We start from the raw sequence: 144,179 nt of genomic DNA on the forward strand, positions 1-144,179 counted from the left end.
GGTGCTGGCCACAGTAGCATCTCACCCCGCTTTGGGTCAGCCGAGCTCACTTGCTTACTTGATAGTAATAATGGTTCATTTTTTTTCTAAACTGAATCATAAACACACCAGGGGAGTGCTTAGAAAACAATCCAGACTTTTTGCACTAATGTATTCTCATGCTGACCTGGTGTGGCAGCAACTGTCAAAGCCAGTCATACTCTGGGGGATGGTCTGTGATCTAGAGTCATTTTTTTTTTTTTTTAAAACTTTCCTTCTTTGCTCCTCGCCATTAGCCATCACTATGATCACTTATTACTTTTCCATTTTACACTTTTTCCTACTTTTTTGGCTTGGAAGTCAAGGAACTCCTCCCTATGGTTAAATATCAGATAAGGATAAATAGTTTTTGTTTCTTTCTTTTGAGAAAACATCAGCATGAACTTTTTCCAAGTGTGCTGGTCACAGGGCTTGTGACCCCGAGGTGCCTGCTTTGGAGTGAGCAGATAGAGGAGATCTGGCTACACTGGGTTCTGTTCCCAGGCTCCGCATTTAAGCACATGATTCCCTTTAGTCAATTGCTTTACATTAAAAATTTACTTCCTCTGTGGGTTTGGAAATTGTTTCTAAAAGCCGGCTTTTGGGTCCACATATGTAATTTTCATGAGCCTGTGCTGACCTATCTGTCTGATGGTAACAGAAGAAGCAAGAAAAACCAAATGTCGGTGGTCACGTGTTGTTTTATTCTCAGGATCGGCAGAGATTCTTTTGACACTATTCACCAGTTTTTCTTCAACTTGCCTCAGATTTCTCTTACCCTTTGCATGGATTTGTGGAGGTGCTGTCCTGATATTTTCTCTGTGGGCCTCACTGAAGTCTCCCGGAGCCCAGGGCCCTTCTTAGAGACCCTCAGTTGCTGTGTGCTTAGCGTCTTTATGATGAGTCTGGTTTTGTTTCATGCATGAGCTTCATTGGCAGAAAATCATTATACCTTATTTCCTTGCCTAATGCTTGGGAGACATGGGCTTGGCCTTCTGTGCTCCTGAGTGGATACTTGAAATGAGTCAAATGCATCTGCTTTAAGTAGATATTGACTAAGAGAAATGAGGGAACACCCTAGACACTCAGCCCACATTGAAGTCTTTGTTCCTGTTCTTTGTTTTTAATAGCATATTATTTATTTGGACAGATTGAGACTCCTGTACGTGTTTAAGAATTTCATCCCAGCCTGGGTTTGGTTCTTAATAAGCATTTCACATCTGTCTTTCACCTGAATTTCTACTGCTCTAATTACATGGGTTGTTTAGCAACCATCTTATTTGCAGTATACTCAACATGTTTGCTGCATGTCTCCTTACTCCAAACAACACTTGTAAATCACAGCTAGGAGAATGTCAATATCTGTGATATTTTCAAAGTCATCGCGAACAAAATGAAAAATAAAATTTGAGGGCTCAAAAGGATATTCAAAAATATCTACTGCAGTGTCCCCATTTGAGGGAAAGAAACTGAGGCCCAGAAATTCAAAGATCAGGAAATGCAACTAGTCAGTGGTATGTGCAGAATTTAGTATGTCCCTTAAGAAAAGATTCAGGTTCTTGGAGGTGACTTGGGGCTGGAGGACATGGAGTACTGTTGTCATAGAAATATGAAGATTCAGCCTATGGGGAAAAAGGAAAAAAAAAAAACCCTCAAGGAGGCTGAACTTACTGGGTTGACAGAAATAGCCACGATACATTTGTTTGGCTAATACCATAAACAGATTGGATTTGTTAAATGTTTTTGACATTTTGTCTTCTGTATTCTTTCTCGCCCTCCCCCTCACATCCATCCCAGTCACAGAGATTTTATTTTGCATTTTCGATCTTTTATGTCTGTTTGACAGTGTTGCCTTTTGATATTTGACTCATAGAGGGGGATATTAGAAGCATGACCTGGCTGTATGGTCTTCTTGGCCTGGATGTCCTCTGGCCCTTTTTGGAAAAATAGCTAAAATAATTTGGCAAGTGTCTGTCTGTCTGTCTGAATGAATCCCAGTTGGCTTAATTAGTGCACTGAAGTCCTAAGAACCACTCCAGCTACTTCATATCAAGCCCATGACATGAAGGAAAGGAAAACATGTGCAGCTTTGACTGAAAGTGGACCTTTACCATACCACCCAGGTAAAACCTGCAGCCAACAAAAAGAAGTGTAGGATTTCACGGAAGGAAGGACAACCACAGCAGGCTATGTGGCTGCAAAGATCTTCCTGCAAACCAGGAAAAAGTGGGGGATTAATTTTTTTCATAGCATTTGCCAAAAAATAAATTCAGGTTCACACATTTATATCTTGTTTCGACACCATGCAAAACACAATCCTGGTGCTTATGGGAGATGTGGCCTTCCCTGGGCGCAGCTGCCACAAAGTGGCCGCACCATCCAGCTGAGCATTTATGACATTCATGATTGTGGTGATGAGCCCATCGCTCTCTTTCCTCAAGAACGCAGATGAGAACCCAGCATGCCCTGCTCACCTCCACCTCATGGGAGTTCCCCTCCGACCTCACTACTGCTGGGAGGTGAGGTCCCCATCGCCCTTGGTCACCTCTCCAGATCCTTGTTCTGTGCTCTCTGGAATTCCTGATCAACACCATCTCCTTGAATACTCCTTTCCTTAGACCTTCACTCCAATTTCCTGGTGCTCTCCAACCGCGTGCCTTGTGGCTCCTTCTGCCCATGTGCCCTCTTTCCCCTTCAGACGGTGTGGCTCTGTTGACCTTGGTTGCCACTGGGCAATGTCACCCATATCCTGTGAGTCAGAGTTCTCCAGAGAAACAGAACTGATAGCACCCTTTCATAGCAAGACAGGAGGGACTAGGCATGGTCATCACAGCCCTCATTTCTATAACTGGTCACTTGGTGGCAGCTGGTATAATGACCTCCTTCCAGTACCCATTCCATATCTGTTTTCCTTCAGTGAGCACCTGAGCAGGCCATGCTATTTACCGTCATGGCGACCCAAGCCTCTTTTCTGAAGGCTCTGGGCCATGGTAGTCCTGCCTGGATTGGATAATTAGTTTGTCGTCAACCTTAATCCCAGGATATGGTAGTGCTAAGAGACACCCTGGGAGGGGGGTGGTTTCCTGTGTTGCAGACACATTGTCCCTTATTGCTGTCAGCAGAGCGATCGCCTCTTGTTAGCCAGGCTCCTTCAGTGACTTCCTCCTGGGCCTGTTGATTCAGGGGCTCAAGGAGCTGGAATTCACCAGGTGGAGCCTCCACTTGCAGTTCAATGGAGTTATCCTTGTGCCTTCTGGTGGATGCGCTCCTCCTGCGGTGACAAGGACACCGGGTCCGCAGAGCACGAGACTCTGGGAACAGGAAGCAAACGTGCACATGGGGCAATGGTCAGTGGTTCCCCAAAATGGCGTAGTAATGCCATCCAACAGCCCTAATCTAAGCAGATTTCCAGCAGGCACTGAGCAAAGTTCTGAAAATCTGAAGGCTGAGAAATCCCACCATCTGCCACCTGCAAGCTGGAGACCAGGGAAGGTGGTGGTGGTTCTCATCTGAGTCTGATTACCTGAGAACCGGGAGCCCTGATGGTGTAAGTCCTGGTCTGAGGGCGCCAGACCAATGTCCCAGCCCAAGCATCCGGGCCGAGAGTGTCGGTTCTCCCTGGCTCTGCCCTCTTGTTCTTCTTAGGCCCTCTATGGACTGGGTGCGGCCCACCATGCTGGGGAAGGTCGTATGCTTTACTTGGTTCTCTCATTCTTCTGGAAACTCCCAGGCACACCCAGAAAGGTTTAGCCAGATACGGGGCATCCCGTGGCCCAGTGGAGTTGGCTCCTAACATCCCCCATCACACCCATGCTCTATCTACTGTCCCCTGCTCCCTCTGTGACTGAAGCCTTCAGTAGGTCTCCTCCTTCCCTTCATATTGATCTCGGCAAGATCTGGGTGGATAAATACTTAATAACTGCCCCCCCCCCGTGGGTCTTATCTCTCAAAGCAAAATTTAAAATGTTACTTTGCAAATTTTGTGGCTTTATGGAAATCAGTAGGCTGAACTAAGTATGAAGGGAACAAATCCCATATCTGAGAAGTCTAAAAATAATATTAATCTAATTTTAAAATTTAAATTTGAAAAATTACACAAATCGTGGATTGAGCAGCAAAGTTTAGTTTAATTATTTTCATTGCTCAAAAATAGATTGCTGGGGCTGGGGCTGTGGCTCAGTGGTAAAACACCTGCCTAGCGTGTGTGAGGCATTGGGTTCTATTCACAGCACTACCTATAAATAAATGACTAAAATCAAGGTCCATCAATATCTAAAAAGATATTTAAAAAATAGATTGCTTAGTTGTCTCACATCTCAGCAATGGCTGACCTGTAGTTTTTGTTTTAGTCAGGACATTTAGATCAAGTACTGGTAAGTAAACAACTTCAAAGTCTCTGTGGTTTGAAATAATAAAGGACTCTTCCTCGTGCATGCTGGATTCTCAGTCAGGACAGACAGGGGACTCTGTTCCACAGGGACACTCAGGCCTCCAGGCTGGCTGGGCTCCACGCTCTGGGCAATGCATCAGGAGGGATTCAAGGTCACTACAGCGGGGACGAGACGGGAGAACCCACACTGGGACTTCGTACCTGCCTCTCTCTTACTCACACTTCATTGCTCACGAGACCTTGCTGAATGTGAAGGGCAAGAAATGCAGTCTAACCTGTGCCTCAGTAACACCTCATAAGGTCTACCTTCAAGCCTCTCTAGTGTTCTGTGAACTGCATTCACGACATACGCGTAGGAATTAGTATAGGAATAAGTGGGAAAAAGCAAGTTGATTAGGAGGAGCAGGTGGATGCAGAGCCTCAGGCGCCTCAGGCTGAAGGTCAAGACCGCGCTATCAGAAAGTATGTGTCCAACAATCTCTCTTGGGGGAGACGTGTTCAGAGGCTCTGATGCTTCTCCAGTTGGCTTTAGGGTGGTTCCTTGAGCAGTTCTGCTTTGTCCTGAGGAGCAACTGCACAGAGGAGTGTGGGGCTGTAAGGCTAAGGACCAGAGGGGTGAATTGGAAGGTAGAGTTGAAGGTCAGCACTAGGAGGTGGGACCTCTGGGAGTGACCACCAGGGAGCCCCTGCATCTTCTGTGCAGAGGAGCAAGGAGCTAGGAGCCTCGTTAAAGGGGTGAGGACTGGATAGAGGGGTTGGTCTGCATTCGCCTCTCCTGTGACATGTTCTTAACATCTTAACCATGGGCTGATGTTTAAAGAATATAAATGAGAAAAATGTTGGCCAAGTACTTTGAAAGCTTTAGCTACTTAATACAAAGTGTGATTTTTATTGCACATTGCCATTTGGGACTTGAAAATTAATCTGTAACTAACTTTCACAGACATATTGCAATGATGTTTTGAAGGAAGAACTCATATTTATGTTACACCCATTGGAATGAAAGTCCTTCCCTGGTATGTGCATTCTAATTTCGAGGAGAGTTGCGCCATTTCTGGATTTCACTCAGTTGCTGATTTCACCGCTTGCGGATTCGTCTCTGAGAAATGACTTTTAGAGTGAATACCATTTCTTCATGTCCTCAGAGTTATTCTTGGACCTGTTATGGTGCTCTTGGAAGGGCAAAGCCTACAGCAATCATCCTGCTGTCGGAGACCCCAGGCATTTTTGGTCCTGAGGTTTCCTTGTACAATCAACGTCAATGAATGTACTATGGCACCTTCTTAAAACTATTGTATTTCCTTCCACAGAACCTAAGGTTGCTGACTGGTTGTTGATTTTCATTCACAAATAGTTTAGAGTTACATCACACACCAAATGTAAAGGGCTGCGTCCATAGAAATGCCAGCCGTTCCTAACTATGTGTGCCTCAGACCCATTGAGCTGTGTCTGAATATGTTTTATACTTTCATGAAAACAGAAGATGTCTTTGCAATCTTGGTTAGTAGGTTTTTACCCTCAGGCTTTGGAAGGAGGGAGGGAGAGGGAAGGAGAGAACAAAAAGAAGAAAATAGAATAAGGGAAAATTGGTTGAGCTGTGACAAGCTATGAGATTGTTAATGATAATGATATGGAGTTTGGTTTTGAAACTTAGAAGATCTCAGAATAAACTGGGAGAGGCTGGTTCTCCCCCAGTTGCTCATTTATGCCATAATTGGTATTACCAATAATGTGTGCTAGTGTATTGATTTTTGTATAGTTTATTTTCCCTGTGACAAAGGATGTAAATTTGAAAAATGACAGGTGTGGATTATTTGGGGACACTGTAAAACCCTGGTCCAAATGGGAATCAGGCCCATTTGTCTCATTATTGTTATCATGGTTTTCAGATCCTTGCATGTAACCAGATCCAGATTTTTAAGTAAGCTCTATACTAATGATATCTGCTTTGAAAAAAAGAAAAAGAAAAGAAAGAAGAATAAAAGAAAGAGAAAAAAGAGGCCTAGCAGTGCAGAGTAAAAATCAATACATCATGATTCCCATTTACTTTTTGGCAGGGATATAGTGAACATGCTAATAATTTAAAATTATCTGGGTCAGTATCTGACGTATCGAATACATCACCAAACAATGCAGAGGCAGCAGCAGAGTAGAGCTAGAAGCCAATTAACACCTCCCCTGTGTATGGCCACATGTGCGGATTGTTAGGTTGTGTTTTATGATAGATCTGCGGAGGCCCTTTTGTGATCTGGGTGGTGGTGGCACTGAAATGCATCAGTGGGGATTTTCCCGTAGAGCCCATGGTGTGTGCCACAGTGCACAGTGAATACCAGTGATGGGTTTTGTTGAGGAGAAAGAACAATCTGATAAGAAATAGAATGAACTGATAAGTATTTTCTCTATATATGTGTATTTGACAGAATTCCAAAAATGACCTCAAGATTCTACACCTCATCCCCAGGCCTGTGAACAGAAGGAGTTAACTCTTCCATGGCTGTGTCATAGCATATGACACAGTTGACCTTAACGTCGGGGAATTATCTTGGTGCACCTAACCTCATCACATAATTCCAAAGCAGGGAGTTCTCTTTGGCTGGTAGGAGAAGTCAGAAAGACTCAAAGTATCAGGAAGACTCAATATATATGTGTGAGGAAAAAATGTGGGTTGCTAAGAGAGGTACAGTTTGATGACTAGAAAGGAAATGGGATCCCCATCCTCCAGAGGCAAGGGACTTTATTCTGTCTTTAACAAGACTGAGCTTGGAAGAGGACCTTGTTATTGAAGTGTGTTAGTCAGCTTTCTGTCACTATAACAAAATACCTGAGATAATTAACTTATAAAGAGAAAAGGTTTCTTTGGGCTCACAGTTTGCAGGTTCCATGAAAGATTAACCCCATTTCTTTGGGCCTGGAGTGAGGCAGCCATCATGGTGGGAGTGCATGGAGGAGCAAAAGTACTTGCATCCTAAGCCTGCGAGCAGAGGAAGGAAGGGAAAGAACTAGAGCCCCACAATTCCCTTTGAGGCAGCACCCCAATGACCTAAGGACATCTCACCAGGCTCCATATCCCAAAGGTTCCACCACCTCCCAATAGTGTCCCGACAAGGAACAAGCCTTTAGCATGTGGACCCATGGGAGACATTCAATATCCAAACCTGGCGGGAACGTAGCTAACTCCTATCTTGATTTCGGCCGTGTGAGATCCTGAGCAGAAGGCCCGGCTACTCCAACCTGGAATCCGTGCCATTACCATAAAGATATATGAGACAGTAAGTGGCTTTATTTTAAGCCTCCTAAGTATGTGATAATTTGTTATGCAGCAATAAAAAACTACAATGATGTGTCGGTTCCCGTATTGAACACAATAAACTTCTCATCTCCACTTTCCCTTTCTAGCTCCTCCTTCCCTCCGAGCAATATCATTCTCTATGAAAGATATATGAAATCTCATTTTAAAGTAATTTTCCTTGAAATATTAAAAAAAATACTAAATATCAACACTTCTTTATGAGTCAAAGGAGCCATAGCCAGAGATGTAAAATAATGACCTTGTCTTGCTCGGCTCACAAAAATGTTGAAGTTGTTGGGCCTGTTAAATGTGGCCCATCAAGTTAAGTCAGCCAAGTCCTTAAGAGATCTGCCTACCGTTAGGCTGAAGAGGTCACACGGAGGAGGAAATAACCTCCACACTCAAGGTGACCAGCCTAAAGTGACCAATGGATTCCATGGCAGAAATGTGGGGGGGTGACATGCCTGGATGGGGGCTGGCCTTAACCCCCATGGGGAGGCAGTATCCTCCCCATGGTATGAAAAGGGAAACTCATTCAAAGACTTGGTTCCCCTTTTCAAGAAACAGTGGAAGCTGGGCATTAATGATGACCACCCTGAGGTCCAGGGATCCAGAAATGGTCACGTCCATTACCCTCCCCAGTCCAGAAGGGGAATGCTACTTGCCCCGTCTCCTGCTGCTGGGGACACAGGGGAAAATGAAGGATAATGAAAAAAAAATTGCTTCTTTGTTCAATGCATCTAAATGCTCAGTTTAATCTAATTTAATCTTCTCCTCGCTTGCTTAATTCCTGTAGCTAATCCAGGCACCTCTAAGAGCAGGTTTACGGCCCAAGCAGCCCTCCAGGAGACAGAGCTATTATTAACGGCAGGGGAGTAGGGTTTGTCCTCATGGCTCATCCCCTGGACCGATCACTTTCTCCTAGGATCCGCTTGATTTTTACCTTCTTTGGAGGTAGGAAGAGGCTTTGATGGGTAGGAAGTGCAGTTGCATTTTTGGTTCATGAATTTCCTTCCTGGTACCCAGCCTCTCCTAGTCCATGGCTAGTGATAGAGAATCCCCTGCCTTTCTTAACTCTGGATTGTTTGAGTTAATCAATTTATTGATTGAAAAAATATATATAACTGGTTAGAAAGCATTTAAAAAAATTTTTTTTTCGCTTTAACTGCAACAAAGATGAAATGTGGTACCTACTCTATCATTTCTCTGGGGGCCCAGGACCATCATCTCCTGGTCTTCTGAGGGTCTGATTCCCTCCTAGGTTTTGTTCCCTCCAATGGCAACAACGAGCTTTCTCTATAAAAGGCCGTGTTTGAACTTGGCTGTAACCATAGGCCAAAGGTGTCTTCTGAATATAGAGGAGTCCCAGAAATCAATGCCTACTCTTTGAGTATCACTAGTGCAAGGGTCCTAAGTGCCCTGCCTCACCTTACGCAGGCACTGTGCAGAGCTTGAGATCCACATTCATGTGCTTCATCAACCTACAATAGACGCAGAAGAGCCCAGGTCTCTGCCTGAAAATGTCAGCCATGGAGGCAAGCGAGTGTAAAAAGGAAAACCTACCAGGGAAGTTGGGCGAGGAAAAGCTGGTGTCCAGGTAGCTCTGCACTGGGAACTTTAGCTTTAGAACCAGAGTCATAGAAAGGCAGCCAGGCATATTCATAGAGTGAATACTGTTTCCAGAACATACTTTCATTCCTTCTTACACTTGACCTTGACACTCAAAAATAAAAAAATAAAATGACCACCTCAAAAGGAGGCAAAAATTTTGCCTCGATAAAAGTAGATATTGGGGCTGGGGATATAGCTCAGTTGGTAGAGTGCTTGCCTCGCATGCACAAGGCCCTGGGTTCAATCCCCAGCACCGTGTGTGTGCACATACACACACAAAATAGATATTGGTTGTCTTGCCTGACGTGAATCTATTAGGCTCTGTCATTAGTTTATCAGACTCTTGGAAGAATAGATTGGATGCGTGCAAATGTTAAACACGACTCCGAGGACCTGATTACTCACATTTTGGAAGTTGGTTCTTTTGGGGATCTGGAACTGCCCTGGAGAAGCAGTCTGGGATAGCATGGGAGTGGAAGACGGACCCTTTCCAACCTACTCCCTCTTTTCCTAGTCCAGTGGAAAGTGACGAACACTGAGAAGGGATTCTCCTTGCCCCTGACTATGAATCAACCGCAACCTGTTCACACACCCTTTCCTTTGGGTGCTGCCTGAGGTTGAGCTTTCGGTTTTGGGGACTGGGTGCTTTTGCTTAGGCAAGTCCCATCCTGGTGGCCTGATGTGGAGCTCTGGGATTGCAGGTGATCCTCCTTAGCCAGCTTCCCCAGTTTAAAAATGGATGAAGGAAGCTGGGTGCAGTGGTGCATGCCTGTAATCCCAGCAGCTGGGGAGGCTAAGGCAGGAGGATCACGAGTTCAAAGCCAGCCTCAACAACAGTGAGGCACTAAGCAACTCAGTGAGACCCTGTCTCTAAATAAAATACAAATCTTTCACTTTCAGTCTGATTTGTGTCAAAGGTGAGTCCAAGGCACTGCCCAAGGTCCAGGCAGTGGATTCTGGCAGGTCTTACAAGATGGAAAGTGGCTTGTGCCAGATACAGCCCTGGGAGTGTTTCTGGTGGAGAACATTCTTAGGGCTTCCTTCCCTTTTTTATACCTTTATTTTGCCCAGATCAGTTAACCAGGCACTTCTTTCATAAAAGGAGTTTAAACAACTCTCTTCAAGTGCAAGCTCTGTTTCAGGGTTCGTGAAAGCCGAGTCTGTGCGGAGTTGCTCCTGTCTCCAGGGCAACCTGGTTTTTAGGTTTTGTTGTTATAGAGACCTGGTAATTCCCAGGCCAGGGATGGAAATCCATTTCTCTAAGCCCATGAAAAATGTGTATTCAGCACACTAAGTGACAGAGTGCGGGTGTTTGAGGGGGCTGGGTGGCTATAGTAATGTCACAGCCGCGATCCTTCCCTTACGGTGACATCCCACGGCTAGCCACCAGTTCTGATGCCCTGTTCTTCCGGTGGTGATCTCATGTCATGGTAACACGATGTGACTGGATTGGTATTGAAAGCCGTGCTGCAGTGAGTGCTCATGGCCATTCTAAGCTTAGCCATGTGCTGTGTTCTGATTAGTCTCTCCAGAACATTTTCCTGTCTGTGGAATTAATGATTACCCTTTTTCGTCTCTATATTTTGTTTTCTAGGTACTTATAACCAATATTCAAACGAAATTAGTTTTTTAGCGTGATTTTTCTCTAAAAACAGAACCTAGTACAAAGGTCTGCATACATCTAAGGTGTTTGGGAAGAGATTTTAGGAAGCACTAATGAGCGGCCCGCAGAGCATGGGAGAAAGAAAAGCCAGTTTAAAAATGGATAAAGGAAGCTGGGTGCAGTGGCCCATGCCTGTAACCCCAGCAGCTGAGGAGGCTGAGGCAGGAGGATCACGAGTTCAAAGGCAGCCTCAGCAACATCGAGGCCCTAAGCAACTCAGTGAGACCCTGTCTCTAAATAAAATACAAAATAGGGCTGGGGATGTGGCTCCGTGGTCGAGTTCAATTCCTGGTACCCCTCCCCTCTAAAAACTGGATGAAGGATCACTTTGGTGAATGGGGTTTGATTACTGCCAGGACCTTATGGAGAAGCTGCATGGAATGTGTTTTGGGATTGTCCACTTAATGGCTCCTGCTCTCCCCTGGACACAGGTTGTCCCTGGGAATCGGACCCTCCCACTCCCCGGCTCTGCAGGTGTGGTGTCGGGATTTGCAGGCGTCCTGAGAAACTTCAGCCAACGTCTTTGCAAAGAGAAGTGGGGCAGTGAGAGGTGGGACGCAAGCTCGGAAGGCACCTCCCTGGCTGCGTAGGGTTGGAAAGGGGACCTGGCGGGGAGACTTGGGGCCATATGCTGCGCCTGACTTCTGCTTTGAGTGCCAAGTTCAGGTGCACCTGAGGTCACTCCTTCCTAAACTGTCGGGGGGAGCATTTGGTCTCATTCATGTCCCTTCTGACGTTTCCTATGCCTGGTGTAACCTAAGTGAGTGGCAGGGAGCTGTCTTTTCTCCAGACCTCCCTGCTCCTGTTTTCTTTTGTCCTTGTGGATGTATCATGTGTTTTTGCAAAGACAGTCCCTAATTGTCATTTCGAGAGTGAGTAGAAGTAAAGGCAAGCTTCCTCTGCTCTGGGGAACCCACGTGCCCCTTCTCAGGGAAGGGAAGAATCTCTGTGCTTCCTACTCCCAGCCCAGATCTGGATGCATGGACGAGTGGATCCCAGTTCCACATCAGGTTGGTCATTGGGTCTAAACAAACAGAACCAGCCACCTTGCCAGAGGACTGTATTGCCAGGGCATGCGCTGTATGCTTTTATTTCTGTACATTTTCACACCTTTGCAGTAAGATTGGACGTGGGATTTCATATTCTTCACCCTCAGTTTGCATTCTCTATGTTTTCTTTTCTGCCTGACTTTTGAAAAGTGTTTTTCATCCCTCTTCTATCCCATTTCTACTTTTTACATCCCTCTCGAGTAAATGACGTCGACGGTCTATGATGACCGTCTGGTAGCTTTCTGAGCCCGCGTAATCCTATGTGAAACTCACACAGTTCCTGCCCAAGGACTGAATGTTTGGAAAACACATTCTATAAGAGTTTTTAAAAGCTGTTTTAGTGACACGTAATTTTCTATTTCATAATATTCACCCTTTAAAGTGAATAATTTAACATATTTGAAGCATACTCACAGAGTTTTGAAACTATCACCACCATCTAATTTTGGAATATTTTCATCTCTAAAAGAAACATCTTACCCCTTAGCAGTCACTGCCTATCCTTTGACCCATCCCTGGCCGAACCCCCCAGTGGATACTCATCTGCCTGCTCATTCTGGACATTTCATATCATTCACTGGAATCATGCAAGCCATGCTCTTTTGTGACTGGCTTCCCTCACTCACTACAGTGCTTTCTAGATGCACTTATGCTGTAGTGTCAACACTGAGTTCTTTTTCAGGGTTGCTTAATATTCCATTGTACAAATATACTACATTTTAGGTACCCATTCATCAGTTTTTGGACATGTGGGTTGGGTCCCCTTTGGGCTAATATGAATAATGTGTTATGTTTTGAAAATCAGGAAGTGTGAGTTCTCCAACTCTGTTCTAGATTGTTTTCGCTATTCTCGGTCCTTATCATTTTATATGAATTTTAAGATCAGTTTGTCAATTATGCAAACAATCCAGTTGGGATCTTGAAAGAAAATGTGTTGGATTTGTAGATTGTTCAGAGAATACTTTTTGTCGTTGAAACAATATTAGCTCTTTCAGCCAGTAAGCCTGGGATCTTATTTATTTAGATCTTATTTAATTTCTTTCAGTAATGGCTTGTTGTTTTCAAGCACACAAATCTTGCAATTCCTTTGTTAAAGCCATAGCTGAGTGGGTTTTTTAATCTTATTTTAAATGAAATGATTTTCTTTGTCTCATTCACCATGTGTTCATTGCTACTATACAGGAACGCAGTTGGTTTGTAATATTCATTTTTCCATCATCTGTGTTGACTTGTTTATTAACTCTAGTAGTTTCCTAGTGGATTCTTCTAGATTTTTGGTATACAAGATCATGTGATCTGCAAATATAGCTTTACTTCTTTTTTCAATCCAAATACCTTTTGTTACATTTATTTGATTGATTCATTTGGCTAGTCTCTAAAAGGTGATTATTACTATCAGTTATTTTACTAAAGAAATGTACTATACTCACTTTACCACAATAGTTTTGAACTACATTTTCTTTTTTTTAAAAGAGAGAGTGAGAGATGGAGAGAGAGAGAGAGAGAGAATTTTTCAATATTTACTTTTTAGTTTTCGGCGGACACAACATCTTTGTTGGTATGTGGTGCTGAGAATCGAACCCGGGCCGCACGCATGCCAGGCGAGCGCACTACCGCTTGAGCCACATCCCCAGCCCTACATTTTCATATTAATATCTGTTCATCTTCTAGTTTTTAGATTTCTTTTTGACCTGTGGGGCACTGGAACATATGTTTATTAATATTCAAAATTTTCTGTTGGTATCTTTGTGTTATTTTATTGCTTTCAAGATTAATTGGCCCCTTGTCAGAGAATATCAGCAGATTTTTCATCATTTGAAATTTGTCGAGACATATTTTCTTTTTATAATTGCTCTGCCCGTGTTTGAAAATGATGTCTTCTTTGGCAGCATGTGTCTTGGGTCAGTTTCATGTTGTTCAAATCTTATAAATCTACACCTAGTTTCTTCTATTAATTACGATAAAAATGTGTTAAAAAGAAAAATAATCACCAAGGAAGCCTTTTCTCTTAGTTCTGGGGATTTTTTTATTTATAAGTTTTGAGGTTAGGTAATTAGGTGCATATGTGAAATGAATTAATAATAGTAATTGCTTTGTCTTCCTGATAATAACTTATTCCCTCCAACTTTTATGGTTATCTTCCTTTTTTTTTCTTTTCTAGACCAGCTTACTGGTGTGTTTCCTTGTGTTTTAAATCATCGGCTCTTCTGTGTCCCAGTGTCTCTTATCCATCTTCTGTACGCAGCAGTGAGTGGGGTTCTGTGTTGTGTTGTGAGAGTTTGTTCATTTTCACTTTAAATAAATGCTGTTCAACTAAATGTTATTTAAACAAATGTTTGGTTTTAAAATTGTTAATTTTAAAATTTAAATTAAATTTTTATTGTTTATAATCTAGTGCTTTATTTAAAGCATTGGCTTAATTGATTTATTTCATACTTGTCCTGTTATTTAAGACAGTTACCAATATGTAACTGTCCATCTACCATCCTGTGTTCATAGCTTCTCCCTGTTGCTATTTCCCTATCCTTATCTTCTCTTCCCTTATTTATATTTCCTTATCTAATTACCCCTTTTAATTTGGATGTTGTACACTCATCTTTTTTTCATAACATAGAATCCATGTTTCCAGAGAAACAGAACCAACAGGGACATAGACAGACAGACAGACAGACAGACAGACATGTTTCTTATGGGGAACTGGCTCAAGATCTGCTGGAGGCCAGGTGGAGGGAGGCCCAGGGGAACGGACATGTAGTTCCTGTCTGAGTCTGAAGGCCCGAGAACCAGGTCAGCGGAGGGTGTAAATTCCAGTGTGAAAGCCAGCAGCTCACCACCCAAGAAGAGCCGCTTCTCAGTTCAAGGTGAAGGCAGGGAGAGGTCACCTTCCTGGGTCATCAGATGGGTAGAAGCGTCCTCACTGAAGGAAGGGCCTGCCTTTTGGTCCCATCAGGCCATCAGCTGATGAGTTGAGGCTCACCCACATTAGGGAGGGTGATCCACTTCCCTGGGTCTGTTGATTCAAATGTTAATCACATCCACAGACACCTTCACAGACACACCCAAAATACCTGGGTGTGCTGCGGCCCAGTTCAGCTGACACATAGCAAGTATCACACTTAATTGATGAGAGTCTATGGTTAATTTGTATTTTTACTTTATGCCAAATAATACAAAGGTCCTGGAACTTCTTCAATCTTATTTACCTTCCTTCTACTTTTTTCTTTTGCTTTTTTATCATTAAAATTTTATTTTTTTAATCTTTAAAATCCCATGCTGTGATGTCATTCTTTTGTATTTTTTTGTCGTGACAAAAATATGCATAACATTCAAATTTCTTATTATAACCATTTGTAAGCACACAGTTCAGTAGCATGAAACACATCCACAACGTGAAGTCCCCATTACCCCGTCTCTGCCCAGATCTTTTCCTTACCCCCACATGAACCCTGCACTCACAACCAATAGCCCACTTTCCCTCCGCCCTTATCCTCTAGTAAGCTCTCGTCTACTGTCTTCATTAAATTGCCTATCCTAGGCACCTCTTAGGCATGGAGCTGTACAACTTCTGTCCTTCTGTGTTTGTCTGCCTCATTTCACTGAGCAAAATGCTGTCAAGTTCCTTTCACATTGTAGCATTTGTAAAAATTTCATTCCTTTCCATAGCTGAGTAGTATTCCATTGTGATGCTGTAGTTTTCTGCCCACCCATCTCCTGATGGACACTTGGGCTGATTCCACCCTTTGTATGCCGTGGATAATGCCAATGGGAACACTGGCAAGCAAATCCTTTTTTAGTCCCACCTTTGGTGGCCAAGACTCCATTTCTCATTAGTGGTCTTGGACTCCTTGTCGCAGTCCACTCATCATATGGAGAGAGTTTGTTTCTAGCTCTCTATTCTATTCCATGGTTTGTCTGCCTGTTCTCATGCCAGGACCATACTGTACCACCCACATGGCACGCCGGTGGTGGGAAGGGGTTCTCTGCTGTTACTGTGAGGGACCCTTCCAGCAGATCAGAGGGAAGGTCATGTGCATTGGGCGGTCTGTCCCCTGGGAGAGCCACTGAAGTTCCCATGGCTGTTCTCTCCCTGGCTTCCAGGCCACAGAAGGTCTTCGTGTGTCTCCAGGTGACTTCTTGCAGTGCTGTTCTAATGACTGTAGTTCTGTGTTACGTTTTAAAGCTGTAAACAGAGTATTTGAACGTTTTCTTCTTTTTTCTAGGTTGTTTTGGCTATTTGGAACTCCGTGGCAATTCCGTTTTTCACCAGCAGCTAAAATGTGATTTCTCTCTTGCTGCTTCTGAGAATTTATTCTTTATCTTTACTTTTCAGAATTTTGCTGATGATATGTCTTGACCTGGATTTCTTTATTTCTTCATCTTGTTTGGGATTGGCTCAGCTTATCAAATCTGTAGGTTTATGATTTTGTCTCATTTGGGAAAAATTCTGCTTTTAATCCTTCCAATACTTTTCCACCCCACTGTCTTTCAATACTCCTTTGGGATCCCTGCTGAGAGAAACGTTAGGTCTTTTCTTACAAACCCACAATGTCCTGTGTCTCTGTTCCACTTTTCCTGGTTTATTGGCTCCTGGCTCCTCAGTTTGATAATTCCTATGATTCTACCTTCAAGGTCACTGGTTCTTTGCTCTGTCCTCCCCTTTCTGCTGTTGATCCTATTCATCGAGTTTGTCTTTGATTATCACGTTTGGGGTTTACAATTTTCACTCTGCTTTTCTTTGATATCCCATTTCTTTGCCAAGACTTCTAATTTCTCTGCTGAGATTTTCAATTTGTCTTAAGCATGTTCATATTTTCCCACCGCATCCTGAATATCAAATACAATCTTTAAAGATAACTTCTCGACTGTGTTTTAAAGCTGCCCCTTTATTTAGTGATTAAATAAGGTCTGCATTGTATCACAGTCATCTACTCTAAAATTGAATATTGGTAAGATGGAGTGCTTTGGCTTTTCATTCCCCACCGAGGGGTTGAATGTGATTATTTTGCAATTCCTGCTACACAGCAGCTCACCACCAATTGAGTTTCCAGTGCTTCGTGTCTGCCCTGATATTCTCCCTGGAAACTCTAATCGCTGGAGGCAAGCTCTCAGGTGAAGCGGGTGCCCACAAAGTCTGGTGTGGATGGGAAGGAGGTGCTTTTGTGTGCAGTCTGGCATACCTGAGCGCCCGATCTGAGAGCATTCCCTGGCCATCAAGACTGCTCTCTTCATGGACTTGGGCCGTGGTTTATTCTTTCATCATTTGCCTAAGTGTGGTGGCAGAGAGTTTGGCTTTTGACTCAGGCAGGACGTTGTCACTGCTAGTTTCTGTCCTCAGTCAGGGCAGGCAGCCTCAATTTCCTCATCTGAAACTGGCAATAACATCAGGCTAAATTCCATCGGATTTCAGGGAAGATTCAGTAATGTGACATGGTGCAGGCACATGGAAGTCTTCATAAATGGCAGTCACTTTGAAATTAGCGATACATAGTGCCCATCTGTTACTCCACTGCTAAGATCTCAGACCAAGCTTTCCACCTATCTGATAATTTCTAAGATTCATCCTGTAGTCTTCTGCTTTTTACATCTATTCAACAAGTATTTATTGAGAATCTGTCCTGTGCAGTTACCGTTCTAGTAATGCTCATGAGTGGGTGATTCTGAACAAATTAATCTGGAGCCCTCCCCCCATGACTGCAAAAGCTTTATCATGCAAACTTGTTTGTCTATGTATGTTCACATGATAAACTTGTTATCATGCAAGTGAAATAACACTACAGAAGTCAATAGAACTGTTCGTTCTCTTCTCCTCAGATTCACGTACTCCGTGTTCATAGATTTTTCCACACTGTGCACTGAACTAGTCATTTCAGCAGTAGATGGATATGGTAAATCCCATGGAGTTTATTAATTAAATAAAGTCTGGGATCAAGAAACATTTCATCCGAATGTTATGCTGGATGAAAGAAAATATAGTAGAAATTAATAAGCTTGAAATTAGCTTTCTAAGGCTAGAATGTTTTAACAAAATGAAATAAATTGTGCAAGTTCCCCCCAAATATTCACTTTCACCAATAGAATCAGAATTCACTTTGTAAAGTCTCGCATCAATTTCTAATGAGGGAATCAGAAACACATAGTCATTTGGACAAGAAAATCAATGTAAGTGATAATTAAATACTACAGGGGATTAACAATAGAGGATTAAAAAGAACATGGAAGAATAGAGTTGGGTTTGCGAGAGTACCAAGGAGGAAAGGAGCTTGAGAGGGTCTTCCTCCCCAGGTGGCTGCAGGAGGAGGCTGAGGGCAGGGAAAGGGGTGGGGATATCAAGTCAGCTGGGTGGTCCTGCTGGGGTGAGCCAGCAGGCAACCAGTGAGGACTGGTAGGCAGGAACACCTCCAGAAAGTCCAGGTAGGCTGAGGACGTAAAGGAATGCTAAGCAAAATGAGGCAGTTCCAGGATCTAACTCCAAGCGGAGAACTGTGGTGGAGATCTCACCCTCTCATCAGTTCTGGGTCAAGAGCTTCAGGGCACCCTGAAACCTACCTACAGAAAACAAATCACATTTAGCTATTCCAGCACATCTGAAGTAAAACAACAGAGGAAAAACAGCAACAAAAATTCTCCCTTAACTTTGTGTAAGAAAAATGCAACGGGTCTTAGTTCAGCTGTGTGCCATGCTTTACTTGAGAACAGGGGTAGTTAAGAGTATTCATTTTTAAGTTTACTTTCTTGGCAGAGAAATATGTTCCTGGTTCAGCAAATGTGGTTTTGATTGGGATTGGAAAACAATATAATTCAGGATCCCTTCATCAGTTGTCTATCAATTCTCTTGGGGAACAGAGCTTTATTAGCTCATGTATCAGTTAGCTGCACTCACAATTATGCTGCATAACAAGCCACTCTGAAACTCAATGGCCTGTGGCTAGTAGCATTTATTTCTTGATCTCACATATCTGCAGTTTGCCTTGAGTTCAGTGGATCAAGGCAGGGCTGGGCTGGGCTCCAGGGTGCTGTTGGGTTTCAAGTCTGCTTGTTCTTGTGTGGCAGCTTCCCGGAGCAAGCAATTTTAAGGACAATGGCAGAAGCACAAAGGTCAAGGTCAGTGTTCAAGTGCATAAATTCTGCCAATTCTCATTGGCCAAAGCAAGTCACCCACCTCAACATCAGTGAGGAGAGAAGTGTGCTTCCGCCTCAGAAATTAAGATAAGAGGAAGAGAGGAAATCTTTGATAGCCCGTATTCTCATGCCCCACAGCTAGTACTAAAACCCTAACTGGGCTCTGGACCAGTCCTGGTGTTTTCTGCCCTTTGGCCTTTGCTTCAGGGAGTGCAGTCCACTTACCTTCCCAGCTGTCCCTTGCTTGGTCATTGCACGATTGTCCTTCCATGGTCTTGGGTATCTGGGCACGAGTAGAGTGGTCTCTCTGTGCACCTTCCTTTCTCTCGTCCATTGTACCCAACTGACTTTCTTAGAACGAAGCTGACATAGTCACTGCCATAATTTTCTGCCAAGTCCCTAAAGCGTCATGTTTATCCCAGGAGGTTGGTGGGTCGACCCCCGTGAGGCAGGGGGTGTAAGTTGGGGCGCAGCTTATTACTGAGCGGAAAGGCCGTTCCGCCTCCCGACTCTCATCGCGGTTCTCCACCACATCCGGACTCTGCCAGGTCCAAATTTTAGTGTTGTCCCTTGAAACACCTAGAGGACCTCAAACCTGGGATGGTGACTTTATATAAAAATTGGGTGGGGGGGAGGGAGGCAGGTGGCACTGGGGGCCTTTTAAGCAGCCACCCACCTGTCCCCAGATGACAGGGCTGGCCCCTGCCCTGTCCTGACGTGTGGTCCACTGGGCCCAGCGGCTCAGCGGGGCACGCAGGAGGGTCCAGAGCAGCCCAGGTCAGTGAGGGCCGCACCCCCAGGTTCAGCTCCAGTCCCACCTGAGAAACGGGGATCAGTGCGGTTCAGGAATCGATTCGGTCATTTCATGAACCGCAGGGCCCCAGCCAATGGCCGCTGCGAACCTGCCGCCAGCTGCCCCATCCGTGATGGCGCAGGGTTCCCGCGGTGGTGGGCAGTGTGTCCTCTGTCCACTGTCCGACGACCACCGGGAAAGGTAAGCGCAGGGGCGTGCACCGGCCTCTGTGCCCTCCGGTCTCCACCGTGCTTCAGCGCGGCGGGTGGCACATTGCTTGTCCAAGTGGGAGGGACCGGTCATCTCGGTCACCTCCTTCACGGGCTTCCCCTGCTCCCTGGCTAACCCTCCAGGGAACTCGGACCCCTGACATCCCTTTGACTCACAGCAGCTGGGGGAGCCCCCTCTCTACCGTGAAAAGATTCAAGGGTTTGGGCTCTTCTTCCATCTCCCGGTGGGGTTTCCTCCAGGCTTGGTGGCATCCATGAGTCACATCCACGCATGTCAGGTCTTGCCGGTTCGGGCTTCATGTATTGGTTGGGAGTTGTGTTCTTCAAGAGAGATGATGTCATCCCCTTTGCCCAGGCCATCTGGCACCTGTTGGTGGCCCCAGCCCCCGCGGTGCATTAGTACCCATTTGGGAATACCTCTACTGAAGTCCTGGGACTTCAGGTGACATTTGTCACCAGCCTGTAGGAGGTCTCCAAATCAGTACTACCTCAACTGTGGCACTTGGGGGAAGGGTCAGAGCTGAAAATTACCCAGGGGGGGGGGGAGAGAGAGAGAGAGAGAGAGAGAGAGAGAGAGAGAGAGAGAGAGGGAGAGGGAGAGGGAAGAGAGGGAGGGAGAGAGAGAGAGAGAGAGAGAGAGAGAGAGAGAGAAAAGAAAAAAAGAAAGAAAGAAAAAGAAGCAACTGTACTAAGTTTCTTTTTGATTTTTGACCATAATTATAGTGAAAGTGTAAATGCTGAGTTCTGGAATTTCCCCCCTTGCAGCAAACAAATAAAGTAGTGAATCAATTATTCATTCTGTTCCACTACCATGAAGGACTCTGGCCAACTGAGGTTTACAAGCCAGAATGTTGTACTTTAATTTTATAGATTTTATGACATGATTTTTCTAAATTATTAGGTCAGGTTGTAAAAGTCAGTGCAATAACAAAACTTCCTTTTTAAGAAAAAAAAAAGTTGTTTCTAACACTCTCCCATTCACTGTGTAAAGAATCATGAACAGAACTCACAGGACTTTTTACCATGTTTCATTTTGGCATAACGTGGTTAATGTTTAAATGGAAACTTCAGTGTATTTTTCTGTAAATTATAAAAACTGGGGCTGGGGTTGTGGCTCAGAGGTAGAGCACTTGCCTCACATGTGCGAGAGACCCTGGGTTCTATCCTCAGCACCACATAAGAATAAATAAGTGAAATAAAGGTATTGTTTTTAAAAATGTCGATTGAGGCACATCTCTGCCATTCCTCATTCATGTGGATTTTTGCAGCAAGCAGTCAGCATTCCACATGTGACCTCTGAACGCAGCGCTGCTTTGGGCCATGTGCTTGACAGAGTTTGGAAGAGTATCTTGGTATCACTATCTTTTTCGAAAAATCCAACTTTTGCTGGGAATAGTGGCCCACGCCTGTGATCCCTGTGGCTCAGGAGGCTGAGGCAGGAGGATCACAAGTTCAAGGCCAGCCTCAGCAATTTAGCCAGGTCCTAAGCAACCTGGCAAGACCCTGTCTCAAAGAAATAAAAAGGGCTGGGGATGTGGCTCAGTGGTTAAGCGCCCCTCGGTTCAATCCCTGATACAAAAACAAACAAACAGAAAATATCCAATTTTTCTCTCTGCCTGTGCCGTGTTTTCTTCGGGGTCTCTTTGAACAGTGGATGAGTATTCTACTATATTATGCTAGTGTTCTTGGGTTGGCCATCTGCTGGAAGCTTCTCAAGAACATTGTGAATCACAGTGAAGAGTCGTGTTGTCTGTCAGATGCCCAAGGGTTAAGTCCTGTCACGTAGCTTATAGTATCAGTTTGATATTAGTTTTAAATTGTGGAACTAGATGTACACCTTCACATTTCTGCCTTTTCTTTGCATCTCCCATTATACTTTTCTTTTTAAATAGAAAAATATTGAAAGCATTGTTGGACAGGTAGAAACTTGTGTCTGTAACCCATGGGCTGTATCCTGGCTCAGCAGAATGGTATTTACATGTTATTTTTGATTTTCCATCAGTGTCTTGCATTAATTCAAGATTAACTGCTTTGTGGGTTAACCACTCTTGTTGTGGTTATAAGAAACGACAGAAACATACCTTGAGATGGGGTGCCAATATTGCTTGTTTTCTAGTAATGAATTTGCTCAGTGCAATTGTTGGGTTGATGACTAGCTTATTAATTCAAATTTTGTACTGATGTAGGTTTAAAAGAGAGTTTATTTCGCTGGGCATGGAGGCCCATGCCTGTAATCCCAGTGGCTCATGAGGGTTTTGCAGGAAGATTGTGAGTTCAAAGCCAGCCTCAGAAACTTAGTGAGACCCTATGCAACTCAGTGAGACCCTGTCTCTAAATAAAACACACAAAAAGCCTGGGGATGTGACTCAGTGGTTAAGTGTCCCTGGGTTCAACCCCCCCAATACAAAAAAAAAAAAGTTTATTTTGTGTGTATGTTTAGAGCCCTTGGATTTTGGTGAATTATAGAGGAGTGAGGAATAGAAGAATTGATGTTTGCTGGTGAATTCTTGAACAGGCAAGGGACCTGGTGATACCACCAACAAGGCCAGGTCTGTGTGCATGACTCTGAACATCTGAAAGCCTGTTGTTTTACTGGGTGTATTTTATTTTCAATATATCAACTTTTGTGGATTCCTTTAAAATCTGCTCGAAAGTAACACTGTCAAAACTACTAAAGTGTATGTAAAAAAATTGTGCTGTAGATTAGAATTTGTTACTTGGATTTAAAAAGATATAGCCTTTGTAGACGTGGTGATGTTAAGAGAAGGTCATATTGGATTACGGTGGGTTATTTAAATAAAAGGACTCTTGTCCTTCCAAGGAGAGTGAGATGGAGACAGAGACACATAGGTGCACAGGGAAGAAGCCACGTCACCCTGGAGGTAGAAATTGAGAGGAGACAACCAGAAACCAGGAATTTTGAGCAACCACCAGAAGCTGGGAGAGAGTAAAGGAGGATTTCCCACTAGGCCTCGGCTGATGGCTGACACCCTGGTTCCTGGCCATCAGTCTTCTGGAACTGGAGATAATAAACTGACCTTGTTTTGTGCTACCCAGTTTATGAGAGCAGGTTACGGAAACCCTAGGAAGTGAATACACAACACCTCCCTATAGGACATCAATATCCATTGTATTTCAGTTTTCAAGTGTTATTAACATTTATGTTTTGTTCTGAGTATTGAACCCAGGGGCGTTTTACACTGAGCTATATCCCCAGCCCTTTTTATTTTTATTTTGAGGAAGCAAAACCTTTTCTAGTTTCCAAGATGAAAAAAAACCAAAAATCCCGGGTGAGGGCTTTGGTGGGCTTTGCCAGTGTGGCTGGATCAATGAGGACCGGTGGGTGGGCTCCATCGCACGTCCTGCCCTCACAGGGCCTGCAAGTGCCAAGCAGTCACAAAGGCCACAAAAGACAGCAGGAAACCTCTGAGCATGACCAGGGGTGGAGGCCAACACACCCGCTGGGTCTCCAGCCAGCCCTCTGTGTCCACCATCTGTCTGATGTGCGGGAACAAGAACCCCGAAACAGGTGGAACTACCAGGGTATTATCTAGAAAAAGTATGATCTAGAAAATAGTTACAGAAGATAGATGCTGTGTAGGCTACAGCAGGTCATTGTTGTGGTCCCCAGAACCCTGAATTTCATGTCCACTTAGAACAATGGGGTGTGACCTTACCTAGAAATAAGCCAATGAATGCCAGGGGCCCTTGGAAACTAGGAAAGAGGCCAGGAACACATTGCCCTGTGAGCCCCAAGATGAGGCCAAGGCTGTCAAACCTTGATTTTGAACTTCTGGCCTCTGGAACGTGAGAGGGAATGAACCTCTGTTGTCTTACGTTCCCAGGGGGCAGTAGCTCCCATAAGGTGGTGCCGATGATGAACTCGAGACTGTCTTGTTTTCAATACCACTGAATTATCAAGTGGAGTCTTTAGAAAACACAAGTGGGTTAAAATTGCTTAATAAGAAGTGTAGTTATTTGTATCATTAGGAGGAACATCCTTTGTTTGCTAAAAGAGAAAATTAAATTTTTTTATTGAAGTGGAAAGATTTGCCTACAATACTCATTATAATTAAATATGCCAATTTATCACTGATCGTCCTGATTATGAAACAAAATTACTTTAGAGGATGGGAGTGTGAATACCACAAGGACATTAAATAAAATATGTGGAAGAGGAATGAGGGAATTTCCACAGACTCGCTTGGTTCAATCAAGATTTTTCTAGCAGTTGCGTTCCATTTTCTTTAACGATAATATCATCTATCTGCACGTCCATGGGGAGAGAAGCGGGATAGTTTATGAAGTGCAATTACTTTCAAGCTAATTTGATTTGGTATTTTAAAGACAAACAATTCCCAACATTGGTCTTTCGCTCTGAGGTCCTGTTACCAAGTTCCTTATGAGGAGGCCCAGAGCCCATGGTTAAGGCAAGTTCGACTAAACCTAGTTCACAGAAAACTTTCTAACCTCTTCATTTGGTTTCTTGGCTTATTTTCTTGAGAATGGAAGAGCTGTGACTTCTGCGCTATTACGAAACTTGACAGAACCTTGGCTTATGTTCTACGTCACACATAAGTAGCTTAATCTACTTTTAACAGTTCTGTCACATATCGGGAAATAGAATTTCTCCCTCTCTGGGAAGGTCTGGCCTATGCTGTTCTTTTTCCTCCTGATGCAGTTTTATGGGTCAACCCGACTGGGTGGAAGGGTACTTACTACAAAATCACTGGCGATAAAGAATCACTCATGGGTGTGCGTGGCGGTGTTTGTGTGGACTGAGCTGACGTGAGTGGGGCCGTCTTGGGTCATAGCCCTGTGGTGGCCACGCAGTGAGCCCAGTTGGCCCTCTGCTCAGGGCTTCCCAGTATATTGTAAGTAGAACAAACCACTGGAGTGGAGTGTGGAGCTTTAGGACCTGGACGGTGCCTGGCTCTTGGATATTAGCTGCGACAACCAGGTGACCCAAATTGCAGACTCCATTTGGTCTTGCTGCTGCCCAGGACCAGGCCTCTGCCAGCAAGTCCCTAATAAATTGCACTCTGGGCAACCCTGGATCTGTCCACCTGTTTGCTTGGGCTTAGGGTACCATGGGGCCACCAGGTTGTTCCGGAGCAGAGTCCCATGGAGGTGAGCATCTGGATTGGCAGACTGAGTGAAAAGGACTCACTCCCACCAGGGTGTGCCCACGTCACCCAATCCTGTGGGGTCTGTAGAACAAAACGGTGGCGGAGGAGCAGATCCTCTGTCCCCGTTGGAGCACTCTGCACAGCATCTCCTCCTGATGTCCTTCCTCAGTGCTGCTGGTCCTGGGCCTTGGGTCTCAGGCTGAGCTGTCCCACCTGTTCTCTGGGGTCCTCAGCTTGCAGATGGCAGATGATGACTTCTTGGCCTTCATAGTCCTGTGAACCAACTCCTGTTGTATACCTATGCATGTGTGTCTTTCTCCTTCTCCCTGAGCACGTGTGTGCATGTATATACGTGTGTGTGGGTGGGTGTACACACACACGTAGAGCTGCTGTATCCGTTTGCAGTTATGACTTTGAAGTTGACTTTGGTGAGGTCCTCAGCTCGCACAAAGCACTCATTTTGAGCTGTGCCTGCACATTTCCACGAAACCCTGCTCAATTGGTGCCAGCCATATTCCTGAGGTGGCAAACCCGCCACTGCTTCTCACGCACCCTTCAGTGTCCCTGCCCTGTCTGTGTGGCCCTTCATCCAGACCGACTGAGCTTTTCAGGCTTAATTCTCTTCTTGCTTTGTTTTTCTGGCGCTCTCTCTTCCATTGCAGCCAACCTCCTTGGCACTCGGAACAGTCCAGTATGGGAGGGAAGCCCTTCACAGTTTGGTCTCCAGGAGGCTGCAGGCATTTGCCCAGCCTCTGGCTCCTTGGGACCAGAAACCTTGGGGGCCTGGGCCAACTTTTTTCACCAGAACCTCTAAGTCAATTTTCAACCAGGGGCTACTTGTTCCCCTGCTGCCATCTCTGGGGGACATTTGCCAATGTCTTTAGGTGCTTTGGGTTGCCATACCTGAGGGAGAGTTGCTCCTGTGTCAGAGCAAGTTAGGGATTCTGCAAAAATCCTACGACACTGGGGACAGCCAGGCCCTCACAGCAAATTGTCACTAGGAACGCGGCTGAGAAACCAGTTCTAAGTAAAATGAACGTCGCTGGAGTGAAAGAAGCTGCCCTGAGACCTTGGCGTCCCCTGTTGTCTTAAATTTTCATTTGATGGATTAGAGACACACAAGGATCTGCCTTTCTCTTTTGCTATTTATTTCTGATGCTTGGGTCTTCTAACTTTCCCTGATATCTTTATGTTTTCATTCTTACCAAATTTGTGGTGGTCACCTTTAGTCACCACCATGACACGCCCAGTTTCCCAGCGTTGTCACTTTTATGACATATGATGACATGTTGGCAACGTCTGGGGGTGGGACCCGGAGATTGTGCACTTCTCCCACAAACAGTCTCCTGTGGCCCCTTGTGGCAAAGAGGAGGAAAATCCCTTCTTGGATCTTAAGTCTTCTTTTGTGACATTCACACCATTACCCTGTTATATTTCCATTTCTTGTTTTTAGAATGAACAAAAACATTATAAAGCATTTTGAGAAACTAAATAAATAACAAAACTAAAATTTAGACTGATGTGCACATGCAGTGTTGTGCATGCAATGACTCTAAAATACTTTTTTTTTGAGGGGGGTGGTACCAGGGATTGAACTCAGAGGACACACTGAGCCACACCCCAGCCCTATTTTGTATTTTATTTAGAGTCAGGGTCTCACTGAGTTGCTTAGCACCTTGCTTTTGCAGAGGCTGGCTTTGAGCTCACGATCCTCCTGCCTCAGCCTCCCGAGCTGCTGGGATGACAGGCATGCAACACCGCTCCTGGCTAAAATCCTTCTAGTTGCCAGAAAAGTTGCCATGGGAAATAAAGCAGGGTCTAAACTTGGAAGCCACAAGATTCACTGGGAGCCGAGCTCAGCAAGGGGAGAAGAGAGTCAGGGTAATGTTGTTCCTTGAGGGGCAAGAAAAAGACAGGTGGGTCCCTCCCGGGCAGAGCTGAGTTGTTCCTGCACTTTTGACCTTCGTCCTCTGACGAAGCCGTAACAGAGGATGTTTCCATCTGCCCATTGAGAATCATATAAATGCAGGCATTTTCATTAATTATGATGAAGAATTATACTTTCATGATACTGCATGGTAAATAACTGGGCAACCTGAATGGGTTAAAACGGAACATCTGGAACCAGGGTCAGAATGAGCTTGCCATGGCTGGGAAATGTCACAGTCCCTGGTGACCTAATTCCTCTCTTCATTTCTCTTTTCCTTCAATGATTCCACACACAAACAGATTTCCAAATCTCCCATCCTCCTCCAGGCCATCTCTGGACACCTACAATTTGTCTTTGCTACTGTTGAAACCGGGACCTCAGGGTTTTTATTTTTTTATTTTTTTTTAGCAATTCCCTGAGAGAAGTTTCAGTGCAGAGAGAACAACAGATGGCAGATCTTCATGGAATACTGTTCACGTAGCCCTGCACTGCCCTCTGATATTGAGTTTATGGTTAATTACTAAATGTGCTAATTAATTTTTTCCCCAAATCAGTGCACTCAGATATGTGCCTGGCAATTTTCAAGGACATAGGTGTGTAAAGATAAAGTGTCATGGACATCCTCTAACACACACACCTACACACACACACACACACTCCAGAAATTACTGCAGTTGGAGAGATTTTAATGCAAATAATTGACACAATGCAGAATGGTAATGTGCAACAGGTACTATGAGGCTCATAAAGCCCAATGTGTTAAAATGGAACTCTTTAGGCAATCATGATATGCAAACCCTAAACATCCTTCCCACGAATCTGGGGCAATAGGGTAAGGAACATTATTAACTTGCTCACTTCTTCATCCCTAGCCCAGATTCTTGCAACATCAATTCCTGTGACTTCAATACATTAAGACCAAACCCACAAAAGGGAACCCAGTTGCCAAGATTTTTTAAAAACTTTTCTAGGTCAAGACAGTTAAATTTGAATTTCAGATAAATAACCAATATATATATAGTTTTTAGTGTAAGTATGTCCCAAATATTGCTGTGTATTTTATTGTATTTTTTATGGCAACCCTAACCCCAAGGATTGCTTCTTTCAACCCCATTTATCTGAGCCTGCTCCTAAGCCTTCCAGGTTAACACTTGCCCTGATCTCCAGCTTCATCTGCAAAGGTGAGCTTCCCAAGTACCCGACCTTATCATTTTTGTGAAATTTTGACAGAGACAATATAGGATGGGTATAAATCCAAGTATGACGTGTGTGTATGAGTGTGTGTGTGTGTGTGTGTGTGTGTGTGAGACAGTAATAAATCTTTGACCACCTCCCTGTTACACTCAGAGATGTGAGTCAAGGGAGACCTTGTTTTAGACAAATGCACAATTTCTGCCTCCACTGGTTTTGGGCGCCCCCTGGTGGTCAAAGCTTGCCCCCTCGCTCATGGCCACCCACTAGATTTGCAGATGGGGCACTGGCGTCTAGGAGTCAAGGTAATTTAAACCTTAGGATCTACTCTGAAACAGGGATTGGAAAACAGCAGGAGAGAAAGGGACCCTTGTGGGTTTGGACCAACGATAACCAAATCATAAAGAGAAGAGAGGGTCCTGCCACTTCTGGGGTGAGGGGAGCTGTATCAGTTTTCCCTGCAAAAGACCAACATGGGCCTGCTCTCCTTGGTTGTTGTGAGCGTACCTTCTGAAGTGTGTCGCAATTAAAAAAAAATCTGAAATGTCCTAAATTTAATTACAAGGGTCAGAAGATTGAGGGGGAGAAGAAATATGGAAGTTAATTAGCTAACAGCTTCAGGGCAAACCAATAAATGACTGTCACACTCCTGCGTGGAGGCTGACTTACAACTCACGGTTGACCACAGGTGCCATTGTGCCCCGTTTATATTAAACTTTGCAGACTATTAACTCCCGCCAACCCAACTGCAACAAGGACCTCCGTAGGGACTCTCCTCCTACCCCAGGAGTCCTGCCTTCAGTGACCCGCCCCTCTTAGCTGTAGCCAGTGAAGGTCCAGGGTAAACCATTCATGCTTCTTCCTCCACTCTCCGTTCTGAAAATGCTCTTGGCTCTTAGGGCCTGCAGACTTCCCCCAGCTGCTATCCAGCCTTGCTGCTGGTGGCTGTGGAACTTGTCCCTTCACCTGGCCCTTTCCCCAGCTGGCATCTGTAAGTCTCAGTGGATCCTTTTATTTCAGACATGTTTTGTTCTCCAGAGATTTGACTTAACACTCTGCAAACAAAAATGCCTTAAGAGCCAGGAGATGCTTAGGCTCCTTTGATTAGCGGTGGCCTTGGCTTCCTCTGACTGGAGAATTCACAGCCAAGTACTCTCCATTATATTTTTCTAGATTCTCTTTCATTTAGATTGTGTTCCTTAAGCTCCAGGGCATGCATATTCATATTTGTCAATATTTTGGGGTTTGGTAACTAAATAAGCCCTGAAAAAGGAATATTGCTTTGGGCTGGGGATATAGTTCAGTTGGTAGAGAGCCTGCCTTGCATGCACAAGGCCCTGGGTTCAATCCCCAGCACCACACACACACACACACACACACACACAATCTTGCTCTGAGGATGGTGACTTTCCCCCTAAAACTTTTCTTATGAAGCACATGACAATAAAAATATTATAAAAACAAGGGTTCTTTCAGGTTCCTTCTTGTGCTGTGCAGAGCACACTCAGCCTGGAGTCTAGAGTTCTCCATTGCCCTCTCAGATCCTTACCCAGTGTTGGTCTCCTAGAGGCCTCAGGTTACTCATCCAAAAGAATGTTTAAATTGCTTCTCCGACACCAAGTGCAGGGGGCCGGGGCTTCTCTCTGGAATTCCATCAATCTGCATTAACACCAAACCCACAAAAAGGAACCCAGTTGCCAACCATCTTCATCCTGGAATCTCTTTATTGAAGCAAAGACTGAGGAAAAGAGCCACCCACCCCTGGAGGGACTTGATTATGAAATAGGGTCTGCTCCTTGGGCTCATTCACATTCCAAACAGAATTGTTTTGCAAACTAATTTCTGTCTCTGGGTTCATTCATGCCTTAATAATCATTCACAATCCCTTAAAATGCCTAGGGGGCCCATTCTGCCAGTTCCCTTATAGAAAAAAGTATATAAATTGAATCATGCTGGGCTGGTGTGTGATCCCATTATGCGACTACCTCCTTGCACATAATCATTTTCTTTGTCCTTTCTCCTATTTAATCTGTATATTGTCCATTCATTCTAGCAAACTGAGTAGAGGAGAATTTTCCCTTTGCCTCTACACCTGATGATAAATTATATACAGTAAAAATTATATACAGAAGTCCTCCCTTATCCATGGACAATACATTCTAAGATCCCACTTGGATGCCTGAAATCATGGATAGTATCAAACCCTATATACAATTGAGATAGCTGCTAAATGACTGACAGGTAGCATATACAGCATGGATACCCTGAACAATGTCCCTGGTGGGATGGAACAGGAAATTGAGAGATTTCATCATGCTGTTAAGAATGTTGTATAATTTAAAACTTATTGTTTATTTCTGAAAGGGAAACCTCAGATAAGGGGGAACTACTGTAACTTGAATTAACATCTGAGTTTAACTGGTAGTGTTGTTGATGTGTAAAATTTTGTGTTTTCAGGTTTTTATTAATGTTATTCTTTTCCGTCTTTCATCATTATTTTGAAGGGAATGTATTATGGAACACAAAGAAATATTAAAATTGCAAGAACATGAATACTGGTAAATGTGACCATTGCTTCTTTTTTTAAAAAAACAAATATAATAAATTGGATAGATTACTTCACATAAAGTGTTTTATTCGAGCTACTGTTTTGCATTTGGACTATTTTTAACTAGCCCATATTCTGTCCAAAAATTCTTACAGGATTTTTAAATTCAATAGGATTTTTAAATTTAATTTTTAATTGGAAACAATTTATTGGATATTGGTTAAGAGAAGTTATTTCAAACTTTGTATGCAAGTTCCATCTCTTGCTGTCACTTTGGTGCTCTTTCAGCAAGTTTTTGTCATCTGGATAAAAGCTGTTATTGAATTTTCTTGCTTAGATAATGTGATTTTGGTTCAGAGAAAAAAAAACCCCTGCTGTTATAGTGTATTTTGTTTCTCTATATTTTAAATGGAAAATTATGTAAGGAGGTAAGTTATACGTTTGTTTCCCACCTGTGGTATTTAAAATGTGGCAGGCATTCAGAGTTGTCATGAAGACTCAGGCCAAAAATGCTTTATTGCATACGATTAGCCTCATCTTACTTTTAAAATGGAATGAAATCGGGCCATCTTAATATTCATGTGTTCTATTGAACAGAGGATTGAACAATGAAAGTGGATAACTTATTTTCGCTCCCGTTACAAATAGTTTTATCTTGCCATGTTTAGAGTCATTGTTTTGGCTTTGCATTAGAATACTGTGAAATGGATCACAAAATATGCTTTCTGAGTTGCATTTGTAAAATGATTTTATGAAATGTGCTTGACCCCACTCTGTGCACAGAGGCATTTCAGACTAATCACATGCTGCTGGGTGTAATCACAGCAGCATGGACTGGTTTCCCTGCAAGAAGGGGAGGAGGTGGCTTGGCCCAGGATACGGTGTTGAGCTCCTCGCATGCTCACTGATGGTGGGCTTGGTGCAGTGACGGAAACAGGACAAAATAAGCAGGGGTTGGCCCCAGAGGTACTTGGTGTCCATCTGTCTTACCTAACTGTCAGATGGGTCTCCAGGATCTAATGAGTCAAGTTCCATCCTTTGCCTGGGGCCTGCTACCAACTTAAAGTTCTCCTAATCTCCCTGATCATCCTGGTCTATAGGATTTTTTGGTCTGGAGTCATTTTATCTTTTAAATTTTTTATTTTTTTAATTAACTAATTTGCTTATTATTTTTATTAACACATCCGTGGGATTCACTAGTATTTCCCTACATGTATATAGTGTGCTTTGATCATATCCAGCTATTTTTGTTTGCCCACCCACCCTTTGCTACCCTACCCAGCCCTGAGTAATTACAATTATTATTTGACTTTCAGTTAGTTTTATTTATTTATTTATTTTTAGTTTCCACATTTGATAGAGAACATGCAGTACTTCTATGTCTATGTCTGGCTTATTTTGCTTAATAGGATGCCCTCCAGTCCCATCCATTTTGCTGCAAATGGGAGGATTTCATTATTTTATGGCTGAATTATAGTACGCCATTGTGCCTATATACCACATATTCTTTATCCATTTATCTGTTGATGGAGACTTAAGTTGATTCTGTACCTTAGCTACTGTGACTAGAGCCACAGTAAACATGAGTATGCAGGTATCTCTTTTGTCTCTGAGTTCATTTATTTTGGATCTCTACTCAGCAGTGGATAGCTGGATCATATACTAATTCTCTTTTGTAGTTTTTTTTTGTTGTTGTTCCCCATGATGGCTACTATGGTTTAGATATGAAGCATCCCCAAAAGCTCATGTATGTGTGAGAATGTTTACAGGTGAAATAACTAGAGTATGAGAGTTGGAACCTAATTAGTAAATTAATCCACTGATAATGATAATAGATTAGCTGGGTGGTAACTGTAGGCAGATAGGGTGTGGCTGGAGGACTTAGGTGTGTGTGGGGGGTCTTTTGCATTTTGTCCCTGGTGAGTGGAGCTTTCTCTCTCTCTCTCTCTCTCTCTCTCTCTCTCTCTCTCTCTCTCTCTCTCTCTCTCCATCCTCTTTCCCCTGTTCTGAGCTGATGTTCTGCTTCACCTCGGGCCCATAGCTATGGAGATGGTTGTCTATGGACAGAGACCACTGACACTGTGAGCCTCCTGTTGTTTGTGTCAGATCTTTTAGTCACAGTGACACAAACCAGTGGCTATACTAATTTGCATTCCCACCAACAGTTCCCTTTTCTCTACATTCTTGCCAGTTTTTGTTCACTTTTTTTTTTTTTTTTTGGATAATTGCCATTCTAACTGGGGGTGAAATGTAATCTCACTGTCGCTTTGATTTGCATTTCCCTTATGGTTGATGATGTTGAGTATTTTTTTCCTACTTTTTTTTTGCAATTTGTATTTGTTCTTTTGAGAAGTATATATTCAGATCATTTGCCCCTTTTAAAAATTGGGCTGCCTCTCTTGTTATCGCTAAAATTTTCAAATTCTCTCTGTATTCTGGATATTAACCTTTGCCAACAAATAGCTGGCAAATACATTTTTCCCACCGTGTAGATGGCTCTTCATTCTTTTGATCATTTCCTTTGCGGTGCACAAGCCTATGGATCAGAGACCTTAATGGAAGACTTGATACTTTGAAACTACTAGAAGAAAACATAGGGGAAACACTTCAAGACATGGGCCCAGGCAATGATTTTCTGGATAGGACCCCTCCCCACCAAAGCAGAGGAAACAGGAGCAAAAATTAACAAAGGGATTCTATCAAAGTCTTTATGGCTTCATAGTTCACTGTTCTCTCACCTGAGAAAACTCTTATTTTCCCTCTGTTTACCCAAAGCCTAACCAATTCCCATGGCTCTGTGAAGCCCCCCTCCTCTCCTCCCAGCCCTGAAGTTACGTCTCCTCCTTCTGTGCTCCTTGGCCATGTAGTGCCACTTAGATCATCTCCCCAGGGACTGACCCCATGCAAACTCCTTGTGACCCGGACTGTGCACTTTTGATACTTCTGTTCTGAAAGTAGTTGGCACAGAAAAACCTGGTGCCTATGAGGTATCCAGTAAGAATGACTGTACGTGAATATTTAAAAACTTAAAAATGCAGGTGAATACAATTTTAAAAGGTAGGAGGCAAAGGATGGTGTTTCCAAGCACAGTTTTTAAAATATCTCTGAATGCCAAGAGAGAGTGTGGTGAGCGAGTCCACATGGTGTGGCAGCTGCATCGAGAGAGGACACATGCATTTCACCCCATCCTCTGTTCAGTTGAGCTCATTTGGAATTTAGTAAACCACCTTGCTATATGAGTACTTGGTTTCTCTCCAATTTCAAATTTGTTCATGGAACTTTAAAAAGTCCCTTGTTTTAATGAATTGTTTAATGACACATCATTTCTCCTTTACATATGGCAAACTGGAAACCACCTATGAAAGTACTGTTTTTCTAGATCAAATTATTTTTAAAAAGAAGCAACAGCATGCATGCCTCTACCTAAAGAAAATCAAACATATGTTTTGACAGCATTTGGCTTTCGTGAAACCAATTTCTGAAGAACTAAATTTGCAAAAAAAAAAAAAAAAAAGAAAGAAAAAAAAAGAAAGAAAGAAAGAATAAAAGATCAAAATTCTTACTTTCATTTGCTAAATTGATTTGAAGATTCAGACAAATAGTAGACAAAGAGAATTTATAGAAAAAAAGTAATGAACCTTATATATAATAAAATGCAAAAAATAATTGTAATTCTTGTTCCTCTCTTGTCTATTTCTCATATGTGTTAATTATGAAAGCATTTCTTGAAATTCATACCATCCAGGTTCTGGTGTTGAGATTTCACCAGAGGTCAGCCAAACCATCTGTTTCTTTCTCTTTTGTTGAAAACAACAGAGCTACATTTTTAATGTGCCTTCAAAATAAGTTAACCCTCACTCAGTTATAAGATCTGTTGGATAAAATTTTGAGCTGAATGAAGAAACAATTTGTTGAAAATGAAGATCAGAAATGTGTGTGTCCTACCATGTCACACACACACACACACACACACACACACACACACACACGGAGGACTTCCTGCCACTTGGAAGAACTGAGACACATAAGCCGGAAGGAAGTGAGAACAGAACCCAGATGGCCACTGGGATTGTTGTAAATGCAACAAAAATTTTGGTGTTCAATCTTTTGCTGTGGCTCCAATTGAGAATCACAAGCACCCAGTTAAGACAAAAAAGAATGATAAATGACACTGATTTTGGTGGTAAATGATACTGATTTCTTCTTATAAGTGATTTATCTCTTTACCTAAAGAACTGTCCTGCAAAAGAGCTGTGACCTTTTGATGTCCCTTTGAGCAGAGATTGCAGCCAATTTTATAATCAAACAATAGAAGCAACGGCGTGGCCTGGAAATCAGCACTGAAAGCAGGACACCTGGAACCAACACAGATCATCTACACCATGCTTTCATTGGTAAAATGCAGTATTTATCAAAGCTTGCCATAGTAGATTGAAAGATGGGCCCCCCTCCCAAATATATCAAGCCCTAATCCCTTGGCATTGTAAAAGTAATTCTATTTGAAAAATGTTTTCTTTTTTTTTTTTCAAATATGATTAAGTTGAAAATCTTATCCTGGTTTTTCAGGTGGGTCTTAATTACCATCATAAGTGTTCCCAAGAGCCAGGAATGGTGGCACATGTGTATAATCCCATTTACTCGGGAGACTGAGGCAGGAGGATTGTGAGTTTGAGGCCAACCTGGCAACATAGCAAGACCATCTCAAATACACACACACACACACACACACACACACACACACCCTTAGGAGAGACAAAACACACAAAGACATGTGGTTTAGAAGCTTTTGGAGCTTTTTGGAATTGTGGGAGGAATAGGAGAAAGCAATGGAGACACAGATTGGAGTAATGTGGCCACAAACCAAGAGATTCCAACAGCCCACATATTCTGATTTAAGTATAAGATGTCCCCTAAAGCTCATGTGTGAATCGATGCAAGAAAATTGATTGGGTTAGGAGAGCATCAACTTAATCAATACATTAATCTATTGATAGGGATTAACTGAGTGATAACTGTAGGCAGCTATAGTGTGGCTAGAGGAGATGCAGATGGGTTTTTTTTAATAGAGTAAATTTCTATTTTATTTACTAGTTATTTTTGCTTACATTCTTTTTAAAATTTTTTTTTGTTAGCTACACATGAAATTACAATGATCTTGGCAATTCATACATTTGAATCAATTGGAGTATAATTTCTCATTTTTCTGATTGTACAGATTGCAGAATCACCTATAAACATACAGCAATCATAATGTTTATTCTATTCAATGCAGGTGGGTTTTTGGGATATGCTTTTGGGATTTATATTTGGTCCCTGGAGAGTAGAGCTCCCCCCCCCCTTTCTTTTGGGATGACTTGAGCTGCTCTCCTCTGCCACACACTTCTTCCATGATGTTCTTCCATACCTCAGGCCTCAAGAAATGGAGCTGGCCATCTATGGACTGAGACCTATGAAACTGTGAGCCCCAAATAAACTTTCTCTCCTCTAATTATTCTTTTTTGGTCTTTTGGTAACAGCAGTGAAAAAGCTGGCTAAAACAGAAGTTGATACCAAGAATCAGGGTCATTGGTGTGACTAACCTGAACATGTGGTTTAGAAGCTTTTGGAGCTTTTTGGAATTGTGGGAGGAATTTTGAGATACTTAGAGATGCAAGCTGGAAAAGCTTTAGATTGCTGTAAGTGGAACTTAGGGGACAATTCTGGTGGGAGTTCAGAAGACTAGAATGCTAATAGGACTATGGACAGTAAAGACTGGGGTCACGAAGTTTCAGAGGAAAAGGAGGACTCTACTGGAAATTGGACTAAAGGCCATTCACCTTACATTCTAGCTAAGAAATGATTTACATTTTGTCATGTTTTGAGACTTTCTGTGAAGCTAAAGTTAAGGGTGATGAACTAATTAATCTGGCAGAAGAAATTTCTAGGCAGCACAGCATTTAGTGGGTGACATGAGTATTGTTGGCAGCTTTTAGAAAAGCTTATTGTGATAATTAGGAGCAGAAAGCAAAGCAGAAGGATTTGAAAAACTTAAAATTTTGGTCAGAAAACAGTACAACTAGAGCTAAGAAACTTGTGGTAGTTAAAGAGGATACAACCAAACCACTAAAGAGAAGCTGTTAAGTACTTTACCGAGAAACTATAGGAAACATGACTTGAGGACATCTCAGTAATTGGCAAGACCACACCCATCTCAAACTCAAGGATGTAAAAGTGAAAATTCTTTTGAGACAAGAGGAGTGGGGCACCCTGCTCGAACAGGAAGTCCTCGGAAGTTGTTTCACCATGCTCAGTCACCCAGGCACTGAGAGGCTGCTGTAACCAGGGTCCTCAGAGGTTTGGCTACTGCTCAAGATGGTGGCAAACCATGGAGTCAACCACATGGTGCTGGTTCTGCAGGATGTTGGCATTAGAGGGTCATGGAGGCTTCCACCAAGATCTCAAAGAAAGGCCTGGGAGGCCAGGCAAAGCACAGCAGAGTTGGAGACCCTACAGGCAGCTCCTGAAAGAATGATGCATGAGGAAGTGAGAAGGAAGCCAAAGCTGCAGTGGAGACCCCCAAGATTAAGAGATGTCAGTAACAGGGGATGTCTGCCAAGGAAAGACGCAGGATTGAGCCCAAACAAGCTGAGGTCATGTGGGCTGCAACCAGCAAAGTCATAGAGTCAGAGCTACACAGTCCTCTGGAGAGAACAGCATGATGCCATGTGCCCCAGATGTTGGACATAGAGCAACAGAACCTGTCTTTGCAGCTGGATTTCAGTCTTGCTTTGGTCCCATCCTTTTTTGTATACCCTTATTTCTTCTTTGTATAATGGAAATGTTTATTCTGTACCTTTATATGTTAGACATATGTAGCTTGTTTTTGATTTTTATGGGGGCTCATGCTGAGAGTTTGCCTTGAGTTTCAGAGGAGACTTTGTACTTGGACTTTTGATAATGTTGGAAGAGTTGAGACTATAGGGATTCTTGGAAATGGACTAAATGTATTTAAATTGTGAGATAGGCATGAGCTTTTGGGGGATAGGGATGAAATGTTATGGTTTAGATATGAGGTTTTCCCCCAAAGCTCCTGAGACAATGCAAGAAAGTTTGAAAGTTTAACAGTGAAATGATTGTGTTAGGAGAGCATTAACTTAATCAGTGCATTAATCTACTGATAAGAATTAACTGGATGGTAAATGTAAGCAGGTGGAGTGTGGATAGAAGACTTGGGTCCCTTGGGATGTGCCATTGGGGCATATATTTGTCCTTGTTCAGTGGATTGTGCGCTCGCTCTCTCTCTCTCTCTCTCCTTCCTGGTATAATGTCCTGAAGTTCTTTCCTCCACCACACTCTTCTTCCATGATGTTATGCCATACCTCAGGCTGTGAAGTATGGAGTTTGCCTTCTACAGACTAAGACTCCCAAAACTGTGATTCCCAACTAAACTTTTCCTCCTCTAATTGTTCTTGTCAGGTCTTTTGGTCACAGCAGCAAACAAGCTGACTAAACACCACAGAACAGATTCTCCCCTTAAGCCTCCAGCAGGGGTGTGGGTGTGGCCATATTCAGCCCTCTGTTTGGCATTCTGGCCTCCAGAACCACGAGACTAAACTTTCTGTTTTTTAAGTCATCCAGTTGTGACAAGTTATTACAGCAGCCACAGAGACTAACACACCCACCTGGTACAGGTCCTGGGGAGGATTCAGGTTGAGAAAGCATGGTCTTTATGGCATTTTTCCTTTTTCCCCACTAATGCTCAGACAAATATGTCAAGAGGATTGGAGAGTGTTATGATTTATCGATTTGAAAATAAGTGATAAGGGCTTTTCATGTGCCAGTCACTATGATTAGCTCTGGGGATGAAGCATGAATAAAACAGAATTCCTTTCCCTCTCCACAGGGCTTACTTTTTAGCAAGAAAAAAAATAATGCTTCAAGTCATGAAAGCAAAGGGACAGGGTGTTAGTGACATTGACTTCAACCAGGACAATCAGGGAAGATTTTAGCATGATGTCGATATCGAAAGGCGCTATACCGGGGGACGGGCCTTCCAAAGGCAGGTAGCAATCTAACAGTGTGACAGTCTGCAGAGGCTCTAGAAAGGCCGACAAGATCTATGTGCTGGAAACCCACAAAAATCTCCAACGCCTCCTTTCCACACAGCCCTCTACAATTGTAGAACAACGTTTTATTGTTTGTAAGACTAAGTCTAAGGACTGCATTTTGATGAGCTTACAATTCAACCTCATGGATCCCAAATTGCTGGAGAAGCTGCTGTATATGCATGAGCTCATACAATGTTTGTCCCATAGTAGGGTTTCCCAGGATTTTAAACGAGTCTGATATTTTAAAATCCTTCTATCACTTTTATCCTTGGATGGCCACCATAGTTGCTGGGTAGGCAGTTTTGTTGTATTAACTATGGCCAAGACGCTGAGCCCAAATACTTTTTGTATAATTCTTTGATGTGTTGTCAGACTGCTGTGTACATTTTTTTTAATGAAACTAGTCTGAAGATCTATAGAAGTCTGGTTATTCAGGCAGTAATCACCTTATGAATTCATGAAAATGACCACAGGCTATGCAAGTGACCAGCTTTGGGCTGCCCCCTCACCTTTGGCAAAATTCTCCTGCTACGGATGAAAAAGACTTTATTCTTAGGGTTTAACAAGAAGTAATTTCTAATGAGTTGTCTAAAAATGGAAACATGTTTTTATTTTTAGAACGGGGTCACTTTAGGAGACCTTTGTATACCCTACATGGGGAATTCAGATGAATTGAGACATTTTTGAAAATCTAGTCCTAGGCAGTCTTTTTAAAGAGCCCAGCTGCATTTTTGAATTTCTCTAATATAATGCAGACCTCCACCATTTAGAATGATCACAGTTGGCCTCATTCACTGCTCGGAGCAGGGATAAGCCTCCGGTACAGCTTCTCAGGTCATGGGGGAACCTCTCTTCGTTCAGGTGGAAGAGTCCCAGTTACACCTGCAGCAGTGCCTAGTGTTCCCAAGCCCCATTCCCCTGTTTGGTGAAATGAAGACCAAAATTTAAATGGGGGTTGTCGGCACCCCTTTTCTATTGGATAGAAATTTGCAAACCCATTACTATGATCTGAGCTGTAATTTTATTGTATATTATGATTAATTTTGTTTGCAAGATTGAAAGTCTTGTTCCTTTTAAAGAGCAGAAGCATTTACAGGCTTGTCAGCACTAATTCATATTCTAATTTAAAAAAATCTCAAAACAAGAATATCAGCCCAGGTGTACAAACTTTATAGTGTCAATCATTTCTCATTAGAAACTACTTGTCTTGTAGGAGGAAAGCATTGCTAAAATCTCTTTCTTTTTGAGGGAGATTTTTTTAAAATCAATTTTTATCCTTTCACATTGCTATGTTTACTGTAAATGAAAACCACGAGAGGACCTTTGGTAACAATATATATCTGATTATTGCTTTAATGAATACATGAATCACAAAGTTTCAAAAGATTTCGCTTGAGCCCCCAAAGAGACTTCTAAACGCTAAGTAGCCTGAGCAGAAATGTTGTCATTGGGCTGTTATCACCAGTATCCTCTCTTGAAGGAGTTCTTTCTTATTTCCTATACTTAAAAAAATATAATTTCCTTTTCTCTTTTTAAAAAAATTTAAGAATTAATTTTTATGTTTTAACTGTACATAAAAACATAAAGATTGTACATATTAATGAGATACCACATGACGTTTCCATACAGGTAGACATGTGTGATGTCTAAATCAGGCTAAATAGACCTGATGGCTTTCATCTGAATGAACAAATGAATGAATGAACTTGTTCATGTGTTTGCATGTTATACGTGTAGCCTATCTGTATTGTGACTTTATTTTCAACATTCCCAAAGGTTGAATCCAGGTCTGTGCCTGACCCCGGTGGTTCAGGGAAAAGGAGGAGGTGGCAGCTTACTCAAAGCATCCAACTGACTTCTTCTTGGTGGACGGTTTAATGTAGAGACACCGACAGAAGCATGGAAGTTAGCCTTTCTTTGTATCTGACTAATAAAGTCTGGGACTCCTAAATTACGGTCTTGCACCACTTAGCGATGGAGCCATTTCTGAGACACATGTCACGAGGTAGTTCTGTCTGGTGTGGACATCATGGAATGTACTTCTACAATCCAAGATGCCTGTGGTGTCACAGTGTGAGGGGACAGAGAGATGAGGGTGGTGGGAACACAAGAGAATAAGTCTATGAAATGAGCACACTGTGCTGACCCCTGCCCAACATGTTTTCTTTGCCAATAAACAATCTGCCTGCAACCCTGCCTGGCCCGAGTGGGAGGGACAGATCACATTCTGAGGCAGGGGGTGAAGGACAGGCAGTTAGTGTAGGTAATGAATGATGGGGGTCAAGAGGATGATGACGTTCATCACTGGTCATCAAGCTGAGAGGACAGTGGGCTGTTGACCTCTGTGATGGTGCCCCCAGGCACTCTGCGTTGCTGACAACCTGGCATCCCTGCTCTTGGTCACGTATGCAGGGAATAAAGAGAAGGCAATAGTCCAAAGGGGCATTCTGGGGTCTATAAAAGAGCCACACACCCCCTCCCGTGGACACCCATCTCTGAGGCCCCTTTACTTTGGAGAAGTCTGTTGCTATCACTTTCTTTAAATGTACTTGCTTTCTACACTTGCTCGGAGTTTCCCAGGTGTTCAATCTTCAGCATGGGGGACAAGGATCATTCCTGATCTCCAAGACTGGTATCAACAGGCGATGGGCTCCTATGGGACCACTGTCACACAGGGGCCCCTGGTCGATCAAGACGCTGTTATGCAGATGCGTGATTCTATCAGATACAACAGCGGCCAAAGATTATTTTCTTCATAGCATCTTCCACTATTTGTATTTACTTTCCTATGCCATTATTTTCCATCTGGCCCTCACTCCCCATCATTCCATTTATGGCCCATGAGATCTTTCCCCATGAGCTCTTGTCTGGCGTATAACAGACACTCAATAATTCCCACATGAAGGTGAATGAAAGAATGAATGAATGAAGCTTTCCTTGTATTTGTCGGTTATTTATGACACATTTTGAGGTTTCTCTGGTAGCACTGTCTTTTCCTGCTGTCTTTCACCTGACCTTCTGCAGAGGAGGTTGTCTAGGTAGAATAAATCACCATAGGAGCCATCGTTGAATTTGGCGGGGAGTCTTGTAGACCTGTTTTCCCTCGCGTTGTGCGGCCTGGGCAGCAGGTACTTGACAAGGAGCTCTGACTGCAGAGAGTTCCATGAGGAGGGAGGAGCACGGCCTCTGGCTTCACTGTCCAGCTGAGCCTTGCCCCGGTGCCCTTTCTGCTGCGCCTCTACCTCACTGACCAGGCAACAACGAGGATCCTGGGAGGTGGTGTCCTTTAAAGCAAATTTCCCCAAACTGTGCACATTTAGACTGGTTTTGTGGCCACTTGGTAGGAGCGAGTAGACAGATGCTGCTATTGCTTTTTAGATGAATGTCACGGTCTCAGAATGGATTTGATTAATTATTCAAATTGACAGTATTTCTTTGAGATTTAAAAAACACACCAAAAAAATCAGTGATAGGTTGAGTCTGTACACAAATTTACTTTATATTACTATAGATATATTTTTAAGGCTTACGTCTAATGAGTGACGTTAGATTCTTCTGGCATTGAGACGAGTCCATGTCTTTGTGTCTTCTAGTGTTACAGAATGAAGCAGAGCTGATAGCGATATCAAAATGTCAGGTATTTTTTTCTCTTGTGACACATTTAATGCTTTTCTGGTCACCACCCTTCATTGTTCCTCTCTGACCTTCCAGCTATAGCTTAGTTAGTTACACATCCGACTTTTTCTTTTTCTTGATCAGGCTTTATATTCTAACGTACTTTTTTGGATTAGAAGTAAAAAAATAAAACTTCCCAATTCACCATGATATTTGGTTAGCAAGAGACAGCTAAGCTTCTCCTGGGGCAACTGGTTATAGAAAGGTACAGTAGATACTAGATATCATTTGAAAGTTTAAGCACATGTAAATTTTGCTTTAGATTTTCAACAGTTTTTCCGTATGCATGTGGTAGTATTGACCTTGTTCCGGGCTTGGGTTTGTTTCTTTTTACAACAGTTTTCATCTAATTTGGCTGATGAAGAGAGGAGAATGTACGCTGTGAGCGCCTAGAGTGTTTTGTGTTCTAGGCCAGAAAATTTGCAGGTTATTGAGCAATCATATCAACTTGATGAAGGAGGTGGTATTATTTACTGAAGAAATGAAAACTCAGGGAATTGCAGGTCTTTGATATTATTCACTGAGTGCTCAAACTGGGGTGCTAGTCTGCTATTTGCTGGGTTCTAAAGTCCATATCATTTTCATGCAATCAGCTGGAGAAAGAAACTTGCTTAACATGGAGAGTTTCCTTTTAAATTTTTCTATCCACCTAAGAAGACGTCGCATTCCACCGCTGGCTGTGAACTCATTACATTGGAATTGAAGCAACATGAAGTGCCAGAAATGATTTGCAGAACAGGGTCTCCTTGGTCTCCTTTCACTGTGTAAGTGATGGAATTAAATGGACTCGGTGCTTTGGGGGCCATGGGAAGCATTTGGGGATTTGTTAAGAAATCAGCAGAAAATGGAGAATGATGTCAGCAATATGACCAAGTGGCAAGCCCCAGGCCTCACTGCCCCACAGAGACACATCGGTTAACAATAAGCCTTCAGGAGAATTCTAGTAAGAGGTCAGAATCCCAATACCCCAGGCAGGCTCACAGAGGAGCTTCAGAGTGCCCGAGAGCAGGCACTCTGAAATACATAAGGAAGGCCATTGCCTGTCCACCATGATAGATCCTTCCCCAGGCTGGCACGACACAGGAAAAATGGGAGACAAGGCCCAACTCGTGGCTTCTCCTGTGGGAGGGGGAAGAATGGCACCTTTGTCTACTCTTCTGGTTTTTCAGGGGCTGCCCAAGGGACTTGTCTTTCTCTTTCACCCGACTTGGAGCAGCTGGGGGGTCTATTATACTCTGGAGACCCTGGGGGGAGGGGCGAAGGAGAAGAAAAGAGCTCAGTGGCTCGATGTGACTGGAGAGGACTCAGCAGAGACAGAAGCTGGCACCACATGGATGACAGGGGAAAGGGCCCAGCTTGTGGGCAAAGAGTGGGACATGCATCAACTCTCCAGCTCCTGCGGGGCTGCCAAGCAGCAGGCTCCTGCCTCACCTGCCTTGGAGCGCTGAGAGCACCTGCATACTTTAGACGATGTTGCTCGGAAACCTAAAAGCGGAATTACCATATGATCCAGAAATTCACTTCCAGGTACCTATCCAAAAGGACTGAAACAGGATCTGGAAGGGGTATGTGCCGGTTCCTGTTCATCGCAGTGCTATTCACGGGAGCCGAAGCATGGAAGCAACCTAAATGTCTCCAGAAGGATGGATGGATGAAGAGAGTGTGGCAGGCACACACAAGGGAGTATTACTGAGTCTTAAGAAAGAGGGCCTTCAACATGGTTCAACATGGAGGAGCATCGAGAACATTATGTTAAGTAAACCGTCACAGAAACACTGAAAGCTTTTCCACTTAAATGAAGAACCTAAATTAGTCAAAGTCTTAGAAACACGGAGTGGAATGGTGAGGGCCAAGGGCAGGAAGATGGGGAAAGGGAAGTTGTTGAGGCACAGGGTGTTTGTGTCCAAGGTGGAAAGCTCTGGAGAGAAATTGCACAGCAGCATGCCTACAGTTAGCACCACTGTTCTGTATGCTTAAAAATGATTCGGATGATGAATATTACGTTGTGTGTTTTTTATCGTATAAAAAGAAGCAAAAAACAGAATGTACAGAGTCATGTCTCAACTCTGAGGGATCTCGGCATGTGACATGCTGAATTTCCCCCCTTTCTTAAAGATATGTAAGCCCCAACTCCATTATCTACACATATGACCTTATTTTGAAATAAGGTCTGTGCAGATGACCACATTAAGGTGAGGTCCTTAGGGTGGACCTAATCCAATATTACTGTGTGTGTCCTTAATAACAGAGAAAATTTGGACCCAGAGAGAGACACAGAGGGAGAGGAGACAGCATAAGAAGATAAGGAGAAGCATCTACCAGTCCAGGGATGCCCAGGACCAAGGGAGGCACAGCACAGGATCTCCCCAGAGACGCCTTAAGGAACCACACCTGCCCTTACCTTGAACTTGTGGCCTTCAGAACTGAGAAACAATGAATTTCTGTTTTTCCTGCTCCGGCCATTTTGGGTGCTTTATTATGGAAGCCCTAGGAAACTAAACCTCACAGGGTGGGGTCCAGGGCTTTAATCAGTCACACCCTCTTCCTTCAATACCTGAGTTCGAAACTGAATGTCATAAGCCCAAATATGCTACCAATGACATCTGAGAGCAAAATAACTGTGTTTTCCCCTTTAACTCTACTTACAAGCCTTCCACACTGGGTTGTTTTTATAAAAACCCTTCTTATAGATTATAAAACATTAAAAAATGTGCTTTCTTCCAACAGATGTGAAACAAAAATGAGGTTTTCCCAGGACTGAGTTATTGATACCCAAACCTTTTAGGGCATTTTTAGAAATTAGAATGTTCAGGGTAGATTGAATTGCCATTTCTCTTGGCTGGTGTGTGGGGGTTGGGGTGGCAGGGAGCTTGCCATTAGCACTGAGAAAATATTTCTTAAACTGTAAGTAAAGAAAATCGTGGCTTCTAATCTAGAGCAAGACTCCAGGTAGATGCATGAATTACAAGCTAAGAGCTGATGTCATTTTGGGAGGCTCCCCTGGATCTAAGTAAGGAAGCTCTTCCTGGGATAATTTGATTTTGTCAAATTATCCCAGGAAGAGCTTCTAGGGAATGTGATTGGAAAATAGACTCACAATAGCTATGATTGAAAGAATCCCAGTCTCTAAACCTGGTTCTCTCTCACCAGTTTCTACCTCCTTGCCAGAGACCCCTTGCAGGGCAGTTCCACGGGAAGAGCTTGTGGGGTGCATTGGGGGTGCTGCTGGAGAAGGGTCATTCCTGGGTGCTTGTTTGGTGATAAAGAGCCTTCATTATTATCATACTGCAAGTAATTAAGATTTTTAAGATAACTCCCCCTACTATTAATGATAACTCAGACAACACAGCCACAGGGAGACAGCTTCATTAGTCTGTCTTCTCTCTTATAAATGTGAGAATTAAGAGCTGTTATTACTGTCACTCTGTCTCCTGCTCATGACTGCTGCAGACTAGTGCACCAGACTAATTGTGGTCTCACTGAATATAACATGTCACCTCCCGAGTGTGGTGACAGTGAGGACGACCCACCGAGAAGCAAGTGCAGGGCTGCTGGGATTGCGAGCGTCTCCAAATGCACGCACACCTGTGTTGGCTCTTATCACTCGCAGGCACACGGGTTGTATTTCAGTTTTATAAATTCTTTGAGAATCTTGGAAAGTGAACTTAAGGAAGCAAGATGGGACACTGAGACATCCCCTGGACATTGTGTATGTGTCCTCTCAAAGGAAAAATACAGGTTTTCAAAAAAGAAAAAAGATTCCAGGTAGTGCATATCTACAATCCCAGCGGTTTGGGAGGCTAAGGCAGGAGGATCATAGGTTGAGCCCAGGCTCCACAACTTAGTGAGGCTCTAAGCAATGTAGTGAGACCCTGTCTCAAAAAGCAGGGGGGAGTGCTGGGTGGGGGTCCATGGTTAAGGGATTCAGGGTTCAATTGCTGGTATTAAAAAAAAAAGAAACAAAGAAACAAAGAAAGAAAGAAAGAAAAGAAAAGAAGCATCAGATTTCTTTGTGGAGATAAAATCTTAGAGAGCACCAAAATGCACATGTATTCAGACCTCTAAGGCACTTTCTAAGACTCAATCAAGACTGTTACTGAATTCACTATAAATACAGCATTAAAAAATAAGAAAAAATGTGTGTCTCCATTGGAAGATAAAGATCATATTAGGAAAAGAAATAATGTATAATATCCTCCATGAAAAAACCTGAAGTGTGGATATCTCCATGGTGGTTAAACAAAGAGAGATTAAGAGAACACCAAGGTCTCGGAATTGTTGGAGAAATGCTTGGGCATTTGGAGACTTAAGACATCACAGAAAGCACGTATTCCTCAAAAACAGCTTCAGCAGCCCCCTGATATTGCTAAAAGGAAAAAGCTCCTTGGAGCTGTTTCTCAAGTGTGGCATTTCTGGGGAAAGGCCAGGAAACGAGGGTTTGACTGAATGATGGACCTACAGACAATCCTGTCATAGTCGAGTCTGAGAATCATCCTGCCGGCTCCAATGCTCTGCCCCTTCCCACATGGCTCTGGGCACAGCACTGAGCTACTCTGACTGTTGCTTCCTTCTTGGATAAAACGGACTCACACTGGCCACCCCGTGAGTGAGATGACGTCTGGGAAACTACTCTCCCAAGTGCAGTGTTATATATTTGGGGATATTCAAGTCTGCAAGTCTTCAGAACTGGAAATAGAATAACGTAACTGCACTAGGGGAGTTGGTTATGTCTCCAGAGGCTTCCAAAAGATTGCTTTACTGCAGTGACATTCATCTATCCTCAGGCTAGTAGGCTGTACACGCGGCTGCAGATTGCCAAGGTCCGCGGTCAAGAGCCGCCACCTTCCCTGAACCCTCCTTCAGCATCTCTGACTTCCTGGCCAGGGGAGTACACTTAGCCCAGATTCTGCAGTAGACCCCCATGGTCAAGGTCAGAGCACTAAGAACTGGTGTGGATTGTATCCTCAGAGGCTCCAGCTCATGTCCTCACTCTTTTCCACTTTACATCCACGTCTCCTTTCTGTCTGTCCTGTGGGCTCAAACTCCAGCATTAGACACCAAGACAACAGTTTCCTTGGATTTCATAAGCAACTCCTGCAATTATACACTATCAAGGAACTTCCTTCCTGTAACAAATGTCAGGAAAATAGAAATAAAAATTATGCACTCACATATTCACAGACATCAACCTCCTAATGGTTGATTCATGGTCACTATAATACTAGAAGCAGGTAAACTATCCTCAATTAAAGATGCATTTTACAAACAGCAGGACCACTGAAATATTTTTAAAAGAAGCATAAATAACACATCAATAAGGGAGATAAAATGGAATTATAAATACTTAATCTGAAAGATGCTAGAAAAAGAACAAGAAGCAAGAGGTAAACAGCAAGATGGATGGTAAATTAAAAGCCAATCATATCAGTAGATACATTACATTTTAATGAAGTAGACCAGTGAAAATAGAGATTATTAAATTGGATAAAAAGTCAAGAATCCACTCTAATCAACCTGTAATAAATTTACCTTAAATATAAAGGCATATAGGTTAAAAGTAAAAGGAAGATACACCATGCAAACAGTTGCTATATTAGCACTAAAGTAGACATCATAACAAAGAATATTTCCAGATATAAAGAGCATCAACATTTAACATGAAAAGAGCAATTCATACAGGAAAATTCTAAATGTGTATGCACCTAAGAACACAACTCTCAAATGCAGAAAGCAAAACTAATTGGACAGAGAGAAGAAATCGACAAGCTCACACTCAGAGTTGAGACTGCGATTCTCCTCTCAGCAATTGACAGAATACACAGAAAGTCAGTCAGGAGAAGACCAGCGTCCACTGTTAATCTACCAACATGCTTGGCACTCATAGATGCTCCACTCGACCACAGCAGAATTACATGTTATTTTCAAATGCCAGGGAACAGAACACCCACCAAGATGACTGTACGCTGGTCCATAAAGCAAACACAACAAATCTGAAAGAATCAAGACCACATGGAGTATCTTCTCTCACCCCAATGGACTCAAACAAGAAATTAGTAGCAGAAAGAAACCTGGAAAATCCCCCCAATATTTGGAAATCAAACAACTCACTTCTGTGTAACCCATAGGCAACAAAGGAAGTCACAAGGGAAAATAGAATATATTTTGAATGAAAATGAAACATTAGGCATTAGAATTTGGGAGATTCAGGCAAAGCAATGTTCGGGGGAAATTGTGGTATTAATAGATTATATTCAATACGAACAAAATTCTCAAATTAATGATATCGTTTTAATGTAGGCAATGGGGGGAGCAAAAAGAATGCAATAATTAGAGCAAAAATTAATGCTTTTTTAAAAAGAGCAACATAATAGAGAAAACTCAATAAAATCAAATTTATCAGAGTATCTCCCTATAACTTTCTAGTTTTAAAAAATGTTCAAGGATTAAATTTTAAATTGGATTTAATTGGACTTTTGCAGGCATTTTTCATGTACTTTGGGATGATAAATAAAAACATCAGTGCCTAAATAGGTTCATAATTTTTTTTTGCAATGTTATCAGTGCTTACTTGTCAATATCCTTAAAGATAGAATTTTATGGAAAGTTTCATCTACACTCTGAAAATGCTCCCAACTGATTATTTTCTTAATAAATATAGCAATTTCTAAGTTAGCTTCTACCAAAATTGTGTCAGTCCTCTTTAGTTTTTGAGGATCTAAAACAGCAAAACAATGAACTGATAAATCTTCCAAAAGGTGAGCATTCTAACCTCCATGTTAACTATTCCAGTGGTTTTGGTTGATGGTACGTATTTTCTTTGGCACATCTCTTTATATATTTAGCTTATATTTTCTTTTTAAAAGTGCTTTTATTAATGCATTAAACATTAGTAGAATGTATAATTATACATAACAGTGGGGTTCATTTTGACACATTCATAAATGCACATAATATTATTGTTCCATTTCAATCTTTGGTGCTTCACTTTTCCCTCCCCCTCTACCTCCTCCTTTCTCTACTGTATTGTTCTGCCTTCTATTTAATCACCTCTTAATTTGGTGCATTGTGCATATAAACAGAATCCACTGTGAGGTGAGATATTTGTACACGCACATGGCATAGTTTGGTCAATTTCTTTCCACAGTTTCTCCCCTTTTCCATCCTTCCTCCCTCTTGGTCCCTGTCCTCAACTTCAATGTTCCTTCTTCTATTTCCATGAGATTCCCCCTGCCACACTTTTCTTTTTTTTTAAGCTTTGAGTACCTGTTATTCTAGAGCTTGCAATCCAGTGTCTTCGTAGCAGAAACCTGCTTATTATTCCTCTCATCTGAGCTGTACCAGAGAGCCCCACAGCTGTAGACATGCCAGGTAGGGGAGAGCAGCAGATGTTACCTGGTCCACATCCTCTGGGCTTCAGGTAGACAAAATCCCATGCAGGTGGCCTGGTGTCAGCAGGATTCCCAGCTGTGGAGAGGCACTGGCGCCACCTCTGGTGTCTAAACAGTGCTGATGCTGGCGCTAAGAACAAAATTCTCATATTTATGATATCCTTTTAATGTAGGCAATGGGGGGAGCAAGAAGAATGCAATAATTAAGAGCAAAAAATAATGCTTTTTTAAAAAGAGCAACATAATAGAGAAAACTCAATAAGATCAAATTCATCAGAGTATCTCCCTGTTACTTTCTAATTTAAAAAATGTTCAAGGATTAAATTTTAATTGGATTTAATTGGATTTTTGCAGGACAATTTTCATGTACTTTGGGATGGTAAATAAAAACATCAGTGGTATATATATATATATTGATGGTATAGTGCCCAGCATGCACATGAGGCCCTGGGATCCTCTCCAGTGCACGAGTGAGCACACACACACACACACACACACACACACAGCCCTGTGTGTGTGTGTGCGTGTGTGTGTGTGTGTGTACCAAGGCTAATCTATCATCCCCAGAAATTCTAACTTCGTTGTTCTTGGGGCAAACACCACATCCTATTTTTTTTCTAAAGCAGTGAAGTTAAATATTATTTACCAGAATTAAATTTGGCTCTGTGAGCTGAAGTTCTAAGAAATATTCAGACGAACCCAAGTTTTCCTTCTCACCCATAAGGATTCAAGGTGTTAAGCATATTTTAAAGATCTGAAGTTTAAAAACAAATATAAAATAAATGCCATAAATAGAGTTCTAAAGGGAGAGCAGCAGGTCTACGCTATATATGATACTGTAAGGTTTTTCATCTTGAGAATGTAAACTTTTGTAAGTGAAAGTGTGAGTTGTTCTGTATGTGTAATGCACACTGTACTGACACATCCTCCATGACTAGTAATGTCATATATATGTACGTATGTACCAGGGATTAAACCCAGGGGCACTTAACCACTGAGCTACACCCCAGCTCTTTTTATTGTTTATTTTGAGATAGGGTCTCACTAAATTGCAGAGGCTGGCCTTAAACTTGTGATCCTCCTGCCTCAGCCACCTGGGCCACTGGGATTACAGTCATGTGCCGGCATGCCCTGTAGTGTCATTCTTTTCTAAAGTGAGACTATTTTATTCAAACATTGGTGATCTATTGCTCATTTTTCTAAGGTCATGGGAGTCAGCAGTATGAGCAGGTGAAAGCATTCTAGATATTTCAGGCAGAAGGGGAGCATTTCAGTGCTTCTGTAATTGTCGATAGGTCTGGAAATGGGAATGCTCCTGCAGGCTGCCACCAGCGTTCAGGTCAGCCACCTTGGTGGTGGCCCAGGGAGCTGCTGCTGCCGTTGCCGAAGTGCCTCGGGTCTCCAGCTGCCTTGCATCAGAATGACAGGTGAGGCAGGCAGTGCCGGGAAAGCATAAGGAGAAGGAGAGGAATTCTCATTGCCAAGCAAGTAAACCAACTCAGACACACGCAGCAAAGTGACAGTGCAAAGGTGGGCTTCAGAATCCAGTGTGTGAATTGGAACAAAGTTTTCTGCTCAGTTAGGCTACCTGGATTAGGAGGGTGGTCACGACTTTTATACTTCCCTACATTAATATGGATTTTGTGAATTCCACTTGTTTTCCCCAGAGAAGCTTGTGCTTCTGACACTGGCATTGCACATTCAAGGCTATTTTTGTGCATTTCTGTTTGATGACTTTTCTTGTGCATTTCTGTTTGAAGTGGGCTTTCAGCAAACAAAATTTACTCAGCGTTGAGAGCCCCTGCAAAGCAATGCTGGAGATAAGAGTATCTTTCTGATCATAACCATCCTACCATGGCATGTGCTCCGGCGTGTGGTCTCGCACCCGAGCTAAGTCCAGGTCTTAGTAGCAGCTGGTTGTTTTGCCTCTAAACTATGTGGGTTTATTTATTATTATTATTTTTCTATGATTAACTGGGAAAGCAAATAAAAAATTAAACAATTATCAGTCTCCATCGTTTGTTATAGAATCAGGATAGTTGACTAGCTAAGTAAAGACGAGGTGTAGCAGCAGAGATGGTTTACCGTGCCTGTCAGCTCCATGCCATCCTGTTGGCTCTGTGTCTCTGTGACATGCTGCCAGGTTCTGAACGGGAATCAAAAGGAGCCTGAGGAGCTGGTGGACGGAGAGCACGGGCACAGTCTCCGACCATGAGGAGTCCTTCAGAACTTTGTTGAGTTCCTCAGTAGCTGCAGAGTGGGCCACTTCAATAACACTGTTAGTTTCCTAAATGCTTGCAAGTAAAGATGGAACGGTAAAATCATCTCCTGGTTGGTTTTCATTCAATATGAAAGGGATGGGGTGCGTGGTTGCCATCTTCAAGTTCATCTGGTTTTGTAAGATGACATCCAAAGAATTAAGACTGGATTGAGTTTAGGGAAACAAAGCATCCATGTTCTTAATCTTTTGGTAAAATAATTTCTCAGTTTAGTTATTTTGAAGGACACACCCAAAGCCGTCTTATAGAGGGAAAGACATCAGCACCAAGGTTTTGAAATGGGCACATAGTGAGACGAGGATATCATGATGGCTTGTCATTTTTTGCTACTTCTGAACAAGTTCTTAATGGCGATGCTGTGTGGTCTCTAAAAAGGAACTCCCACCAAGTATTGTCGTTCTTGTCAGTAGGAGGGTTGGCTCTTGAGCTTATGGGCTCCCAAATACATCTCACTGAAATTGCCATCCCATCAGCTGTGAGAAGGAGCTGGCCTTCCCATTCCTCCGAAGATTTACGAGTGCCTCCTGACTGGATATTATGAGCAACAGCTGTACCTTATAAAGATGACTTTTAAAAATAAACTGTTATCGTTATGCCTTAGCTCCTGACCAAAGAAACAGGACCTAAGTCTGACTGATGGTACAAGCTGGTTTTCTATCATGAAACAGTAAATGGCTTTGCTTTCTTGTTATTCTTAGCTTGGATTAAAAAAAATGAGAAAGACAAATAAGATTATGAATTTGATAAATGACTACATCCCACAGTGATATACATCGAAGGGTTATTATAAAACCAAGAGTCCTTGATTAAACAGGGAACCTGCTGGTGTGAATTATTAAGTGACTCTTGTAACTGTCACCTCCTGAGCCTGTCATGAGGCTGAGCTTGCAGGCATGGGCTTTTCTGGAGATTTCAAGCAAAACTGAAATGGCAGAAGAGTTCCCCAGGAGCTAAGTCCAGCCAGCATCCCAAGATAGGAACTAGAGAAAAATTAAGATATTAAAGAAGCAAGAGCCATGCACCCATGAAATCTTAACTCAGAGCTTTGTGCACGCAGCCTGCGTGCAATATGGAGGCGGCCATCTGCTTGTTAGAGGCAAATACCTTTCTCCTCTGCTTCCTCTGGTCAGGGAACCCAAGTGCTAGTCAGGCACACCGCCACTCCGGTTCCCAGCACTTCCCAGGTCCCTTCCCCTTAGGGGCAGCCGCATGACTAAATGCAGACAGAGGGGTAGGAACAGGCCTGGCAGACCTTTTTGGTCCTACCTTTAGGCAGAAGAGGTGAACCCAAAGTCACTGCCTTTGGAGTGCCGATGTGAGCAGGACCCCAGGGCAGGAGCAGCACAGGAGCAGCCTGGGGACCCGTCCATCAGACTCGGCTTCCTTAGCTGGGGAGCCATGGGTTTCTATTGTACTTGGGCTCTGGGGTTTGGGATCTTTGACGGCTGCTGAGCCTGTCTTGGCTAGCATACTAGATATTATTACTTAGTTCATACAAGGAGAAACTGAGGCTTGGTGTCGCTGAAGTTTGGATAACTAAAAAGTGAGGGTTTTACATCAAGCCGTCTGTCTAATTTCTTTTACATTATGCGGCTTCTCCAATCAGTTGAGAGGTGCTTGGTGATTCTCCCAGGAGTGCATGGCTACTCTTGACCTAGAAATAGTTCTTCCCTTCAGATGGCATTGGAGAGAGTGACCCCTGGGGTGGGGGACAGGAGGCAGCATCCAAGGCCAAGGTAGGGCTAGGCTAGGGTTGTGGGTTTATAGGAGATTTCAAAAATCAACTGCATTTAAATACTCGTATTTCTGCGTGTTTGATAGTTTTTTCCCTCTAATATCCTTGAGTACCATTATGATGATTAAATTGATGTCTGTGTATATCTTGAGTTTAAAAGAAATGTTTTATCCCTTTTCTGGTGACCATAACCTAGTACCACCAGAACAGCTATTTTTAAAAAATGTTTTTCTAACTCATAATACAGATATCTCTCTCTCTCCCTCTCTCTCCCTCTCTCCCTCCCTCCCTCTCTCTCTCTCTCTCTCTCTCTCTCTCTCTCTATATATATATATATATATATATATATATATATATATATTTCTATATTTATCTGATAGCTATAGATATGGTGTGTTTTTTTTCTTTTTGTACCAGAGACAGGGATTGAACCCAGGAGTGCTTCACCCAATCCTTGAGCTACATCCTCAATCCTTTTTTTATTTGTTAATTTTTTGGTACCAGGGATTGGACTCAGGGGCACATACCCACTGAACCACTGAACCACATACCCAAATATATATATTTCTTTTTTCTTTTTAATTACAGTCTCCTGAGTTGCTGCAGCTGGCTGTGAACTCCTAATCCTTCCGCCTTGGCCTCTTGAGCTGCTGGAATTATAGGAGTGCACACTATAGCACCGGGCTTAATTTTTTATTTGGAGACAGGGTCTTGCTAAGTTTCTGAGGCTAGCCTTGAACTTGTGACCCTCCTGCCTCAGCCTCCCTAGTCACTGGATTTACAGATGTGTACCATCATGCCCAGCTTCTAAATCTATACTAATCAAAATAATTCTATTGACAGTTCTACCAATTATGTAACTAGGATTTCTTATGAGCACAACCACTTTCTCTCCCAGTGCAAATAATAATATTAGAAAAATCAATGCAACATTATTATTTCTCTTGAATTAATAATCCTTCATTATTTACAGAGGCAAAACGTTTACCATGCAATAATAGTACTAATTTATTTTTCCAGTGATGGACATAGCCTGATAATAATAGTGTGATGTTTACTTTTTGTTTTTTCCTCTAGACTCATTCATCTTGTGAACTTAAGTCTTTTGATCTAATGGGGAAATTAATCCATGTCTGACTATGGATTCCCACTAACAAAGGGACAAGTTCTTGGGAGTCTCTTACATATAGTCCTTTGTTAAAAGCAATAATATATTTTGCTCATGCCGCCCTGTGAGATAGCAAGGTATTCTATTAGTCAAAAATCTAGGAATTACAGCTTCTACTGTTCATTCATTCCACCCCCCCCTCCAGGGATTGAACCCATGGGCACTTAACCAATGAGCCACATCCCAGCCCTTTTTAATTTTTATTTTGGGACAGGGTCCTAAGTTGCTTAGGGCCTTGCTAAGTTGCTGAGGCTGGCCTCAGACTTGTCATCCTCCTGCCTCAGCCTCCTGAGACACCAGGATTACAGGTGTGTGCCACCACACCCAACTGTTCATTTTTAAAAATTGCTCTGTTTGAGTATGCGTCATCCCATTGCCTTTATTTCTGAGTGTATTTAGTCTCAGGAGTAATTGGAAGATTTTAACATCTCCTCCCAAGTTTTTCTTGAAAATGATAAGAATTAGAAAACCCTAAAGCAATGAGTAAACTGACAAAGATGAAGCCTATTATTTTAATTAAAAATTCAAATAAAATCATTTATGTTCATGGATTACAGATACAAAAATTGGTTGAAGAAAAGGATAAATTAATGGGGAAGACCAGCGAACCGCAAGGACCAGCCGTTACCTACTGCATTAGCTGGGCCTGCGTTTCAACAGCACATCATCAGGAAAATTTTCACCTAGAGAAAATATCAATTAAGCTTCAATGATTTTGATTATAGACAGTGATTATCATTTTATATCTTCCTGCTGGATAATGCTTCTAAAAGCTATGACTGAACATAATTCTTCTTTTTTTATAAGCATATGAAAAATTATATTTTGTAGACTCAATTGAATTCAGTAAGAAGATAATATGGATTATTAGAAAGTCCATCTAGGGTTTGGGGTGTAGCTCAGTGGTAAAGCTCTTGCCTGGGCCCTGGGTTTAATCCCTACCCCTGATAGAAAGAAAGAAAGAAAGAAGGATGGAAGGAAGGAAGGAAGGAAGGAAGAAGGAAGGAAGGCCCTCTAATTGCTGTTGAAAATCTGAAGTCACTACAAAGACTCGAGTGGAAGAGACATCGGTTTTTACCATAGATTGAAAAGTAAGGAGCATTATTTCAAATCCTGGGGAGTGAAACCAAAGCATTCTAATTTAGGATGCATGTGGAAAGCAGGAATAGGCTACAGTGCTTCATAGTCATGACTACGATCTCACCCAGGACACAACATAATTGTCACTTAATGGTTTGCAGTGATCCAAGCTCCAGTCTGGAGCAGAGATGTCCTGCAGCTCTATTAGAGTTTGTCTGACAGGCAGAGGCTGACCCCCTGAAGGACTCAGAGGAGAGAGCGGGTCATTTCTGCCCTGAATAGCAAGATTGCTGTTAACCCCGGGAGGAGACTTGCGATTTCTCGTGGGCAGAGCTGGCCACGCTGCAGTTTGAGAGAGGCCAAAGCTTATTGGTTCATTCTGGGCAATGAACAGTGGTAGCAAAGGGGAACCAGAATCATCCCACGCGTTGTTCTGAGGCAGAGAAAAATTCCCTTGGAATCTCAACGTCAGATGACGTCTGGGTACGGCTGCGTCTTGGGCATTTAGGACGACGTCAGAGGAGCACAGACTTATCAGATATGGAGGAGACAGTGCCTCAGGAGACGCTTGAGGCATTGAGTGTAAATTGTGAGACAGTGACTGCGGCAGCCTTTCACCACTGTGACCAAAACACATGACAAGAACAACTTCGGGGGAAAGTCCATCTTGGCTCATGGTTTCAGAGGATTCAGTCATGGTCAGCCAGCGCCCCTGCTCTGGGCCCCAGGGGAAGCAGAACATCATGTGGAAGGGCCTGATGGAGGAGTGGCCAGGAAGCAGAGAGAGCATGGGAGGAACCAGGAGCAAAACATGTCATCCTAAGGGGCCCCCCAGTGACCTGCCTCCTCCAGCCATGCCCCAACGGCCTACAGAGGAGGAGGCATATAGGAGTCCTTCCAAATGATGAGTCCATCAAAGAGGTCAATCCACTGATTAAACCACAGCTAGTATAATCTGATCATTTCACCTCCTGCGTTAACACAGGTGACTTTGGGGGACTCCTTATACCCAGACTATAACCCCTACTCTAAAGACAAGGGGAATCTGCAGTGGGGACAGGTGTGGGGAGGGGCTTGGAGCTAGAACCACGGAAAGCCCTGTTAGGCCTGCCCTCTGCTCACCACACCACCCGGGCCAGCAGATGTGCCCTGTGCACAGGTCTAACTGGTGATTCATGTTACCCGATCTTCCAGAGCCAGCAAAGTCCCCGAAATATCCCAGGTGAACATCCTCCAGAGGAGGCGGCTCTGGGGTGGAGGGTGCTCGGCAACGGGCACAACTGAGGAAATCTGAGGACACCTCATGGTAAATCAATCTGAGATTGTAGTCAGGATCGGGAACACCTGCGTCCACCCTAGATTACACACTCCTCCTGCAGCATGGCCAGTATTGGAGGTCATCTCATTTCCTTGATGTGCATATTTCACAAAGGCATTAACTTTGTGTGTAAGAAGTGAAGGTGTGTGCAATGTGTGTGTAAGCATTTAAAATTTTGTAAAAATTTGAAAACAGCCTATGATCATTCCTATCAAGTAGAAACATCAATATAAAGGCTAGGGAAGGATGAATAAATTTGTCCCCAAACAAAGGATCTACTCAGTCATTAACTCTGGATGGTCCATCCATGCTGAGGCTGTTCAGTGATCTGTATAGATAATCAAGGCAACTGGATTTTACAGAGGGTGCTTTGGTCCTGGAGGGACAGGCTAGCTCCCTGGCTACCAGTTGTGACCTTACCACCACAATAATGGCCCTTTTGTTGGGAGACGATGTAATAGGGGAAAAGAACAAAAAATTGAGAAGAAAAAAAGAAGTGAATGCCTTCTCTTGTTCTCTACAATCATTTTATAACTTTAGGACACTGGGGTTGTTTTATTGAAGTATGTCTTTGGAACAGTAAGGCTGTTTTAGGCGTTGTTGGACACCACTGAAATAGATAAATTATTATTGTCGGCAAAGCTGAAAGGAAATAACAGTCTGCAAGTTGCCCAAGTCCTACCAAAGTCACGGTGACATTAAATCACTAGAAAATCCTGATTTATGGGCAGTGAAAGGATTCCCTTCCCAGACCCTAAAATATATGGGTATTGCAGCCCTTAAATCCAACCCCTCCCCAATTCTTTGTTATTTAAATAAATTTTAAGAAACTGTCATGCTACATTCTAAATCTGAGGAATTAAATCAAATTGTGTGTTTTTGACACTGAAACCAACGGAAGCTTGTTACTACATTAGAAATAAAAAAGGAAACTGCTGTTCAGATTATACTCAGACCTTGGGAGAAAAACACAGTATACTCTCTAGTCACAGCAGTCCAAGAAAATGTCAGTGTAAGCGAAGTTTAATTAAATAAGTCAGAATGGAAACCTCTGGATAAGGCAGAATAATGCTACTGCGAAGTCGTCCAAGTCCTAATCTCTGGAACCTGTGACAACATTCCCTGACATGACCAAGAGGAACTAAAGCTGTTAGATGGAATTAAGGTAGCTTATCTAGTGATGTCAGAATGCAGAGATGATTTTGATTAACGAGGAGCAATTGTTGGAATCACAAGGTCGGTGTAAAGTGGAAGAAGGCAGAAGAGCTAGAATGATTCCCATGAGAAGGATCAGCCATTGTTGGTTTTAAAGATGGAAGAGGCCGTGAGCAACCAAGAATATGGGCAACTTTTAGAATTTGGGAGAAGCAAGCACACAGAGGGAGTAACCACGTGTGGACGTGGCCTTTAAAATCCCTCACTGCACCAGGTCAAGATACGTGAACAAATGTACATGGTCATGTGCTATTGATCAATCTGACAATTCACAGGTCCCAAGATGGGGAAAGAAATGTCCAACAGCACTCTAGAAAAACAGAAGGCCCAGGAAAATGACTTTGCCTTAACATCTACTGAGACTTTCCATGTGCTTTATATATATAATTTTGTTTCCTCCTCTTAGTTACCTTTTAAGGTAGGCAGAAGGCTGAGACCCAGGGCTGCGAGGTGGTTTCCCCCATGTCACATGTAGAATGTAGCTCAGTGTATCCACGTGAATGTCGGAACAACAATGACTCCTCCCAGGGAACCAGTGGGAAGGTTAACATAACTTGCATCCATTTATAGAAAGCCCACACATTTAACATTTAAATGCTAGAGAAAAAAATGTGATTAAAGTGTTAACCCATCTGTTGAGATGAAAATAGCATGTGTTATTACCTTTCATTCCAGATCATTTAGTAAATCCATGTGATTTTTTTTTTTTTGTGGGAAAGTATTTCAAATGTCATTATATAAAAATAAAGATGGAGTCAAATTCCAAAATTCTCTTTAAATTCCAGGCTTATCAATGTACTTTTTAAAATTTCTTTTTAGTTGTTGATAGACCTTTTTTTAAAATTTATTTACATGTGGTGCTGAGAATCGAACCCAGTGCCTCACGCATGCCAGGCAAGTACTCTACTGTTGAGCCCCAGCCCCAGCCCTATCAATGTATTTTTGAAAGGAATTATTCACTAAGTAGGATGCATAAATAATAAAAAACTATTATTTTTTAAGATCTCAACTGACACATAGAAAATGAAAACCACCAGAATAAAAAAAAAACAAAAAACAAAAAAACTTTTTCTCTAGGTCCAGGCCACCACATCTGTGTCTCTTCTATTTTGATTCGTTACTATCCAGAAATAATCAGTACACGCCATTTTACTATTTCGCAGACATTCCTTTAATGCAGGCTTGGGAATGATGGGATTTTTGTTCAGTCTGATAATTGCCACAGTGAACATCTTGGTCATTTCTTTTTAAGTATTTTAAACAACTGTTAGGTCCTGCTGGGTTGATCTGTTATGTAAGACATACGCAACACAGCTCACACACAGCTGGGGTTCTGCGGTGAACCCAACCACCCCAAACCCCACGCCCCCAAATGTGGGCTTTTTGCATTAAAACACCAATGAAGTGTGAGGGCAGGTATTTTAAGCAGGATTTTCATGCATCTTTATTGGGAAATTAGACTGCAGAGGCTACTTTAATGAGCTCTTATTTCTAAAGAAATAATTAGCTCCAGTTGCATTATTTTGACCTATGACTACTTCTTCATGAATAAAATCACCCAACTGCTATGGGCTGGATCAGGTCCCGACCCCAAATTTGCATGTTGAAACCCTAACCCCCCAGCACCTCAGAGTCTGGCAATGTTTGACAGTCGGGTCTTTGAAGAGGTAATTAAGTTGAAATGAGGTCTCAGAGTGAGCCCTAATCCAACCTGATTGGTGTCCTTTGAAGAAGAGATTGGGATGCAGACATGCGCAGAGGAGGGCAGATGTGCATCGGCAGGGAGAAGCTGGCCACCTCCATCTGGGAGGGCTCAGCAGAAACCAGCTTTGCCAACGCTATGACGTGGAGTTGGGCCGGTTCTTACTCTCGTGAATTCGAGTAACGAAATCCACAGACACAAAAGTGAAAGCCAAGTCACAGGATTTACTAGAGTAACAGAAAGAAGGCAGAGCTCCCCAAGGGGTGGGGCCCCAAGAGAGGGATGCCTAGGGGTGTCTGTGGCCCAGGGGCTTTTAAAGGCAGATCTGATGCCCCTGTGCATTGGATTGGTGGGGTGAGGGATGCCAGCCTGGACCAATCAAGCTGTTTAAGCTCTGAGTTTAATAAGCCAATTAGAAGTGCACAGCAATCCCTTATTTACTTAACTAAAGGAACAGGTCCAACCTTGTGGTTTGACATGTCTTTGGGGGAGAGGAAGCCCTTCAGGTCAGGGTCTACTCTGTGGTTGACGGTAGCTAGAGGTCAGGGCAAGGGCGACTGAGGAAGGGCTGTGGCTGAAGCTGTGAGGAACAGAAATAGGTATGTTAACTCAGAAGGAATCGTTGTGGCTAAAGCTGCCAGGGAGTAGCATGGCACAGGGTGATCTCCAGATGATTCTGGTCCTTCTCCAAGGCCCTCATCCTGGCTGCCTGGGCATCTGGATCTCAGACTTTGGGCCTCCAGAATTGTGAGAACCTACATTTCCATTAATCAACCCAATTGGTGGTGCTTTGTTATGGCAGCCCCAGCTGATAAATACAGCCACTTGACAAAGATCTGCTGCTCTGTCTTCAGAGAGCGTGAAGGAATTAGAGGAAGCACATCAGAGCAACCTCAGAGAAGCCTCTTTACCATGTTACACATTCGTTCAATCCATCAGCCCTGGGAAGGCAATGCAGGTTTCTGCCTGGGCTTGTCCTCATTTGCTACTTATCATCTTCTGCCTTCTGGGGGCTCCTCCTTGCCTTCTTTGCCAGTTTCTTCCTTTGCTTGTTGACCTCTGCTTTCTTCTCATCTGGGGCAGGTCAAGTATGAGCTCCTTGAACAGGTTTTCTTTTTCTTTCTTTTTGGTACCAGGGATTGAACCCAAAGGCCTTTAACCACTGAGCCACCTCCTCAGCCCTTTTTATTTTTTATTTTGAGACAGGATCTCCAGTTGCTCAGGGCCTCACCAAGTTGCTGAGGCTGACTTTGAATGTGCCATCCTCCTGCCTCAGCCTCCTGAACTGCTGGGATTACTGGTGTGCACCACTGCACCTGGCCCCAACAGGTTTTCTAAGGGCACGTGGGCCACCCCATTCCCAGTATCACTGTGCTCTGTCTCCAGGCTCCACCCCCTTCTCTGCCTTTGCCCAACCCTGGGAATGCCCCTCCACCCTTGCTCCCCAGACAGCATAGAGGCTTCCATTGTGGAGACCCACCTGCTGCCCTGAGGGCTGGACTGGCCCCTGTGTGCTCCCAGGATGCCCACCGCCTCCCTCTGCCCTGGCGCTGTGGGGTTACCTTGAACAGAGCCAAGCATTGTCCTTTTGCCCTCCAGAGAGGAAGCTCCCTGGGAGGCAGGCAACTATCACATTAGGGAGGGACAAAAATGTGCCTTCCAGAAATCACTTCTCCAAGAATCCCACTCAGGAAAACAAGACAACAGTGAGATGGACCATTTTTCATCTGTCTTTTCATTTTTAATATTCATTTTTTTTCACTTTGAGTTACAGAGCTGATTTTATCACCGAACAACATATACTTTATACCATTGCTTTCATTTCATTGAAAATCTGTTTTTAAAAAAAATGTATGATGGAGGTGGCATAGAAGAAAGCAGGACAGACAGCAAGGAGACACACAGGGACAGAAGGGAGACCGGCAGATTTATAGCTAAACTCCCCATGAATGTCCTCCCTATACCCCTCCCCCACCCACCCCGCCTGTTTCCCTCCAGGCCTGAATCCCATAGACCTTAGAGTCCCTTTAGTCCTTTTCACAGTGCCTGCATGCCTTGTTAGCTTACGGGACTTAGTTTTAGGCTGAAGAGAGGGAAGATGGGAGGGGAGGGGAGGGGGGATAGTAGGGGATAGGAAAGGCAGCAGAATACAACAGTCACTAACATGGCATTATGTAAACATTGTGAATGTGTAACTGATGTGATTCTGCAATTTGTATTTGGGGTAAAAATGGAAGTGCATAACTCACTTGAATCAAATGTATGAAAGATGAATAAAATAAAATAAAATAAAATAAAATAAAAAAGAAGCCTAGAGAGAGCTACTGTTGGGGACCTATGATGTGGTCATTAACTAGACCGCCATGCCCGGCTCTGTGCTCTGTGATGGAAGGAGTCCAGCTCATGGAGCTGATGCTACCCCTGTTCATTCACAAGGTTTCCTTTACAGGAAGAGGCTTGAGACGCCCGGGTGGGCTCACCCTCGAGTGCCTACACCCTCCCTTTGAGTGCACATCCTCCTCTATTGCAATAAATCTCTGTGCTTCACTGAAGAAATCTCTGCTGCTGTCTCTTTTGAGTATCCTGAAATTCCTTTCTCTGGTGTCAATCAAGAACCTGCCAGAGCAGGGTTGAGCTCCCTTCTCCCACCTGGGGACCTCCTTGGACCCCAGGTGGTGACTAACACTCTGCTGGGTTTTTCTTGTGTTTTTCTGTAGGTGACAATGGTTTGGGCTGCTTCTCATGGGTTTCAGGAGACTAAATGGTTAAATATACCTAAAGTGCCTGGGGCAAAGCCTGTTGTTACCTTTATGCCCTAGTCAAATACTTGTTCAACAAAAGACAGAATTTTGGAATTATCGGCTCTGTTGTAGCCATTATTCCTTATCCAGAATGTCCTGAGAATCGTGTTCCCCTGACTCCCGGCCTCTACCACTCAGCACCCACCTTTCCTCTTTCTCCCACTCTGGTTCTTAACAGATGCAGTTAAACTTGAGGTCGGGACGATGGAGATGCGGGCTCCAGCCAAGTCTTGAACACTCAGCTCACAGTCCTGTGGCCAGGTGCTGTTCCCAGGGCTTTATTTATTTCACATAACAGAGGAGCAGAGAAAGGAGTACTATTCTCCCTATTTTAAGATGAAGACATTTAGACTCAGGCAGGTGAAGTGACTTTTCTAAGTTCAGGTTGCAGAGTCTGGCCTGAGCCTAAGCTGCCTGGCTCTAAGTCGTGTGCCGGCTTCTCCAAATCCAGGAGGCTCAGGAGTCCTGCCTGTCTCGACAGCCTGGGTGTCCAGTGACCTCAGCTGTGCCCCAGGAGTCCCTCATCAAATCTGTGTTGAGAGCCACAGCCGAAGGGGCCCCAGCAAACTTCCAGCTGCCAGCAAACTTCCAGCTGCCAGCTGATGATTGGCTCACAGCGGCCCCAGCAACTTCTAGCTGATTGGCTCCTCTGCGGTGATGCTCATTGGGCTGTTTCCCTGCCCTTTCAGACTACGGAGCTGCTCATTGGGGGACTTTTTTGGCTCTGCCCAGGCGACCCAGCCAATCAGCCTCAAGAGCAGGAGGAGTGGGGGAGGTTGAGAGGCTTGTGGGAAGCCGGTGGTGGGAGTTGGGCTCTGAGGGTTTTTCCTGAGGAGCGGTTTTGTTTGGCCGTGTGTGGTTCTAAAAATAAAGTTCATTTCTTTTGACAAGTGGCTCCTGAATTGTGCCCAGCCAGACTGCGGCAAATCTGGGTTCTGTCTTCCCAGTCATCTGACATGTGGCCAGTTGGACCAGAGAAGGGAAATGAATTTTTAAAGTCACTCTGGAACTGAGCTGAAGGTGGGGTTGGCATCTACTGTGTGTGTGTAGGTATTCGTTCCTATTTTTGTTGTCCTTGGAAAACTGAGTGACATCTGGTGACAGTACCTGCAGCCTGAGTCAAGGGCCCAGCAGCTCCCTTTCCCAGAGTATCTGGGTGTCCTCTCTTGTGGTCACTGGAACACTGTCCACCTCGCCCATTTGTCCCACGGACACTCCTGTCGGCACACCTGGCGGATGGGGTGTCAGAAATCTCGTCCTGTTGTAAATACGACTGGATGGTAGAATATGTAGCTGGTTTATTTCTAAAGGGATACTAGAAAATACAAATTGGTTTGGAAAAATTGGAAGCAGAAAAGAGGATTTTTCTAGAGTTGACATTCTCACACGAATCCAAGCATTAGTATGGGAGGGGCTGCTCAGAATAATAATTTACTTAAGTGTCGCAAATTGGAATGCTGATAATTAGATTTCATGTGTTGCTCATTATGCTCATTGCTGAAATGTCCAATACCCTGCTGATTTAGAGAGTGAAAGAAACATTAGACTTTTTTTTTTTTTTTAATAGCTGCAGTGTAAAATTTTCAAAATTGGACTATGAACAGCTCCACTGGGTTTTGTCTATTTTTTCTTTTTAACCAGTTGGCTCTTGCCATTTCTGTGCTTGTGTGGTTGCAGGATCTTTGAGTAAGTCCTGGCAGGACGTGTCCCTGTTGTCCTGCTGTGCCGGAAACCGAGGCTCAGTCCCCCAGGGGGTATTAACATCCGTCCCTCTAGTGAAGCTTTGGTGGTGATTAGATGATGCAGCAGAGGCTGCAAAGATAGGCCTGGGGGCTTGCTGGCCGCTGTGCCCTGTCTTCAGAAAGAGACGCTGTGGCCTCTGCATATGGCTCTGCAGCTGTGATGGGCAAGCAGGCAGGCAGCAGGCAGGCGCTGGGCAGGGAGGTGCTGCAGGATTCCTCAGAGTCCCTTGAGCCCCTGGAGGACCATGTGTCCTTCATCTCCTGTGCTCCAAGTTCCCTAACTTGTGACTGTCCCCACTCTTGTGAGACTAGTGAATAATGAAGCCATATGTAGATGTTTTTAGAGATGGTGCCATGTGAATCAGAGTGCCGGACGTTTGAGGACATTGTTGTGGGGACAGTCATCTTTAAGGAATGGAAGTCCATCCGTTCCTCATACCATGAGTTGTCTGCGCTGTTCAGGACCTCCATATCTGACAGGGTCTTGATACAAATGAAGGTGTCCCAAGAACAAGGAGCTATGGGAAGAACTCAAATGTCACATTCATGATGGTTGTCACTTTGGCCTTTTGACTTTACTATGCAAAGAAAAATGTGTGATTTCTTATTTGGGCAAAAACAACACAATACAAACATCTTTGTGTTAAGGTTTGTAAACAAGTCAGATTGGCACCTGTTATTTTGCCAGAGAAATGTTAGAGTCTGTAAACAAGTCTGCATGGTGCCTGGCAAAATGCCAGAGGGAGTGGTTTGTGAAGTAACAAAAGCGAGCCATTAAGTGTGGAGATTCCTTATTGGTTGACTGCTGTATCTATTTTATGCTAATTAGATAAGCTGTGTAAAATGTATAAATACCCCTCCTGTCCTACAATAAACGGCTCCCATTCCTGCTGTATCAACGTACACAAGATGTTCGTCACCTCCCGGTTATTTTGCTGCAGCCGGACTGCGGCATCTTTGTGAATACAAAGTGCTATTCGTCACTGTGAGGTCCCATGTCAGGAACCATCTGACTCCAAAAACAGGGGGCCCGAGCAGCTGCACTGAGACATCAGGGGCTGCTCCACCCCAGGTCCGCCTGACCCTGGAAGGGAGGAACCAATGGCCACCTTCATCCTCACGGGAAATACCCTGTTTCAAACCAGGGGGCTCACTGTCACTCAGCAGAACCGCAGAGCCTTCTTCCTTCCCTTGGTTGTCCCCTGGGTAACTGCAGGGCTGGCAAAGCAGGCAGGATGCTTCGTCCATGTCACCCTCAACCTCGTGGCCTTTACATTGTCCACGTAGCCCCTTCACCCAGGGTATGTGCCTGTCCAATAGCCAGTTAGTTCATCACAATCTGAATGTGAATCCCACATTCATTTAGAAACTACTTTCATTTGGAATCTGCATTCTTTCATGATGGGCTGAGCTTCCTGCCCACAGAAGCAGAGGTGTGGATTTTCCATGAACTCTAAATAATCACGTTGATCACGTCAAAATCAAGTTAATGCCAACTTAGTCATTACAGGTTTAGATTTTATCGTTAGTTCCCTTATCTATGTTTGACTCTTGGGTTATCATGAGGATAGCAAAAGCTGTCCCTTGTTTTCTACGGAATGTGGACTATATATGTCTATTGTGCACACACGTATGCAGATGTGTGTACACACAAATACTAGGTATGCTTGCACACATTTAAATTGAAAGATTATTCCCTTTGATAAGTATTAGGCATTCAAAAAAACTCGAGAGTGTTGTTCAGTCTGAGTTGACTCATTTACCACATTAATGCATTATCATTGCTAGAATCTCACTAAAGGTCAGCCTCCCCTGGCCTCCTTTCAAGCGCGTATGAAGGGCCAGTGGGGAGAGTCCTACCAGGTGTCCTGAAGGGTGAGGCAGGCGTGATGCACAGAACAGCCCCCAACAGATGGCACAGCACGTGGGAGGGCCCAGCAGCTCTGGCTGGACTCAGCGATGTCACACTGTGGCTCCCTCCCATCCCCAGTCTGCTCACCCCCACTGTGGGGACCCAAGGAAGATGTGATATTCTCTCACCAGCCGCCCCTCAGGGCCTCTGCAGTTCCTTCTGGTGGTGCCCTGTTTGTTCCCTCTGTCAGACACCCCTTCAGTCAGGGAGGCCTGGTGGGTCTTCATAGCACAAGGTCATTTCAAGGTCGCAGGTCAGGGCCGTCCTGCCAGGTGCTGCTCACTCACTGGCTCCTCTCTCTGCTCGTGCGGACTTTGTTTCTTATCCTGGAGGGGGGAGGGGACGTGACACCTTCATGCCTGCTTGGGAAGGGAGGCAGGGCGCTCTGACTCTGGGAAACAAGGCCTGGCAGTGCCCCCTGACCAGGTGGGTGGACAGAGGGTCCTGCTCTCAGCCGGTGGCAGACAGACTGGCAAAACCCTGGGGAAGTGAGTGGCTGTGCTGGCTGAGACCAGACCCTGGGCAGGAAGCCAGGGAAGGGAATGCAGGTGGGGAGCAGGTGGGGGAGGGGAAGGCAGAGGAATCATAGGGACAAGTGGTCAGCTAGAGGCCAAACCACAGCAGGTGTGGGCAGATGCCAGGGACCAAACATAGTGGCTCAGGGACTCCCTGTGCCACTGGGAGGTGTGCGTTCACCAGGACATGCAACAGGGAGACTCTCGAGCCGTCCATTCAGCTGTCCTTGGGACTTTCCTTTGTCCTCTCCCCCAGTGGCACTCCAGGGCCCGGGGCACTGTCCTTCCTGGTTGGAGGTTCAAAGTTCCTCGCCATCCTGGTGGGTTTTCTTGGGCCACCAAATGCTCTGAGCTCTGCCCTCACCTTCTGTCCAGTAGCGCACACTCTAGGTCAGGTCAGGGCGCATCTCGTGAGGTGTCAGCACCTCCAGTCCAGGTGCGTTTGGTCCCTCTGAACCCCAGGGTCAGCTCCTGAGATCTATCATCCATGCTGTCTCTGAGCCTCACATTCTACTTGGCCCCTTGGAGCCAGTAAATGCCATTGGGGAGGCTGCAGGCCCCTTGCAAGACGTTTCTCTTCTTTCTAGGTTCTTGGTGCTATGACTCCTGGCCATCTGGATCACTCTCTGATACCTACAGAGGGTGTAGCTTTTTGTATTTGATCTCACTTTGCGTGGTGGTTCTGGTGAGGGGGATATTTAATGCAGTAAAGATGCTTTTGACCTTGGAGAACCCTACAGGAGAATGAAGACCCACAGATCTAACTTCTCCCCAAACAGCCAACGACCTGTTATCTCTGAAAGGTCAGTTTGAACACTCATGGGGGCCTCCCTCCTTCCTACAGACCTGCCTCCACAATCAGAATCACCCTTGCTGTTCTTTTTTAAGTTGAGATAAGATCTATGCACATGAAATTAACCCTTTTCAAGTGCACAACTCAGTGGCATTTACTAGAGCTACTATATCATCCTGCCATCATCTCTAGTTAGGTAGTTACAAAACGTTTCCATCCCTTGAGAAGGAAATCCTGTGCATATCAAGCAATCTCTCTTTATGCTGCTCCAGCTTTGGGGAAACCATGAATCTACTCTTTTCTCTGGGATTTCTTATAAATAGAATCATACAGTATGTGGCCTATTGCGTCTGGCTTCCTTCAAGTATCGTGTTTTTCTCTCAGGTGTAACGTCATGGTCTATCAGTACTTCATTCTTTTTTTTGATGGACTAATGTTCCACCGTGTGGATGTAATATGGTTTTTTTCCATTCATTGATGGGCCTTGAGATTGCTCCCACCTTTCGACTGTTGTAAATAGTATAATCAGTGTAACTTTCGTATCCATATCTGTCATGCTTTTATGTTAGCTGAATGTTAGTCTCTGAAACAACTGGATGGAGCTTATTTTGATATGCAATCGACTCTCCTTAAAAAGTTACCAATGGTGTGATCCCGTTGCTTGGGGAGGGACAGGCTCAGGGCAGGATAAGTATCAGGTAGGGCCACTTTAGGTCTGCGGTTCAGTCCCAGACCCCATCCTCTCAGGCTCATGGAAGTAGAACAGTGGCCCGCCACACCTCTGTCCCTGTGTGCCCTGTCTCCATGTACTGCCTGGGCGCCCAGCCCCGTGACACTGAAGAAGCCCCTCAGTCTGCACAGTGGTGCTCAGTGCCCTTAGCTGTCATCTGAGACATGCAATTGAATTAATTCTTGCAAGAAAAAATGAACAGCAGTAGGAACTTGGACCGAATGTGGCAAAGAGGGGAAGCTGTTCTGTCAAATACCTCCGTGCTACTACAGCCATTGGATTTCAAGCATCACCTTAGAGATTTGAAACATCTATTTTACAGTAGTTTGTAAAAACTTTGTCCTCACTTTTCAGAGATGCGTATGGAGGACCACAATCAAAACACGACCCGGGCTTGTGTGGTGTCGTGTATCATCACTAAGGTCATCAAACAATCCATTTCATGTCACAGCAGCCCTGTGTGGTAGGTGCTGTCATGACCCTGATTTACAGGTGAGAACACAGCAGCTGAGAAGGACGCAGATGGGGGCCAGCGAGGACACAGCCGAGTGGGATTCAAACACATCAGCCACTATGTGGGGTTTAGCACAAAAATCTGCACCTAATTTCCAATCCCCATTTAATATTTCTGCTAGCTTGAAAAGAAAAAAAACAACAACGACGACTTTGTGTTAATGTGATAAAAAATGGCTACTGTGACGTTCTGGGGCATTCTTCTTTCTTTTTTTTCCCCCATGTTTAACAGCTTTGTAACTTGACTTTCTCAGCACCTTGAAGGAATCTGTGTCAAGCTGGTTTTGGAATGATCGGCTTCTGCCTCTGCTGATGAATCAGGCTAATCACCAAGTGGGGGTATAATCTCACTTTTTTGAGTGGTTCACAGACTTTGCTTCCTAATTTCTACCCTAATTTACATTCTAACATTATAATTCTGGAATGCCAACGGACAGCTGCATGAATAATTTTGTTCACAAACAAAGATGCAAAAACTGGAAGAGAAAATAAAAGTGTTGTGGCGTCTGTGTCAGGAGTGCACGTGATTTTCTCTCCTCCAGATTTTCACCATGATCTTTTTAATTTGCTGCCTCTTCACTCATTCTAAAATAGACTTCTCTCGTCTTTTTTTTTTTTTTTTCATGGCTCTTATGGACCAAGATAATTAACACAGAATGTAAGCATCTGAGAAACTCACATTTTAATCATGAGATAACTTAGGGTGTTGTTTAAGCAGGTCTACTTACATTTTCATGTTTGTTCCACATAACAGAAGCACTTTTAAACGTCAAGCAAGATATAATTGTTTTGTTTTATTGCTTATTTAAGCAAAACAAATAGAAAGTTTAATGCTATTTGTTGGATTGCAAACACTAAATGACATTTAAGAAATATCACCCTTATCTATTACTCAGCCATAAAGAAGAATGAAGTTATTGCATTTGCAGGTAAATGGAGGGAGCTGAGAATATCATGCTAAGTGAAATAAGTCAAACCGCAAAAAACCAAAGACCAAATGTTTTCTCTAATAAGTGGTTGCTGATCCATAATGGAGGTGGATGGGGGATGAAGGGACTTTGGATTATGCAGAGAGGAGTGAGGGGAGGGGAGGGTGTGGGGGATGGGAAGGACGGTGGAGTGAAATGAACATTATTACCCTACACATGTACGAATACACAACCGGTGTGACTCTGCATCATGTTCAGCCAGAGGAAGAGAAGTTGTGCTCCATTTCTGTATAATATGTCAAGATGCACTCCACTGACATGTGTAACTAATTAGAACAAATTAAAAATGAAAAAGAATAAGGAACCTGTTTCTGAGTGATTAAAAAGGAGATGTGCATCGTGTAACTCATGGGAATAGGGAGAGTTATTAGAAATCTCATTAGAAAACTAATAAATTCTTATTCTCAAGGGAAAAAAAGAAATATCACTCTTGCAAAAAAAAAAAAAAAAAAAAAACCAAAACCAACAGCAATATCATATGTGGAAACTGAAGAGGAAAAAGGATAAGAAAAAGGAGGGGGGGCATCTCATGAACATGAAAGGCAGCTTGGTAGAATAAAGGAAAGGGACCCAGGGAGGGAGGGGAGGAGGGAGGGAGCAAAGGGGGAAGTACTGGGTGATGACACTGGTCAGATTATGGTCACACTGTGTGCATGTGTGGATACGTAACAATGGACCCCACCATTAGGTCTATTATAATGCACCCATAAAAATATGCAAAAGAAAGCAACAACAAACAAAAACAAAACAAAACATGAATCACATTTCATATTTCTCCGAATCCATTTGTCCTTTTAACCATTAGGGAGTGCTAACCCTTTATGGAGCACACAACCAGGTATATTAAGGACTTTACCTCTCATTATTACCACAAAAATGGTCTCATGTCACTATGTATCCTATTTTATAATGGAGCAACCACAGTTTCAAAGAGGCACAGTCCTGCCCCAGGCCTAACGGGGGCGGGGGGGTGCCCCGTGGAGTGACGTTTGCACCAGGCTGCTGGGGCTGGTGGCCTGGGCTTCCTCCCAAGGGCACATCCCCTCACTGCTTAACATCAGTGGCCCATGGTCAACCTCAGTCTGAGAAGATGAAGTGGAAAATTCCAGAAATATATAATACATAAGTTTCAGCTGATGTTTATTCCATTACGTTGTTATACTTGTTCTGTTTCATTACTGTTAATCTCTTTCTGTGACAATTTATAAATCAAGACTTATCATAGGTATGCATGCATAGAAAAAAAAGGGAGTATGTGTTGAGTTTGAGGCTCGTCACGGTTTCAGGCACCCTTGGGGCCTGGGGAATCTTGGGGCCATCTCATACAGATGAGATTGTGCTGCGGATCCATTTGTGAAATTTTTACTATGACAAGACAAAGAAGTGTAAAGCGTGATTCCCTCCTTCGAGGAGCTCCCAGGCCTGTGGGAATTTGTAATGTATACAAGAATAGAAAACCTTGTAAAATGGCAAGTGTTCTCCCTCTGAGCCACAATCCCAGCCCTGCCAAATTCTTTATTACACCACAGACTATCCTCTGGCTTTTGGTGTAGAATGCCCCACATTTGGAGGATCTAATGCCCGTTAGGGATAGAAGGCAGTTAACTCAATATTCTAATTCATTTTGATTGCCATCAGTATTATAGTCTTACCAATAATGCTGGCCATATTGCTAAAATGTATATGTAACTCTAAAAATAAGTAAAAAATGCTGCTATATTGCTAGCATCTCATTTAATCATTAACAGTGAGTCTAATCTATCATCATACTGTACAACCAGGATGTCTCCCAGGGTGCGGCCTCTCAGGTTTGCAGGGCTCCATTCAATTCTGTCAAGTTCCACCACAGGAGAGCTTTTAGCAATGCCTGGCTTCACCTCCCCCTGCATTTGGTATTATGAGCTAACGTTCAATAGCATGCCTTGCTCTGAGATGCTTTGAAAGCTCTGATGTCATATTGAATTTCTCTCACTGTCTGACCCTAATCATTATCGTCATCAGGTAGAATTTCTGCTTCTCTCCGGGTAGCCCCAAGCCTGCCACACTTGGAAGGGGTGTTAGTGAGGTTCAGCCATGGTGCGGCTCTAGATGGCTGGTGGTAACCCCAGTTGGCCATGCCTCCCCAATCAAGTCCACTCCCATTCACACAGGATACGGTTACCTAAGTACAGAACCAGTGGATATTTCAACCCTTAGGCAACACATCCACGTTCCCTGTCAACTCCAATTTTACCAGATGGGATTCAAGTGCAGTCTGCTCTTTCCAGACCTTCAAAATTTTGACATAGCATAAAAGCATAGTTACAGTCTTTGCTTAGACATTATCTCTGATTCTGGTATTTAAGGTTGTACCCCTGGTCTTGGGACCACTGCAGCACTTAGGTAAAAAAAAAAAAAAATGAGGTGATGTGAGGAAGAAAAACATGTCTAGCCATGTTCACCCCATGGGAAGAATCCTACCAGTATCCTCCTTTAGAAAAAGAGAAGTCTCTCTCCAGTGGGGATTTTCCCTTCACTCCTTTCATTTCAGATATAAACACAAACTTGAAAGGCACACACCAGTAATTCATCCCCATCAGTATTATAGTCTACCCCCATTTAGAAAACCAATGTTTCAACTGTCCATTCCAATTCTCTGTCCAAACATTCCTCCAAGGATGTCAGCTCCTTCTTGGTCTGAAGGAATGTGACTCATTGGGTCCAGTTGGTGCAGTTTCTTCTGTTCTGGTTCTTTGTAGAGTACTGTGAACATTGGCATCAGCCCACAGATCAGCGAATCTGAGTCAGGAGAAAGCAGGTACTCCCGGCTGGACCCCTCGGTTGCCACCCAAGGCTGCTGGCATCCGTCTCATTGAGACCCTGTTCTCAGGGAATCTGCTCCATAGCCATCCGGAGTCTCTGTCTCTCCTGTTGACAAACAGAGCAGTCTTTAGTGGCATTTTGTGCTCAGAAGAGACAGAAGGCGTGAGTCTGATTCAGTTCCTTGCTGCTCTGTGGCAACCCCTCAAGGTCCACTCATTTCATGGAGCTGGGGGATGACCCAAGAAAGCCCACGGAGATATCCACTTTCCTTCTGGTCTTGGAGAGGTGGTTTTCTGATAGGAATTGATGTGTCTGACTTTAATGCCCTCCTCCAGTTCCTACAGTGATTGTCATGGGCCGTGCCCTCTGTGGCATCCCTTCATCAGGTCCCTTGTCCATTGCTCTTCTGGCTTGGCCACCTCAGGTCAACGGCCAGCTGTGGGGGAGAAGAGGCTCCTCGGTGGTGAATGGACTGAGTGACCCCTCACACTCTCCTCACACGTTGAAACTTAGTCCCTGTGTGGTGGAATTAAGAGGTGGGGCCTTTGGGGTGTGATGAAGTCCTGAAGCCCAGTCTGTGTGAGTAGTGTCTTATAAAAGGTCTGGTGAGGGCAAGATCAGCCCCCTTTGCCCTTCCACCTTCTGCCATGTGAGGACACCTAGCTTGCACCGTCTCTGAGGAATGGGCCCTCACCAGACACCAAAACTACTGGTTCCTGGATCTTGGACTTGTCCAACCTCTAGAACTCTGAGGAATACATTTCTGTTCTTTATAAACCACCCAATCTCAGGCATTTTGTTATATCACATGAAAAGACTAAGACTCCTTGAACCATGTTCATGCACCAACTGTTTCCATTTTATTATAAGATTCTTCTAGTCACTGTCCTTCTGTTGGAGCATTTCTCTCTCCAACATCAACCAAATCATGGTAATAATTTGTGTTTCAATACTATTTTATGTCTGTCGGTCACAGGAGACATTTCGATTAATTTCTGATCATAAGCCAGTAATTGTCTTTCAAATGGAATCTTTCTCTTCCAAAGTCCCAGTAGTTGCTTCTGGGAGGTGCTTACAGGCTCTTGCCATAAGCCTCGGTCTGCACTCCACACAGGGCTAGTGTACCTCAGAGAAACCACCTCAACCAGCACTCAATTCTTGTTCTTTAGTGCATAGGGCTAGGCAATTTATTGGCTCCCACTTACCATGTCCAATCCCTGAAGGGCAGATCTTACAGGCCTTCTGTTTTATGATGCTGGGTCGGAGCCATGTTCCCCAGTCAGACACACTGTCCTCTTCACAATGCATCCAGGTAAAGAGACACAACGGTTCAAGTAAAGCCTGTTTAAACATCGCCATTTGCCATCCAAGCTTACCTCATGTCAATCCACCTTGCATCTCCATAGTCTCTCAATTTAACTGCAGCTCCTATTAGGACTTAAGCACTGTGTTCTTCCTTCCACCATGCATGTGGCTCATGTGTCAAGGAGTTCCAGAACCTTCTATCTGGTCATGTTACCCATTTATGTTTATAATGCTTTGAGTTCCAGCAGGGTGTCAAGCCAGGGGGCCCTGCACCTTGCAGACTTTATCTTGATTAATCAGGCCATTGCCCCAGATTGGATTTCTTATTGTAACCTTCCTTTGTTTTATGGCTTTCAAAATTCCTCCAAACTGGGGGAATTATGGGATACAAGCACAGTCTGCTCTTTCCAGTAGAGTAGCCTCATTGAAGGTCCTTTCATAGGATACTTGCCAGAGGGTATCTAACCTCCCAAAGGACTACATTAAGACCTTTGTTTCTACCCCATTAACATTTGCTTTATTCATCTGATATTTTGGGTGTGGGAGGGTACTGAAGGATAGATCCCAGGGGCACTCAACCACTGAGCCACATCCCCAGCCTTATTTTACATTTTATTTAGAGACAGGGTCTCACTGAGTTGCTTAATGTCTTCATTTTGCTGAGGCTGGCTTTGAACTCATGATCCTCCTGTCTCAGCCTCCTAAGCCACTGGGATTCCAGGTGTGTGCCACCGTGCCTGGTTTATTAATCCCATTTTTAATGACTACCTAAACTTTTCTACCTTACTGAAATGAGTCCCTTGATTCTCCTCTCTGTCTTTCCCCATTTTTTTTTATTAAGAAATCCAATTTTTGGGGGGCTGGGGATGTGGCTCAAGCGGTAGCGCGCTCGCCTGGCATGCGTGCGGCCCGGGTTTGATCCTCAGCACCACATACAAAGATGTGTGTCCGCTGAAAACTAAAAAATAAATATTAAAACTTCTCTCTCTCTCTCTCTCTTTAAAAAAATTATTTTAAAAAAATCCAATTTTTTTTTTTTTCATTCATAAGAGATCAGAGGGGAAATGGATCCAGCAAATCCACCAAGGCTCCTTGGACTGTTGCTTGACTTTGCAAGAGTACTAAAGATACTTGGGGTGTCCACGCAAAAGGGGCCCACTTAATCATGCTGGATGAATATCCTGATCAGCATGAAGTTTGGCTTGCATACAAAGAATTCCAACTGCTTCATCTGTGGGGTTACAATTCACATTCACGGTGGGGAGTCAGACTGCCCCCTTCTCAGGGCCAACAACTACACACAGTGCCTTTCGGTCTGCTTACCAGGCTAGCTGGGCCCTAAAAATAACCTGCCACAGGCCTGATTGGTGTGTGCTGATGTGTGGTTTTTCCATAGTGAGTTATGGTTCCTATATCAAGAGAAATATGACATATTCTGTGAATTTAAGCCAGGCAGAGCTGCAGGTAAATTGCTTTAGGGAGAAAGAAAGAAAGAAAGAAAGAAAGACTGACTTGTGGGGGTCATCACAGTGGGCCCATTATAGAATTACTCCCTTAAACTCATGTTCCCACACTTGTGCCAGTCTGTTCCCTATCAATAGCACAGGTGTAATTTCATACCATGGGTGACTCTATAATCCCCCAGGGGATTAAAATTCCCTCAAAAGCAAAATTCCCTCACCTTCTACTCTTCATCCTTTCTCTTCCCAAACTCTTGCTGGCATCTGAGGCCAGAGGTCTGACTCTAGGGGTTTCAACTAACCTGGTCCAGCCATTGCTCCAAACATCCAGCAGAAAGGTCATGGTGAAAAGCAAGAAAGGAAACTTTGATTGATGTATCTATATTGGGAAGGCCAAGCCCGACCCAGCATCTCGGGCCTGTCTTCAGGTACTGACAGGAGCTTTTGGGTTTCAATAGAGGAAGGACAGGCAGAGGCCAGAGGTCTGCCTCACTAAGCAGCCTTGGTCAGACTGAGGTCTGTTGACCACTCAGTGCTGGTTCAAATCTTGCCTCAGTCTTCAAGGGGGACAGGATAGGTTAGGTCAATGAAGGGCTAATAGACCTTGTGTCACTTGTTTGTAGATGAACACTCCTTAGATGACTGACATACCTATGTGCAGAGCAGAGCAGGAATGTGACCCACAGTTTAAGGTAATAAAGGAGCCAGGAACAAAATGAAGTCAGAGATGGTGAGCTAAGAGTCACTGCTTCTAGAAAGGCAGCTAGTCTAAATCCCTGCTATAAAATGTTTCAGTGAGTTGGTGTCGTTCTAGAGAGTCTCAAATTTTTGGCACCCAAAGTGAAGACAACTGCATTTTGTTCTGTGGAGAATCTCCAGGGAGGAGTTGGAGCTGACTTCCTGGAGAAGTAGAATTTAACCTGGGATTTGAAGTATCACAGCTGCATGGATGGAAGGGCAGGTCAGTCTAGGGCCTAAATGGGAGGAAAGGTTGGAGCAGGCAGCTCCAGGGGATCAGGGCAGGAACATCAGGGGCACATGTGGAAAACTATGAGCAGAGGGATGCCTGGAGGGGGCTGGAGCAGGTGGGGGCAGGTATAGGCGGAAGGAGGTAGGCAGCCATATTGGAGGTGGCATTGAAGGCAAAAGTAAGGCATTTAAAAAGTTATGCAAAGCAAAATGGGGAGCTCTGGAGAGATTTATCTTGGGAGAAGTATGAAAGAAAAATGTCTTTTAAAATAACCTGAGTACTAACCCACTGCTGATCTCACCCAGCTGTCAAGTTCCCCTGTGAACACCTGCCCCTCTGGATTTCCTCAGGGTCCTGGGCATTTCAACCAGTCCCTAATATACTCTGGTCACCAGTTTCCTTGCCTGCCTCCTTTCCTAGACATCAAGGTCATGAGACATGATACAAATTCAGGCTCTGTGCCTCTGTGATTTGTATTATCCATATACTAGACATCTATTTTTCTCATGACCACAGTGAGTAGAGATCAAGACTCTAACACAGTCCTAACCCTGAAATTCTCAGTTTGGGTAAACAGTGTCCAAAGAGACCACTAGCCATCCTAAGATGTAGCAGGATTAAAATAGAAAATATCAAAGAAATAAGACACATTGAGGGACAAAAATAGGAAAGAGGAAAATTAGAAAGAATAAAAAGTAAAAACACTGATTCAAGTGGATAGGTTGGGTCCTTAGCAAGGGAGGATGGGAAATGACAAGAAGTGATAGATATTGTACAATGTTCCACATGCCATATCTGTCTCCATGCCACCAAGCACCATATCAGAGTATCTAAGAGGACGCCTCACCTGACTGAAGGCTGTGTGATCAATATCCCAGTCCTCGGCATGGCAGGAGAATTAGAATAGAATATAAAAAGACAAGAGCCAGGCACAGTGGTACAAACTTGTAATCCCAGCAGCTTGGGAGGCCGAGGCAGGAGGATTCCAAATTCAGAGCCAGCCTCAGCAGCTTAGTGAGGCCATAAGCAGCTTAGGAAGACCCTGTCCAAAAAAAAAAAAAAAAAAAAAAAAAAGGCTGAAGATGTGACTTGGTGGTTAAACACTCAGGGTTCAATCCCTGGTACCCAAAACAAAAAGATGGGCTGGGCACAGTGGTGTACACACTTCTGAGAGGCAAGAAGATCACATGTTCAAGGCCAGCCTGAGCAACTTAGCAAGACCCTGTCCCAAAATATCATAAAAAGGGCTGCAGCTTAGTGTGCTAGGGCCTGGATTAAATCCCTAGTACTGAAAGGAAAGAAGAAAAAAAAAAGAAAGAAAAGAAGGAAGGACATTGGAGAAAAGTTGATCATTGATCATTTAATCAAGTGTCAATCCTCAAATGTTTATAGTATTTCTTAAGCAATAATGCTCTTATTTATGATACTCATGAATGCCAATTAAATATTAAAGCAAGTAATTCTTTGCTAACTCCAAAGAAATCCTGACTTAACTTATTTATATCTTTCATGGGGTTTTATTAATGGCAGTAAATCATCCAGTGATCTATTACATTACAATGATAGTTGACATTTACAGGGTGTCAATGAGGATCTGTTTATACACAAATTAATTACTGAACCCCTAAAGGCGTTCAGCTGGTCCTGAGCAGGAGGGACAGGACAGTCCCCCTCCCACCGCTGACTTGACACTCCTGGGTTCTAATTCACACCAGAGACCTCAAAGCCAGCTCACAGCACACCACTTACAAGTAAGATCAGAACTGACCCCGGAGCGGCTGAATAACTGACTCAAGTCCTGGTGGCCAAGACGTGACCGCGCAGCTCTGGCCTCTGTTGCTGAGGCTGCAGAAGTTAGAAGTTCACAAAGTAAACGAAGTTTATTAATGGAAAATATTAGGAAGTTAATATCCTGATAAGTCCTAAAGACGACGGTCCCATTTTCCCTGTTTAATTACCCACCTCCTGTTGTAGTGACTTGAAACCACAGCCAAGAGAACCAAAGGTGACTGCGACTGTCATTAGGGAGTAAGCCTTCACCGTCACCAAGTCTCAGGGTGAGAAGTAACTGGATCAATCCCAGCCCTTCCCTTTTGCCCGCCTTCATTGTAAAATCAGCCAAACACGGAGGTCGTAATCCAGAACTCCTCCAATCAGAGTGAAGGGCAGCTCTGCCTGGGTTCCATATCTAAGCAGGTGCCTGCTAACCCCTGCGCAGCGCGCCCTTCTGCTAGCAGTAGAGGTTGGTGGGGGCCATCCACTTTCAAGCACCTTTTTGGTTCTTGGGGGGCACCTGGTTATTTCTGACAATAGGAAAAAGAGATTTGAAACTGGGCTCTCACAGTTGTGACACTAAAACCATGCCTTTGCATGTTAATGACAGCACATCAGAGGGCAGAGGTAGACTTCACGACATGCTAAATGCCTGGTGGCTGCCTGCGCTCTGCCACCCCTACAGTCTTCCGCTGAATCTGCAGATTCCGCATCTGCAGTCCAACAACCGCAGACCAAAAGGATTGCTTGTAAGTGTGCCTGGCCTGGACATGCACAGACCTTTTTCACCTCCTTGTTCCCCAAACAATATAATATAACAACTATTTACATAATATTTGCACCGCATGAGGGATAAGTAATTTAGAGTTGACTTAAAATATATGGGAGGATACATGTCCGTTCTATGCAACACTCATCCAAAGGGCATCCTGGAACCAACCCCACAGATACCGGGGGATGACGAGGAGTATGGGCATCTTTTGCTGCAGATTCAAACAATTGTCCTGTACAGCACTAGTCAGGAATATTTGTGGGCTGGGTGTGGCAGTGTACATCTGTAATCCCAGCGGCTCAGGAAGCAGAGGCAGGAGGATCTGAGTACAAAGACAGCCTCAGCAACTAAGCAAGGCCCTAAGAAATTTAGTAAGTCCCCGTCTCAAAATAAAAAATAAAAAAGGGCTGGGGATGTGGCTCAGCGGTTAAGCACCTCTTGGTACCAAAACCAAAACAAAACTTGTCATCAGGAAGAGATTTTATAGCAAACTGCATTGTGGTAGTGAGCTTCCAGAAACCCAAAGAGAAGAAATAGCTCTCAGAAAAAGGAGCCCTTAGGACAGAGAAAGCCCAGGGGCCTCTTGTTTCTATTCGTCCATTACAATGACCAAGATAACCGTTTGAATGTCATGTTTATAAACAAGAAGCTTCTGGCCCAATAGCATCAAGCTTAAGCTCAGTTCACCATTTTTTCCTCAAGGAAAAGTGGCATCTGTATTTTCTGTGTTGGAGGAGTCACAGAGTGTTTTTATGTCAGAGATAACCTGGGATTGAGGTTGGGTAAGCAAACCAGGAATCTGCACCATGCTATTCTGGTTGAATAGTACACACAAAAGTCACTTGAGATAAAAGCCTGAGAGTCAGGAGTGTTTAAACCAGCTAACAGGCTGTGGCTTGGTGAGAACCACAGAGATGATTCTGACTGCCCAAGCAAATGTCCTGGGAATATGCAGAACACCATGGACTTCAGGGCTGAAGTGAGGTGAGAGAACACAAGAGAATCCCGGGGGCTCAGGAATCACTAACTCAGATGAAGCCGTGTCCTGGTCTCTCCTGCGACCTGCACAGACTGGGTTCAAAAGAGCTGGCTGCTACATTAAGCTAAGAAAATGGAGAAAAGCACAAGACACAGAAGTCATTTTCATATCAAGGGTAGGATAGCTCTAGCCTGGGTCTTTCTGCTAATATGCTGTGTAAGAACAATTTAGAGAAGGGAAAGTTGGCTTTGGCTCACAGGATCAGAGGTCTCAGTCCATGGTTGGCTGACCATTGCTCTGAGCCAGAGGAGAGATAGAAGAGCATGGTGGAAGGGCGTGGCCAAGGGAATCAGCTCAGAACATGGCTACCAGGAAGCACTGGGGTGGGGAGGAAGCGGAGTACATAGCCCTTGGCCACACCCCCAGTGATCTACTTCCTCTAACTACTTCTCCCTCCCAGGAGTCCACGTGGCTATCAATGGATTAACCCATTTACTGGACAAATGGACTAATTCCCTGGTGAGGTCAGAGCCCTAGTCCTTGCTCAGAGCCCCACCTCTGATCCCTGCTGCCTTGAGCACCAGGCTTCTAACACGTGAACTTTCAGGGACATCCAGACCCGCCCAAACCACAGCATATATCCTGTCTCACAGTTCCCCACATCTTGATGACATCTGTTACAGGATCTTTAACTCAAGAGGGTTTAAAAGGATGGATCATTCGTCAGCCTTCCTCTCCTGAAGAACTGACCATTTTATCATTTGGTTGCTACCAGTCCTGAAAAGTGAAGTTTGAAATTCACTATAGCTTTATATTTTATGCTTTACAGCTGCCGAAAAGAAAAAGAAGAGAGAAGAAAAAGAAATAAGAAAAAGAAGAACCAGAAGAAAAAAAGAAAGAAAAAGAGAAAAAAAAAAAGCTGAATTCAGGCTCTCAGTATGATTCATCTCTATTTTAATCATGAGATTTGGGCCATGGTTTTTCACTTTAAATACACAGGCACACAAACACACACAAAGTATTCCTGGAAAAGTGGAAGTGTCTTTTACAGATCATCTGTTTATTTGTTAAAGTGTTTAACTCGATATGCCTTTCTCTATTTGTCTTCCAGATGGGAAGACATCTACTCAGAGAGATGACTTGGAACAAGGTGATAGTTATATCATTTTTAAGAAAAGGGAAGAATACAACATACACTAGTACGGCAGTATGTAAAAACGTGGATGTGTAACCGATGTGATTCTGCAATCTGTATACGGGGTAAAAATGGGAGTTCATAATTCACTTGAATCAAATGTATGAAATATGATATGTCAAGAGCTTTGTAATGTTTTGAACAACTAATAATAATAATTAAAAAAAAAAATAAAAGGGAAAGTAATGACCCTGAGATTGCTACACAGGAAAACGGACAGACCTCTTCTGTATGGAGGCTGGCTCTGTTCCAAGGTTTCTAAACTTGATGTTGCTAGTTGAAGTGCAGCAGTTTGACTCATAAGGTTTGAGCCCTGCTTTGATTAGTTGATGTTAGGCAACTGCTAGTGGGATGTGGAAGGTGGGGGGGGGGCGGAGGCCGAGGAGTTCTGAGGGGATGGTGGGACGTCATGGTGGAAGAGTGTGGTGTCTTGCTAAGTTCATGGCAGCCAGGAAGGGCGGGGGAGAGAGAGAGGGAGAAAGAGAGAGAGAGAGAGAGAGAGTCAGTTCATGGCAGCCAGGAAGCAGGGATTTGGGGGTGAGCTGGGGAGGGGGTGCACATCTATGAAATGAGCTGCTTCAATCCTTCACAAAGTTAATCCTTTTGGAAAACCAGAAACTTCTCCAAAATTTATGCTGAGATAATGCGCCAAGGTCAAAGTGTCCTCATGTTAAATAAAAGAGGTGAATGTTGGACACTTGACTCCTGGGATACCAGCATTAATGCCCACACTTAAAATATACATTGTAGTGAGGATTTAGAATAAAGAGAAAGAAAAAAAAACCTTGAGCATTTTGTGTAATTCGATAGCATATTCCTATTCGTGGATATGGTTTCAATATAAAAATTGTGGGGAGAAAAAAAAACTTGACAGAAGTCCACTGCCACCCCTGGTCCTCCCTTCCTGTTCTCACCCAGCCTTTGTTGTGTACTGGTGGACTGTGTCCAGGATGGGTTGTGTGGCATCGGGGGAGTATGCAGTGCTGCCAGCTACTGGCATAGGCCTCTCTGTGCAGGGGGCACAGCGCAAACACCCCCCTAGATGAAGGTAGGCATGACGGCTTTCCCACAGCCTGCTCAGTAGAGTGTGTCAATCTCAAATGAATCCCTGGGAACGCCTTTCCCTCTTAAAGGCACGAATGAATGTGGCTGTCATTTACATGCAGGAACCACAACTCAGTTGTCACTGCATCCAGAAGCTGTTGAAGTGACCCAATTTCAAGTCATTCTTATTTCAGAGATGATCTCTAACTAGGGGAAATGCCATCGTCACTCCTTTCTCTGGCCACTTTGCCTTTCATGTGAAAGCAATGTTTGGACGTTTCTTCTCCTAAGATCCTAGTGGGTGAGCTGAGGGTAGCTGCTTGACAAAGAAGCATGTCTACATTGCCGTGTGTGATCTGTAGGAATCCAGCAAAGACAAGAGAGCAAGAGTGCCGCAGTCTGGCTGGGCACAAATCATGAGCCACTGAAGCAGGAACAAACTTTATTTCTGAACTCCACCAGCACACTCCACACACGCTCCCCGGGAACTCTCCTGAACGCCACGCGGCTCCTCCAGGAACCACCAACCGGAACTGCCCCCTCAGGCACTTCCCCAACCAATGGGAACTCTCCGGGAATCCCTGCGAGAACTCCAAAGTAGCGGGCCGAGTCGGACAGTAATGGCTTGCCTCTCAACCAATACTGTTGGCAAAATGCCAGGGGCCATTCCGACTGGGCTATGGCTCATTCCAACTCGGCTATGGCTCTCAGCATCTCCCCCCTTCTGTTTAATTAAACAACAAGCAGTGTGGCTTAGGGACCGTGCCTGTTAGGTTGTCCAATACTACACAAGAGAGAGATGAAAAGGAGTTCAAGTGCAATCACCTACTGGCTTTATAAAGAAAAGGTTAATCTACCAACCTGCCGGGTTCAGCTTCCTAAACCTGGCTTACGCAAGGCTGCTTGATCACCTCTCTCTTTCCTTCTCTGTCTCATGCACACACACATATGCACACAGGTACATGCTTATGTGGACTTTTATGTGAGTTAATCAACATCTAATCATTCTTAGTGTTTTGTTTGCAAGTAAACAAAATTCTTTATGTACACAGACTCATCAGAAGCCAGAATATTTTCTACTGGCAAGTCATCGTCTAACATACTGAGATTTCATCATTCCATTTATCAAAAAACTCAGGCTTCTATCATTTTCCTTTTTATTTAGGAACTATGCTCTGAGCACATGTCAGAAATAGTGGACAAAGTCAGAGGCAGGTTTTCCACCCCAGGTGTGGCGCATCCAGCACGCTCTCAGGTACACCTCCACTGGTCACACTGTCATGGCGGCTCTGCCTTCCAACATGGCTCCATCCACTGCCCTGCCAACAAGATCTCTCTGGGAATGCAAATGTTTTTTTCTTTGTATGTATGAAAAGGGCAACTGCTCCTAGCAGCAGCCACATACATGGAAAATTATACATTTGACCTGCTGAAACATCTATATCAGGTAAGAAAATGTCAGGTAATTAGAAATACTGGGAGAGCTCATGAAATTTTATATGTCTACCTGATGCAATTTCCTTTGAAAACCAATGCTTGAATTTGAAAGTGTGTTAAAAATCAAAGCCTGCCTTTCTCTTTCCGGGCATGCCTCATGCTGAGCACTGCCACTTATCTGTCAAATTTTAAACACTTTAGAGCTTTTCAAATGAACAAACTCTTATTTATCAATAACTTCATTATTTTTAGTCTATACTAGTGAAATAATTCATTTTAACCCCAAAGCTATTCCCTGTCTGAGGGTAGATTACGGCTGGCGGTGACAGATGACTGAATCCCACATCTGGGGATCCTGCCACCTGTAAACACAGCCTTTGATCAGCAGGACCTCTGCCAGATCTGGTTCCACCTCCTGCAGTGACGACATCTCTAAACCCACATCTAGAATTATTTGGCACTTTAGATCCACATAGTTTCACACAACGATCCGCATCCTAAAAGAAAATGTGACAATTTCCCTTCCAAGAATAATGGAATGCAAATGAACTACACAAAGTTTTAAATAAGAAGACTTCAGAGACCAGTAAGAGGGTGAATCGGATGATCAAGCTGGAATTTTAAAAACGAGTGGACTGTTCTGTGACGCAGATGTCTTGTGCCCACGGATCACGTTGTCCTGTGATGGAAAAACCGAACCTGGCTATCAGATGAAATAAGAAAATAACAATGAAGAACCAAACCCTGGGGAGAGGGTTGACTCCGCTCCTCTGCTGTTGGCCTGATTCACCAGGGTTGGACTGTAAGTAGCCTCTCCAGGAGACTGGCTACTCCCTGTTGAAATGTAAACACTCCTGCAGGCTCTTAAGGCAAGAGATTCAACAGATGCCTGTGAAAAGAGCCCTTTCTTCTTAGACTTTGTAACTTTCTGAATCTGTAGGAATGCAGCTGCATCACTTAGTTGCCAGGCCAATTAACTGCTATCCGATGCATAACCTCCTAGGCTGTAGTTCTTAGAACTACAGCTTGTAGGGAGGTAAACTCAAGTCACCTTGAGTCACTGGTGCCTGTGGTGAAGGCCACTTCCAGGTGACACTGCAACTGTGAGCTACTTATCATGAAATTCCTGTACATGGTCCTTGGTTCTGTAGGCCAAGAATCCAACCCCCCCAATGTTGTTAAGAGAAATGATGTCAAATGTACTGCAAAAGCCCCATGTGACCTCAGCTCTGGAGCCCCGGAACTTCAGAGCACTAGCTCCCCTGGGTCAGGGTTAGCAGAGCCTGGTCTCTTGCTGAGCATGATTTCCATAATATTTACAGCCTACAACTCAAGAGGAGCCAAGAAAACAACTCTGACAGCTTCAGAATCTACCTAAGACAGAGAGAGATTAGGTATTTGGCCAAATCTTCCATTACTGTATTGCTTTCACCCATGGTCTGATTGCTCAGAATACAAAGCTAAATTGTCAATAATTCAATAATATGAAGCTCGGTTTTTTTCCATGCTACACGACATGCACATTGGCCTGTATGTATTAAGCTTTCCTTTTAGGATTCCATGAGCACTTACTGTCCTGCCTGTGAATCATCTGTGTGTGACAGTCATCGCACACAGCCCTTAGTGAAGGCAGCCACGTGTAAAACTAATATTCTCCATTGAATTATGTCCTGGGGGTGTGAGACAACACCTGGCGGACTTGTTAGCCCTAGGGCCGAGTTTCTCACTCAGCAGGGCTCAGGGAGAGCTTGAGAATCTGCATTGGTAACAGATTCCCAGCAGATGCAGACGCAGAGAGTTCAGGGACCACAGTTTGAAAAGCCATGGCGGAGGAATAAGGCTTGGTGGCTGCCATTGATGCTACAAGAGATAAAACCAGGTGGTAGCAAAGAACGTGTTCGTCTCCACACATGGGCTGACAGTTTTGCAGACTCACTGAGGGGTTCCTGCTGCCTCTTTCACCCCCTAGGCCTAAATTATATGGAAAATATAAAGGCCATGTCTAACAATGGATTAGCTGATCAATGAACTAACTTTTGAGCCTTTCATTGGCTTTAAAAAATCATAATTGTGATGAGTCCTGTTTAACACAATGTGAACAAAAGTTTGGAACAATAAATGTTTCATATATTTACCATTGTAAGGGTCCGGCGAACGTCGGAGGAAGAGGCCACCAAGAGACCATCTCATGCAATAGCAAAAGGGGTTTATCGAAGATCCAGCTAGCTGGGGCTCCGTGCTCACTCAACAAGGGAGAGCGGCCAAGAGCCCCGAGCAGGGGTTGAGCAGTGCTTAAGTACACTTTTTTGGGGGGGCGGGGACTTCACATACATCACAGTCTCCTTTAACAAATCACCATACACCGCGGGAAAATCAAACAACAATTCTCAATCATGATTAGTACATTCATTGGCGGGAACAGGTCGGGCAGGGGTGATAGGTCAGTCATAAAGCGGGGTGCACATTTAAACTGATTGGTTTAGGCCCTGAGATGCCTACGTGCTAAGCTGCACAGGGTCCCAGGTTGTTAAACAACTCGGTGGTCAGGGGAGATTATCTAATGGGCAGTCCCGGGAATTGTCCTAACAGCTACAGGAATTTCAGGCTTTGGGTGTAGCATAGGAACTTAACAATACCTGGTCCTTTACTTTTTAACTCAGGCCTTGCAGCTTAGAGACTTGACCCTTTCACCATGTGAAGTGACACTGAATGCCCACTCTTGATGAGCGAGGGCATCACCCGGAGTCATCCTGACAGAGTGTGAAGGACCAGATGGTGGGTCATTTCTAAAACTAGAGTGAATAATGGGACCCTGTGGAGTGGGGAGTGGGATGTAAGCTCCTCAGTCCAAAACCACCTTGATCATTTCCTCCAGAGTATGCCAGACAAGCAGGTTGGTTTAATTAATTAATTTAGGTACCAGGTATTGAACCCAGGGTCACTTAACCACTAGCCCATATACCCAGCCCTTTTTAAATTTTATTTAGAGACAGAGTCTCACAAAGTTGCTTAGCACCTTGCTACACTGCTGAGGCTGGCTTTGAACTCATGATCCTCCTGCCTCAGCCTCCAGAGATGCTGGGATTGCAGGAGACATGTAGGTTTATTCAGTGAAAATCAGAGGCACAGATCACTGGAGACAAAGACTTGTAATGAATGTGTAGGGGCTGATGATAGTGTCCCAAGCCACTGTGTCCCCACAGTGCTTCAGGATGTGTGGAGCCCGTCATTGCTTCTGTGGATCAATCCCATCAAACAACTCGAGCAATTTCACGGATATATCATGTACTGAATGGCAACATCAGTAAGTCATTATTATGTGCATTCAGTTGTATTTCCAGGCTTTACTGAGGTTGCATTATCCTCTCCCTCAAAGGGCACGATGTGGCCAACTCTGTCCTTTCAAACACAGGCACACTACATCATTCTCCTCAAAGTCCCAGCCCATCCAGGAAATACTCCTGGACACATCTCAAGGAAAAACGATGTCCTCATCTTGCCTCCCAGAGACTCAAACTTTGGCTAAGTGCAGTCTGAACATGTTACCATGCTACATAGTCAAAAACAAATAGTCTTGTGCCATGGCGCACACCTGTAATTCCAAGTGGCTAGGAAGGCTGCTGAGACAGGAGGATCACGATTTCAAAGGCAGCCTTAGCAATGGTGAGGTGCTAAGCAACTCAGTGAGACCTTGTCATTAAATAATATACAGAATAGGGCTGGGGATGTGGCTCAGTGGTGGAGTACCACTAAGTTCAATCCCTGGTACCGCCCCAATAAAACAAAAACAAACAGGTACTTCCTAAGATTTTGACTTACAAATATTTCATCCCTCCTTGGAAAAGCAAGCTAGATAATCCATGTAACGTGTTGATTGCAATACTTCTTGGTTCATGGTAAGCAGTCAAGAAAGCATAGCTATCATGACTTTAGTAAGGTTTGAGTATCCCAAGGCATAGATCAGCACGCCATACTTCTGATAGAGTACCTGGAAAGCAGTGAGTGCCTAGCTGGGAGTGTTAATTATTTATTTTCCCGTGTACAACCTACCAGGGGTTGTCAACCTGATTCCTATCTTAATTGGACTGAAAAAAAATTGTTTTTCTACCATTTTCCATTGGTGATTCTCTCAGGGTTGAAAAGGAGAGCTAACTATTCCCCATCCTGTTATTGCATCACCACATCGACACTGTGTAATTCCTCTAGCTTAATGTATAGTTCCTCCATGAAATCTTAATCCAGCTTCAGGAACAGGTTTGAGTCTATGCAGAATGATCAAGAAGCAGATGGAATTCACTTTCACTCCCCTCTCCCACCCCTGAGACTCAGCCCTCTCTCTCCACCTGACTCTTCCATTTGTTCTGAACTCTCGATGTCTTTTTCTCTATTCATTTCCATCCCATCCATTCCATAACTATTGATTGGGCATCTCCACGGCATTACCCAGGGCGCTCTGCTAGACACTGCAATTAAAAAATAAGCAAGGCTCCATCCATCCTCCCAGTTAAAGCCTTTCCTTAAGCAGTTATGAAAATATCACAGGCAGGGACATTAACATTTTTGTGGACCCCCACCCCCATAGCACAGTAGTGACAGGAATTCAGCTCAGCGAGTTAAATGCTGTTAACAATATCCTCTTTTGTATCTTATTTTGACTCTTTGTTCAGAAAAATATGTTTTATGAACTATGCAATAAAAACGTCCTGAGAGCCTGCCTTGTTAGCAAATTCTCTGAAAAGCTCTTCCTATGCATTTACTAAATTAGTCTGTTTTCTGCCATCCTTTGTTCCCATCGGATACATTTTAAGAACTCTTTCCTCCTGAAATTACCATAATTAAGTTTAAGCTTACTGTATTATCTTTTCACATGTTGTGCATATGTGTGCACAATTAGTCTACTGTATTCATGGCTACTTTCTTTTCTTCTTTTTCTTTTTTGTCTTGATTTGTTTTTCTCTCCTCAGAGTTATATGGCTACAACAGGAGCCAGGAGCCAGGAGCAAGGGTTCTGCTGAGATAGCTGCCCTCAGGAAGAAAGCTCCTTAGCATCTGGGTCTCTATGTTGCCATTTTGATCATACAGTACAATGTTGCTAGCCACAGACAATGGGATCCCCATAATTGATTCATCTTGCAGAACTGAAATGTTGTATCTTTCTGCCCTCACCTGCCAGGTTTTCCCTTCTTCTAGCCCCTGGTGACCACCATCCCAACGTTTCTGTGTGACTCTCTTAGATTCCACAACTAGGTGAGGTCATGTAGCATTTGTCTTTCTGTGTCTGGCTTATTTCACTTGGCACGATGCTCACCAGCTCTATCCAGGTTGCCGGAAATGGCAGGGTTTTCTTCTTTTTTAAGGCTGGATAATTTCATATTGTATGTGCATACCATGATTTCTTATCCAGGCATCTGTTTTAATAAACATTTATCTTGTTTATTTGTCTTGACTTGTGAATAATGCCACAATAAACATGGGGATGCAGAAAACACATCAGGATTCTGATTTCTAACTTTTGGGTATGTAGACCAAAAAGAGGCATTTTTGGATATTCTGATAGTTCTACTTTGAGTTTTATTTTTTTATTTTATTTTTTTTTAATTGAAGCAGCCAGGGGCGCTCAACCAGTGAGCCACATTCCAAGCCATTTTTCTCTCTTATTTTGAGATGGGATCTCACTAAATTTCTTAGAGCCTTGTTAAATTACTGAGGCTGGCCCTGAACTTGGGATCCTCTTGTTCCAGCCTCCCAAGCCACTGGGATTATAGGAGTCCTGAGCTTTTGCCTTCAATCTCGCCTGGCTAACTGGACCTGCTGGAAGTTGTGAGCTAGACCACAACTCGAAGGTTCCAGCTTCTCTCCTTCTCCAGAGTGAACAGCCATGACTGACAGGAGGGGGAGGAGCATGGAATGGCTGACCCTTGACTGGCGAGCTTTTCTCTGATGGAGTTTTAGACTTTCCGTGTGAACACACATCTGGATAGAAATGTAAGGTAGAGAAGGAATGCATGAGGTGCAATTAGACAATGATTAATTCCCTTGGGTCCTTTGGCTTCCTAGAGAACTGATTACTCATAGAGATGGGGACCCAAACCATAAAGCTGGGAGCAGGTGAGCATCACATTGGGACGTTGCTAAGCGACAGACCCGGCCAAGAACAGGAACCACTGAGGTTGGAGGAGGGAAGAAGAAAATATGTGGAATTGAGGAAGGAGTACCAAAACCCAGCTGCCCTCCTGCCACGTGGAGGCAAGGGTGCACCTGCTGCTATGGAGTTATTGGCACCACAGCAGGAGACTCAGACTCCTGTCACCTTGCCACCTCCTCCACCTCCTGAGTGAGGGACTCTTTGCAGAAGGGCGTTTGCTTAGGAGCTGGGGAAGGATAAAGTGTCTGGTTTGACAAAGATCTCCCTTACTGCCAAGTAATTTTGCAGAAATGACGCCTTAGGCTCAGAGGGCTTTGCAAAGATTTCTAAATCTGGCTCCATGAAAGAATCATCATTTGTATGACTGTCACACAAAGGGAACATATGGCCAGTCAAAAAAGAACACTGTACCCACACCATGGGCCTGATCTGTTTCCCTCCTGCTTGAGAAAGTGAGGAATGTGTGAAAGTAGAAGCCCTCTCCCGCTTCTCAGCGTGCGCAGACACCTGAATATACACTCACACACACTCATACTTACACGCTCTGTGCCAGGAGGAGGAGGAGGACTTCTATTTGAAAGTGGTTGAATTCCAGAGTGAAATTTAAATTTGGCAAGATGCCGGTAACTCCCTTCCTGAAATTATGACCATAAATATCTCCAGACATTGCTAAATGTCCCCTGAGGAGCAAAATCCCCTCCACCCCCCAAGTTGAAAATTCTTGCTCTGGGGAAAGATCTCATCCTTGAGTGGCCGCATCTCTGTCCTTTTACCTGTTACATCCTGTGCCACAAAGTGTAAATCAAAGGGAATACACCTACTGACAAGCCACGGAAAGAGCAGATGTTTGCTAGCAGAATCGGGGGAAAGCTAGTGGTGCGTGGCAAATTACTGGAATTACTTCTCTATGGGAGACCCTTGGCAGGCAACCTCAGCAAGTGTGGGCTTAGATGTGCTTAATTTTTATGCCAAATATCAACTGATTTCTTAATTGTACGCCCATGGCATTTTTCTAACTCATACCCAGACTAAGCAGAAATGTAGCCTCTCCCTGCACATCACAAGATGAACTGCAGATAAAGCTGCAGGGGACCTAGATGCAGTGTGAAAATGAAGTCATTAAGTTTCCAGCCTGGGATCTGACTTCTGTGTTTGGAAAGCTCTTCTGTCTATTCTCCGACTCCTACAGGAACATATTGTGTCTCCCTTCTCCAGGCTTTCCCGGAACTCTGCCCAGGCCTCTCTCTAATCAAGTCAGTGGATGTCCCTATCTTTCTATAGGCTGAGAGTCCATAGTGTTTACACCCACAATTAACTCATCTTCAGTCACGACTGGGTGTGCAGCTAGTATATTCAATGAATGACTGAATACCTCACAAGCAGAAATACGTGCACATCTGCTATGGTTTAGATATAAGGTCACCCCCCAAAAGCTCATGTGGGAGACAAGGAAGACTGCTCAGAAGTGCAGTGACTGGGTTGTGAGACTGGGTTATGATCTAATCATCTATAATATAAATGATTGGGTTATAACCTAATGGGTGTATTGATTCACTGATATGAATTACCTGGGTGGTAATTATAAAAGAGTGGGGTGTGGCTGGAGGAAGTGGGTCAATGGGGGTGTGGACTGGGGGGTTTTGTTTTGTCCCTGGTGAGTGAAGCTCCGTTCCCTGGTTGTCGGGTCCTGAGCTGCTCTCCTCCGCCAAGCCCTCCCGCCATGGTGTTCTGCCTCACCTCAGGCCAGAGCTGTGGAGTTGGCCAACCATGAACTGAATCTCTGAGACCATGAGCCCAAATAAACTTTTCCTCCTCTATATTCTTCTTGTCCCTTCTTTTGGTCACAGTGACCAAAAAAAAAAAAAAAAAAATCTGAGTCAACAACATTCATCTTTCAGTTGTGCTACACGGCAGGGTCCCCCTTCTCTCTTCCATGTGAGGAAGACAATATTCAAGGACACCATAAGGGAGGCTTTATTCAAGAGTGAGGGGAGGGACACTATTGAGATGGATGTGGGGACTCGCCACAATGGAATTTGCTGTGAAAGAGAAAGTCTGAGCTCTAAATCCAGCATGGGCCAGTGGGAGTTCAGAGACAAAATCCTTGTGGGGGTTGGTGCAGGGAAAAGGAACATACAATCCAGGGGTGTCTCAGTCCTTTGCTTTAACTAAATACCTCAAGTTAGGTGATAAAAACAAACAAACCAATAAACAACAACAACAACAACAAACAGGGACTTACTGGCTTACAGTTCTGGAGGCCAGGAAGTCCCAGAGTATGATGTCCGTCAGAGCTTGTGTGGCTTCAGTCCACAGCAGAGTGCATAAGGGCCAGCCGGCTCCTGTGGAAGAGAGAAGCACAAGATGCTTTCGGATGACCTATGCTTGCCACAGCTCGACCCTTCCCTCCTGCAGGAAGCCATGCATCCCTCTCTCAATGGCCTCCCAGTCCTCCCACCTGCCTCAACAGTGTTATGTTGGGTATCACATTTCCACCTGAGTTTGGGTGAGGACAGATCCCATGCCAAACCAGCCTAACAGGACTGTAGCTGAAGACAGGTTAGGGGGACAAGGCCTCACCTGGGGGTTGGTGGAGGGAGAGGAGCCAGGTGGGAAGTTATGGGGGAACAGACGTTGAGAGCGCGGAGTTCCCGATGACCTGACTTAGTAGGGTTCTGGCTAAACTGGATTTTATAAGGAAGAAGCAGGCGGGCTGAGCAAAGAACCAGGAGCCTGACTCAAGTTTGCTGGAGGCAAAAATCTGTCAGTGATCAGGAGAATCTGTTTCAACAGGGTGGAGAGAGCCCAGGGCTCTGCGCCGGCTGGCCGAGGGTTGGTGACTTTGTCATGGCCTGCGCTCCTCAGCGTGCATGGAGTGGGTCTGCCCACGCTCTGCCTCCAGGTGATTCCTCTTTTCCTTCCTCCGAGCTGACACACACCGGCTGGGCCCAGCTGGGCTCTGAGGCCAGGCAATCACTGCTACGTCCTCTGCCACCTCAGCCCTGGCCCTGCCCCAGCCCTGCGTGCTTTCTGCCAGGTCTTTTCCAGTCTAGGAGCCAAATCACCATAACACCTGGATGATCCTATTATCTTGGGTTGGTTTAGTGGAGAGCTGGCACCAAATTCTGGTCCCTGAGCCATGAGGAAATCCGGGAGAAAGTTCCTCACTGACTGAAAAAAAGAAAAAAAAATGAGAGTAGACGTTCAGTCCTGTCTTGCCAGTGGTCAGTGGCGCTGTCCCACCTGGTGATACTCAGATTGCTGCAGCTACCTTAGGACAAGAGGGGACAGCAGCAGGACAAGGCCCACACTGAAGGTGTCAGGGCCAGGGGAGAGAGAGATGGTCAGGGCATGATGGCATAACAGGTCCACACCAGACCCTACGCTGCCCTCTCTTCTGAAATTAAACTATATAAATCCGTTGAATTCGTTTTCATAACGTGAACAGAAAGATTTCTTCCTGGAGGGTTCCAGTGGCTGGACAAGCTCCCCAGGGCCAGGGGGTCAGCGGGTGTGGACTTGGGGAAGGACCGGGAAGTGGGCATCATGCCCTGCTTTGGCTACTATCTTAAACAGCCCAGGATAAAACATCCTGCTGTGCCTTGGAAAGGAAGGTCCCTTTTTTCTCCTCTGGTTTTACACTGAAGAAAATCCCATCAACACTTCTTCTTGCTATTCTTCATGGGAGAAAGGGCAGGGGGCTGGGGGCTGGGGTGGGTCAAGTGGAATTTTAATGAAGAGTGAACTGACAACCTGTTGCGAAAGCCACAACTTGTCCTAAAGCTTGGAGGCCCCTGCACTTTGCCCTTGACCACCTCACTCACCTCGCCCCCTCCCTATACAGCATCACTTAGATCCCAGTCACAGCTAGTGTCTCTGGGGTTTCCTCCACGACATTGTCTCCTCCAGGCTCCAGGTTGACCTCATCTGGATGCCACCTCAAACTGAAAACATCCCAAAACAACCCAGGCACAGTGGTGCACACCTGCCATCCCAGGGGCTCAGGAGGCTGAGGCAGGAGGACTGCAAGTTCCAAGCCAGCCTCAGCAACTGCCAGGAGTCAGCAACTCAGTGAGACCCTGTCTCCAAATAAAATACAAAGTAAGGCTGGGGATGGGGCTCAGGGGCCGAGTGCCCCTGAGGTCAATTCCAGGTACAAAAAAAAAAAAAAAAACAACAAACCTGAAAACAAACTCTGGTCTTTATTTCCAGGATCTCTTTTCCTGTAAGCATTTCTGGTTTAAGAAGCAGCAGTCCCAGCAACTCATCCATCTGGGCCGCAGTGTTAGGGTCATTTACATGAAACTCACCAGTAAAAAAGTCTCCTGCCCAAATCTTACCACATGTGACCCTAATTGACCTCAACGCCACAGTGAAAAGGGGTTGGGAGCGGGCTCTCCCCGTCTGCTCTTCCATGTCAGAGACTGTCTTCCTCCCTCTACAGGATGCAGCGTCCGAGGTGCCATTTTGGGAGTGGAGAGCAGCCCTCCCCAGGCCCCAGACTTGCCACCACCTTGAACTTGAACTTCAAGCCTTCAGAATCAAAAGAAGTGAATTTTAGTTCTTCATCCAGTCTCAGATGCTCTGTCATAACCACATACACACGCTAGGGGGCGGGGAGAGGGAGGAAGACACCCTCTCCTCTAACTCAAGCTGTTGTCATTGTCACCCACCTTGTGTCCCCACCTCTGCCCTTGCTTCCCGGTAGCTGCCCAGTTTAACTTTCTAACTCACCACCCATAATGAACTTTCCCAGGGTATTTGTATGGCCCTGAGAACAAAACACAAAATCCTTTTCTTTCCTGGGCTGTTCTGAGATGTGCTCTACATGTCACATGGCACTGACCCTAAGGAGCCTGGAGACAATTGTCTGAGTAGGTGTGTGGGGCTTCCTAGCTTGGCCATCGGCATATCAATCCCTGGTGGGCAAGGCCAGAGTCCTCTGGGAGACTGATGCAGCCAGAGAGACGGTGAGGGAGTGATCCACGCTCCGGTCACCGAGGGGTTGACTGAGAATAGCCTTTCATCAGCTAACCTATTGATTCCATTAAGAATTAAGAACCCGATATGGTCTTACAGTACGGCAGCCAGCCCTGCTCAACCACTTGTACATTATTTATGGAAAAAAAAAACACCCAACTCTGCTAATTGACTGCTTTGTGAGTAATGTAATGCCAATTAAATCAGAGTTACTGGAAATGCTTTTTGTAGTCAAACTTTCCCAATCACTGAATATTTTCCGTGGTATCTGTCCGCGTGGCAATAAACTACTCCTCATCCAAGCTAGAAACGGGATGTGCCACTAAAATCAAATAAAGTTTTGGGAAAGTTTTCCAAATGTCTGAAAAGGCAATTCTGCTGTCTCTCTCTCTAAATGTAATTGAAATGCAGCGAGCGGGAGCCCACGGGGACTCTGCTGGTGTCCAGATGGACAGTTCTGCTTCTCCTGATGATGAGCTGTACTATTGAAAATTAATTGGTATTTTCAGCTGCGCCGGGTTGGCAGCCAGCTCACAAATAGAGCTGATGGTTTAGTATTCACAAAACATTCATCCTCAAAGTCTAACTCCAAATTAATAATTTGTTTCAACTCATGCCTCAACGTTTAAACTTTTAAAAAAATCACATGAAGTAAAAAGTTGACCAAATAGTAACGAAGCCATCTTTGAATAAATAAAATTGCTGATATTTCTGACCTATGCAAAATGCTGTATTGGGGAAAATGCTGAGAACATAGGAAATTCCAGCTAAATATTAAGCTGAAATGCCTACAAATCCAAAATATCTTAAGTTTGTCTATCTTTGGAAGATTAATAGAGGAAAAATAAAATCAGACATTTTTAAAACCAAATTGCACAATTCATGCTCATTATGTCATTATATAAAAGTTATACAGATTTTATGAATATTACTTAGTATCTATGCCAACTTTATATGCTATAATCCCTAAACAATCTGTTTAGATTTGCATATTTGCACATTTTAGCATCTTATATAAATGGAAGCTTGGTGTATGCATATTCTTGTGCAGCAATACTTCTTTTATCTAATATTATGTTTCAGGTTTTCATGGACATTGCTTCTTATAGTTGCAATTTGTTCTTTTTCATTACTGTATAGTATTCTATTGCACACATAGGCACACATATTTCTTCCACCCAACTGGTGAATGTGCACTTGCATCCTTTCCATTCATTTGATTAAAGCAAATAATGTTGCTGCAAACATCCGTGTACATATCTCCTGACACTGCAAGTGTCCCTTGAGGATACAAATCTTTGAAAGATTTCTGTGGTAGGGTTTATACAACTTTTGGCTTGCAAAAGTTCTTGTGTCTCTGGATATGCCTGTAGAATGTGCATCCAGGTTGCTCCACATCTTCCTCAAGACTTGATGCTGCCCAGCTCTCCATTATTTGGGGATCTGATTGGTGCCTGGTTGGAAAATTAACAATTAATTGTCAGAATCCACCTTCATACACTAAACCAATAGTTACAAAGTTTCATAGTCTAGGAGAGAGATTGTTCAAAACTTTCAGAGATGCGATTCATTTTAACTTTTCAAAAAAATATTTAGCCCATTTTATGAGTAAGTCATTTTCTCTCTCCACACCTCAGCTTCTGTGTCTTTAAAGCAGAGATACAGGTTGAGTATCCACAATGTTCGAGACCACAAATGTTTCAAGTTTTGATTTTTTAAAATTTTGGAATATGTGCATGTACGAAGATATCTTGGGGATAGGACACAAGCCCAAACAAAAGTTCATTAACGTTTTATGTACACGTAACCAGGGGATGATTTTATACAATATGTTTAGGGTACCTGCATTTTGACCATAAGGCATCACATGAGGTCAGGTGTGGGGTTTTCCATTTGGGCACTATGTCAATGCTCAAAAAATTTCAAATTCTGGAGCATTTTGGATTTCAGATTTTCTTTTACTTCCTACCTAGGGATCCTGAGATAGCCCAACTTGAATGTGAATACGGAGCGTAGGGATAGGCGTGATAAATCACGTGACTGCTATTAAGTGAGGCCTTAAAGCACAATTTCAGGTGCAGGGAGAATCCCCAAATGTGAAAGGTGAGAAGTCACCGAGAGCTGGCGGAGCTCACTCTGACTTCCAGCCGTGACTCGACCACACGCAACCTGTCGGTTCTGCTTGCTCAGGTTGGTGGGCTCCCTTGGACCTGGTAAGGTGCCGGGTGCAGAAGTGGTCTCAGCTTCCCCCTGGCGGGCTCTGGTACACTGGGCCAGACGGTAGAATATTCTCTATGGCTCTGAGATCCTTTCCAGATGTTTTAAGGTCTAGATTTGTATTAATGGTGGAGTCATGGGGATGACAGATCAGCAGACGGCTGCATTGAACACACAGTCTAGGGCTGGGCTGGGGCTCAGTGGCAGAGCCTTGCCTGGCAGGTGTGAGGCACTGGGTTCACTTCTCAGCACCACATATAAATAGACAAAATAAAGTCCATCAACAACTAAAAAAGAAAGAAAGAAAATATAGTCTAAAGCTCTCAGTTCCCAAGAGGAGGGTCACACCAGGCCACACAAGCCCTCATTGGGAAGCACCAGGTTGATCAGGAGCAAAAGAGGAGAAAAATGTGGGCAAAGGCCTTCCTGGTGGTTTCCAGGGGAGGCAGGTCTCGTCCTGGTTTGGGTCACCAGTGAGCGCTGGGGCGTGGGAACTGTCTTCAGTTGTCTGGTAACCTGTCTCCGGGATGATTCAGGATGGGGGGATAGTGACTTGAGGTGTGAGGGTTTGATAGGGAGATGGTTATGGGCCTGTGGGCTCTGGATTGGCTGGTTTGCACATGTAGGAGGTGCTTCTGAGTGAGCGCTGGCCGTCTCTACGGAGGGGGGTCTGACCCAGGGCCACAGCATCAGGAAGACTGACTTTCACCTTGACCCTCTGACTGCTGAGTACTGTGTTTTCCTACTCTAGCCTTTGCTTCCAGGAAGTCTTTGCCAACAGGTTTTGGAACCATCACCTTTGGGGCTGCTGGGCCAAGGAGTCCCAGAAATCATGCTGCTTCACTCTCTGGCCATCTTATCTGCTCCTCTTCATATGGTCTTGGGTCTGCAGCCGGGGCTGAGGCTGAAGGACCCAGGTCTTCTCGTGAGGGCTGTTTAATTGTATTGTAAGACACCCTGCTCCCCAGGGTGAAGGGACGTCAGTTTCCTCATTGGGATCTCGCCTTATGGTTTTTAAATTCCCTTGAACAGAGTGAATTGGGCCCCCACCCTGGGCAAGGGGCTGATCTTTCTAGCACAGACAGCCCCATCCTAAGATTACTCGGACAAGCCAGGTTGCCCTAAGCAATTTTATTAAGACTGTCCAGCAATCCTTCACACAAAGACATTCCCACAGGCGTCACATCCCAGAGGTGGACATGATTTTTCTATTTCTCAGTTAATCTTTTAATTTATTGACATATATGCTGTCTAATTCTCCATCTGACAGAGGTGATCTCAGACTCCAGGGGAGGGGGCAGAAGTCTATGGCTGACATGTTGAAGCAGTGCTAATGGATTTTGGAATGAAAAAGACCCAGCCAAAGGCTGACGACAGACTTAGATATTGCAACACGCTTAATCTTAATGCTGTATTTGCCTGCACGCACCACTGTGAGCGACACTGGGACAGATTACCAATAGAACACGGGGAAGTCCTATGAAAAAGAAACTGAGATTTACTCATTGACACTAAATGAAATATGACATAATTACATAATCTAGATAGGGTCTTGATACTCAAGAAGAATTTGAAAAATTGGTGGAAAACTAAAATTAAAACATATATGTCGACTCCGGCCCGCAGAGTCGAACAAAAGAAAGACAAGGACCCGGCGGAACTGTGACAGGTTTTATTGAAGGCGCAACAAGAGGAACCCGGTACCAAGAAAGTGCGTAGTATATATAGGACATAGGAGCCAATCACAGAGGAGGCCACATCTCAACCTTGTGGACACATAATAGGAAAGACAGGAAGCATTTACTGTGCCCGAGCTCTTGTGGTTTCTACTGGCCAATGGGGTGGACTTCCTGGTACAGGCACAAACTTGTTTACGCCAAAGGCGGCTGATTTGGCCCAAAACCAAGCCCCATCTTTCCTTGGGCAGGGGACAGCCCTAGGCCACAGGAACTGTCCCCGACACATATACATGTGTTCTGTGGGCAAAACCATCAAGGTTGTAGGATTAAGGAAGGTTGAACCACACTGCCAGATATTCCCAATTCCATAGTCTCCTTTCCTAGGAAGTTTATGGAGAGTGGTTAAATAACATTTAAATCTTGATTCTTCCGATGAATCAAATCCATTTTTAAAAGATGGAAGCATATACTAACTTTGAAATATCTTATCCAGCTTGCTATTCTTAACATCTATCACAATGCCCAATATACAATAGAGTCTCTGTAAATGTTTATAGAGTATGAATGGATGGATGGATGGATGGATGGAAGTTGGATAATTTAATATTCTTTTCACTACATCTATTTCTCCTTTAGCTTTAAATACTTCTTCCTTTTATATAAGGTTCTATTAGGTTTAATGGACCAAAAATGTTTCCAATAAAAACTTTATCTGAAATGATGTATTAAACTTGTCCCTAACCTCCCAAGTAAGATGGCGGAGACTTCAACTCCTGCAGGTTGCGCAGGGATTATATCTGGTGACTATGGACTCTTTCTGTGGTCTTCAACAGTGGCTTCCACTGGAGAGAAGCTCTCCCTCCTTTTAATGTTATGGAGAAGAAATCACTTTTTAATTTCATTCTACAGATAAAAATTGAAATATTAACCACGGGAGAGATCCACCCGAGTTTCCTAGACATTCTTGGAGCACTTCCCAGTTTTGTCTTCTGAGGATTGGGACGGGGACACGTAGGAAGGACAGAGGTCAAAGAACCGTCCAGAGATGCTGTTGTTCATGCCAGTGGATAAGCAGGTGTCCTGCTTTGTCACTTTTGTGGCCATGTTTAAGGTCAGGGTACCGCCCTTTCTCATCTTAGCTTGTTATTTTTAAAGATTCCACATCATAGGGTGATTAATTGTTCAAGAACCTGGCTGTCAAGCAGAGCTGCCCAAAGTGAATTGGAAAAATTAGAGCTGCATTCTGCATAAGCCGGGCTCGAAGCCTCATTTTTATTCTAAAATAATGAGACTGTGAATGTCGTCGTGTTACTCTAGAAAACACAAATTCACATTTTACGTTGGCTCTGTGTTTCTCATTATGTTGAAATCAGGACCCCTTTTCGAAAGCATGTAAGAAAATAACTTAATCAAAAATAATATCAAAATATAATAAGAGAACAGCGACGGGAAAAGCTCTTCCCCAGGAATGTGGGGGTGGGTGGCCACAGGATGGATGAGAGATTAGAGAAGATGTTGACTAAGGATGGCTGTAAGGGAGCTGGTAAGATAATTGCAAAGTTAAGAGGCCGAGCCCAGCAAGACAGCAGAAAGGAAGAGCATTATCAGGAGACATGTCAGAACTCAGTGGAGGCTTGGATTCCTTCTCTGGAGGGGACTTGCGTGTGGCCTTGTTAAAGGGAATTTTTTTCCTGTTGTTGGTGGTCAAAAGTGCAGAAAAAGATCTTTTCCTCACCTGTGCAAGATGTTTAAATGTGCTTAATAATTTGTATTTGCCAGGGGAGACTTTAAACTCAGGAAATGAAGACTCAAAGAAACAGGTGAGTTTATATTTTTCATGCTAGGTTTGATGAGATAGTCATGAAGAAGTACACGCGGACAAAGGGGGTTCCATCTGAAGGTGACAAACTGGGAGGACCTCCGTGAAGTCTGTGGGCTCAGATTCCCCTCTGTGGCCCTGTGTCTTCAGAGACAGGGAGGGACTTAGGACCCCTCCAGGCAGGGCCAGAACCTCCTTGCAGGTTTTCACAATTGGCTTAAGGTGAGAGGAGCCAGGGACACTCAGAGTGACCTTCCGGCTTCTGTGGTTTCCTCTAATTTCAGGGTGCCACATTTTAGGGTGGCGAGTCCTGCAGGCCATTCAAAGGGATCAACGTGTTATTTTTTTCTTTGTTTCTTGGGAAAATTCCAACTGAACTGTGGTGTGGCGGGGTCAACCAGGGCAGGGTCTGGGAGTACTCAGGGAAGGAAAAGGGGAGAGAGGCGAGGGACGATGGGGGAAATGGAGCAATGAGTGGGCTGTGCACGCTCCTCAAGCTTCATGGCTCTTCCTGAGACGCGGGCTCAGATGGTGGTGTTGGCGGGCTCTGAGGGTGGAGGTCAAAGGTCACCCATGGTCACTTGCAGGGCTCAGGTGAAGATCAGTGTTCCAGCTGGTTCGAGCTGCCCCAGGTTCCTGAACAACAGCTTGGACCCTATTACCTTCCTGACCCAGGCATCAGATGTCACCTAGAGCAAAACTCGTGGGAGAGTCCTACATGGTGAGGTGACCCCCAAGATTGGCGATCAAGGCAGGTAACGGAAAGAAGGTGAAACTAAGGGGTTCATTCAGATTTCTCTTCAGTTTCACAAGGTGCCATTTTGCGGGTAGCGTGTTCTGAGGGCTGGCATCCGTTAGCCCTACAGCCTGGGATACAAATGCCAATATCTGAGCGCAGCAGAGCACAGAAGAGAAGGAAGGTGCTCGGTTCTGGGGACAGGTGGCTCTGTGTCTGAAACTTGATTCATTCATCTTGCACGGGAAATGAGGACGTGAGTAGTTTAGTCTTGCAGTGAAAAGGAATCTGCAGTTCAGGCGCCCCGTGTGCTGGCTACGGATGAGCATCATGATGGACACAATTTCCAAAACACGCACTCCACTGGCAAACACACTCAGGCTTCCTGCTCACTTACAGAATGAACTTTGTGATTCACGACTTAAGAGGGGAATTGGCATCCTACCCACAGGGTGGTTTATCAAAGAGAATTCCTAAAGAACACAAATGCTACATATCCCTCCCATCAAAAAGGCTCATTTTTCTTTCTTTTGACTAGGAAGAGAAATTTTCCACAATAGGAGTGGATTTGGAATAAAGTAATATACTTTCGAATTTAAGGTGAGAGCAGAGAACATTGCTGGTGTTCTTGAAGGTGAGAACCATACCTAATTGCTTTTTCCCTCTTGTTTTTAAAGAGCACAGAGTTTATTAAAAAAAAAAAAAAAGTGTCATGCCTGAAAGGTATCTTTTATGGCCCAATGGAAATTTTAACTGAATGTCATTTTCAAAGATTCCAAAATGCCCACTGAAAGGAGCCAGCAAATGTTCCGGAACAGTTTCTGAGAAGAGGTGAAGTGGCACCCCCTTTCTCCACAGAAAAGTCTTCACTGGGCTTCTCCAGAAATCTTCACCATGGCTGATTTCAGGACTGTCAGAAAAAGAGTCTCTGCAAAAGAGTTCAATGTAGATAAACTTCCTATTTTTGTGTTGCCCTGTTTTACTTGGCCACTGGCTGGGAAGAAATCGGCACTCCAGGTGCTGGACACCCCCTTACTAGTTTTTCACAAACACGTATCCAGTATAGTAGTTTGTAGAAATGTGTGAACAAGGCCTCTGGCCTTGAGCTGGGCTTCACAGAAATGTCTACATTCCTAAGATAAGAGAAGTTACCAGTTGGGCTCCATGGTAACAGCTGGCAGGGGAGGGAAGAGAGGGGAGGAGAAGCTCTCCCCTTCTCAGGGCGCTGTCCTTGAAGGGCTAAAGTGAAAGAAAAAGCTGCTTTTGTGTGAACTTTTGCAGACTGTGAACTTCTGAGCCCCTCCCCTTACGTGCTGGGTATAAAGTTCTGAAACTACCTGAACTCAGGGATCAGAGGATTGATTGATCACAGCAAAAGCTGTGCCCTCTGAACCTGGCTGCAGCCAAATAAAACTGGTTCCTGCTATCTTTGGTGCCCTGCCTTATCTGTTCCCTACAACAGGGGGAGACTCCTGGCACTCGCTCTCCATGGTGGCACTAGTCTGCGCATGCTCTAACATAAAGTCACAGATGTATGTGTGTAACCTGTTCTTTAAATCAATTTTCTCAATTATATACAACATACCCTACAAATGCACGTGGGTTTCTACAAATAATTGATAAAAATACCGCTTACCAGTTACCTAATCATCAAACCAGACAGGGCCAAAGGATGTATGTGGTGTCTGGGAGGCCACCGTTAGGAATTTGGATGTCATTCTAAATGCCAGGGTGGTGGTGGTGGGAAACCCAAGAGTTTTAAGACTGGGAGGGATGTGGTCTGATCGGATCTATGTTTTTAAAAGATCACTCTTACTTCATGTAAGAGGAAGGGGAAGCGGTGGTCGGGGGGAGGGGGTGGGACTGGCTAGGGGGACATCACAGAGGCTCAGCAGGCAAGAATGCTGGGTCAGAGCCCAAACACTGGTCTTGAGCTGGTGATCAGTGGGTTGAACTGCGGAGGCGGAGTGGACGTGAGGGGCAGGAGAGGGCAGTGGGCGGTGACAGGCTTCTGTTGGTGGATTTGAGAAGAAGGCAGGTGCATCACCTGAGGACAGGAGGATGGTCGGTTAGGGTTGGGCCAGGCTGACTTTGCATCTCTGGGTCCAGCAGGGAAAGAAGCATCAGTGTCACCAGCACCAGCCACACCTGCCAGAGGTCACTGAAAGTACATCAGGGAACATCTTCTTGGACTTAATGTTGGTCCTTTCCCTGGAGCTTCTTGAGATCAAATGTGTTCAAATATTCAAAGACGCCCTTTGCAGAGCAAGCCGTATCAGGGATTGAACTCAGGAGCACATGACCACAGAGCCACCGCCCCTGCTCTATTTTGTGTTTTATTTAGAGACAGGGTCTCACTGAGCTGCTTAGTGCCTTGCCATTGCTGACGCTGGCTTTGAACTCATGATCTTCCTGCCTCAGCCTCCAGAGCTGCTGGGATTACAGACATGCGCCACTGCACCCGGCTCAAACATGCTCTTTGAATATGCTAAGATGACAGCATGGATGTCAGACATCCTTCTTGTCACGCCAGATTGCCTTTAGCTTCTGCTAGGCTAAGTGGTGTGTCCAAGCTGGCAGGATTGTGCCTATTTGGCATTAACCAAGGACCCGAATAACATCCTGGCCAGACATGCGCAGGCTTCGGTGGCCGGGGGTTACCATTCTCGGAAATGCCCGCACTCTGCTTTCTCCCTGACCTTGTGACAGTTTTGCACCCTGGGGTAGAGGATAGGTTGGAAGAAGGCTTTGTCTCCTCTGCTTCTGCCGTCACGGCAACACTGTGAAAAACAGAACCAGGTTTTTCAAGTTGAAAATTGGAGCTATTGGAGATTGTTCTGGTGGCTTTTGTGTTTATAACGGTTGGTGGCTACTGAAAGAAAATAGAGACCCGAGGGCTAGTGGATCTGAGTGGACACCTCGGCCAGGGTTCAGAGGGGGGCTCTGTGTGGTCGAGGTAGCCTGAAGGTCACAGGGTTTTCTTTGTGGCTTCTTCGCTTTCAGTGTTCTTTATCTAGAACATCCACATACAAGCCACAAAAACATTCCTAATTTTCTCTTCGTCCTTTAATGCCTTCAGTGTTGTTTGCTTGTGTGGTACCCAGGATTGAACCCACCGGTGTGCTTAACCAGGGAGCCACGTCCCCAGCCCTCAGTTCCTTAGGGCCTTCTTAAGTTGCTGAGGCTGGCTTTGAACTCATGATCCTCCTGCCTCAGCCTCCTGAGCTGCTGGGATTACAGGCGTGCACCATCGTGCCTGGCTAACGTTTTAGTTTTTACATTAACATTTTTATACTTCCAGGATTGTTTTGGTGTGAGATGCGACAAGGGAATCCAAACATTGCTTTTTTCTAGGTGGCAAACAATTTATTTCAACACATGGTGTCTCCCCACATTGCCAGTCTTACGTGACTGGGGCCAGCGGCTGGGCTCTCAGAGCCTGAACGAGGCATGCACCTGGACAACGGTTTACCAAAGGACTCGGGTGAGGTGAGCGAGATGACCAGCTAAGTACTTCAACACAGGCCAGATTAAACCAGATGAAATGGCTGAGTTTTGAATAGGAAAAAAAAAAATGGCCATGTATCTATAGTTTTTGTAGGACTCAAGCAAAATATTTTCTTACAGAAATATATTTAATCTTTGTTATCTGAGAAATCATTTGACTCTGAGAAATCATTTTATTATCAACCATTAACTGTTTTAACTGAATTATGCTGAATATGAGGTGGGGTCCTACTTAACATCCCGAGACGACACACGTCACAGACTGAAGGTGGAGAAGAGCCCCGCAGTTGACTTCCAATGTAGAGAATTCTAGTCTCATGCAAAGTGCTCATTATTAGAAAAGGAATCCCCCCACCTGCCCCCGTGGGTCTGTGGATCCTATGATTTCTAAAGCATAAAATATAATCTACAGTGACACAAAATTATTCAAAACTGAACAGTTTGTGAAAAATGTTTGCAATCTGAGACATGGAGATCTGAAATTTAGCGCTTGCTTTGTGAACTTGATTCTTTTCATTATACAGTTTTTGTCTTCTGCAAAGTGAGATTAACAGCATTTACCTTTTGGAGAAGTTGAGTTTTAATGAGTTAATGTCTGCCATGTGTCTGAATGATCCCTGGCAAGGAAGAGACACTGAATTAATGTTTGTCCTTTTTCAACTCTTCCCTAAGGCAGTGTCTAAAAACCACCCCCTTCTCTCAAGACTTGACAGCTTGAAACTTTAAAAAAAAATTGTATTTCTTGTATGAATATTGATATGTGGGCAATTTTCCATCACCGGCACTTTGACAGCTTTTTAATACAAAAGGACTGGGAGATTGCTATCGAGTTATTTTCCATGAATAATTTCACTCATGCAATGAGCAACTCTAGCACCAGTGAGCTAATTGTGAGTCTTGGACTGGGGCCAGGACTGGGGGAAGCAAGTGCTTCTGTGAACCTGGGGGGAAAACTCATGGGCCACCCAAAATCTCAGTAATAAGAAAAATAAAACCTCAGCGCAATGTTAAAAATAAAAATTAAAGCAAAAAATCCATGACGAACAAAATACCAGCATTTTAGATGAAGGCAGGATCTGGCAGGGTCAGGACTAAGGTGAGGATTAGTGAGAGGACCGTCTTTTTTAAGTACTGTGCTAAATATTTCAACATGCGCCAGATTAAACCAGATGAAATAGCTGGGTTTTTAATAGATAAAAATGACCATATGCCTGTAATTTCATATGACTCAAGATAGACATTTTCTTATTGAAATATATTTAATATTTGCAAAGACTCTGCATCTTAGCATTCATTGAATTATCAAACAATAACCACTTTCACGGAATTACAATAAAAAAGGAAGTGAATTTAATCCTAAAGATATTGGGGAAATCTGACCATCAGCCTCCTAAGTGTTTGGCACGGAGGATTCAGGCTCAGGAGCTGAAGGTAAGGTCAATCAGTTCAAACTCAGAATCTGAAAAAGTAAATAGGACTTTATTCAGAATCATAAGAATTGCAACTCGGAAAATACAGACTCAATTACTTTTAAATCAATGTTCCAAGAAAGGCCGAAAGGGGGGCACTAATATTGGTTTATTGCCAGACTCTCTCTCTCTCTGGTTTATTGCCAGACTCTCTCTCTCTCTGGTTTATTGCCAGACTCTCTCTCTCTCTCTCTCTCTCTCTCTCTCTCTCTCTCTCTCTCTCATATCAGGAACTGAAGCCAGAGGCACTTAACCACTGAGCCACATCCCCAGTCCTTTTCATTTCTTATTTTGAGACAGGATCTTGCTGAGTTGCTTAGGGCCTCACTCAGTTTCTGAGACTGGCTTTGAGCTCGCGACCCTCCTGCCTCAGCCTCCTGAGCTGCTGAGTTATAATCCTTTTATGATGAGGTTTCTGTTGGAGTTAAGGATAAGTGCTGTGTCACAGGACCTGTGTGACCATTAGAGAATGCATCTGCTTAGTAAAAATATCCTTAAAACAAAACTCTGAAAACCTCTTGTGTCAGGTAGCTTTTTGTTACTGTGTCAAATTACGTGAGAAGAACAACTTTAAGGAGCAAAGTTTTATTTTGGCTCACAGGTTTGGAGGTTTCTGTCTGTGGCTGGCCGGCTCCATTGCTTCCAGAAGCTCATCCTAGCAGAAAGGAGTGGAGAAGGAAAGCATCTCACTTCATGGCAGCTGGGAAGGAGAGAGAGAGAGAGAGAGAGAGAGGGAGAGAGAGAGAGAGAGAGAGAGAGAAGGAAAGGGTCCAGGGACAAGTTATAGTCTTGGAGAGGCTGCTCTTCTCTTGAGTGTCTGTCTCAGCAGATGGGCTTTTCGGGTTACTCATCTGCATGGGTCCCATCAGGGTTCCTAAAAGGCCACCTTGGACCCAGTGTCCTCTTCAGGACCTCGTTCAGGTGCCTCACACTGACCAGCACACTGTGGATCTCAGGTTCAACTTCTGGAAAGGGGAGGTGAGCAGGCAGCTTGCACACTGCCTCGCGTGGCCTTGGGGGTCAGGGCCAGGGAGGGGTTTCATGTCAAAAGGAGGAAACCAGAAGCCCTGGCTTGTCCAGTAAGTACCGATGGGTAGAAATGAGCCTGGCCAGGCAGACAGGTGGGGATCGGAGTGCATTCTCACTTTATATTTGAGGAAACAGGGAAGCCCAGTACTTGGACGCAACTCTGGTATCTATGTTGTGTGACCTTTAGTGAGTTAATTAATGTCTTCAGCTTCCATTTCCCTGGCTGTAAAATGATATAAAAATCCTTCCTAAGGCGCGTGCCGTGGTGCATGCCTATAATCCCAGTAGCTTGGGAGGCTGAGGCAGGAGGGTCCCGAGTTCAGAGCAAGCAGTAAAGCACCCCTGGGTTCAATCCCTAGTACCAAAAAAAAAAAAAATCCTTCCTGAATCCACATGGATATGGAAAACCAATTTTTAACCAAAGTTCCGGGGCCATGCAGTGGGAAAAGGAAATTTTTTGCAAAGAAGGGCCCTGGAACCTCTGGACACATGAAAAATTGAACTTTGCTTCATGCCTCGCAGCACACACAACTACAAACTCTAAATGGTTCAGAGGCCTAAAGGTAAATGCAGAAACTGTAAAACTTTTAAAATGAAACAGAAGAACATCTATGGGACCTTACAGTAGCCAAATTTTTCTTGGATAAGTTACCCAAAGAGGCAAAAATCCCCAAGAGAACAACCTGAAAAGTTGGGTTTCAAAAGACACTGAAACAAAAGTGAAAAGACTGGTGACGGAGTTGGAGAAAAGATTTGAGAAACACAGACTCAGGCAGAATGGACTTTCTTGCAGTCTGAGCTTGATGTCCAGCCTGTAATTTTTGTATGGTCTCCTCACCCGTACTTTGCATCCTACTCTTTAAAAAGCCTTTGATTTGTATCCCAAAATATTAAAAACAAATGAAAAAACCTTGTCCTAAAATTGCTTTGGGGACATTCCCACTGGGAATGATAATACAAAAAAAAAAAAAAAAAAGCTTGTGCCTTGAGATGAGAACACCGTGGTTTGGTATTTGCGTTTATTGCTTTTTTCCTGGGTGTAACGCAGCCCGAAGACTACAGAGTGCAATTGGAATGCAATTAATAAATGGATCTTCTCTACTAGCCCAAAGCAGTCGAGAGACTGGGTTTCACGTACTTCAACTGAGATTGTTGTGTCGTATGTCTTAAGCTCTGAATCTTCACCGATTTTCATGAAAAAGATTCAGAATGCAATTCCATCCTGATCTCCGACTTCATACACAGTAAAACAGACATGATTACAATATGTTTGAGATGGTTCTGACCTACAGAATGTAAAGGATGCTGGACTAAGGAAATGCCTCCCGTCAAGGACAAGTGTAAAGGTCATCTATATGATTCATATTTACAAGTGAAGCTCTTAAAAATAGGAGTTATAGATTCTAGAGTGTCCTCTGCTGTGTGGGCAGAGACTCAGGCTGGTTTGATCCTCACAGGCACATGGACGCTGGGATGGTGAGGAGCGTGTGGCTAACATCACGAGTGGTGCATTTGTCAGTAATTATCTAGAAGCTCTGGATGCCCAAGAGAGCATCGTGGTGGAGGACGAGCATTGGCTAGGACGCGTGGAGGGTTATGGGATGGTGAGGGGGATGTTAAGTGGTTGGCTTTGGGTGCACTTTAAAGGTGCGTTTGCTTTCCCTGTGGGGGCACTTACTTCCCCACACAGGTCCCTCCACGTTCAGTAGGAGCACCTCTGTGTTGGGATGAGCATGAGTTGTGGAAGCTGATCGAAGAACAGAGGGGCCACAGGAAAGAGAAGACAAGGGACGAGTTAGGGGCTCCTTGCAATTGTGTTTGTCCCTGGAGAATCCTGGCAATGCCCCTGGGAAGCTGAAGGAGAGGGAGACTGAGGCACACTCCAAGCCTTTATCAGCCAACAAGCTGTGAGTTAAGGTGCAAGAGCCAAAAAGAACACCTTACACCACCTTTTAATGCCTGCAGCCCAGGAGCGCCTGTGCCCCCTGCCCCTGTGGTGGTCTCTAACTGACTCGCTGTGAGACTCCAGCGGTTTTTCAAGGTTCTTGAATCCTTGGGGGTCCCTGTCTCCTTTACGTCAACCAGTAGGTTGATGAGAAGCTGGTGTCAGGGGTGGCATCAGAGCATGGCCTGCTGGAAACAGAGGAGCCTGGTGCCAACAGTGTAGGATTTAGAATTGCCTTTGGATGCTCAGTTCTGGAGGTTAGTGGGCCTTTGATTGATCTTATGCAATCCCAACATTGGCACGGAGTGTCCCATCAACATGCACCTCCCGTGCTGCACTAAGAAGCCTGAACTTGCCTGGCATGGTGGCACCGGCCCTTCATCCCAATGACTTGGGAGGCTGAGGCAGGAGGATGGCAGGTTCAAGGCCAGCCTCATCAATTTAGCAGACCTTAAGCAACTTAATGAGACTCTGTCTCAGAATAAAAAGGGCTGCAGATGTGGCTCAGTGGTAGAGCACCTCCTAAGTAAAATCCCCAGCATCAAAAAAAACAAATTTTGACAAATTTAAAATCTTTCAGGAAAGATGGCAGGGTTGGATTTTAACATTAAAAGGTGTCAGAGGGAAGTTAGAGCAGAAGCATAAAGAACACGTGGTGGTCGTATGAATTCAAAATGAAACCTCATGAAATGAATTCATAGAAGGTGGTGACGGATTAGTGTAGTAGGACAGGGTGGGTCTGTGGATGGTGACCAGGAAACGTCAGGAGGATTTGATGAGGGCTAGCCATTGACAGAGAGTTAGTTAGAGTTAGGGTGAGAGAGGGGACTCAGGGGCAGGAAGAGGATTTAGAAGAAACAACAAACTCAGCTGAGGACAAGATGAATCTTAGGTCTCTGGGAAAGATCCAACTGCAGGTCTGTGGCTTGGCAGAAACATCTGGATTAGAAGTCTATATTTAAAAGTCAGCAGAATATGAGAGATGAAAACAGGCCCGTGGATTGGTTGAATGACAGCTATCTCAAGGTCCCAAGCAAAATAGGAGTAGAATTTATGTTTTTTGGGTTTTTATGACAATGATGAATACAAGTTGAAAATTTCATCTGAAATCCAAGGTGCTCCAAGTCCTGAACATTTAGTGTGTCAATGTGATGCCCAGAGCAGGAAGTTCTGCACCTGACCTTCTGCAATGGGTCACAGTTGAAACGTAATGCTATCTGGGCACGGTGGTGAGATTGTTAACTCACAAATAGTCTCTTTTCAGTTTCATGGATCCTAATTTCACACTATCCCAGTGGCTCTGGAGGCTGAGGCAGGATGATCGTGAGTTCAAAGCCAGCCTCAGCGAAGTCGAGGTGCTGAGCAACTCAGGGAGACCCTGTCTCTAAATAAAATACAAAAATTAAGGCTGGGGATGTGGTTCAGTGGTTGAGTCCTGTGCTCAATCCCTGGTACCAAAGAAACAAACAAACAAAAAGCAACTTAATGCTATACATATGAAGTATACATGAAACAAATAAATTAATAAATTCCATGTTTAGATTTGGGTCCCACCCCCCCAAAATTTCATTATGTATATGCATATATCCCCAAATTTGAAAAAAATTCTAAATCAGAATAATTTCAGATGAAAAAGAATTCTTTTTCCCGATTATGCCTGAAAATATAACAGAGTTGATGTTTTGATGCTTTGATGTTTCCAGTTCTGGATGTAATATGTGAAATTGCCATGGCTTGGATAGTTTGAAATTGTTAACTCACAAATAGCCTCTTTTCACTTTCATGAATCCTAATTTCCCACTATCCCTGTGTTTGTACGTTGTCTTTCATTGTTTTGGTGCAGTAATAGATGTTTAGATCTCAGTACTAGCTACAAGACAGTGGGGTTGGGCTATCTTCCTGGCTCAGGACAGTGTTTGAAATAATCTTGGATTGGTTGGGCTAGATGGGTGTGGGCAGAATCGGACAAAACCTTTCCTGGCTCCTCGTGAGGATCACACCTGAAACAAAGACAAGGGGAAAGCATGTCAGGTTTATTTAATTAGAGTTTTACACATCACAGGGACCCTCGGAGGAAAAGACCCAAAGATGGCGAGGGATATATACATTTTTTTTTTTTTTAAAGAAAGAGTGAGAGAGAGAGGGAGAGAGAGAGAGAGAGAATTTTTTTTTAATATTTATTTTTTAGTATTTGGCGGACACAACATCTTTGTTTGTATGTGGTGCTGAGGATCGAACCCGGGCTGCACGCATGCCAGGCGAGCGCGCTACCACTTGAGCCACATCCCCAGCCCCTATACATTTTTTTTTTTATGCTTAGTTTTGATGACGATGTAGACCTGGGCTTGGACGGCGAGCTCTGGCCTGGAGGGGGAATAGACAGTCTCGTCTGCTGGATTCTTCTTGGCCTCTGTGAGCACTGCTTCCCCCGGGTCAGCAGGACGTCTCTGGAACCAGAGTCTTGCCGCTTGCACTGAGGCCAGGTAGGTCAGAGAAGTTCTTTCGGGCCAGCTCCTACACAGGACAGCAGGGAAAGTCAGAGTGGCCTTCTTGCTTCTGAAGTTCTCCCACTCTCCTTCAGTGCAAAACACCAGAGTTTTCTGAATCCTGATGGGTGGAATGTGGAAAATGGAACAGAGTCCTGACCTCTTCACTTGAATGTGGCACCTTGGCCACTACAGAACTGAAAGCATCTGAAAACACGAAATTCAGTGGAATTGGTGTGTGGCAGACTGGATCCTCTACGGCCAGTGACAGTGACACCAGCCGTGCCTCGTGTCCGCAGGAGGTGCATCGTGGTCATCAGCAGAAACCCAGATTCACCAAAAGGCAGCAATTGAGCAAAAATCATATGTTGTATGAGTTTTCAGTGAGACAGTTTTAAACACTTAGGGCATGGGTCTAAAATATCCCAGAGCTTCATCGGATGAAAGAACCTATTTCCATTTATTAAAGAAGAATTTAAGTGGCCACCAATTGTTAGTCCTAATAGCTCTGCACTTTCCTCCTCTACCCATTTGCAGCGTGTACACTTACTACGGAAACATTCTGAGGGGAATTTCGTCTTTACACTTACACGCTAACATTCCAGTAAATCCTCATGCCCCTGTGATATGACATCTGATGTAATTTTGCAAAAGAAATTATCAATAAACTTTTATATGTAATTAAAAATAAAGAGCAGAGTTAATAACCAAAATCTTTCATCTTGACATTTTTATTCTTGCAGGTTTTTTTTTTAAAGCCCTTAATTGTGCTTTTCTCTAACCAACTAAAGATTTTAAATTATTTTGAGATAGCTTGACTTTCCGTGTGAGTGAAGGTGATTTTTATCATTTGCATTGATAGAAAAAATTAAAAGATAAGTAGGAGAGGGGGGAAGAAGAATAAAGAAGAGGAACTGGGGGATGATAAAGAGAAGACGAAATCAAGGCGTTTCCTACATTTTCATGCACTTGAGCATTGGGAAGGACTCAATCATTAAGTGGACAGATTTCCGTGGAATAAGAACAGCAAAACACCTGTTTCATTAATGAGAAATGTCTGTGTCTTCAGTCTCTGTGCGTTGATGGAGACCCTGCGGCTGTCCTGCAGTGTTCTCTAGCTGAGGGCCACCAAGCCTGCAGGGAGGGACTTGTATTCCATCTGCTATCCCCCGGTGTGGCTAAGGGCTCTTTTGTTCTTTGAGTTCCCCAGGAGAACATCATCTGCTTTCCAACAGGAAGCGATTCTTCCCTGCACAGAAGCAAGCCCTGGGCTCTTAAGCAGGGATCACTCAGTAGATGGCCCGGACCCACCTATTCTGTTTTTTCCTGCGGTGTCTTCATATGTTACCTTTCCTAGGTGAAGCCTAGTGTTTGAGCCCTTGGCTGCTCTAAACCCAGAGGATGATAGCAGGGGAGGGAAAAGAGGAATCAAACTCATATTTATCGAGGACCTAGCTGAGCCCAGCCCCATGAAAACGACCCCCCTCCATGTCTGTGATCTTCTTAAATTCTCAAGGTCATTCTTTGGGACGAGTGTCATTCTGTTTACAAATGAGGAAATAAGTTCATAAAAGATAAGCAGCATGCCCAGGCTGCACAGAAACTGCAGAGTAAGGATTTGAACTCTGGATTCTTTGGCACCAATGCCTTTCTCTGCTGTGTCATGCTTTCTCCTGTGCAATGGGAAAAAATATCAATTTATCAATAATTTATTCTGTTTTGACTTCCAAATGAGATCTGATGTGCATATGCTATACATGATACCTAAGAATAAGGTGAAAACAGAAAGCCATTTAGACCAAGGGGAAAGGATTGCACATGCGGCTAAGCTGAGTGGGATCACCAAAATCATGGAGAGCTTCTAGGTCTCGTTAGCTGAGAGGAAGACGAGGGATGGAGGGTCCCAAGGCTCTCAGGCATTTCTCAGGGCTGACCTTGGGCTGTGATCTGACCTCCAAAAGTGCTCCAAGGTCCTTAGGAAAGATCACCTTCTGTTTTGTTGAGTTTGGGTTTTTAAAAATTATTTGTTTGTTGTTTTGCTGATAATAAATCATATTAGGAATTTTTTCTGTTAGAAAAGAAAGCATTGTGAAAACAGTGAGTTTATGTGATTCTCCAGATTATGCATATGCAAAGTTCTGATAAAATCCATCATGTCAAACTTCTGATAAAATTCAAGGGCATATTATGAAATCGTCATTCTTGAAATTTTATAAATAATAAACGAATCTAATGCAGGCTAAATACTTTGCTATTCGGTGGTCTAACTTGAATAAAAGAGGAATCCAGAGAATCCTTGGTGTGCAGTCCTTAGGTCATTGTGTGTAAATACATGGCAGATTGGGGCGTTTTGTTTAATTTCCAGGAAGCTGTTTATATTTTTTAGATTTAGGCCTCAATGTACCTCCTATTAAAAAAAAAAAAGAAAAGAACCAGAATATTGCCACAGGGTTCCTGAACTATAAATTTTATAGTCTGGTTACACATGAAATAGTTCCAAATATGCCAAATAAAGCATATTAGAAAATGCACCTAAACTGTGGAGATATTTTGACAAGTGGAGAGGATTGTATTCTCTGGAGTAACTTTTATATTACAGATTATATAACCCCGCCTGTTTAGTGCTGCTAACAAGCCTATATTGGAGGACTCTAGAATTCTCATCTTTCAAATAGGGGGCCTGAGGCCGAACTGGGGTCCCGGCTGGGAGGTCTGGAACACTGTGGGTGTGCTCCGTCGCAGAGCCTCTGTTGTCTGGTCATGAGTTTACCACAGTCCACGGAAAAGAAAGGAGATAAGACAGCAGCCTCTCCTGAGAGATTTTAGACCTAAACGCTAGAGCAGTCTTACATTCATGGGGAACTGAGACCCTTTCCTCTGCATGAAAAGTAGTAACCGTGTCCCTTTTGCTTTGACGGTTACAGCAACAAAATCTTTTAAAGACTTCTGCAGTGCCAAACTCCACTTCAGGACTCTCCTTTTATTTCAGTTCATATTTTTTTTTGTTCCTAATTTTTAAGTTTAAATGTATTTTTAATCATTTTTTTTCTGTGCTAATCTTTCTGTTTAAATGATCTGGAAATAGGGAGAACCCTCTACAGAGCGATAGGTGGCCTGACTCAGGCAGATACAGAAGGAGGGCAGGAGAGGGACAGATTTCCCAAAGCGAGGAACAAAGGCCAAGGCTGGCTGCACCCTGTGGGGACTGATGGACTGAGCTCACTTCCAGACCACAGGGACGAGCTAGCGAAGGATTCCAAAAGTGGACCCACCAATATTGCCTCAAAGTGTTGAGCTCAAAGCTTGAGAATCATATTGACGATGATTCTGGTAAAGATAAGCTATGAAACAATGATTTCAGTTGCTGCTTTCTGCTCCTCAGTTAGGGTTCTTTGCAGGTGGTCAGAAACAGGCTCACGCTCCGTGTGTCCCCGGGGGTGAAGGTTTGCGCCTGGATCAGCGTCTCTGGCTCTGACACTGTCCCTCCCTCTCTGTGTCTGCAAACGCAGGCTACTTCTTCTCCCTCTTGCTTTCCACTCGTTTCAGTCCATTTTTTTTTGTTGTTGTTGTTGTTGTTTGTTGTTGTGATCCAAAGACCTGACAAGAACAAGTAGAAGTCTCAGGCCGTGGAAGGCCGGCTCCATTCCTCAGGGCTGAAGTGAGGCAGAACATCATGGCAGAAGAGTGGGGTGAAGGGAAGCCACTCACATGATGATCAGAAAGCAGAGAGAGAGAGAGAGAGAGAGAGAGAGAGAGGGAGAGAGAGAGAGGGAGTGGGGGGAGAGAGCGAGATCGATCCTCTCTATGGACAAAATGGAAACCCCAAAGGCAGCCCCCACTGACCCACCTCCTCCCGCCACCCCCACCTGCCCACAGTTACCACGCAGTCTCTGTCTGGGGGTTAATTCACTGATGGGGTAAGGCTCTCATAACCCATTCACTCCACCTCTCAACCTTCTTGTTTTGTCTCTCATGTGAGTTTTTGGGGGACGCCAGATGTAAGCCATAATATCTATCCCTGGCCCCAGGCTATCCCCAACTCTCTAGGGCCTTTGCAAACATGGGCTAGGGCTACTTCTTCTCCCTACTGTTTGTCACCCTCTCTGGAACTTGTATTTATTGCTTTCCTTCTTAGGACCCTGTACCTTCGGACATGCGAGTTCCCTGATTCTGGTGGTTTGCAAAGTCACTATTTCATATGAATGATCTTGGCTGGGCCACGTTCTCCTGCCAGACCACCCTACAAGCCCACAGGGAGGCCAGTGGCTGCCCCCAGCTCATGGACATGCTGGTCAAAGACAGGCGGAGGGAGAGCCACGTGGGCATATCACGAAGTCTGCTGTCACAGGTGCATAGCTTTCCTGCCGACGGCATCTACCAGAGGGGCCGCTCTGAGCAGGGACGCTGTAAAGGGGGCGAACGCACAGCCTGTTCAGTCTGCCCAGGTGAGGGAGTGTGTGGGTCAGGTGCCGGCACACATTCCCAGCTGGAGAGGAGGAACCCCAGCCATGCCCCGGGCCACGGCCACCTGAGCCCAGATCCAGCTGTAAGGAAATTCGCTTTTCTGCTGAGCAAGCTCCAAAGTACATTTCTAGGAAAAGTGGGGTTTGTCCATTGAATGACAATGAAGTCTGCTCTTCTACGTGGTTTTCACTGAAACAAAAACCCTCATAGGATATTAAAGGGCATGTCTGTAATTTTTTTTTTTTTTTTTTGTCTCATCTGAATCATGGGAAAAGAAGACCCTATTTACTGAGAGGTCCCTGGAAGTGGCGACTGAATAACTATGTGGCACTTTAGTTGTAGGTATTTGATAGCTCCTCCTTATTTCCCACTTTGTAGAGTGTACCATAAGAGATCAGCATAACATGCCTTTGCAGTACAACTCGGGTTGCCGAATTTTAAGGAATTAAGATGGGACAGGAAGTGCTACTGGAAAGCCAACCAATGAGGTACATATTAGGAGAGGAAGAAAGTTGACTTGTGCCGAGTACCTTCCATGTGTCAAGGTACTGAATCCTGAATTTTGCTGCATGGAGGGCTCACGTGAAAATCTTTCAAGAAAGTCAATTCTTTTTCCCATGCCTAATTGGCACAGTGTGCAACCCGGGCATCGGGATTTTTTAAAACTTCCCAATTAATTCTAATCTGTAGTCAAGTTTGGGGACCACTGTGACTAGTCATTTCTGTTTCTTATCTCATTTCACTCACAGAAGAACTGGTTTTGCTGATAAAGTCACAGAGGCCAGTTCATCACTGAACACTTGCTTAATGTTGAGTAACAAAATGGACTGTGAAATCTGATCCTGCAGCTGTATAATTACAAAGCTTGGGTCCTTTTTCCCCTTCCATACTTATAGAATCTGTGGGGTTTAAGGCAGAAGAGATTTGCTATTTAATTTTTCCATGCGCTAGAAGCCAGTAGCAAACTTGAATTCATTTAGTGGAAGGAAAAAGTGTGTGTGTGTGTGTGTGTGTGTGTGTGTGTGTGAGAGAGAGAGAGAGAGAGAGAGAGAGAGAGAGAGAGAGAGAGAGACAGAGAGACAGAGAGAGATAGAGACTGGGCTCTTTTAGCAAGGGCTGACTTTTGACTGGAGTCAAACAGTGAAGACAATTATAAATTCCCAGGGTGCAGAGGTCTCTCTGACCTGCACATGTTCCTGGCAGCCAGAACTGCGGGAGTGAATGTCAAAGTTGTTTTTGTCATTTTCTGTAAACATTTCCTGTTCAAACTGTATTGAATTCAGATGGTTAGCTGGTAGGACACGAGGAGTACCTACTTCATTAATTCCCAAATCACTTCATAAGCCTGCTGGCCATTTGGATAGACACCTTCTTCTGAGAAATATCTATACTAGTCCTGTGTCCCTTTTTAAATCAGGTTATTTGTTTTCTTGCTGTCGAGTGCGTTTTATATTTTTAATATTTGTCCCCTTCTCAGAAATATTTCCTCCCATGAGGAAATGTTGAGCAAAGGGTACAGATTTTCATTTGGATAGGAGGAATATGTTTTTGAGATCGATTTCATAAATGGTGACCAGTTAACAGTATATTGCATCTTTCAAATTGCTTTTAGCATAGATTTTAAATGTTCTCAGTACAAAATAAAGATGAATCTGTGGAGTAATGGATCTGTTAATTATCTTGATATAATCACTCCACAGTGCACACATATCATCACAGTGTGCTCCATCAATACGTACAATCGTCATTTGTTGATTAAACATATAAAATCAAATTTTAAAAAATCTCATTACTCGATTTTAGCACATTTATAAAGCATATTATGACACCCATCGCTAGTTATTTAGCATCAGAGTCACCCTAATAAATGAGGAAAGTGAATCAAAAAACAAATGAAAAAGCTTGCGCTAGGAAAACAAAACAAAACAAAAAGCAGCTACAGATTAAAGCTTGTGTAAAATTTAATAAAAAACAAACAGGCATGTTCATCGCACGACACAGAGGGTGCTGTGGTCTGGATATAGGGTGCCCCCAAGGCTCCTGTTAATACAGGAATATTCATAGGTGAAAGGACGGCATTGTGAGAGCTGGAGCCTGTTCAGTCCACCCTGGTCAGATGGACTCCCTGGGTGGCGACTGTAGGCAGGTGACGGCAGGAGCAGGTCTCACACAGGGACAGGAAAAGAGCTTTGCACCCCAAAGTAAAGGAGAGAAGCACAGGGGCCGCAGACCTGGCAGAAGGGTTGGGCATCACTTTGGAGGCCGCCAGGGACCTCTGGAATGCACAGTGGGAATGGGCGGCTGCATTTCCCCCTGCCCACCCCCTCCCCCACTCCATCCCATCACTGGGACCTCTAGACATATGTCTGACGGTACTGACCGGGATCCACAAACCTGAGTTCAGAGACTCGCACCTTATTTTTCTCGTACCTGTCTGACGCATGTGTCTGGCAAGGGTTCATCTTTATTGCATTTAATACGATCGAAGTTCATCTTGCTCTAGTTGGGTGGTAAAGTGGTCTCAACCCTCCTCTTCCGGTTGAATAGAGACATTCTCACTCTTAAGCAATTTGATTTTCATTTTAACCCTTTAAAATACCATATTGTCTTTAACCTGGGAAAGTCTTCATTCCTGCCCGTCCTGTGCTCTCTCCCTCCATTTCCACAGCTCCGTAAGACCTCACCAGACCTCACAGAGATGGCACACGGCACCCTGGAGCTGCACACCTCGGATGGATGGGGGCCTCCTTCCCTCCCCAGGCCGTGCCTTGTCGTAGAAGCTGCTGTGGTGTGGTGTCCCCTCCCAACTCACCTGGAGATGCAGTTGCCATGACAACAGTAAGAGGTGATGAAGCCAAGGAGCTGCGCCCTCCCGGGGGTGAGGCTGCTGTCAGGAAAGGGCGAGTCTGGTCCTCTCTGGCCTTCTTTGCCCTCTGCTCTGTGGTGAGGCAGCAAGAAGACCCTCATGGGATGTCGGCCCCTCCATCTTAAGCTCCCCAAACTCCAGAGCTGGGAGGCAGAGGATTCCTGTTCACTGTGGATTTCTGTTACGTCAGCACAAAACAGACCAAGACGGATGTCCATTCTTATTCCCTCCGTTAAAAGTCGGTGGGAGAGAAGCCTTGATTACAAGCTCCCACCTGAGTTTCTTAGTCTCCTGAACCCTGGGGCCTTCAGAGCCTGAACTCATAATTTAGCAATTATGCATATTCATGTCATCTCTAGCTATATTTCAAATGTGTTCTCCTCGTCCTCCAAGACTCCCGGGGTCCGTGAGCATTGTGACCTATATCTGGAAGGTCTTCAAGGCAGCTCTAATGGCTATTGAAATATGTTTTTTCCCACATGCTCAATGCATAATTTATTGGTTAAGAATAAAATAGGGAAGTGAATTATTAACTGCATCTCAGTGGGTCGGAGCGGTGGGGCTCAAAAGCCCCACAGAACTCAAACTCAAAGTCAAGTGATTAGAAACAGGAAAACTGGAACCTTCCTGTCCAAGATTTCCCCGTGGGGGGACGTGGCATCTGTAGGGTGAGGTCTGAACTTCTTATCCTGAGACAATTGAAGTTGGGAACCAGTCCTACTCACTGCTCCTCGATTCTCTCCTTGCTCATTATAGCAAAGGCTGTACCATTCCCTGGAACCGATTCCCTGTAAACTTAAACTCTAATCCTGCATCTGCTTTTCGTCTCCTGCAGCCCCTCCACACCCTCAAGGCTTCGACTGATTCTCTAAGAGCTCAGTTCCCACACTGTTTCACCCACATTCTCAGTCCACAGTCCTTCTGTTCCACATAACTGCATCACACCAACCACAGCCTCTTGCATTCTTAACCCTGGGGTTGAGTGTGTTGCTAGAACCCACCTGCAGATCTAGGTGGGTACTGTTAATGGTCCCTGTCCTTGGAGAGACTAGAGGTGCAGCACTGTAGCCCATAAGGCATCCCTTTCCACTTCTCCCTTGGTTCTACCAAATCTTGACCCCACTCCAGCCTTTTAATTCACACCCTTCTCCCTGCCAGTCTCCGTCACCCTGCTCTCCCTCATTCCCCTCGGAGGCCTCCGAAGGTGCCTCTATACATACGAAGAAGGGACCTTTAATAATTTGAAAATGCTGCGCCTGGGTAGCCTGGATTTTCTTGTTTTCTGTTGGGTGTTCTCTGACTTCGTTTGACCTGTGATTCACAGTCGTCTGGTAATTTTATTCTGGGGAATTCTTGACCATTACGCCTTCAGACGTGCCTTCCACCTCCTTGCCCCCCAAACTCCGATGACATCTAGATCAGATTGCCTGACACATATGGGACAGATGCACAGAGTTCTTGGATGTTTTCTTCTTGTTGCTGTTCTTTTTTTCTCCTTCTTCTCCTCCTCCTCCTCTCTCCCCCTCTTCATCATCCTCCTCCTCCTCCTCCTCCTCCTGCTCTGCATTTCCCCTTGGGTGATTTCTGTTGATCTTTCCGTAAGTGCAGAACTCTTTCCTGGGCTACGTGACCTCATTGGATGAGCCAGTCAAAGACATTCTTATCGCCCTTCCCTGGGGTTTTGATGTCTAGCCTTTCCATTTTAGTCATAGGATAGTTTTCTGATCTCTGCTGAAACTACTTACCAAGTTTGCAGGATGCCAACTTTTGGAGCCTTAGTCATGTTAAACACAGTGATTTGAAATTCCCTCAAGAAAGGGCTAAGCCCTGTGACAGAGCTGATCCTGGTTTCTGAGATTGCTGGGTCTCTTGGGACTGTGTCGTCACTTGCACTCTTGAATGGCTTATAGTACTTTCTAAGTTAAACACTTTGTGTTGGATGTTGGGACTGAGACAAATTGTTTTTGTGCCAAGAAATGAGTATGTCTCCCTCCTATTAGGCTTTTTGTGTGAAGTTTTATCTGTCTTAAGAGATGTGTGAGCCATGCTTAATAATCTTGTGTTTTTAACAGTGAAATTGTTTGGTTTGAATGGTTCATGACTTTTTAAATGTGGGTTTCATTGAAAGATTCAATATAATTGAATTGGAATATTCACTCTCTTGGTTAATCATAGGCCTTTGAACTTACCTAAGTGCGTGCGATAAGCATCTAATGAGGCAGTTATAATTCTCATTAAGTTTAAACTAGCTATAAAGGTCTTTTATTTCTTTTACTTTTTAAAGTAAACAAGCTATAAAGGAATTCATTCCAAAGTATCCTGCCTGTGGCAGACATAATGTTCTTCATCATTGGCTTTTGATTTTACCAAACACCAATAAAGCTCAGCAAGTCTCAGTTGGAAGCACTTTCCACTTTTTAATAATGACCAAGTCTCAATATTAGATTTGAACTCAACTTACTTTTTTAAACAAAAAAATTATAGCCTTTGCTTTTCAGAGTAGTTTTAAATTCACAGCAAAATTCAATAGAGGAGAAGGAATTATCAACCCACGCCCCCACATATGCATAGCCTCCTCCAAAACCAACAGCACCAAAATGGGGTTTGCTATAAGTAATGGATGCTGACTTATCACTATCAGCCAGAGGTCAAAGTTTGCATGTGGCTTTCCTCTTCATGTGGTACATTCTATGGATTTTGACAGATGTGTAATAATGTGCATCCATCATCATTGTTATACAGAATTATACCAGAATTTTTGCATAGTATTATACAACATAGCTTCAGTGACTTAAAAACACGCTGTGCTCTATTCATCCTTCCCTCCTCCTTAACCACGAGCAAGCACTGATCTTTTTGACTGTCTCCAGAGTTTTGCCTTTTTCATAATGTCATCAAATTAGATTGCTTTTCATTACTATAATGGAATACCTGAGGGTAGGCTACTTTATGAAGACAAGAGGTTTCTTGTGGCTCGTGGTTCTGAAGGTGCAAGGTCAAGAAGCCTCAGACTTCTTTCTGGCAGGGTCTCAAGGCAGCACAGAGAATCACTTGGCAAGAAACAGGGATGCATGCCTGTCTCTGTGCCTCCTCCGGTCTCTTTCCAACCAGAAGACATAGAATTCAATCTTGAAGGCTCCACCCTAATGATTTCAGTTAATCTTAATCCCAAAGACCCCATCTCTGCACCCACATCACCAGGGGCATTAGATTTCAACACATGAGTCTCAGGGGACACTAGAAATGTACTGACACCATGCAACCCTCCTTATATTTCATGCCTGCAAACAAAATCCTTCCCTTTCTTCAACACAGAACTATTAACGGACTTTCTTGAATCATTTTCATCAAGTCCCAAAGAGATATAATATCTACTCGAAACCTCTGATAACTCCTGGGGGTCGTCAGAAAATTGACCTTAGAAGATACTTAGCAAAGGCAACTGAGCAGATGCTAATGCACCTGACCCAAGTCAGAAGCCCTTCTCTTTGGTAGCTGAGGTTTGTGTTTGTCCCTTCAACATGGTCCTAGGAAGGGACTCTTCCAGGCGGGTCCTGCAGATGCTCCTGTCCTGAATCGCGGGTTGCGATCCCATTGTAGGAGGTCTGCACAGCAGCCCACATTCTGCTGCCCCCGGAGGAGAGCCTTCTCAGTCATCTGCCCCCCAAGCCTTGGTGCATCTGTAAAGTCGCCCTAAATTCTCCCCAGAGCCCTGTACAGCTCCAAAGGCCCCACGTCACCCACCAGGGAAGGTAAAACGCCTCCTGCCCTCCGGGAGCTTCTTTTCCCCACAGTTCAAGTTTCATGGGGGGAAAAATGAAGCTTTCTCTCACCAACGTTAGGAATCAGGGGTTGAAAACAGCAATTTTCAGTGTCTGTGAATCTTGAAGTTCTGTTTTGACAGAAACTGACAAGGAAAGAAGTTAGGAGGAGGCAGGCAGAGCTTCAGACTTAATGAATGGGAGTTGAGGAAATGTGAACAGGAGATGTGAGCTGACATAGCTGGTGTCGGCATCACGGTCCATTATCCATGAATTTAAAAAAATGTAGGAGTTTCCTGTGTGGCTTGCAAAATAAGATGTAACTTGGAAGTCCCATTTGGGAAGTGAGGTGGGACTTTGGAGTATGTAAAATAGAGAGAGAAATGTCAGGTGGAACAGGGGAGGGAGTGCTTGCCTCTGGGAAGCTGTAGATGAAGGTGGGTCTCCTAGGTGCGACCTGGAACTCCACAGGCTTGTAGTGGTGCATGGAGGGTGCTGGGTCTCTCCCGGGTGCAGGCTGGTGCGCAGCCAGCCACGTCTCTGGCCCTGTCCTGTCTCCCTCTCGGCTCTAGCTCGCACATCATGGTTGACAGCAAGACTCTCTGCTCTGAGTCAGCCAGATGTGGCTTTCAATATGAAAGGAAGTGCTGGGAACTGGGTGCACTCTTCTCTTTCAACAAAGCTCATCTCTCAATTCTATGGTTTTGTCGAGAGCTCAGAGATTCTATTGTGAAAGTCAAAAGCTGAACGTTAACTATTTTTCTTTTCTACTTCGCAAATGAAGGCTGTGGGACACAAAGGGGGAGTTTATAGAAGAAAAACAAGAGAGGAAAGCACATTAGTTTAATTTCTACATGTAATTCTCTTTGTACACCAATTCTCCTGGGCTCCGTCTCTTGCCCCAGTGCCTACCCGTCTCGGACAGGCCCCCTTTTTCCTCCTGACTCAGGCTGCTTCTCTCGGACAGGATATTCCTTTTTTAAGCCTCCATGGAAAACTCTCCATCATTAGTTTGGAGACCTGGTCATTGTTCCACAATCAACAGAACAATCATGACTTGGGAGGCTGAAGCCGGAGGAGCACAAGTTCAAGGCCAGCCTCAGCAACTTAGTGAGATCCTGTCTCAACATATAAAGTAAGAAGTGCTGGGGACTGGGGACTTGGCTCAGTGGTAAAGCACCCCTGGAGATTCAGTCCCCAGTGAGAGAGAGAGTTGAAGTGCACCTGGCACTGCTGCAAACATTTTAATATGTCCCCTTTCCAAGAGCAAGTTCCTTCAGCCTTCAGCATGCATGTCGGACCCACCAGACAGGAGACTCCCCAGTGTTGAAAGCACGTTTATTCCTTGGGAAATATTTTCAATGTTATATTCAACTATGTCTCTGTCATCATCTGCTGCTGTTTTTCTGTCCTTATAACCAAAAGGGACACTTTAAATAAGTTTCTTGCTTACCAGTAACCACGTCTAACAAAATTGAACTCTTTTAAAAGTAACTATATCATTTAGATACCATAACAGACTGGTTAATTAACCTAATAGAGATTGCATGTTCTTTTAAATTAGGCATGTTCAAGTTGGAAAGAACAGCTTTTTGACAATTATCACTGATATATTGGTCTTGACATTTTATGCCAACCTTATGTTTAAATGTGATGTCTCATTATGCAATTCTAAAGGCAGGAAACAATATGTCAAGATAGAAATATGTCTATTTTTCTGTGTTTTAATTTCTAAGGCTGGCATTGGCAATTAGATAAATGTTTTCAAGCTATTTTATTACAATATTTGTATCTCATGGGGTTGCCCAAATTAATGCAAATATTTCTAGTGAAAGTCTATCCTTCCTCTGAAACTTTCTGCAAGGCACACTCGAAACATTTACCATATATTCAAAGTTTGAAACTTCTGTGCATGATTTCTTCAGTGTGCATCATAAGGGAAGAGTCTGTCTTATTCTTGCATAGCTGGTATAGGTACACATTTAAACTCAATAATTTTAATAATTTCTATCACTCTTGAGATAGACAAATTATCATTATCAAAATCTCAATGACAAATAAAAACAGTAGTGATCAGATTTCAAATATAAGCCTGATGCCCGGCACTGATTAGAGTATCTCTCATCCCCATAAAAAAACTTTAAAGTCAGCCAGGCACAGTGGCGTACACCTGTAATCCCAGAGACTTGGGAGGCTGAGGCAGAAGGATCATAAGTTTGAGGTCAACCTGGGCCATTTCATGAGACCCTGTCTCAAAATTAAAAAAAAAAAATTAAAAGAGCCAGGGACATAACTGAGTTCCAATAAACAAACAAACAAATAAATAAATCTGATTTCCGGATTCTAAAGTTGACCACTTTCCTCTTTGCTATGCTGAATCTTTAAAATAAATACCAATTCCACATCTTAGCTTAATGACATGTCCAAGTCATTTATTTATTCTTTTGCTAAATACCTTAGACCCTTTTCCAAGACTGACCTCTTTTATAATATACTGGAACAATATAAGTTTCTGAAAAATATTTTAAAGAGACATTTTTCTCCCAGTAATGTAATTGAAACCCACGGGAAAGGACAGCTATTTTGTTTAAAAAAAAAAAAAAAAAAGTAGCAAAAAATTGGAGAAATGCCTTTGTAAACTCTTCTTCCCCAACACAGGTTCCCCACTGGGAATAAAATTCAAGATTTGCTCAAAAACTCATCTCCTGCTGTCCATTGATATATCTTTCCCCTAACTGCTCAAAACTCATTTGCAATTTAAAATATCTTTGACAAAAGCCACCACGTTCTGAAATGTCAAATTTACTGCACTTTATTCCTTCCTGTCTAATTCTTCCAATAAATACACTGTCAGCCGCGGCATCCATTTCCAATTTCCTTTTAAATAAGTGGAGTCGCTTGCAAGCAACTTCCGAGATTCTGTCTTTCAGGGCACAGGGGAGATATTTCACTGTGGGGTGCCGGGCGGTGGGCTGGTTGGTTTCCTCTATGAGGGAGGCTCCATGCAGTGGGGTGTAGTGCTCTAATCTCCCGGTTTCACTCCGTGATGGTGGACAAGCCGTATTTTCTGAGCCTCAGTTCTATTATGCACACATTGGGATTATAATAGCGCCTTTAGGCATGGTGTGGCGCAGAGAAGATGGTCTAACACATTATTATCATTATGTGCTCCAGGGCAGACAGCACATCTTGTTTTATTGTGCTCAGAGTGTGTTGCAGGGGTTGCACATTAGATAAACTGTTGTCATGCACCCAGTGGGGACGCCTGGCGTGCACACTCCTGGAATGTACTTTATGGGACCATCATATCTCGCCTGGATTCACTTCTGAACTCAGGCTGCCCCTTCATTAGGAACTAGACGGCCTGATGTAAAATCACGCTCTGAAGATCCTAATGGCCATGACCTAGGGTTTGGTAGATGCTCTTAAACAATGGGTTCAACTCATCAGATTTTCCTAAAAACATGATGTAATTCTAACACAATGAGCTGGTCCACAGAAACACAGATTCTTTTAGATTTTTCAGTAGCTGGAGAGGTGAAAACTAAAGGTGCAGCATTAGAGAAAACCGTTTTTTAAAACCTTATGGCTGGTAATTATTCTTTCAGCTCTGAGACAACTTAAGTATAAAATATTTGTAAGAAGGGATGATTTTTTTCTGGAATATGGCCTCACAGGCAGGCGGCAGCTCTTCAGAGGATACGTGCACCCCATTACCCTCCAGCCCTACCAGGTGGGATACCCCATATCTCATTTTGTGTGTGTGTGTTTTTTTTACTATTTTTTTTTTCTAGGCACAGTTTCCCAGCATATCTTTTTAAAAGTGTTCATCCAGTTTAACACCCTATCTTTCTGCTATGGATAATGGGGGCGGGGCTGACATTTTAATGTTACCTACAAGCCAACACGTGTCCTGACACAGTTTGAGGGATGCTGCCAGAAGAAATGAGACTCCTCGGTCAGAGACACAGACTTCACTACTCAAGAAATAACACATAGCATAAGCATCAGCAGGTCACTTGTCTTTGTCCCCATGTCTCATGGGATGACATGGATGGACTCAGAAAGGTACATGTAAACACAATGGATTTCATTATAGAAAAGGGGTCCTGTGAGGTGCATTGGTGCACAATTGTAATCTCAGCAATTTGGGAGGCTGAGGTAGGAGGATCCCAAATTTGAGGCCGGCCTTGGCAACTTAGGAGAATCTGTCTCAAAATGAAAAAAGAAAGAAAGAAAGAGAGAGAGAGAGAGAGAACAAACGAACTATGAGTTTAGGAAATCCCAGTCTCTTATGAAGATCAGCAAGTATGTCCACATTTTATTCCAGAAGCAAATACACATATCCTTGAAGAGAAAGTCTGGAACGAAGGGCAGTCTGTCTGTGCAGAAATGTGAAGGACCCATGAAAAATTACTGTAAGCATTTTCCCTCCCATATTAGGCCAGTGAGTCTGTATATGCATGAATGATAGACAAATACTTTTTTCAAATCTGCTCTGGAAATCCAGACAAAGGTCTAAGTCAATCGAACAATTGTTTGAAATCAAGAAATGAATATTTTATATTTTGCTAGCAGCAGTTCTCAAGTCTGGCTATTTCAAAAATAGCTCAGCTCCATTAAGTCCTACTCTGTGGGGGAGGAGACCAGGCATCTGTATTTTCAAAGCTTTCCAGGTCACTTGAATACGTAATTGAGTTGAGGCGGACAATCACAGAGCCAAAGTGAATCTAGTTCCAAGCAGAATCTGATCAGAGACACAGAAAAAAATGAGGCCCTAAATAAAACTCCCTGAGATAGTTCCTGGCGTGAAGAAACCTACAGTCTTTGGCAGGGAGAATTCCAATTGGACATTTTTTTTCCCTTTTACTATGTGGACTAATTACTAAAATGAGATCTATGGTTTAATTCCTATGTAGATAGAACTTATAATTTTGATGAGAGGCAAGACCAATTAATTCTCTTTTTACTACTCGACCGACATTTTGATTAAAGTGTTTAAGGATGGTAGTGTTGACTTTAAAAAAAATATTTGCCAACTTCGCAAAAAAACATGTATCTTTTTGCAGTTTTCTAAGATAATTGTGTAAACAAAGCACATTTTCTTTCCTCCCGTGAGAATCCTCATGGCATGTCATTCCTAATATTTTCTTTTTTTTTTTTTTAAAGAGAGAGAGAGAGAGAGAGAGAGAGAGAGAGAAGAGAGGAGAGAGAGGGGGAGAGAATTTTTTAATATTTATTTTTCAGTTATCGGTGGACACAACATCTTTATTTTATTTGTATGTGGTGCTGAGGATCGAACCCAGTGCCCTGCGCATGCCAGGTGAGCGCGCTACCACTTGAGCCACATCTCCAGCCCCCGATATTTTCTTAATACAAGTGAACAGTGGCTGTTTGTACATCTCATCTTTGTCTATTAATCAATATTTGAGAGAAAACAAACCCAATTTTATGATAATCTTCTGATATTGGTTTTAACGAGCACAAAGCTTCCACGGTTTTCTTCAACAGAGACAGCAATGATCTCGCACAATCTTGTTCTGATGGTACAAGATCCTGAGGAGGAAAGCTACAAAACTCTGATGGGAAAAAATCGAAGAAGATATAATTCAACGAAGAGCTATTCTAAGTGCTCAGAACTTTTCAACTTGATTTATAGATGCAATACAATCCCCATCAAAATCCCAGCAGGTTATTCTGTGGATATTGAAAAAGTGATTCTGAAGCTTGTATGAGAAGGCCAAAGCCCTAGTTTAGCCCCCCAAATATTGAAAAGCAGGCATGCAGGACCCACACAGCTTCAGAATGTCCCGTGAAGCTGCAGTGGTCAAGTCAGCGAGGTGCTGGTGGTGGAACTGAGAAACAGAGCAGTGGGATTTCCAGGGGGCCAAGAAGTGTAGATTAACACACAGCCAGCTCGTCTTTGACACAGGAGCACAGGTAATTCAATGGACAGGGGACAATCTTCTCAACAAATATGCAAGAATAACTAGACATCCACATGCAGAAATGTGAATCTAAACACAGGCCTTATACCTTTCCCAAAAGTTGAACTAAAATGGATCATAGACTGAAATATAAAGTGAAAAACTCCCAAATTCACAGTATTTAGCCTAGGAAAATGTTTATAATGTTGGTTTCAGCCATCACTTGATAGATACAACAACAAAGACATGATCTATGAAAAAAATTAATAAGTAGCCTACATTAAAATGAAAAACATTCTGCATGGCAAAGGATGCTGTTAAGAAAATATAAAAGACAAGTTGGGTATGTTAGCAACTCAGGAGGTTGAGGCAGGTGGATCATGAGTTCAAGACCAGCATCAGCAACCTAGCAAGACCCTATCTCAAAATTTAAAAAAAAAAAATTTGAAAAAGGGCTGAGAATGTACTTTGGTGGTTAAGTACTCCTGGGTCCAATCCCTGGTACGAAAAAGAGAAGTGTTGGGGGGAGAGAGAGAGAGAGAGATTATGAGCGCAAGCTTGTGTAACACATAACAGATAAAAGAGTGATATCTAAAATAAACAAAGAGCATTTCAAATTCAACAAGACAAAAGCAAACAACCCATTTAAAAATGGGTAAAAGATCTGAACAGACACCTCACCCTAGAAGATATACAGAATGGCAAATAAGCATATACAAAGATCAGCCATGTCATATGTCACCAGAGAAATGCCAATTAAAACAACACTCGGAGAGCACCCCAGACCTTCTGGGATGGCCACACCATACCTGATGCTGGCGAATGGGGGTCCACAGGAGCTCTCATTGGTTGCCTGTGAGAACGCAGAATGGTACAGTCACTTTGGAAGACAGGTGGACAGTGTCTTATAAAACCAAACGTACTTTACCCATAGATCTAGCAATTGCAGTCTTTGATATTTACTAAAGGAGATGAAAAACTTAGGTCCACACGACACGGGCAGCTGTTGGTTTTAGCTGTTGGCTTTATTCATAATTTATAGCAGCTTTATTCAGAATTGCCAACATTACGAAGCAACCAAAATGTCCCTCAATAGCTGAAGAGATAACAGAAAACTGTCGTACCTGCAGGCAGGGGATTATTACCCAGTAAAAATAGACATGAGCTAGTGAGGTACGGAAAGACACTGAGAAAAGAGACACATAGTAAGTAAAAGAAGTCAAACTGTAAAAGCTGTATACTGGAGGCTTCCAAGCACAAACACTCTGGAAAAAGACAAAACTATGGGGACCATAGAATTATCAGTGTTTTCCACCAGGACAAGACAGTGAATGGGGACAGCACAGGGGACAGTGGAAGAATTCTGTAAGCTAGCTCTCTCTCTCTCTCTCTCTCTCTCTCTCTCTCGTAGTTGTCGATAGAGCTTTATTTTTATGTATTTATATGTGGTGCTGAGAATCCACCCCACACGCTGGCAAGTGCACTAGCACTCAGCCCCAGCCCCAGCCCGAGCCCCAGTCCTCTGTAAGCTCTCGTAATAGTGGATCCATGTCATTATGCATTTATCATAACTCACAGAATAGTGAACCCCAAAGTAACTTTTGGACTTCAGTTGAACATGTGGACTCATTCATTGGAACCAGCGTCACAGGGGGTGTTACTTCTAAGAGGAAACTCCTGCAAGAATCGCCTATTCCCACTTCATAGCTGAGGGCCCTGTGACCTGGGAATGGAAAGCCACCAGTCCACGGGCCCCTGCTCTGTGGGTGGCACAGACATGGCTTGTCCTCTGGCCTGGGGCCCAGAGCTCTTCAGAGGAGGCCCTGCAGGCAGAGTCCAGCCGGGAGCAGGGCTCACCCACACTGCGGGTTGCTTGTTCCCAGAGGAGAAGAAATAAGGCTTCGGGTGAGTCTCCAGTGGGAAGAATCAAGGCTCTTGTTAGAAGGTAGGAAGGTGTGATTAGTGACAATTTTAGGCCCCTGCCACAAATTCCAAGGGAACCGACGGAGAGAGATGGCAGCTGCGGTCCTCACCCTGGGCCTCCCTCTGTCCCCGTGACCTTCAGGTGCTCACTGTGCCTGTGGACTGTCCACGTGGAGCCCTTGACTTCGGGAGTTAGGAAGACGAATGCGGAATTCACTTCACGGCTTCTGGCTGCATCCTAGGAGCCGTTCTGTGCTCTGGTGGCGGTCAGATGGAAATCCAGGCGACAGCGGGTCTTCCCTGGGCACGTCGAGCCTGGCTGTTTATCAAAGGGAGCGTGTTCCTAAATCCGGGGTGGCATGTGAGGCTGGGTGTGCCTTTCATTTCTGGGCCTCGGCTGTGTGGGAGCAGCAGGTGGCAGGGGAAAAGCTTGTCACCTTGGCTGCTGTTGTACCTGCTGCTCATCCGAGAGCAGGGGACAGATCACATTTTTCTCAGGGCCAGGAAAGCAGGCAGAGGAACCGCAGGGAGTTCATTCCTAGCCTGGGGGTCAAATCCAAAGCCAGTTTCACTCCCAGCTGTTGGTGGCGTCCCTTGAGCTACGGAGAGCTCATTCCATCCGGGGAAGCCACAGAGCTTGGAATCTGGCCTCTGGGAGAAGAAAGAGGCATGTTTTCCTTCCCTTTGCCTTTTAACTGTTAAGCATGTGTCCACCTTTCCAGGAGCAAGATGGAGCGGGAGACCTTTTTTAAACCCCAGAACAAGAGGTGGGGTATTTACCATGTGGGGTTTCTGAAAGTAGTTCAACTTTACAAGTGGTGTCCCATGAAATGAAGAAACAGGGACTGCCTTCCAGTAAAAGCTGACATTGGCTGCGGATGTGGCTCAGCGGTGCCCTGCGTGTGTGAGGTCCTGGGGTCCATCCCCTGCACAGGAATAAAAAATCACATTGGTGACATTGGTTGACATCTCTTCCTTCATTTCTTTCTTAGGGCATACACCCTCCTCAGTCTCTGAACTCCCACAGTGATTATTATGTGGAACGGAATTATATGCTGCCTGAACATCACCAAAAGAGAATTGTAGAGTTTGGAAAATTCTGCTCATCATGAAATCTAGACCCTTATTTAGCAGCAGGAGCCCCCAGAGATGGATCGTAAGGATCAGCGTCATTTCATAGGGAAGCAGAGGGACCCCTTCTCGGGGTCTAGTCTAGGCTCTGCTGTCTTTGGAAGTGCGGTTTCCGGTCCAGCCAGTGGGGTTATGAGGTCCCTGAGAACAGGAGCCGGGCCCTAGGCCGTGGTCTCCTGGGTCCCCCAGAGCCCACAGATGGAGCAGGTGCTAGGGAGTCCATGGGGTTGACGCACACTGTCTGCAGGTAGGTCTCTTCTCTCCTTAGAATTCAAATGGGACACATTTTTGTAGATATTCTTACAACATATTCCATAATCAACACACAACATCAACTATTAACCCCTGAAATGGGAGGGGAGCGATGCAGATTTGAGTTAATTTTTTTTCCTTAAAGCTTTCTATAGACCATCATCTAAGGCCAGTAAAATATTGTTACTCTTAGAGGTCACCTAGATTCAAAACCAAACTCCCACTGGGACTGCAGATCTCTGCCAGAGAAGCAGCTGTACCCGACACTCCCCATTTCAGAAATCCAGGAAGACACAGGACTTTGCGTCCAGGGAGCCCAGAGAGTCTGGGTTCTCATGACCAGTATAATCATCCTCACCCACCCGCCTCCACCTCCCAGAGCTCGCATTCCTCATTCTAAATCCCTGGCTCAGCAGCTCATCATTTTTCTAGTTACAGGGAATCACCATCCCGCCACCCAGCACCCTCCTTCCTTAAAATGTGTAAAATACAGGATCCATATCCGAACATTTCCTAATGCATATGGAAAATGGACATCAGAAATCAGGAAAGCCACTTATTGGATCCAATAGTTTAATGTGGATTAATACTTGGGGGTTGCTGTTCCCATTCTGAGAGGGTCTCAGGTGGGTTTCCAATGTCTGTTTTCCTAAGAAAGGCCATGCGGCTGGTACCTACAACGATTAACGTCCCAGTGTTTACCTGCCCATTCCCACTACCACCTCCAGAGGAAGCTTCCGTCTGAAACCTCAGAGCAGCGATTTGCTAACAATAGATCATGTTGTTGTTGTTGTTGTTTTTTTAAAATCAGGTTTCCAAGCATTTTCTTTTTCTTTATACTTTTGCAAGTTTGATTTAAAAATCTCTCCTTCAAGTCTTACTGCCTCTAGTGTCCCATTTTACATTGCTATAACAAAATACCCGAAGCTAGATAATCTATAAAGAAAACAGGTTTATTCAGCTGACAGTCTTAGAGGACAAATGTCTAAACAGCATGGCACCAGATTTCACAGCCACCTCCACTCGAGGAATCCTGGTGGATGGCATTAGAGTGGGAAGAAGAGCCATCACATGGTGAGGTAGGAAGCCAGAGAGTAGAGGGAGCCAGGCACACTCTTATTACAACTTACTGTCTCAGGAAACAGACGTCCCATGGGAACTATCTCAATCTCTTCCCAGGGCAGCGCCCACAGTGACCCACCCACCTTCCGCTAGGCCTCCCCTCTAAGTTTCTACCACCTTAATATCACCACACAGGGAGGCCAAACCTCCAACACAAGAACCCCCTGGGGTGCACCACCTTCAAACCACGTCATTGCCTTAAGCAGTATTCTGAGGCAATCTGGGGACATATTGGTGTGTTCTTACCCATCCCAGAAAAAGTCTCATCAGTATCATTATTTGTAAACATTAATGGTTTACTGAAAATCCGATCTACACGAAAAGTTTCTAGGGAGGGTGGGCAGCTAGAAATAACTGCAAGGGTTTGAGCTTGAGAAACACTAATTGGGACGATGTACCAGTTAAACAGAAGGAGAGTTTGAAGATGCACTTTGATCAGAACTGGTGATTTCAATATAGAAAAATTGTGTTTCATATTAAAATGTTGATTTGTTTTCATAGCGGGCTAGATATATGTGGTTTGTAGGAAAATAATTTCACACTGTAGATGTTAAGAAATACTCAGCAACATTTTCAAACGTAGCATGCCTATGGAGGTTTTTATTAGGCAGACGCCTTTAGTTTCTGAATAAAATATGATCCGAGAACAGAAGTTTAAGAGAGCAAAAAAATATATTTTAAAAAATCTCTAAAAAATGACATCTCCAAAAAACATGCAGTAGATGATTTTCATACAAGAACAAAATGATGCCTTTTCAACAGTCTCTGCAGATCTTTTAACAAACAGGGGAGAAGGAATTTACACAAAGCAAAGTGTAGGAGCCTCAAGGGTTATTTGTCACCGACTCTAGTTCATTTGTCCAGAGGTGAGTCCCTCCTTTTTCTATTTCCCTAAACCTCATGATCATCTGGTCTCAAACACAGTGGATGCCATCTCCAAGTCCCCGAGGTCCTACTGGGAGCGAGTATGAGCCGTTCCATGGCAGACCCACCTCTGAAGAAGTGCCTTCAGCTGAGGTGACTTTTCCTCATAGCAAGTCACTCTGTGTCAGAAAGAGTCCTTAACTGCAGCTGCTACTTGTCCTAACTGGAAATCATGCAAGATTTTAAAACTCTTGGCACCTTATTTTTTCCTGAAATAAACTTGTATTTGTTTTTTCATTTATTCAACCTTTTAAGCCAAAAGGCAAAACAAATATATGACTTGGCTTTCCGATATGGACATACTTACTGTTCATGGCCGGGATTGTTTTCATGGAACAAAAGTGATCTCAATGAAAGCTGAAAAGACTTCTGTTATTGACTTATTTTTGTTGTTGTTGTTATTAAGTTAAAAGTCTAGGCATTTGATTTAGAGGAATTTTAAGAATCTCTTTCTAAACATTTTACAGACAATCCTCAACACTATCACCTACTCAAAACCACTCAGGTGGCTTCTACCTAAATTTAAGTGTGAAGCCATTTCACTTTTATCTGATTTTTTAATCTACCCATCTTTTAAGGGCTGGTGTTTGTTCCTTAGTTCAAATACCATAAGATTTATCCCATTGTAATGATGGAATTTTGATTAAAAATAAAAACCCCATCCTATAGAGCAGTGTTTTCAGACAATATACTATTTATTCATCCCATGTTTCAAAGATGAAACCTCTTGTTGACAAATATTACTCTAAAAAAACACATCTTGAGTTTCAAAATCGCCCACTCAGTCATGTAGGCAAACATAAATAAATGATCATTTTGCAACACAACAAAGGAAAAATAAAGGTTAAAAGGGACATTTTAAAATAATTTTTTTCCCCAATGCCGCAGTCTGGCTGGGCACAATTCAGGAGCCACTTGTCAAAAGAAACTAACTTTATTTTTAGAACCACACAAGATAAACAAAACAGCTCCTCAGGAATAAAACCCTCAGAGCCCAACTGCCACCACCGGCTTCCCACAAGCCACACAGCCCAACAACCTCTTCCTCCCACAATCCTCCTGCTCTTGAGGCCGATTGGCTGGGTCGCATGGGCGGAGCCAAAAAAGTCCCCCAATGAGCAGCTCCGTGGTCTGAAAGGGCAGGGAAACAGCCCAATGAGCATCACTGCAGAGGAGCCAATCAGCTAGATGTTGCTGGGGCTGCTGTGAGCCAATCATCAGCTGGCAGTCTGAAAATTTGCTGGGGCCCCTTCAGCTCATCAGCTGGCAGTCTGAAAGTTTTCTGGGGCCCCTTCGGCTGTGGCTCTCAACATCTCCCCCTCTCTGTTTAAACAACAAGCATGTGGCTTAGGGACCGTGTCTGCCTTAGGTTGTCCAATAGTACATATGGTCCTTACCCGTTATCGGATGAGCTGACCTCAAGGCGTCAGCCTCCTGTCTTAGGTTGGTACCATAGTAATTGGGTCTTACCCGTCATTGACTACCAGTCCAGTATACAGCCACACCTGTGTAGAGGTCTTCGTACCAGCGGGGGGGTGAGGTTCTTTGCCTCACCTCTGTTGGCCCCCAAATTTTAGCTGAACGATCATGACAAACAGAAGGGAGGAAGATACACCAAGCCAGCTGACGGCTTCTTTTGGAAAAATTGTACCACCGATGACACCATCAGCATAAATACCCCAACACTACCAGAAGTCGCTGCACCAACAGATAGTTCACAATGCATACAAGTGAGTTCACAATGCATATAAGTGATACATAGTCCAGGCAAGTTCTGCAAGCAGTTCAGTGATGGCTATTGCAGGAGCTGTAGATTGGTTTTATCTTTGTCTTCATGCACTGGGATGAAGATAGGAATTCTGGCAATAATGGCTAAAGAAAAATTATATAACATTATATAACATTCCAGAAGGCACTAAAAGAAAACAATTTTCTTAACAATTTACATTGTCTTCACCAGCACTGGGATGAAGATAGGAATTTTGGCAATAATGACTAAAGAAAAAATTATGTAACGTTCCAGAAGGCACTAAAAGAAAACAATTTTCTTAACAATTTACATTATCTTTAAGAGAATTATTAAATATAATGAAAAGGAAAGGTGAAAGTAAACAAACAGATCTGTTAACCTCCTTTTTTGTTCACATTTTAAAACAATCTTTAACAGCTGTTTACCCAATTTAAATTAAACCATTTAAATCACGTGAATAAAAAAAAATTATTTGGATCCATTTTCTCATGAGCGCTCATATATGACATATGGACATACGTACATTCAAACACAAAACATAAGTGTGCACACATAATACATACGACACATAACATAATAGTAAAGGCCTTATAACTTTTTACAGGTGAAATCTCCATTGCAATGTTTAAAAACTTTATAGTCAAAAAATAGAACTGATCGGCAAAACATTAACCTAGGTCTGTATGAGCTCAAAAAACAAAATAAAACTTCATGATGTGGGAAAGGGTAATAATAAAATAGATATTGAAAAAAGCATCCTGGTTTTGTCGCAGATGTAAGGATAGCCAAACTGGAGTTTTGGATATCAGCTGTTATGGATTTGAGCCAAATCATCTTCTTTTTGGTCTGCAGAAATCACTTTAGTTAATCTCTCTGGAATCCAAATCGGCTGCTGTTCTCCCTGTGGAAACACACAAACAGACCCCCGACTCCAGACAATCACTGGGTCAGGACCTTAGTTAATCTCTCTGGAATCCAAATTGGCTGCTGTTCTCCCTCTATGGAATCGTGGGCAAATACCCGGTATTCTACCCCTTTGATACCTAGTATTGTTAAACTCTCCTTCTATGGGGGCAATTCCTTTTAAAATGTCCTGTTTGTTCACAATTATAGCATGTTTTTGGCCTGGCATCTAAAACCTGTTGTACTGCAGCTACCAAGACTTGCCCTTGTTCATTAATGTCTCTACATAATTTAATATATGTGTTTAAATCTTCATTTTTCCATGGTCTAATGACCTCTCTGCACCAACGATTTGCTTGCTCATAAGCCAGTTGTTTTATCAATGGCATTGCTTGTTCTGTATTCCCAAAAACTCTGGTAGCTGTTTGAATAAGCCTATCTACAAATTCAGCGTAAGGTTCATTAGCTCCTTGTGTTACCTTAGATAATTGACCTTGTAAACCTCCATGTCCTTGTAAAGTCTTCCATGCCCTAACCGCATCTACAGCAATTTGTAAATATACACCAGGATCATATGCAATTTGTTGCTGCTGACCCTCATAAGGTCCCTTTCCTAACAACATATCTAGATTTCTCTGAGGATAACCAGCTGCTGCATTTTGCCTAGCCGTCTCCTTGCAAAATTCCTCATTGGCAACCTTCCATAACAGGTATTGTCCTCCATTTAGCACAGCTTTACACATATTAGCCCAATCTGCTGGCGTCATGTTCAAGTTCGTAATGGATTCGACCAAGCTTACAGTGAAGGGTGCTTGAGGACCATAGGTTGTTACAGCCTCTTTTAGCTGCTTCACTGTTTTGAAATCTAAAACATGGTGAATTCGCTGCCCTCCTGACTGTTCAAATACAGAGTATGCTGATCTTTGAGGTCCTGTCTCAGGATCCCATCTATCAACTATAGGGGTTGGAGGCCTCCCAGCATATGGAGGTGGTGCTGTTGGTTGGACACTTACACCCTCTGGTGATAGAAAGGTGTTAGTAGCAGTCTTCTGTTGTAACTTTTCCCCTGGTGGCTTTTTCTGCTCTAAACTTTCTTTATCTGTCTGACTAGCTCGAGAGGCCTTTTCTTTTTCTTGAATTTTTTCCTCTGTCTGACTAGCTCGAGAGACCTTCTCTTTTACTTGAATCTTTTCCTTTTTCTGACTAACTTGAGAGACCTCCTCACTTACTTGAATCAATATGTCTTCTCCTTCCTCTACCTTTGTCTGAATTGAAGGCTTTGGACTAAGAAAACCAGATACCAACGCCCACAATGCCAATGTGCCAGCTGGCAGAGTTCCTGGGCTGTTCTTTTCTATTCTTTTTAAATCTTCACCATGATGGTTCCATTGTGATATATTTAACAACTCCTCCTTAAAAAGCCATGGGCTACATTTTTGCATTGTATCAACGTATGCCCTGACTGCTCTTGATTTTACTGGGATGCCTTCTTCCTCTAACAATTTACTTAACACTCTTTCAGTTTGTTTTTTACTAGTTTCTGATCCCGTATTTCTACTATAATACAACCCAACAAGATGACACCAAAGAAAACCGAGACAGAATGAAATAAAAATGGAACAACAAAAATTCATTATAGCCTTTCTATCCTCCTTATATGTGCATCCGTCCTTTCTCCCTATCTGTTCCTCAGACATAAATAGTTTTTCCTCAGAAGTGAGCGGTTTTTCTTCCGTCTCACTCATCTCCAGGGACAGGCAACTTAAAACAAAAATGAAGCAAAACAAAAGAGGAATCTTAAAATGGCTCCCCATCCTCTCACCCTGCCCTCAGGGGCGAGCGGTTTACTTACCCTCAGTCGCTCCCCGTGCGAGCCACCAAATGCCGCAGTCTGGCTGGGCACAATTCAGGAGCCACTTGTCAAAAGAAACTAACTTTATTTTTAGAACCACACAAGATAAACAAAACAGCTCCTCAGGAATAAAACCCTCAGAGCCCAACTGCCACCACCGGCTTCCCACAAGCCACACAGCCCAACAACCTCTTCCTCCCACAATCCTCCTGCTCTTGAGGCCGATTGGCTGGGTCGCATGGGCGGAGCCAAAAAAGTCCCCCAATGAGCAGCTCCGTGGTCTGAAAGGGCAGGGAAACAGCCCAATGAGCATCACCGCAGAGGAGCCAATCAGCTAGATGTTGCTGGGGCCGCTGTGAGCCAATCATCAGCTGGCAGTCTGAAAATTTGCTGGGGCCCCTTCAGCTCATCAGCTGGCAGTCTGAAAGTTTTCTGGGGCCCCTTCGGCTGTGGCTCTCAACACCCCAAAACTGGACTCTGTGGTCAAGAAAACCCTGTCTCAAATATTTATTCTCTCAAATTCAGCAATTCCATTTCCGTAATATAGACATCAAGGATCAGAACCACAGACTTTAAAGTCATAAGAAAAAGCATGAGGAAAGTATGCAAAGCCAAAGTCACCATCTCTCCTCTCACTCCAAGGGGTAACCATCCTTGGTTTCAGGGACAGCCAAAGGTGGCCGCCATCTTGGCAGTTAACCAACCGAGCAGACGTTCTGTCTCCTCTGGTCCTGCTCTCCCTCATTTCTGTTGAACTGTCAAGTCAATTTTTACCTCAAGAACGTGTCTGTCCACTCTATAACCACTGTCAACCCCTTGGGCGCCATGCCAACCTGGTGTCCAGCTGGTGTCCAGCTGGTGTCCCTCACCTTTTCTTGACCCCTCCTGGTCTGTGGTTTGAATGTACCCAGTTATCTTTGAGATCAGAACCTGATCATGTCATCCACGAGTCCACAACATGCTGAAGGGATGCCATTATTCCAGTGCTGTTGATGGCTCACTGCTACAGTTTGGATCTCAGGGGTCTCCAAGGCCCGTGTCTTGAAGGCTTGATGGCCAGTCTCCGGTGCTTCTGGAAGGTGCTGGAACTCTTGGAGCCTACTGGGAGGAAGCTGGATCCACTGGGGGTGTGTCCTCAAAGGGAATGCCTGGTCCCCAGGCCTCTTCCTGTCTCTCTCTCTCTCTCTTGCCCCCTGGCTGCCATGAGGGGAACAGGCCTCTTCTGCTTTTCCCTCCCACCATGTGGCTTTCGTCTATAAACAATCAAACGTTTAGTTTTGCCTCTACTCAGGCATTTGACGAAACCCTCTCCAGGAGACCAAGTGCTCCTTGAGGTCAAACCAGGGGTCAAACCACTCCCAAACATTGGCTGGAAAAATACACAAACAATGTGAAACATCACAGAGGTGGCCATCTTCCTGGTAATAGGGACGTGGTCATGAGCTGGTGCTCCCAGGGAGCTGGGTTCCAGTGGCACAGCTACAAATAGAGGCCTCAATGCACAGAGGTCACAGGGAGCAACAAAAGCTGACCAAGAGGGACCGCGGGTGGAGGCAGCTGTGTCCAGACTGGCGGTAGAAGGCCCTGTGAGGGTGCATTTGAAGAGGACCTGGAAAGCAGTAAGGGGCCAGGTGGGTCCCTTGGGCCAGATCCCAAAGCGTCTCCCAGGACAAGACTGAATCTGATTCTGAGGGAGATGCACATTTCTTTTTAAAAGACATGGTTTGCTGTTTTCAGAGGAGCACTCAGGCCGCTCCTTGGGGAATTTCTAGCAAAGCCTGAGCAGTAGGATCGCTTTGGAAGCTGCACTAACAGTCCTGGTGACAGAATCTGGATTCTGCATGTTTTGAAAGCTAGATCCTTCGAGGTGCGCTGATGGAGTAGACGGGGGAGGTCAAAGGGTCGGTTAGTCTTGGAGGAATGGAGTTGACCTTAATTGACAGTGGGAAGTCTGGGAGGGGTGTGAGCGGAGAGGGGCAGTGCTTCATAACGGCTCTGGGTGAGTGAATGAACGAATAAGCGAATTGTTTAAGTAAAATATATCTGCCAGGCATTGTGGCCCACACGTGTGACCTCAGGAACTCAGGAGACTGAAGCAGGAGGATCACAAGTTTAAGGCCAGCCTCATCAACTTGGTGAGAACTGATCTCAAAATAAATAAATAAAAAAGGCTGGGGCAAAGGGCCTCTGGATTCAATCCCTACAACCAAAAAAAATAAATAAATAAATAAAAATCTGAGATTTCTTTATATTTTAAGGATCCCAAACATAGAAATAAATAACCTTGGCATCTTTTATTAGTTCAGTTACGTGAAGGGAGTTATGGGTGGGGGGGGCAGGGGTCTTGGAAGATCAACAATTTTGAAAATTTTTTAGGACTTTATCAAAACAATATTGTATGTTGTTTTGATAGCTTTATAATCATAGGTATAAATTTGATAAAATACATATGTAAGTATATACACATATACCTATATCTATATCAGCAACCATTCACGTCTTGTGGTAAGAATGTTTGAGAGAATTCATTTTGTTACACACTCCCTTTGGGAAAATCACCTCTTCAGACAACTACAAAAATCTGAGAACTGAAGGGTATGTTTTCTAAACCGTCTACCTGGCCAATCCATTAGCTAGGCAAGTCCTTTATTTGGCTTTGGAAAGGTAAATATTTACTAAGTGGTAGTTTCAATATTGGAACCTAGTTCCCTTCTCCACAAGTGCTGATATTTACCCACTGAAGTTTGTAGAATGAGTCCCCCTGAAATCCCGCTGTTGACTTGGTGGCGTTGTAAGATTGAACTCCGGGAATATATGACTGCATCCATCCCCCCTCACCAGCTCTGCCAAAATCTGACAGAAGTACACTCTCGTTCCCACAGCCCTGGGTCAGTTGGCTACATCCACTCCTAGCAGAAAACTTTTTGCTATAGACTTGATTCCCATGAAATAATTATTCTGATGAATCTACCTATAGATAGAACTATAATAAAATGGGTTCTGTTTTTTAAAAATGCCTGGCATAAATGATACCGTAGGGAATATAGAGAAAAGACGCATGAATCCTTTTTAAGATGCTTAGAGGGTTCTGATGATGATTTGTTGGAACAGAGGAGTTCCCACAACCCACCCTCAGGCACGTAGGAGGGCTGGGGATGACAATCAAGAACAAACCATGGAGAGAGGAGTGCATTGGTGAGAATCTAGCTGGGCATTTGTGTTTGTGTAAAGTAATGATGAAATACTGATATTAAGATTCTTAAAGTACTCACCAATGGCTGGAATTCATAACAGCTATATCACAGTTTTTACTGATGGGCAGGCATCCCCTTTAATGAGAACACAGCCAACAAGCAAGAAACCAAGAGAGTGTGTGACCAGATGAGTATTTTTCTAGACTAACACTGAAAATTTTTCTGTTGTTTTTTTTTTTTTTTTGACTGTAGGAAAAAAGTACTTAAGATTAATATATCCCCAGATTGGCACTTTTTGTTTTGTTTTTGTCAGGATATCATGACTGAGGAATTTTTTGTTGTTATAAATATCAAGAGGTATGTGTTTTTGTACTCCTATGAATGTCACAGAAATGAGATACCACATCCTAGGGAATATTTTAAAACCAGACGTGACAGTTTTTCCAGCACTAACTATTCATGGCTATAGACAAATTAGCATTACCTGTGTGCTTGGTTGCTAAGTGTTGTGTTCAGACAAATTAAATGTTAGGTAGGAATATCTGTTCACTCAATTCATATTTTTTTCTCATATTTCTCAGAGGTATATTTTGCTTAAAAAGAACTCTTGTTTTTAACGTGAGTTTCAATTTTCTTCCAAAATAAAATAAGGTGTCAATGGACTGGGGCTGTGTCTCAGCGGTAGAATGCCCCCTTAGCACGTGCGAGGGCCTGGATTGGATCCTCAGCACCACCTAAAAATAAATAAACAAAACAAAGGTATTGTGTCCAACTACAACTAAAAAATAAATAAGAATAATGATCAGAGACAGATAAAAGGTTTTGTTCATATTGACTGGTGAATGCTAAAGGCCCGGCGTTTGCTTGCCATCCAGTTTCCATGGAGCAGACACATTAGGGTACTGCATCAGTTCAAGTACTGCAAAGGATCCGTCAACATAATATGGCCCCAGCACGTCCAGAAGGCTTTACGCTATGCTATGGTTTGCATCTGAAATTTCTCCCCAAAGCTCCCAAGTGGAAGGATTGGCTCCCAGTGCTGCCGTGTGCCGAGGAGGGGCCTCTGGAGGTGACAGGACTGTGAGGGCCTCACATCACCAAGGGGCTGAGAGCTGAGAGGGGCTATTGGGAGACGGTGGAAATGGGGCCTCACTGGAGGAAGCAGGTCACTGGGAGAGAGTCCTTGAGGGGGATATTTTTCAACCACCTGCCTCCCAGCTTTCAGCCACCATGAGGTGAGCCTTTCTGTTCCACCATGCACTGGGCGCCATGATGTTCTGCCTCACCAGAGTCCACAGAGATGGGGCCCAGGAGCTATGGACAGAAGCTTCTAAGCCATGAGCCCAATACATCTTTCCTCTGCTTAAGCCTTCTCAGGCCTCAGACGGCAATGGAAAGCTGATTCACCCACCTCTCCACCATCTGAAAGGGCCCTCCCTAGTGGAGGTGAAAGTGTGCTGTGGGCATGGCGTTATATTTGTGAAGAGGTATGATATGACAAAAAATGACAAACGGAACTTTCTTTCCATGAAATTGCTTTCTCTATTAATCAGCTATGGGCATATTATCCATTTTTAACTGGAGAAAGAAAATCCAAATTTGAGGGAGTGCACCACATATTGATTTAGTTGACTCAACATGTACCTAAGGTGTCTGAAATTGATCTGATCACTTCCAGTGACAAATTAAACTTAACATAAAAGGGACAGATTCAAGAGCATGGAAGACAGAGTCTATGGGTTTTTGAAGTCAGGGGAAT

Source organism: Callospermophilus lateralis, chromosome 17, assembly GCF_048772815.1.
Source record: "Callospermophilus lateralis isolate mCalLat2 chromosome 17, mCalLat2.hap1, whole genome shotgun sequence".
NCBI classification, from domain to species: domain Eukaryota; kingdom Metazoa; phylum Chordata; class Mammalia; order Rodentia; family Sciuridae; genus Callospermophilus; species Callospermophilus lateralis.